The sequence below is a fragment of the Phymastichus coffea genome, unplaced genomic scaffold (assembly GCF_024137745.1).
Source record: "Phymastichus coffea isolate CEN01 unplaced genomic scaffold, Cenicafe_Pcof_1.1 PCOF00001, whole genome shotgun sequence".
Lineage (NCBI taxonomy): Eukaryota > Metazoa > Arthropoda > Insecta > Hymenoptera > Eulophidae > Phymastichus > Phymastichus coffea.
In genome coordinates this window covers 1,513,147-1,657,325 of record NW_026706812.1, presented here as the reverse complement: position 1 = coordinate 1,657,325, position 144,179 = coordinate 1,513,147, and positions in this window count along the sequence as shown.

Genomic DNA, 144,179 nt, shown 5'->3' with positions numbered 1-144,179 from the left:
GGGGTTTATAGCACTGTCATTACGTTATTGGGGGTTTATACCATCGTAATTGTGTTATAAGGAGGTTCATAGCATAGTTTATATTAGGGGGGTTATTAGAGGGTAATTAGGGGGTTGCTAACATTGCCATAGAAACATTAGGGGATTGGTCAGATAAACCTCAAATTCGGGTTCATTGAATGTATTTTTTGGATTTTACCTTGACCTAACCTTGATTTTGAGCCGACCAAGTAAACGCACCCCGATTCGAATTCAACGACCTCAAAAACCTATCGAAACAGTACCTGGACCAAGATTAATGGGATAATCTTGATTTGACCTTGACCTGTATTTGACCCCTGAACTAATCGGGTCAAATGAATCGTGGATTCGGATTCAACGACCCCAAAAACATAAATGTTATGGTATTATCTTTTGCACTTTTGTTCACATATGACTTTTTTCGTGGGACTGTCATATTTGTATTGTTGGTACTGTTGTTATGAAATCGCTAAAGTGGGGAATTTCATTCGATGATATCTCCGCGAAAAAAAAAGATTTGTTAAATTTAAAAAATGCGTTGGAAAGAGCAAAAGCAATACTTTCAGATCGTCAGATTAGTTTTCGATAAAAAAAATTTTTTGCGGTGGAATATAGCTTCTAAAACAGCATAAATACGTGTTTTTTGCACATTTAGGTTAGAATATCTCGAAAATGTGACGTGATAGAGCATTTTTGATGCCAGGTTTGTGTTCAGCGCATCAAAAACCTTCGGAATATGTTGCTCATGTTCGTGCGATATAATTCATGTTGACCTGTGTAATAGATAAGACAATAAATAAGATAATAGATAAGATAATAGATAAGATAATAGATAAGATAATAGATAAGATAATAGATAAGATAATAGATAAGATAATAGATAAGATAATAGATAAGATAATAGATAAGATAATAGATAAGATAATAGATAAGATAATAGATAAGATAATAGATAAGATAATAGGGTATGATAAGTAGTTAAGACCAAAAGTAGACAAGGCTGAACAATAAGTCAATGAACTAGCGAAAAAGGCTTGAACTCAAATCAATAGAGACAAAAAGCCCGCGGCTGTTGCACTTTTATGAATCTAGAACGCGTAAATATTTTAGAATGCCATAAATTATTGACAGCATGGAAATGAAATGATCTCACTTATAATAAAAGCAAATGAGAATGTGTACATGGTAATTATCAGTGAGCAAGTCGAGAATATTTAATAAAGATTACGACAGCCGTATTCCTAGTATAAGTATTACGTACTATCCCCACGCCCAACATGCGCAACTGTAAGAGCGTGGGTATACAAGAGAGATCGGTTAATACGATAGTTTGTTCTTGAAGAATCAAGTACGTAAATTGCCTAATTTTTTTTTTGCTGCTCTCAACAAAACAATTGAGAACATTCTAAAAATATAGTCACCTGTCGCCTTCGATGAATTTTCGGCTCATTACGAGATCCACACTCATCAACCCTAAACCAATTGATCGTTCGAAAATAATGACGACATTCGTAATCAATTAACATCAAGACTTGTGTCTTTTACCATCTCGCAGCTCGTTACACATTTGTGGACGATTATGTAGTATCAATAACACTTTGTTAACGAATACTAATTTTGTTAATAATGCCATTTGTCACATGTTTGAAGAAATTAGCTATCAGCTGAACGCTATAGAAATAGGCAAAAGTAAGAACGTTGACTAACAAGAATTATGAAAAACTGGTTATCTCTCACTCCAAGTTAAACCTTGATTGCCGAAAATACCGGATGAATAAATATAGAACAAAACAACGATAAAATAACTAATGCGTATTGCGATTTAGATATTTTGATTTCTCTAAACTTTATACTCGAATTCGCTCAGGACTATCGCGTAGTACTAGTGAATATGAAACATGAATCAATTCTCATAAGATCGAGTACCGATGTAAATATAGTTTATCAATAGAAGAACACCGTCAATGGCGTTGAATTTCACGAAGAATTGAAGATTGATATAACACGCCTCAAATGGCTTATGTCGTATGTAACTGCATCGCATACAAAGAAAATACGTCTACTTAACTTTCTAAAATGCGAAAAAAGTATTTCAATGAGTTTTCATAGTAGGGAGCTTACGAATATATAGCATTGTCTGCAAATACAAATTACAGATGGACAGTCAAAACGACAAATCAGTTGGGGAAACCACGCTACCTCATCTTAGCTTTCCAAAATAATCAAAACAATGATCTGAACTCTAATGCTGATATATTTCAGCATTGTAATATCAGAAATGTAAAATTTTACCTCAACTCTGAGTGCTATCCATACAGTAATCTCAACATTGATTTAAGTAAAAACCAGCACGCAATGCTGTACGATATGTATGCCAATTTTCAAAACGTATACTACGGTTATAACGGGGTTTTGGCTAACCCGCCGTTATAATCGAGAGGATAGACTAATTGACAGCTCGGCTTAATAAGTTACTAATGCCACGGGGCTAGGACGCTGGTGCATGTGTGGCCAAGCCTTTCAACCAGCCGTAATACCAAGCAGACTCGTGGCCCGCGTAGAGCGTCGCAGGTAGCGGTGGCTGGAAAGCGCGAAAAGTAGTGGCGAGCGCAGAGAATTCGCCAAGGATTAGGAGTGGGAGTCGGGCGCAAAGTTAAAAAAACGCAGAGAATACGAAGGATAAAGATAATTTATATAAATTATTAAGGACAAACCGCACAGTAGTAAATTGGTAAAGATAGAGAAAGAAGCGAGCGGCAAGCGAGAGAGAGCTAATCGAGTTGGTACTTACAATGAGGTGACAATGGCCAGGCCGTCCGCACAGTAAACGCTCGCTCGCTGAACAGCGTTCCCGGACACCGGTTGCAGTGGTGCCCGTTGCAGTGGGCTACCTAGCACTAGGTCCACGCACACACCGTCGTGTCAAAGTGCCCCACCACTGCATGCACCCGCGAACACGCTAAGGCAATGCCAGGTCGAAAGTCCGAATCCGCAAAAAGGCAAATCCTTTAGTGCGCGCTCAAACACGTGTCGCCCGTGTTACGTCCGACAGTCAATTACCGCGGGAGGCATCCTCACTCTTTCATCGCTCTTTTCGGCAGCGCGACCACACGCATACACGCATACACGCGGACGCGACTCTCCCTGCTTATAGACTCGTTAGTAGACATGCCGGGCTCTCTCTCTTACCTTACACTTCGACGATGTCGGCTGCTGCAGGCTGCTGTATAATATAATGTGAATTCAAATATAGTATAAGTATATGAATTGTGTACATGCATACGTGGGAAGAGAGAGACATAACGAATGAATTAAATTCGTTATATGCCCCTCCCCCAGACGTTGGTAGCGGGAGCGGTACCAACTTGAAAAGTAGTCTTTCTCTCGAGGAAGGAAAAGTAAGATGAAACTCCAGTTATGAAGCAGAATAGAATTATTTCTTAAAGTCTATTAAAAAAATAAAAAAAAGGATTAATACGTGAATATGTTGTTCTCTCTCTCTCTTTTTACAAGAGGGATATTGAACTGAGGTACAGTTTATGCGCGCAACGGCGCGGGGAAAAACATAATGGTACAAAACATAAAAGAAAAGGAATTAAATAGGCACGGCCGGAAACAAAACGAGCGCAGAAGGCGCAATCTTCTTTTCTTCTTTTAGTTGAGGCAAGGCCGTGTCTAAGTCTAGGCGTCGAAGACGTGATCTTCTTTCTTCCTTTTGGCGACGGCGAGAAGAAGGCGGTGAGATGGCCTTAGCGAGGAGCGCCTCGAGGCCCGAGCTCGGCCGAGTAATCGTACTTCTGCTGGGATATTGGAAGAAATTCTTAGCACATTATGACTATGACTATAGTGCACTGTACAAGTTGATTTACCTTAATTTACGTCACAAGATTTGTCGTAACTTAGGCGACCCTTCTATGTGCTTTCTACACGTTTGCCTCTGACTTTAAGTAAAATTCAGTCCATAAGACGTCGCCAAGCTTGCAACCTCCACCGCAAGGAATTTAAAATTATCATGTTGTATTCGTACAGTGTACTACTCAACTTAGAACATTATGACTATGACTATAGTGCAATGTACAAGTTGATTTACCTTAATTTACAATTATCATGTTGTATTCATAAAGTGTTCTAATCAACTTAGCACATTATTGCTATGACTATAGTGCACTGTACAAGTTGATTTACAGGAATTTACGTCACAAGATTGGTCATAACTTAGGCGACCCTTCTATGTGCTTCCTACACGTTCGCCTCTGACGTTAAGTAAAACTCTGACCATAAGACGTCGCCAAGCTTGCAACCTCCACCGCAAGGAATTTAAAATTATCATGTTGTATTCGTACAGCGTACTACTCAACTTAGCACATTATGACTATGACTATAGTGCACTGTACAAGTTGATTTACAGGAATTTACAATTATCATGTTGTATTCATAAAGTGTACTAGTCAACTTAGCACATTATGACTATGACTATAGTGCACTGTACAAGTTGATTTACCTTAATTTACGTCACAAGATTTGTCGTAACTTAGGCGACCCTTCTATGTGCTTTTTACACGTTCGCCTCTGACTTTGAGTAAAATTCAGTCCATAAGACGTCGCCAAGCTTGCAACCTCGACCGCAAGGAATTTAAAATTATCATGTTGTATTCGTACAGTATACTACTCAACTTAGCACATTATGACTATGACTATAGTGCACTGTACAAGTTGATTTACCTTAATTTACAATTATCATGTTGTATTCATAAAGTGTACTAGTCAACTTAGCACATTATTACTATGACTATAGTGCACTGTACAAGTTGATTTACAGGAATTTTCGTCACAAGATTTGTCATAACTTAGGCGACCCTTCTATGTGCTTCCTACACGTTCGCCTCTGACGTTAAGTAAAACTCTGACCATAAGACGTCGCCAAGCTTGCAACCTCCACCGCAAGGAATTTAAAATTATCATGTTGTATTCGTACAGCGTACTACTCAACTTAGCACATTATGACTATGACTATAGTGCACTGTACAAGTTGATTTACAGGAATTTACAATTATCATGTTGTATTCATAAAGTGTACTAGTCAACTTAGCACATTATGACTATGACTATAGTGCACTGTACAAGTTGATTTACCTTAATTTACGTCACAAGATTTGTCGTAACTTAGGCGACCCTTCTATGTGCTTTTTACACGTTCGCCTCTGACTTTGAGTAAAATTCAGTCCATAAGACGTCGCCAAGCTTGCAACCTCGACCGCAAGGAATTTAAAATTATCATGTTGTATTCGTACAGTATACTACTCAACTTAGCACATTATGACTATGACTATAGTGCACTGTACAAGTTGATTTACCTTAATTTACAATTATCATGTTGTATTCATAAAGTGTACTAGTCAACTTAGCACATTATTACTATGACTATAGTGCACTGTACAAGTTGATTTACAGGAATTTTCGTCACAAGATTTGTCATAACTTAGGCGACCCTTCTATGTGCTTCCTACACGTTCGCCTCTGACGTTAAGTAAAACTCAGTCCATAAGACGTCGCCAAGCTTGCAACCTCCACCACAAGGAATTTAAAATTATCATGTTGTATTCGTACAGCGTACTACTCAACTTAGCACATTATGACTATGACTATAGTGCACTGTACAAGTTGATTTACCGGAATTTACAATTATCATGTTGTATTCATAAAGTGTACTAGTCAACTTAGCACATTATGACTATGACTATAGTGCACTCTACAATTTGATTTAACTTAATTTACGTCACAAGATTTGTCGTAACTTAGGCGACCCTTCTATGTGCTTTTTACACGTTCGCCTCTGACTTTGAGTAAAATTCAGTCCATAAGACGTCGCCAAGCTTGCAACCTCCACCGCAAGGAATTTAAAATCATCATGTTGTATTCGTACAGTGTACTACTCAACTTAGCACATTATGACTATGACTATAGTGCACTGTACAAGTTGATTTACCGGAATTTACAATTATCATGTTGTATTCATAAAGTGTACTAGTCAACTTAGCACATTATTACTATGACTATAGTGCACTGTACAAGTTGATTTACAGGAATTTACGTCACAAGATTTGTCATAACTTAGGCGACCCTTCTATGTGCTTTCTGCACGTTCGCCTCTGACGTTAAGTAAAATTGAGTTCATAAGACGTCGCCAAGCTTACAATCTCCACCGCAAGGAATTCACAATTATGATGTTGTATTCATAAAGTGTACTAGTCAACTTAGCACATTATTACTATGACTATAGTGCACTGTACAAGTTGATTTACAGGAATTTACATCACAAGATTTGTCATAACTTAGGCGACCCATCTATGTGCTTTCTTCACGTTCGCCTCTGACGTTAAGTAAAATTGACTTCATAAGACGACGCCAAGCTTGCAACCTCCACAGCAAGGAATTCACAATTATCATGTTGTATTCGTACAGTGTACTTGATGACTGAGCCCTCTACTACAATGCCTTTAGTATGCTGTACAAGTTGATTTACCTTAATTTATGTCACAAGATTTGTCATAACTTAGGCGACCCTTCTATGTGCTTCCTACACGTTCGCCTCTGACGTTAAGTAAAACTCAGTCCATAAGACGTCGCCAAGCTTGCAACCTCCACCACAAGGAATTTAAAATTATCATGTTGTATTCGTACAGTGTACTACTCAACTTAGCACATTATGACTATGACTATAGTGCACTGTACAAGTTGATTTACCTTAATTTACGTCACAAGATTTGTCGTAACTTAGGCGACCCTTCTATGTGCTTTCTACACGTTCGCCTCTGACTTTAAGTAAAATTAAGTTTATAAGACGTCGCCAATCTTGCAACCTCCACCGCAAGGAATTCACAATTATCATGTTGTATTGGTACAGTGTACTTGATGACTGAGCCCTCTACGGCAATGCCTTTAGTATGCTGTACAAGTTGATTTACCTTAATTTATGTCACAAGATTTGTCATAACTTAGGCGACCCTTCTATGTGCTTCCTACACGTTCGCCTCTGACGTTAAGTAAAACTCAGTCCATAAGACGTCGCCAAGCTTGCAACCTCCACCACAAGGAATTTAAAATTATCATGTTGTATTCATAAAGTGTACTAGTCAACTTAGCACATTATTACTATGACTATAGTGCACTGTACAAGTTGATTTACAGGAATTTACATCACAAGATTTGTCGTAACTTAGGCGACCCTTCTATGTGCTTTCTACACGTTCGCCTCTGACTTTAAGTAAAATTAAGTTTATAAGACGTCGCCATCTTGCAACCTCCACCGCAAGGAATTCACAATTATCATGTTGTATTGGTACAGTGTACTTGATGACTGAGCCCTCTACGGCAATGCCTTTAGTATGCTGTACAAGTTGATTTACCTTAATTTATGTCACAAGATTTGTCATAACTTAGGCGACCCTTCTATGTGCTTCCTACACGTTCGCCTCTGACGTTAAGTAAAACTCAGTCCATAAGACGTCGCCAAGCTTGCAACCTCCACCACAAGGAATTTAAAATTATCATGTTGTATTCGTACAGTGTACTACTCAACTTAGCACATTATGACTATGACTATAGTGCACTGTACAAGTTGATTTACAGGAATTTACGTCACAAGATTTGTCATAACTTAGGCGACCCTTCTATGTGCTTTCTGCACGTTCGCCTCTGACGTTAAGTAAAATTGAGTTCATAAGACGTCGCCAAGCTTACAACCTCCACCGCAAGGAATTTAAAATTATCATGTTGTATTCATAAAGTGTACTAGTCAACTTAGCACATTATTACTATGACTATAGTGCACTGTACAAGTTGATTTACAGGAATTTACATCACAAGATTTGTCGTAACTTAGGCGACCCTTCTATGTGCTTTCTACACGTTCGCCTCTGACTTTAAGTAAAATTAAGTTTATAAGACGTCGCCATCTTGCAACCTCCACCGCAAGGAATTCACAATTATCATGTTGTATTGGTACAGTGTACTTGATGACTGAGCCCTCTACGGCAATGCCTTTAGTATGCTGTACAAGTTGATTTACCTTAATTTATGTCACAAGATTTGTCATAACTTAGGCGACCCTTCTATGTGCTTCCTACACGTTCGCCTCTGACGTTAAGTAAAACTCAGTCCATAAGACGTCGCCAAGCTTGCAACCTCCACCACAAGGAATTTAAAATTATCATGTTGTATTCATAAAGTGTACTAGTCAACTTAGCACATTATTACTATGACTATAGTGCACTGTACAAGTTGATTTACAGGAATTTACGTCACAAGATTTGTCATAACTTAGGCGACCCTTCTATGTGCTTTCTGCACGTTCGCCTCTGACGTTAAGGAAAATTGAGTTCATAAGACGTCGCCAAGCTTACAATCTCCACCGCAAGGAATTCACAATTATGATGTTGTATTCATAAAGTGTACTAGTCAACTTAGCACATTATTACTATGACTATAGTGCACTGTACAAGTTGATTTACAGGAATTTACATCACAAGATTTGTCATAACTTAGGCGACCCATCTATGTGCTTTCTTCACGTTCGCCTCTGACGTTAAGTAAAATTGACTTCATAAGACGACGCCAAGCTTGCAACCTCCACAGCAAGGAATTCACAATTATCATGTTGTATTCGTACAGTGTACTTGATGACTGAGCCCTCTACTACAATGCCTTTAGTATGCTGTACAAGTTGATTTACCTTAATTTATGTCACAAGATTTGTCATAACTTAGGCGACCCTTCTATGTGCTTCCTACACGTTCGCCTCTGACGTTAAGTAAAACTCAGTCCATAAGACGTCGCCAAGCTTGCAACCTCCACCACAAGGAATTTAAAATTATCATGTTGTATTCGTACAGTGTACTACTCAACTTAGCACATTATGACTATGACTATAGTGCACTGTACAAGTTGATTTACCTTAATTTACGTCACAAGATTTGTCGTAACTTAGGCGACCCTTCTATGTGCTTTCTACACGTTCGCCTCTGACTTTAAGTAAAATTAAGTTTATAAGACGTCGCCAATCTTGCAACCTCCACCGCAAGGAATTCACAATTATCATGTTGTATTGGTACAGTGTACTTGATGACTGAGCCCTCTACGGCAATGCCTTTAGTATGCTGTACAAGTTGATTTACCTTAATTTATGTCACAAGATTTGTCATAACTTAGGCGACCCTTCTATGTGCTTCCTACACGTTCGCCTCTGACGTTAAGTAAAACTCAGTCCATAAGACGTCGCCAAGCTTGCAACCTCCACCACAAGGAATTTAAAATTATCATGTTGTATTCGTACAGTGTACTACTCAACTTAGCACATTATGACTATGACTATAGTACACTGTACAAGTTGATTTACCTTAATTTACGTGACAAGATTTGTCGTAACTTAGGCGACCCTTCTATGTGCTTTCTACACGTTCGCCTCTGACTTTAAGTAAAATTAAGTTTATAAGACGTCGCCATCTTGCAACCTCCACCGCAAGGAATTCACAATTATCATGTTGTATTGGTACAGTGTACTTGATGACTGAGCCCTCTACGGCAATGCCTTTAGTATGCTGTACAAGTTGATTTACCTTAATTTACGTTACAAGATTTGTCGTAACTTAGGCGACCCTTCTATGTGCTTTCTGCACGTTCGCCTCTGACGTTAAGTAAAATTGAGTTCATAAGACGTCGCCAAGCTTGCAACCTCCACCGCAAAGAATGTAGAATTATCATGTTATATTCGTACAGTGTACTACTCAACTTAGAACATTATGACTATGACTATAGTGCAATGTACAAGTTGATTTACCTTAATTTACAATTATCATGTTGTATTCATAAAGTGTTCTAATCAACTTAGCACATTATTGCTATGACTATAGTGCACTGTACAAGTTGATTTACAGGAATTTACGTCACAAGATTGGTCATAACTTAGGCGACCCTTCTATGTGCTTCCTACACGTTCGCCTCTGACGTTAAGTAAAACTCTGACCATAAGACGTCGCCAAGCTTGCAACCTCCACCGCAAGGAATTTAAAATTATCATGTTGTATTCGTACAGCGTACTACTCAACTTAGCACATTATGACTATGACTATAGTGCACTGTACAAGTTGATTTACAGGAATTTACAATTATCATGTTGTATTCATAAAGTGTACTAGTCAACTTAGCACATTATGACTATGACTATAGTGCACTGTACAAGTTGATTTACCTTAATTTACGTCACAAGATTTGTCGTAACTTAGGCGACCCTTCTATGTGCTTTTTACACGTTCGCCTCTGACTTTGAGTAAAATTCAGTCCATAAGACGTCGCCAAGCTTGCAACCTCCACCGCAAGGAATTTAAAATTATCATGTTGTATTCGTACAGTATACTACTCAACTTAGCACATTATGACTATGACTATAGTGCACTGTACAAGTTGATTTACCTTAATTTACAATTATCATGTTGTATTCATAAAGTGTACTAGTCAACTTAGCACATTATTACTATGACTATAGTGCACTGTACAAGTTGATTTACAGGAATTTTCGTCACAAGATTTGTCATAACTTAGGCGACCCTTCTATGTGCTTCCTACACGTTCGCCTCTGACGTTAAGTAAAACTCTGACCATAAGACGTCGCCAAGCTTGCAACCTCCACCGCAAGGAATTTAAAATTATCATGTTGTATTCGTACAGCGTACTACTCAACTTAGCACATTATGACTATGACTATAGTGCACTGTACAAGTTGATTTACAGGAATTTACAATTATCATGTTGTATTCATAAAGTGTACTAGTCAACTTAGCACATTATGACTATGACTATAGTGCACTGTACAAGTTGATTTACCTTAATTTACGTCACAAGATTTGTCGTAACTTAGGCGACCCTTCTATGTGCTTTTTACACGTTCGCCTCTGACTTTGAGTAAAATTCAGTCCATAAGACGTCGCCAAGCTTGCAACCTCGACCGCAAGGAATTTAAAATTATCATGTTGTATTCGTACAGTATACTACTCAACTTAGCACATTATGACTATGACTATAGTGCACTGTACAAGTTGATTTACCTTAATTTACAATTATCATGTTGTATTCATAAAGTGTACTAGTCAACTTAGCACATTATTACTATGACTATAGTGCACTGTACAAGTTGATTTACAGGAATTTTCGTCACAAGATTTGTCATAACTTAGGCGACCCTTCTATGTGCTTCCTACACGTTCGCCTCTGACGTTAAGTAAAACTCAGTCCATAAGACGTCGCCAAGCTTGCAACCTCCACCACAAGGAATTTAAAATTATCATGTTGTATTCGTACAGCGTACTACTCAACTTAGCACATTATGACTATGACTATAGTGCACTGTACAAGTTGATTTACCGGAATTTACAATTATCATGTTGTATTCATAAAGTGTACTAGTCAACTTAGCACATTATGACTATGACTATAGTGCACTCTACAATTTGATTTAACTTAATTTACGTCACAAGATTTGTCGTAACTTAGGCGACCCTTCTATGTGCTTTTTACACGTTCGCCTCTGACTTTGAGTAAAATTCAGTCCATAAGACGTCGCCAAGCTTGCAACCTCCACCGCAAGGAATTTAAAATCATCATGTTGTATTCGTACAGTGTACTACTCAACTTAGCACATTATGACTATGACTATAGTGCACTGTACAAGTTGATTTACCGGAATTTACAATTATCATGTTGTATTCATAAAGTGTACTAGTCAACTTAGCACATTATTACTATGACTATAGTGCACTGTACAAGTTGATTTACAGGAATTTACGTCACAAGATTTGTCATAACTTAGGCGACCCTTCTATGTGCTTTCTGCACGTTCGCCTCTGACGTTAAGTAAAATTGAGTTCATAAGACGTCGCCAAGCTTACAATCTCCACCGCAAGGAATTCACAATTATGATGTTGTATTCATAAAGTGTACTAGTCAACTTAGCACATTATTACTATGACTATAGTGCACTGTACAAGTTGATTTACAGGAATTTACATCACAAGATTTGTCATAACTTAGGCGACCCATCTATGTGCTTTCTTCACGTTCGCCTCTGACGTTAAGTAAAATTGACTTCATAAGACGACGCCAAGCTTGCAACCTCCACAGCAAGGAATTCACAATTATCATGTTGTATTCGTACAGTGTACTTGATGACTGAGCCCTCTACTACAATGCCTTTAGTATGCTGTACAAGTTGATTTACCTTAATTTATGTCACAAGATTTGTCATAACTTAGGCGACCCTTCTATGTGCTTCCTACACGTTCGCCTCTGACGTTAAGTAAAACTCAGTCCATAAGACGTCGCCAAGCTTGCAACCTCCACCACAAGGAATTTAAAATTATCATGTTGTATTCGTACAGTGTACTACTCAACTTAGCACATTATGACTATGACTATAGTGCACTGTACAAGTTGATTTACCTTAATTTACGTCACAAGATTTGTCGTAACTTAGGCGACCCTTCTATGTGCTTTCTACACGTTCGCCTCTGACTTTAAGTAAAATTAAGTTTATAAGACGTCGCCAATCTTGCAACCTCCACCGCAAGGAATTCACAATTATCATGTTGTATTGGTACAGTGTACTTGATGACTGAGCCCTCTACGGCAATGCCTTTAGTATGCTGTACAAGTTGATTTACCTTAATTTATGTCACAAGATTTGTCATAACTTAGGCGACCCTTCTATGTGCTTCCTACACGTTCGCCTCTGACGTTAAGTAAAACTCAGTCCATAAGACGTCGCCAAGCTTGCAACCTCCACCACAAGGAATTTAAAATTATCATGTTGTATTCGTACAGTGTACTACTCAACTTAGCACATTATGACTATGACTATAGTACACTGTACAAGTTGATTTACCTTAATTTACGTCACAAGATTTGTCGTAACTTAGGCGACCCTTCTATGTGCTTTCTACACGTTCGCCTCTGACTTTAAGTAAAATTAAGTTTATAAGACGTCGCCATCTTGCAACCTCCACCGCAAGGAATTCACAATTATCATGTTGTATTGGTACAGTGTACTTGATGACTGAGCCCTCTACGGCAATGCCTTTAGTATGCTGTACAAGTTGATTTACCTTAATTTACGTTACAAGATTTGTCGTAACTTAGGCGACCCTTCTATGTGCTTTCTGCACGTTCGCCTCTGACGTTAAGTAAAATTGAGTTCATAAGACGTCGCCAAGCTTGCAACCTCCACCGCAAAGAATGTAGAATTATCATGTTATATTCGTACAGTGTACTACTCAACTTAGAACATTATGACTATGACTATAGTGCAATGTACAAGTTGATTTACCTTAATTTACAATTATCATGTTGTATTCATAAAGTGTTCTAATCAACTTAGCACATTATTGCTATGACTATAGTGCACTGTACAAGTTGATTTACAGGAATTTACGTCACAAGATTGGTCATAACTTAGGCGACCCTTCTATGTGCTTCCTACACGTTCGCCTCTGACGTTAAGTAAAACTCTGACCATAAGACGTCGCCAAGCTTGCAACCTCCACCGCAAGGAATTTAAAATTATCATGTTGTATTCGTACAGCGTACTACTCAACTTAGCACATTATGACTATGACTATAGTGCACTGTACAAGTTGATTTACAGGAATTTACAATTATCATGTTGTATTCATAAAGTGTACTAGTCAACTTAGCACATTATGACTATGACTATAGTGCACTGTACAAGTTGATTTACCTTAATTTACGTCACAAGATTTGTCGTAACTTAGGCGACCCTTCTATGTGCTTTTTACACGTTCGCCTCTGACTTTGAGTAAAATTCAGTCCATAAGACGTCGCCAAGCTTGCAACCTCCACCGCAAGGAATTTAAAATTATCATGTTGTATTCGTACAGTATACTACTCAACTTAGCACATTATGACTATGACTATAGTGCACTGTACAAGTTGATTTACCTTAATTTACAATTATCATGTTGTATTCATAAAGTGTACTAGTCAACTTAGCACATTATTACTATGACTATAGTGCACTGTACAAGTTGATTTACAGGAATTTTCGTCACAAGATTTGTCATAACTTAGGCGACCCTTCTATGTGCTTCCTACACGTTCGCCTCTGACGTTAAGTAAAACTCTGACCATAAGACGTCGCCAAGCTTGCAACCTCCACCGCAAGGAATTTAAAATTATCATGTTGTATTCGTACAGCGTACTACTCAACTTAGCACATTATGACTATGACTATAGTGCACTGTACAAGTTGATTTACAGGAATTTACAATTATCATGTTGTATTCATAAAGTGTACTAGTCAACTTAGCACATTATGACTATGACTATAGTGCACTGTACAAGTTGATTTACCTTAATTTACGTCACAAGATTTGTCGTAACTTAGGCGACCCTTCTATGTGCTTTTTACACGTTCGCCTCTGACTTTGAGTAAAATTCAGTCCATAAGACGTCGCCAAGCTTGCAACCTCGACCGCAAGGAATTTAAAATTATCATGTTGTATTCGTACAGTATACTACTCAACTTAGCACATTATGACTATGACTATAGTGCACTGTACAAGTTGATTTACCTTAATTTACAATTATCATGTTGTATTCATAAAGTGTACTAGTCAACTTAGCACATTATTACTATGACTATAGTGCACTGTACAAGTTGATTTACAGGAATTTTCGTCACAAGATTTGTCATAACTTAGGCGACCCTTCTATGTGCTTCCTACACGTTCGCCTCTGACGTTAAGTAAAACTCAGTCCATAAGACGTCGCCAAGCTTGCAACCTCCACCACAAGGAATTTAAAATTATCATGTTGTATTCGTACAGCGTACTACTCAACTTAGCACATTATGACTATGACTATAGTGCACTGTACAAGTTGATTTACCGGAATTTACAATTATCATGTTGTATTCATAAAGTGTACTAGTCAACTTAGCACATTATGACTATGACTATAGTGCACTCTACAATTTGATTTAACTTAATTTACGTCACAAGATTTGTCGTAACTTAGGCGACCCTTCTATGTGCTTTTTACACGTTCGCCTCTGACTTTGAGTAAAATTCAGTCCATAAGACGTCGCCAAGCTTGCAACCTCCACCGCAAGGAATTTAAAATCATCATGTTGTATTCGTACAGTGTACTACTCAACTTAGCACATTATGACTATGACTATAGTGCACTGTACAAGTTGATTTACCGGAATTTACAATTATCATGTTGTATTCATAAAGTGTACTAGTCAACTTAGCACATTATTACTATGACTATAGTGCACTGTACAAGTTGATTTACAGGAATTTACGTCACAAGATTTGTCATAACTTAGGCGACCCTTCTATGTGCTTTCTGCACGTTCGCCTCTGACGTTAAGTAAAATTGAGTTCATAAGACGTCGCCAAGCTTACAATCTCCACCGCAAGGAATTCACAATTATGATGTTGTATTCATAAAGTGTACTAGTCAACTTAGCACATTATTACTATGACTATAGTGCACTGTACAAGTTGATTTACAGGAATTTACATCACAAGATTTGTCATAACTTAGGCGACCCATCTATGTGCTTTCTTCACGTTCGCCTCTGACGTTAAGTAAAATTGACTTCATAAGACGACGCCAAGCTTGCAACCTCCACAGCAAGGAATTCACAATTATCATGTTGTATTCGTACAGTGTACTTGATGACTGAGCCCTCTACTACAATGCCTTTAGTATGCTGTACAAGTTGATTTACCTTAATTTATGTCACAAGATTTGTCATAACTTAGGCGACCCTTCTATGTGCTTCCTACACGTTCGCCTCTGACGTTAAGTAAAACTCAGTCCATAAGACGTCGCCAAGCTTGCAACCTCCACCACAAGGAATTTAAAATTATCATGTTGTATTCGTACAGTGTACTACTCAACTTAGCACATTATGACTATGACTATAGTGCACTGTACAAGTTGATTTACCTTAATTTACGTCACAAGATTTGTCGTAACTTAGGCGACCCTTCTATGTGCTTTCTACACGTTCGCCTCTGACTTTAAGTAAAATTAAGTTTATAAGACGTCGCCATCTTGCAACCTCCACCGCAAGGAATTCACAATTATCATGTTGTATTGGTACAGTGTACTTGATGACTGAGCCCTCTACGGCAATGCCTTTAGTATGCTGTACAAGTTGATTTACCTTAATTTACGTTACAAGATTTGTCGTAACTTAGGCGACCCTTCTATGTGCTTTCTGCACGTTCGCCTCTGACGTTAAGTAAAATTGAGTTCATAAGACGTCGCCAAGCTTGCAACCTCCACCGCAAAGAATGTAGAATTATCATGTTATATTCGTACAGTGTACTACTCAACTTAGCACATTATGACTATGACTATAGTGCACTGTACAAGTTGATTTACCGGAATTTACAATTATCATGTTGTATTCATAAAGTGTACTAGTCAACTTAGCACATTATGACTATGACTATAGTGCACTCTACAATTTGATTTAACTTAATTTACGTCACAAGATTTGTCGTAACTTAGGCGACCCTTCTATGTGCTTTTTACACGTTCGCCTCTGACTTTGAGTAAAATTCAGTCCATAAGACGTCGCCAAGCTTGCAACCTCCACCGCAAGGAATTTAAAATTATCATGTTGTATTCGTACAGTGTACTACTCAACTTAGCACATTATGACTATGACTATAGTGCACTGTACAAGTTGATTTACCGGAATTTACAATTATCATGTTGTATTCATAAAGTGTACTAGTCAACTTAGCACATTATTACTATGACTATAGTGCACTGTACAAGTTGATTTACAGGAATTTATGTCACAAGATTTGTCATAACTTAGGCGACCCTTCTATGTGCTTTCTGCACGTTCGCCTCTGACTTTAAGTAAAATTGAGTTCATAAGACGTCGCCAAGCTTACAATCTCCACCGCAAGGAATTCACAATTATGATGTTGTATTCATAAAGTGTACTAGTCAACTTAGCACATTATTACTATGACTATAGTGCACTGTACAAGTTGATTTACAGGAATTTACGTCACAAGATTTGTCATAACTTAGGCGACCCATCTATGTGCTTTCTGCACGTTCGCCTCTGACGTTAAGTAAAATTGACTTCATAAGACGTCGCCAAGCTTGCAGCCTCCACCGCAAGGAATTCACAATTATCATGTTGTATTCGTACAGTGTACTTGATGACTGAGCCCTCTACTACAATGCCTTTAGTATGCTGTACAAGTTGATTTACCTTAATTTATGTCACAAGATTTGTCATAACTTAGGCGACCCTTCTATGTGCTTCCTACACGTTCGCCTCTGACGTTAAGTAAAACTCAGTCCATAAGACGTCGCCAAGCTTGCAACCTCCACCACAAGGAATTTAAAATTATCATGTTATATTCGTACAGTGTACTACTCAACTTAGCACATTATGACTATGACTATAGTGCACTGTACAAGTTGATTTACCGGAATTTACAATTATCATGTTGTATTCATAAAGTGTACTAGTCAACTTAGCACATTATGACTATGACTATAGTGCACTGTACAAGTTGATTTACCTTAATTTACGTAACAAGATTTGTCTTAACTTAGGTGTCCCTTGTATGTGCTTTTTACACGTTCGCCTCTGACGTTAAGTAAAACTCAGTCCATAAAACGTCGCCAAGCTTACAACGTCCACCGCATGGAATTTACTAGTATCATGTTGTATTCGTACAGTGTACTAGTCAACTTAGCACATTATTACTATGACTATAGTGCACTGTACAAGTTGATTGACATGAATTCACGTCACAAGATTGTTCATAACTTTCGCGCTCCTTGTATATGCATCTTACACGTTGGTCTCTGACGTTAAGTAAAATTGACTTCATAAGACGTCGCCAAGCTTGCAAGCGCCGCCGCAAAGAATTTACAATTATCATGTTGTATTCATACAGTGTACTAGTCAACTTAGCACATTATTACTATGACTATAGTGCACTGTACAAGTTGATTTACCGGAATTTACAATTATCATGTTGTATTCATAAAGTGTACTTGTCAACTTAGCACATTATGACTATGACTATAGTGCACTGTACAAGTTGATTTACCTTAATTTATGTCACAAGATTTGTCATAACTTAGGCGACCCTTCTATGTGCTTCCTACACGTTCGCCTCTGACGTTAAGTAAAACTCAGTCCATAAGACGTCGCCAAGCTTGCAACCTCCACCACAAGGAATTTAAAATTATCATGTTGTATTCATAAAGTGTACTAGTCAACTTAGCACATTATTACTATGACTATAGTGCACTGTACAAGTTGATTTACAGGAATTTACGTCACAAGATTTGTCATAACTTAGGCGACCCTTCTATGTGCTTTCTGCACGTTCGCCTCTGACGTTAAGTAAAATTGAGTTCATAAGACGTCGCCAAGCTTACAATCTCCACCGCAAGGAATTCACAATTATGATGTTGTATTCATAAAGTGTACTAGTCAACTTAGCACATTATTACTATGACTATAGTGCACTGTACAAGTTGATTTACAGGAATTTACATCACAAGATTTGTCATAACTTAGGCGACCCATCTATGTGCTTTCTTCACGTTCGCCTCTGACGTTAAGTAAAATTGACTTCATAAGACGACGCCAAGCTTGCAACCTCCACAGCAAGGAATTCACAATTATCATGTTGTATTCGTACAGTGTACTTGATGACTGAGCCCTCTACTACAATGCCTTTAGTATGCTGTACAAGTTGATTTACCTTAATTTATGTCACAAGATTTGTCATAACTTAGGCGACCCTTCTATGTGCTTCCTACACGTTCGCCTCTGACGTTAAGTAAAACTCAGTCCATAAGACGTCGCCAAGCTTGCAACCTCCACCACAAGGAATTTAAAATTATCATGTTGTATTCGTACAGTGTACTACTCAACTTAGCACATTATGACTATGACTATAGTGCACTGTACAAGTTGATTTACCTTAATTTACGTCACAAGATTTGTCGTAACTTAGGCGACCCTTCTATGTGCTTTCTACACGTTCGCCTCTGACTTTAAGTAAAATTAAGTTTATAAGACGTCGCCAATCTTGCAACCTCCACCGCAAGGAATTCACAATTATCATGTTGTATTGGTACAGTGTACTTGATGACTGAGCCCTCTACGGCAATGCCTTTAGTATGCTGTACAAGTTGATTTACCTTAATTTACGTCACAAGATTTGTCGTAACTTAGGCGACCCTTCTATGTGCTTTCTACACGTTCGCCTCTGACTTTAAGTAAAATTAAGTTTATAAGACGTCGCCATCTTGCAACCTCCACCGCAAGGAATTCACAATTATCATGTTGTATTGGTACAGTGTACTTGATGACTGAGCCCTCTACGGCAATGCCTTTAGTATGCTGTACAAGTTGATTTACCTTAATTTACGTTACAAGATTTGTCGTAACTTAGGCGACCCTTCTATGTGCTTTCTGCACGTTCGCCTCTGACGTTAAGTAAAATTGAGTTCATAAGACGTCGCCAAGCTTGCAACCTCCACCGCAAAGAATGTAGAATTATCATGTTATATTCGTACAGTGTACTACTCAACTTAGAACATTATGACTATGACTATAGTGCAATGTACAAGTTGATTTACCTTAATTTACAATTATCATGTTGTATTCATAAAGTGTTCTAATCAACTTAGCACATTATTGCTATGACTATAGTGCACTGTACAAGTTGATTTACAGGAATTTACGTCACAAGATTGGTCATAACTTAGGCGACCCTTCTATGTGCTTCCTACACGTTCGCCTCTGACGTTAAGTAAAACTCTGACCATAAGACGTCGCCAAGCTTGCAACCTCCACCGCAAGGAATTTAAAATTATCATGTTGTATTCGTACAGCGTACTACTCAACTTAGCACATTATGACTATGACTATAGTGCACTGTACAAGTTGATTTACAGGAATTTACAATTATCATGTTGTATTCATAAAGTGTACTAGTCAACTTAGCACATTATGACTATGACTATAGTGCACTGTACAAGTTGATTTACCTTAATTTACGTCACAAGATTTGTCGTAACTTAGGCGACCCTTCTATGTGCTTTTTACACGTTCGCCTCTGACTTTGAGTAAAATTCAGTCCATAAGACGTCGCCAAGCTTGCAACCTCCACCGCAAGGAATTTAAAATTATCATGTTGTATTCGTACAGTATACTACTCAACTTAGCACATTATGACTATGACTATAGTGCACTGTACAAGTTGATTTACCTTAATTTACAATTATCATGTTCTATTCATAAAGTGTACTAGTCAACTTAGCACATTATTACTATGACTATAGTGCACTGTACAAGTTGATTTACAGGAATTTTCGTCACAAGATTTGTCATAACTTAGGCGACCCTTCTATGTGCTTCCTACACGTTCGCCTCTGACGTTAAGTAAAACTCTGACCATAAGACGTCGCCAAGCTTGCAACCTCCACCGCAAGGAATTTAAAATTATCATGTTGTATTCGTACAGCGTACTACTCAACTTAGCACATTATGACTATGACTATAGTGCACTGTACAAGTTGATTTACAGGAATTTACAATTATCATGTTGTATTCATAAAGTGTACTAGTCAACTTAGCACATTATGACTATGACTATAGTGCACTGTACAAGTTGATTTACCTTAATTTACGTCACAAGATTTGTCGTAACTTAGGCGACCCTTCTATGTGCTTTTTACACGTTCGCCTCTGACTTTGAGTAAAATTCAGTCCATAAGACGTCGCCAAGCTTGCAACCTCGACCGCAAGGAATTTAAAATTATCATGTTGTATTCGTACAGTATACTACTCAACTTAGCACATTATGACTATGACTATAGTGCACTGTACAAGTTGATTTACCTTAATTTACAATTATCATGTTGTATTCATAAAGTGTACTAGTCAACTTAGCACATTATTACTATGACTATAGTGCACTGTACAAGTTGATTTACAGGAATTTTCGTCACAAGATTTGTCATAACTTAGGCGACCCTTCTATGTGCTTCCTACACGTTCGCCTCTGACGTTAAGTAAAACTCAGTCCATAAGACGTCGCCAAGCTTGCAACCTCCACCACAAGGAATTTAAAATTATCATGTTGTATTCGTACAGCGTACTACTCAACTTAGCACATTATGACTATGACTATAGTGCACTGTACAAGTTGATTTACCGGAATTTACAATTATCATGTTGTATTCATAAAGTGTACTAGTCAACTTAGCACATTATAACTATGACTATAGTGCACTCTACAATTTGATTTAACTTAATTTACGTCACAAGATTTGTCGTAACTTAGGCGACCCTTCTATGTGCTTTTTACACGTTCGCCTCTGACTTTGAGTAAAATTCAGTCCATAAGACGTCGCCAAGCTTGCAACCTCCACCGCAAGGAATTTAAAATTATCATGTTATATTCGTACAGTGTACTACTCAACTTAGCACATTATGACTATGACTATAGTGCACTGTACAAGTTGATTTACCGGAATTTACAATTATCATGTTGTATTCATAAAGTGTACTAGTCAACTTAGCACATTATGACTATGACTATAGTGCACTGTACAAGTTGATTTACCTTAATTTACGTAACAAGATTTGTCTTAACTTAGGTGTCCCTTCTATGTGCTTTCTGCACGTTCGCCTCTGACGTTAAGTAAAATTGAGTTCATAAGACGTCGCCAAGCTTACAATCTCCACCGCAAGGAATTCACAATTATGATGTTGTATTCATAAAGTGTACTAGTCAACTTAGCACATTATTACTATGACTATAGTGCACTGTACAAGTTGATTTACAGGAATTTACATCACAAGATTTGTCATAACTTAGGCGACCCATCTATGTGCTTTCTTCACGTTCGCCTCTGACGTTAAGTAAAATTGACTTCATAAGACGACGCCAAGCTTGCAACCTCCACAGCAAGGAATTCACAATTATCATGTTGTATTCGTACAGTGTACTTGATGACTGAGCCCTCTACTACAATGCCTTTAGTATGCTGTACAAGTTGATTTACCTTAATTTATGTCACAAGATTTGTCATAACTTAGGCGACCCTTCTATGTGCTTCCTACACGTTCGCCTCTGACGTTAAGTAAAACTCAGTCCATAAGACGTCGCCAAGCTTGCAACCTCCACCACAAGGAATTTAAAATTATCATGTTGTATTCGTACAGTGTACTACTCAACTTAGCACATTATGACTATGACTATAGTGCACTGTACAAGTTGATTTACCTTAATTTACGTAACAAGATTTGTCTTAACTTAGGTGTCCCTTGTATGTGCTTTTTACACGTTCGCCTCTGACGTTAAGTAAAACTCAGTCCATAAAACGTCGCCAAGCTTACAACGTCCACCGCATGGAATTTACTAGTATCATGTTGTATTCGTACAGTGTACTAGTCAACTTAGCACATTATTACTATGACTATAGTGCACTGTACAAGTTGATTGACATGAATTCACGTCACAAGATTGTTCATAACTTTCGCGCTCCTTGTATATGCATCTTACACGTTGGTCTCTGACGTTAAGTAAAATTGACTTCATAAGACGTCGCCAAGCTTGCAAGCGCCGCCGCAAAGAATTTACAATTATCATGTTGTATTCATACAGTGTACTAGTCAACTTAGCACATTATTACTATGACTATAGTGCACTGTACAAGTTGATTTACCGGAATTTACAATTATCATGTTGTATTCATAAAGTGTACTTGTCAACTTAGCACATTATGACTATGACTATAGTGCACTGTACAAGTTGATTTACCTTAATTTATGTCACAAGATTTGTCATAACTTAGGCGACCCTTCTATGTGCTTCCTACACGTTCGCCTCTGACGTTAAGTAAAACTCAGTCCATAAGACGTCGCCAAGCTTGCAACCTCCACCACAAGGAATTTAAAATTATCATGTTGTATTCGTACAGTGTACTACTCAACTTAGCACATTATGACTATGACTATAGTACACTGTACAAGTTGATTTACCTTAATTTACGTCACAAGATTTGTCGTAACTTAGGCGACCCTTCTATGTGCTTTCTACACGTTCGCCTCTGACTTTAAGTAAAATTAAGTTTATAAGACGTCGCCATCTTGCAACCTCCACCGCAAGGAATTCACAATTATCATGTTGTATTGGTACAGTGTACTTGATGACTGAGCCCTCTACGGCAATGCCTTTAGTATGCTGTACAAGTTGATTTACCTTAATTTACGTTACAAGATTTGTCGTAACTTAGGCGACCCTTCTATGTGCTTTCTGCACGTTCGCCTCTGACGTTAAGTAAAATTGAGTTCATAAGACGTCGCCAAGCTTGCAACCTCCACCGCAAAGAATGTAGAATTATCATGTTATATTCGTACAGTGTACTACTCAACTTAGCACATTATGACTATGACTATAGTGCACTGTACAAGTTGATTTACCGGAATTTACAATTATCATGTTGTATTCATAAAGTGTACTAGTCAACTTAGCACATTATGACTATGACTATAGTGCACTCTACAATTTGATTTAACTTAATTTACGTCACAAGATTTGTCGTAACTTAGGCGACCCTTCTATGTGCTTTTTACACGTTCGCCTCTGACTTTGAGTAAAATTCAGTCCATAAGACGTCGCCAAGCTTGCAACCTCCACCGCAAGGAATTTAAAATTATCATGTTGTATTCGTACAGTGTACTACTCAACTTAGCACATTATGACTATGACTATAGTGCACTGTACAAGTTGATTTACCGGAATTTACAATTATCATGTTGTATTCATAAAGTGTACTAGTCAACTTAGCACATTATTACTATGACTATAGTGCACTGTACAAGTTGATTTACAGGAATTTATGTCACAAGATTTGTCATAACTTAGGCGACCCTTCTATGTGCTTTCTGCACGTTCGCCTCTGACTTTAAGTAAAATTGAGTTCATAAGACGTCGCCAAGCTTACAATCTCCACCGCAAGGAATTCACAATTATGATGTTGTATTCATAAAGTGTACTAGTCAACTTAGCACATTATTACTATGACTATAGTGCACTGTACAAGTTGATTTACAGGAATTTACGTCACAAGATTTGTCATAACTTAGGCGACCCATCTATGTGCTTTCTGCACGTTCGCCTCTGACGTTAAGTAAAATTGACTTCATAAGACGTCGCCAAGCTTGCAGCCTCCACCGCAAGGAATTCACAATTATCATGTTGTATTCGTACAGTGTACTTGATGACTGAGCCCTCTACTACAATGCCTTTAGTATGCTGTACAAGTTGATTTACCTTAATTTATGTCACAAGATTTGTCATAACTTAGGCGACCCTTCTATGTGCTTCCTACACGTTCGCCTCTGACGTTAAGTAAAACTCAGTCCATAAGACGTCGCCAAGCTTGCAACCTCCACCACAAGGAATTTAAAATTATCATGTTATATTCGTACAGTGTACTACTCAACTTAGCACATTATGACTATGACTATAGTGCACTGTACAAGTTGATTTACCGGAATTTACAATTATCATGTTGTATTCATAAAGTGTACTAGTCAACTTAGCACATTATGACTATGACTATAGTGCACTGTACAAGTTGATTTACCTTAATTTACGTAACAAGATTTGTCTTAACTTAGGTGTCCCTTGTATGTGCTTTTTACACGTTCGCCTCTGACGTTAAGTAAAACTCAGTCCATAAAACGTCGCCAAGCTTACAACGTCCACCGCATGGAATTTACTAGTATCATGTTGTATTCGTACAGTGTACTAGTCAACTTAGCACATTATTACTATGACTATAGTGCACTGTACAAGTTGATTGACATGAATTCACGTCACAAGATTGTTCATAACTTTCGCGCTCCTTGTATATGCATCTTACACGTTGGTCTCTGACGTTAAGTAAAATTGACTTCATAAGACGTCGCCAAGCTTGCAAGCGCCGCCGCAAAGAATTTACAATTATCATGTTGTATTCATACAGTGTACTAGTCAACTTAGCACATTATTACTATGACTATAGTGCACTGTACAAGTTGATTTACCGGAATTTACAATTATCATGTTGTATTCATAAAGTGTACTTGTCAACTTAGCACATTATGACTATGACTATAGTGCACTGTACAAGTTGATTTACCTTAATTTATGTCACAAGATTTGTCATAACTTAGGCGACCCTTCTATGTGCTTCCTACACGTTCGCCTCTGACGTTAAGTAAAACTCAGTCCATAAGACGTCGCCAAGCTTGCAACCTCCACCACAAGGAATTTAAAATTATCATGTTGTATTCATAAAGTGTACTAGTCAACTTAGCACATTATTACTATGACTATAGTGCACTGTACAAGTTGATTTACAGGAATTTACGTCACAAGATTTGTCATAACTTAGGCGACCCTTCTATGTGCTTTCTGCACGTTCGCCTCTGACGTTAAGTAAAATTGAGTTCATAAGACGTCGCCAAGCTTACAATCTCCACCGCAAGGAATTCACAATTATGATGTTGTATTCATAAAGTGTACTAGTCAACTTAGCACATTATTACTATGACTATAGTGCACTGTACAAGTTGATTTACAGGAATTTACATCACAAGATTTGTCATAACTTAGGCGACCCATCTATGTGCTTTCTTCACGTTCGCCTCTGACGTTAAGTAAAATTGACTTCATAAGACGACGCCAAGCTTGCAACCTCCACAGCAAGGAATTCACAATTATCATGTTGTATTCGTACAGTGTACTTGATGACTGAGCCCTCTACTACAATGCCTTTAGTATGCTGTACAAGTTGATTTACCTTAATTTATGTCACAAGATTTGTCATAACTTAGGCGACCCTTCTATGTGCTTCCTACACGTTCGCCTCTGACGTTAAGTAAAACTCAGTCCATAAGACGTCGCCAAGCTTGCAACCTCCACCACAAGGAATTTAAAATTATCATGTTGTATTCGTACAGTGTACTACTCAACTTAGCACATTATGACTATGACTATAGTGCACTGTACAAGTTGATTTACCTTAATTTACGTCACAAGATTTGTCGTAACTTAGGCGACCCTTCTATGTGCTTTCTACACGTTCGCCTCTGACTTTAAGTAAAATTAAGTTTATAAGACGTCGCCAATCTTGCAACCTCCACCGCAAGGAATTCACAATTATCATGTTGTATTGGTACAGTGTACTTGATGACTGAGCCCTCTACGGCAATGCCTTTAGTATGCTGTACAAGTTGATTTACCTTAATTTACGTCACAAGATTTGTCGTAACTTAGGCGACCCTTCTATGTGCTTTCTACACGTTCGCCTCTGACTTTAAGTAAAATTAAGTTTATAAGACGTCGCCATCTTGCAACCTCCACCGCAAGGAATTCACAATTATCATGTTGTATTGGTACAGTGTACTTGATGACTGAGCCCTCTACGGCAATGCCTTTAGTATGCTGTACAAGTTGATTTACCTTAATTTACGTTACAAGATTTGTCGTAACTTAGGCGACCCTTCTATGTGCTTTCTGCACGTTCGCCTCTGACGTTAAGTAAAATTGAGTTCATAAGACGTCGCCAAGCTTGCAACCTCCACCGCAAAGAATGTAGAATTATCATGTTATATTCGTACAGTGTACTACTCAACTTAGAACATTATGACTATGACTATAGTGCAATGTACAAGTTGATTTACCTTAATTTACAATTATCATGTTGTATTCATAAAGTGTTCTAATCAACTTAGCACATTATTGCTATGACTATAGTGCACTGTACAAGTTGATTTACAGGAATTTACGTCACAAGATTGGTCATAACTTAGGCGACCCTTCTATGTGCTTCCTACACGTTCGCCTCTGACGTTAAGTAAAACTCTGACCATAAGACGTCGCCAAGCTTGCAACCTCCACCGCAAGGAATTTAAAATTATCATGTTGTATTCGTACAGCGTACTACTCAACTTAGCACATTATGACTATGACTATAGTGCACTGTACAAGTTGATTTACAGGAATTTACAATTATCATGTTGTATTCATAAAGTGTACTAGTCAACTTAGCACATTATGACTATGACTATAGTGCACTGTACAAGTTGATTTACCTTAATTTACGTCACAAGATTTGTCGTAACTTAGGCGACCCTTCTATGTGCTTTTTACACGTTCGCCTCTGACTTTGAGTAAAATTCAGTCCATAAGACGTCGCCAAGCTTGCAACCTCCACCGCAAGGAATTTAAAATTATCATGTTGTATTCGTACAGTATACTACTCAACTTAGCACATTATGACTATGACTATAGTGCACTGTACAAGTTGATTTACCTTAATTTACAATTATCATGTTCTATTCATAAAGTGTACTAGTCAACTTAGCACATTATTACTATGACTATAGTGCACTGTACAAGTTGATTTACAGGAATTTTCGTCACAAGATTTGTCATAACTTAGGCGACCCTTCTATGTGCTTCCTACACGTTCGCCTCTGACGTTAAGTAAAACTCTGACCATAAGACGTCGCCAAGCTTGCAACCTCCACCGCAAGGAATTTAAAATTATCATGTTGTATTCGTACAGCGTACTACTCAACTTAGCACATTATGACTATGACTATAGTGCACTGTACAAGTTGATTTACAGGAATTTACAATTATCATGTTGTATTCATAAAGTGTACTAGTCAACTTAGCACATTATGACTATGACTATAGTGCACTGTACAAGTTGATTTACCTTAATTTACGTCACAAGATTTGTCGTAACTTAGGCGACCCTTCTATGTGCTTTTTACACGTTCGCCTCTGACTTTGAGTAAAATTCAGTCCATAAGACGTCGCCAAGCTTGCAACCTCGACCGCAAGGAATTTAAAATTATCATGTTGTATTCGTACAGTATACTACTCAACTTAGCACATTATGACTATGACTATAGTGCACTGTACAAGTTGATTTACCTTAATTTACAATTATCATGTTGTATTCATAAAGTGTACTAGTCAACTTAGCACATTATTACTATGACTATAGTGCACTGTACAAGTTGATTTACAGGAATTTTCGTCACAAGATTTGTCATAACTTAGGCGACCCTTCTATGTGCTTCCTACACGTTCGCCTCTGACGTTAAGTAAAACTCAGTCCATAAGACGTCGCCAAGCTTGCAACCTCCACCACAAGGAATTTAAAATTATCATGTTGTATTCGTACAGCGTACTACTCAACTTAGCACATTATGACTATGACTATAGTGCACTGTACAAGTTGATTTACCGGAATTTACAATTATCATGTTGTATTCATAAAGTGTACTAGTCAACTTAGCACATTATGACTATGACTATAGTGCACTCTACAATTTGATTTAACTTAATTTACGTCACAAGATTTGTCGTAACTTAGGCGACCCTTCTATGTGCTTTTTACACGTTCGCCTCTGACTTTGAGTAAAATTCAGTCCATAAGACGTCGCCAAGCTTGCAACCTCCACCGCAAGGAATTTAAAATTATCATGTTATATTCGTACAGTGTACTACTCAACTTAGCACATTATGACTATGACTATAGTGCACTGTACAAGTTGATTTACCGGAATTTACAATTATCATGTTGTATTCATAAAGTGTACTAGTCAACTTAGCACATTATGACTATGACTATAGTGCACTGTACAAGTTGATTTACCTTAATTTACGTAACAAGATTTGTCTTAACTTAGGTGTCCCTTCTATGTGCTTTCTGCACGTTCGCCTCTGACGTTAAGTAAAATTGAGTTCATAAGACGTCGCCAAGCTTACAATCTCCACCGCAAGGAATTCACAATTATGATGTTGTATTCATAAAGTGTACTAGTCAACTTAGCACATTATTACTATGACTATAGTGCACTGTACAAGTTGATTTACAGGAATTTACATCACAAGATTTGTCATAACTTAGGCGACCCATCTATGTGCTTTCTTCACGTTCGCCTCTGACGTTAAGTAAAATTGACTTCATAAGACGACGCCAAGCTTGCAACCTCCACAGCAAGGAATTCACAATTATCATGTTGTATTCGTACAGTGTACTTGATGACTGAGCCCTCTACTACAATGCCTTTAGTATGCTGTACAAGTTGATTTACCTTAATTTATGTCACAAGATTTGTCATAACTTAGGCGACCCTTCTATGTGCTTCCTACACGTTCGCCTCTGACGTTAAGTAAAACTCAGTCCATAAGACGTCGCCAAGCTTGCAACCTCCACCACAAGGAATTTAAAATTATCATGTTGTATTCGTACAGTGTACTACTCAACTTAGCACATTATGACTATGACTATAGTGCACTGTACAAGTTGATTTACCTTAATTTACGTCACAAGATTTGTCGTAACTTAGGCGACCCTTCTATGTGCTTTCTACACGTTCGCCTCTGACTTTAAGTAAAATTAAGTTTATAAGACGTCGCCAATCTTGCAACCTCCACCGCAAGGAATTCACAATTATCATGTTGTATTGGTACAGTGTACTTGATGACTGAGCCCTCTACGGCAATGCCTTTAGTATGCTGTACAAGTTGATTTACCTTAATTTATGTCACAAGATTTGTCATAACTTAGGCGACCCTTCTATGTGCTTCCTACACGTTCGCCTCTGACGTTAAGTAAAACTCAGTCCATAAGACGTCGCCAAGCTTGCAACCTCCACCACAAGGAATTTAAAATTATCATGTTGTATTCGTACAGTGTACTACTCAACTTAGCACATTATGACTATGACTATAGTACACTGTACAAGTTGATTTAACTTAATTTACGTCACAAGATTTGTCGTAACTTAGGCGACCCTTCTATGTGCTTTTTACACGTTCGCCTCTGACTTTGAGTAAAATTCAGTCCATAAGACGTCGCCAAGCTTGCAACCTCCACCGCAAGGAATTTAAAATTATCATGTTGTATTCGTACAGTGTACTACTCAACTTAGCACATTATGACTATGACTATAGTGCACTGTACAAGTTGATTTACCGGAATTTACAATTATCATGTTGTATTCATAAAGTGTACTAGTCAACTTAGCACATTATTACTATGACTATAGTGCACTGTACAAGTTGATTTACAGGAATTTATGTCACAAGATTTGTCATAACTTAGGCGACCCTTCTATGTGCTTTCTGCACGTTCGCCTCTGACTTTAAGTAAAATTGAGTTCATAATACGTCGCCAAGCTTACAATCTCCACCGCAAGGAATTCACAATTATGATGTTGTATTCATAAAGTGTACTAGTCAACTTAGCACATTATTACTATGACTATAGTGCACTGTACAAGTTGATTGACATGAATTCACGTCACAAGATTGTTCATAACTTTCGCGCTCCTTGTATATGCATCTTACACGTTCGCCTCTGACGTTAAGTAAAACTCAGTCCATAAGACGTCGCCAAGCTTGCAACCTCCACCACAAGGAATTTAAAATTATCATGTTATATTCGTACAGTGTACTACTCAACTTAGCACATTATGACTATGACTATAGTGCACTGTACAAGTTGATTTACCGGAATTTACAATTATCATGTTGTATTCATAAAGTGTACTAGTCAACTTAGCACATTATGACTATGACTATAGTGCACTTTACAATTTGATTTAACTTAATTTACGTCACAAGATTTGTCGTAACTTAGGCGACCCTTCTATGTGCTTTTTACACGTTCGCCTCTGACTTTGAGTAAAACTCAGTCCATAAAACGTCGCCAAGCTTACAACGTCCACCGCATGGAATTTACTAGTATCATGTTGTATTCGTACAGTGTACTAGTCAACTTAGCAAATTATTACTATGACTATAGTGCACTGTACAAGTTGATTGACATGAATTCACGTCACAAGATTGTTCATAACTTTCGCGCTCCTTGTATATGCATCTTACACGTTGGTCTCTGACGTTAAGTAAAATTGACTTCATAAGACGTCGCCAAGCTTGCAAGCGCCGCCGCAAAGAATTTACAATTATCATGTTGTATTCATACAGTGTACTAGTCAACTTAGCACATTATTACTATGACTATAGTGCACTGTACAAGTTGATTTACCGGAATTTACAATTATCATGTTGTATTCATAAAGTGTACTTGTCAACTTAGCACATTATGACTATGACTATAGTGCACTGTACAAGTTGATTTACCTTAAATTACGTCACAAGATTTGTCGTAACTTAGGCGACCCTTCTATGTGCTTTCTACACGTTCGCCTCTGACTTTGAGTAAAATTCAGTTCATAAGACGTCGCCAAGCTTGCAACCTCCACCGTAAGGAATTTACTAGTATCATGTTGTATTCGTACAGTGTACTAGTCAACTTAACACATTATTACTATGACTATAGTGCACTATACAAGTTGATTTACCTTAATTTACGTCACAAGATTTGTCGTAACTTAGGCGACCCTTCTATGTGCTGTCTACACGTTCGCCTCTGACTTTGAGTAAAATTCAGTTCATAATACGTCGCCAAGCTTACAACCTCCACCGCATGGAATTTACTAGTATCATGTTGTATTCGTACAGTGTACTAGACAACTTAGCAGATTATTACTATGACTATAGTGCACTGTACAAGTTGATTTACCTTAATTTACGTCACAAGATATGTCGTAACTTAGGCGACCCTTCTATTTGCTTTCTACACGTTCGCCTCTGACTTTGAGTAAAATTCAGTTCATAAGACGACGCCGAGCTTGCAACCTCCACCCCAAAGCATTTACTATTATCATGGTATATTCGTACAGTGTACTAATCAACTTAGCACATTATTACTATGACTATAGTGCACTGAACAAGTTGATTTACAGGAATTTACGTCACAAGATATGTCATAACTTAGGCGACCCTTCTATGTGCTTCCTACACGTTCGCCTCTGACGTTAAGTAAAACTCTGTCCATAAGACGTCGCCAAGCTTGCAACCTCCACCGCAAGGAATTTAAAATTATCATGTTGTATTCGTACAGTGTACTAGTCAACTTAGCACATTATTATTATGACTATAGTGCACTGTACAAGTTGATTTACCTTAATTTACGTCACAAGATTTGTCGTAACATAGGCGACCCTTCTATTTGCTTTCTACACGTTCGCCTCTGACTTTGAGTAAAATTCAGTTCATAAGACGACGCCAAGCTTGCAACCTCCACCGCAAGGAATTTAAAATTATCATGTTGTATTGGTACAGTGTACTACTCAACTTAGCACATTATGACTATGACTATAGTGCACTGTACAAGTTGATGTTCCGCAATTTACAATTATCATGTTGTATTCATAAAGTGTACTTGTCAACTTAGCACATTATGACTATGACTATAGTGCACTGTACAAGTTGATTTACCTTAATTTACGTCACAAGATTTGTCGTAACTTAGGCGACCCTTCTATGTGCTTTCTACACGTTCGCCTCTGACTTTGAGTACAATTCAGTTCATAATACGTCGCCAAGATTACAACCTCCACCGCATGGAATTTACTAGTATCATGTTGTATTCATAAAGTGTACTAGTCAACTTAGCACATTATGACTATGACTATTATGCACTGTACAAGTTGATTTACCTTAAATTACGTCACAAGATTTGTCGTAACTTAGGCGACCCTTCTATGTGCTTTCTACACGTTCGCCTCTGACTTTGAGTACAATTCAGTTCATAATACGTCGCCAAGATTACAACCTCCACCGCATGGAATTTACTAGTATCATGTTGTATTCGTACAGTGTACTAGTCAACTTAGCACATTATTACTATGACTATAGTGCACTGTACAAGTTGATTTACCTTAATTTACGTCACAAGATTTGTCGTAATTTAGGCGACCCTTCTATTTGCTTTCTACACGTTCGCCTCTGACTTTGAGTAAAATTCAGTTCATAAGACGTCGCCGAGCTTGCAACCTCCACCCCAAAGCATTTACAATTATCATGGTATATTCGTACAGTGTACTAGTCAATCTAGCACATTATTACTATGACTATAGTGCACTGTACAAGTTGATTGACATGAATTCACGTCACAAGATTGTTCATAACTTTCGCGCTCCTTGTATATGCATCTTATACGTTGGCCTCTGACGTTAAGTAAAATTGACTTCATAAGACGTCGCCAAGCTTGCAAGCGCCGCCGCAAAGAATTTACAATTATCATGTTGTATTCATACAGTGTACTAGTCAACTTAGCACATTATTACTATGACTATAGTGCACTGTACAAGTTGATTTACCTTAATTTACGTCACAAGATTTGTCGTAACTTAGGCGACCCTTCTATGTGCTTTCTGCACGTTCGCCTCTGACTTTCAGTAAAATTGAGTTCATAAATCGTAGCCAAGCTTGCAACCTCCACCGCAAGGAATTCACAATTATCATGTTGTATTCGTACAGTGTACTTGATGACTGAGCCCTCTACGACAATGCCTTTAGTATGCTGTACAAGTTGATTTACCTTAATTTACGTCACAAGATTTGTCGTAACTTAGGCGACCCTTCTATGTGCTTTCTGCACGTTCGCCTCTGACTTTCAGTAAAATTGAGTTCATAAATCGTAGCCAAGCTTGCAACCTCCACCGCAAGGAATTCACAATTATCATGTTGTATTCGTACAGTGTACTTGATGACTGAGCCCTCTACGACAATGCCTTTAGTATGCTGTACAAGTTGATTTACCTTAATTTACGTCACAAGATTTGTCGTAACTTAGGCGACCCTTTTATGTGCTTTCTACACGTTCGCCTCTGGCTTTGAGTAAAATTCAGTTCATAAGACGTCGCCAAGCTTACAAACTCCACCGCATGGAATTTACTAGTATCATGTTGTATTCGTACAGTGTACTAGTCAACTTAACACATTATTACTATGACTATAGTGCACTGTACAAGTTGATTTACCTTAATTTACGTCACAAGATTTGTCGTAACTTAGGCGACCCTTCTATGTGCTGTCTACACGTTCGCCTCTGGCTTTGAGTATAATTCAATTCATAAGACGTCGCCAAGCTTGCAAGCGCCGCCGCAAAGAATTTACAATTATCATGTTGTATTCATACAGGGTACTAGTCAACTTAGCACATTATTACTATGACTATAGTGCACTGTACAAGTTGATTTACCTTAATTTACGTCACAAGATTTGTCGTAACTTAGGCGACCCTTCTATGTGCTTTCTGCACGTTCGCCTCTGACTTTCAGTAAAATTGAGTTCATACATCGTAGCCAAGCTTGCAACCTCCACCGCAAGGAATTCACAATTATCATGTTGTATTCGTACAGTGTACTTGATGACTGAGCCCTCTACGACAATGCCTTTAGTATGCTGTACAAGTTGATTTACCTTAATTTACGTCACAAGATTTGTCGTAACTTAGGAGACCCTTCTATTTGCTTTCTACACGTTCGCCTCTGACTTTGAGTAAAATTCAGTTCATAAGACGACGCCGAGCTTGCAACCTCCACCCCAAAGCATTTACTATTATCATGGTATATTCGTACAGTGTACTAATCAACTTAGCACATTATTATTATGACTATAGTGCACTGTACAAGTTGATTTACCTTAATTTACGTCACAAGATTTGTCGTAACATAGGCGACCCTTCTATGTGCTTTCTGCACGTTCGCCTCTGACTTTCAGTAAAATTCAATTCATAAGACGTCGCCAAGCTTGCAAGCGCCGCCGCAAAGAATTTACAATTATCATGTTGTATTCATACAGGGTACTAGTCAACTTAGCACATTATTACTATGACTATAGTGCACTGAACAAGTTGATTTACAGGAATTTACGTCACAAGATATGTCATAACTTAGGCGACCCTTCTATGTGCTTCCTACACGTTCGCCTCTGACGTTAAGTAAAACTCTGTCCATAAGACGTCGCCAAGCTTGCAACCTCCACCGCAAGGAATTTAAAATTATCATGTTGTATTCGTACAGTGTACTAGTCAACTTAGCACATTATTATTATGACTATAGTGCACTGTACAAGTTGATTTACCTTAATTTACGTCACAAGATTTGTCGTAACATAGGCGACCCTTCTATGTGCTTTCTGCACGTTCGCCTCTGACTTTCAGTAAAATTGAGTTCATAAATCGTAGCCAAGCTTGCAACCTCCACCGAAAGGAATTCACAATTATCATGTTGTATTAGTACAGTGTACTTGATGACTGAGCCCTCTACGACAATACCTTTAGTATGCTGTTCAAGTTGATTTACCTTAATATACGTCACAAGATTTGTCGTAACTTAGGCGACCCTTTTATGTGCTTTCTACACGTTCGCCTCTGGCTTTGAGTAAAATTCAGTTCATAAGACGTCGCCAAGCTTACAACCTCCACCGCATGGAATTTACTAGTATCATGTTGTATTCGTACAGTGTACTAGTCAACTTAACACATTATTACTATGAGTATAGTGCACTGTACAAGTTGATTGACAGGAATTCACGTCACAAGATTGTTCATAACTTTCGCGCTCCTTGTATATGCATCTTACACGTTCGCCTCTGACGTTAAGTAAAATTGAGTTCATAAGACGACGCCGAGCTTGCAACCTCCACCCCAAAGCAATTACAATTATCATGGTATATTCGTACAGTGTACTAATCAACTTAGCACATTATTACTATGACTATAGTGCACTGAACAAGTTGATTTACAGGAATTTAGGTCACAAGATATGTCATAACTTAGGCGACCCTTCTATGTGCTTCCTACACGTTCGCCTCTGACGTTAAGTAAAACTCTGTCCATAAGACGTCGCCAAGCTTGCAACCTCCACCCCAAAGTATTTACAATTATCATGGTATATTCGTACAGTGTACTAGTCAACTTAGCACATTATTACTATGAGTATAGTGCACTGTACAAGTTGATTGACAGGAATTCACGTCACAAGATTGTTCATAACTTTCGCGCTCCTTGTATATGCATCTTACACGTTCGCCTCTGACGTTAAGTGAAATTGAGTTCATAAGACGACGCCGAGCTTGCAACCTCCACCCCAAAGCAATTACAATTATCATGGTATATTCGTACAGTGTACTAATCAACTTAGCACATTATTACTATGACTATAGTGCACTGAACAAGTTGATTTACAGGAATTTAGGTCACAAGATATGTCATAACTTAGGCGACCCTTCTATGTGCTTCCTACACGTTCGCCTCTGACGTTAAGTAAAACTCTGTCCATAAGACGTCGCCAAGCTTGCAACCTCCACCGCAAGGAATTTAAAATTATCATGTTGTATTCGTACAGTATACTACTCAACTTAGCATATTATGACTATGACTATAGTGCACTGTACAAGTTGATTTACCGGAATTTACAATTATCATGTTGTATTCATAAAGTGTACTAGTCAACTTAGCACATTATGACTATGACTATAGTGCACTGTACAAGTTGATTTACCTTAAATTACGTCACAAGATTTGTCGTAACTTAGGCGACCCTTCTATGTGCTGTCTACACGTTCGCCTCTGGCTTTGAGTAAAATTCAGTTCATAAGACGTCGCCAAGCTTACAACCTCCACCGTAAGGAATTTACTAGTATCATGTTGTATTCGTACAGTGTACTAGTCAACTTAACACATTATTACTATGACTATAGTGCACTGTACAAGTTGATTTACCTTAATTTACGTCACAAGATTTGTCGTAACTTAGGCGACCCTTCTATGTGCTGTCTACACGTTCGCCTCTGGCTTTGAGTAAAATTCAATTCATAAGACGTCACCAAGCTTGCAACCTCCACCCCAAAGCATTTACAATTATCATGTTGTATTCATACAGTGTACTAGTCAACTTAACACATTATTACTATGACTATAGTGCACTGTACAAGTTTATTTACAGGAATTCACGTCACAAGATTTGTCGTAACTTAGGCGACCCTTCTATGTGCTGTCTACACGTTCGCCTCTGGCTTTGAGTAAAATTCAGTTCATAAGACGTCGCCAAGCTTACAACCTCCACCGTAAGGAATTTACTAGTATCATGTTGTATTCGTACAGTGTACTAGTCAACTTAACACATTATTACTATGACTATAGTGCACTGTACAAGTTGATTTACCTTAATTTACGTCACAAGATTTGTCGTAACTTAGGCGACCCTTCTATGTGCTTTCTGCACGTTCGCCTCTGACTTTCAGTAAAATTCAGTTCATAAGACGTCGCCAAGCTTACAACCTCCACCGTAAGGAATTTACTAGTATCATGTTGTATTCGTACAGTGTACTAGTCAACTTAACACATTATTACTATGACTATAGTGCACTGTACAAGTTTATTTACAGGAATTCACGTCACAAGATTTGTCGTAACTTAGGCGACCCTTCTATGTGCTGTCTACACGTTCGCCTCTGGCTTTGAGTAAAATTGAGTTCATAAATCGTAGCCAAGCTTGCAACCTCCACCCCAAAGCATTTACAATTATCATGGTGTATTTGTACAGTGTACTACTCAACTTAGCACATTATTACTATGACTATAGTGCACTGTACAAGTTGATTTACCGGAATTTACAATTATCATGTTGTATTCATAAAGTGCACTAATCAACTTAGCACATTATTACTATGACTATAGTGCACTGTACAAGTTGATTTACAGGAATTTACGTCACAAGATTTGTCGTAACTTAGGCGACCCTTCTATGTGCTTTCTGCACGTTCGCCTCTGACTTTCAGTAAAATTGAGTTCATAAATCGTAGCCAAGCTTGCAACCTCCACCCCAAAGCATTTACAATTATCATGGTGTATTTGTACAGTGTACTACTCAACTTAGCACATTATTACTGTGACTATAGTGCACTGTACAAGTTGATTGACAGGAATTCACGTCACAAGATTGTTCATAACTTTCGCACTCCTTGTATATGCATCTTACACGTTCGCCTCTGACGTTAAGTAAAATTGAGTTCATAAGACGTCGCCAAGCTTGCAACCTCCGCCGCAAAGAATTTACAATTATGATGTTGTTCTCATACAGTGTACTAGTCAACTTAGCACATTATTACTATGACTATAGTGCACTGTACAAGTTGATTTACCTTAATTTACGTCACAAGATTTGTCGTAACTTAGGCGACCCTTCTATGTGCTTTCTGCACGTTCGCCTCTGACTTTCAGTAAAATTGAGTTCATAAATCGTAGCCAAGCTTGCAACCTCCACCGCAAGGAATTCACAATTATCATGTTGTATTCGTACAGTGTACTTGATGACTGAGCCCTCTACGACAATGCCTTTAGTATGCTGTACAAGTTGATTTACCTTAATTTACGTCACAAGATTTGTCGTAACTTAGGCGACCCTTTTATGTGCTTTCTACACGTTCGCCTCTGGCTTTGAGTAAAATTCAGTTCAAAAGACGTCGCCAAGCTTACAAACTCCACCGCATGGAATTTACTAGTATCATGTTGTATTCGTACAGTGTACTAGTCAACTTAGCACATTATTATTATGACTATAGTGCACTGTACAAGTTGATTTACCTTAATTTACGTCATAAGATTTGTCGTAACATAGGCGACCCTTCTATTTGCTTTCTACACGTTCGCCTCTGACTTTGAGTAAAATTCAGTTCATAAGACGACGCCGAGCTTGCAACCTCCACCCCAAAGCATTTACAATTATCATGGTATATTCGTACAGTGTACTAGTCAACTTAGCACATTATTATTATGACTATAGTGCACTGTACAAGTTGATTTACCTTAATTTACGTCACAAGATTTGTCGTAACTTAGGCGACCCTTCTATTTGCTTTCTACACGTTCGCCTCTGACTTTGAGTAAAATTCAGTTCATAAGACGTCGCCGAGCTTGCAACCTCCGCCGCAAAGAATTTACAATTATGATGTTGTTCTCATACAGTGTACTAGTCAACTTAGCACATTATTACTATGACTATAGTGCACTGTACAAGTTGATTTACCTTAATTTACGTCACAAGATTTGTCGTAACTTAGGCGACCCTTCTATGTGCTTTCTGCACGTTCGCCTCTGACTTTCAGTAAAATTGAGTTCATAAATCGTAGCCAAGCTTGCAACCTCCACCGCAAGGAATTCACAATTATCATGTTGTATTCGTACAGTGTACTTGATGACTGAGCCCTCTACAACAATGCCTTTAGTATGCTGTACAAGTTGATTTACCTTAATTTACGTCACAAGATTTGTCGTAACTTAGGCGACCCTTTTATGTGCTTTCTACACGTTCGCCTCTGGCTTTGAGTAAAATTCAGTTCATAAGACGTCGCCAAGCTTACAAACTCCACCGCATGGAATTTACTAGTATCATGTTGTATTCGTACAGTGTACTAGTCAACTTAACACATTATTACTATGACTATAGTGCACTGTACAAGTTGATTTACCTTAATTTACGTCACAAGATTTGTCGTAACTTAGGCGACCCTTCTATTTGCTTTCTACACGTTCGCCTCTGACTTTGAGTAAAATTCAGTTCATAAGACGTCGCCAAGCTTGCAACCTCCGCCGCAAAGAATTTACAATTATGATGTTGTTCTCATACAGTGTACTAGTCAACTTAGCACATTATTACTATGACTATAGTGCACTGTACAAGTTGATTTACTGGAATTCACGTCACAAGATTTGTCGTAACTTAGGCGACCCTTCTATGTGCTGTCTACACGTTCGCCTCTGACTTTGAGTAAAATTCAGTTCATAAGACGTCGCCAAGCTTACAACCTCCACCGTAAGGAATTTACTAGTATCATGTTGTATTCGTACAGTGTACTAGTCAACTTAGCACATTATTATTATGACTATAGTGCACTGTACAAGTTGATTTACCTTAATTTACGTCACAAGATTTGTCGTAACTTAGGCGACCCTACTATTTGCTTTCTACACGTTCGCCTCTGACTTTGAGTAAAATTCAGTTCATAAGACGTCGCCGAGCTTGCAACCTCCACCCCAAAGCATTTACAATTATCATGGTATATTCGTACAGTGTACTAGTCAACTTAGCACGTTATTACTATGACTATAGAGCACTGTACAAGTTGATTGACATGAATTCACGTCACAAGATTGTTCATAATTTTCGCGCTCCTTGTATATGCATCTTATACGTTGGCCTCTGACGTTAAGTAAAATTGACTTCATAAGACGTCGCCAAGCTTGCAAGCGCCGCCGCAAAGAATTTACAATTATCATGTTGTATTCATACAGTGTACTAGTCAACTTAGCACATTATTACTATGACTATAGTGCACTGTACAAGTTGATTTACCTTAATTTACGTCACAAGATTTGTCGTAACTTAGGCGACCCTTCTATGTGCTTTCTGCACGTTCGCCTCTGACTTTCAGTAAAATTGAGTTCATAAATCGTAGCCAAGCTTGCAACCTCCACCGCAAGGAATTCACAATTATGATGTTGTTCTCATACAGTGTACTAGTCAACTTAGCACATTATTACTATGACTATAGTGCACTGTACAAGTTGATTTACCTTAATTTACGTCACAAGATTTGTCGTAACTTAGGCGACCCTTTTATGTGCTTTCTACACGTTCGCCTCTGGCTTTGAGTAAAATTCAGTTCATAAGACGTCGCCAAGCTTACAAACTCCACCGCATGGAATTTACTAGTATCATGTTGTATTCGTACAGTGTACTAGTCAACTTAACACATTATTACTATGACTATAGTGCACTGTACAAGTTGATTTACCTTAATTTACGTCACAAGATTTGTCGTAACTTAGGCGACCCTTCTATTTGCTTTCTACACGTTCGCCTCTGACTTTGAGTAAAATTCAGTTCATAAGACGTCGCCAAGCTTGCAACCTCCGCCGCAAAGAATTTACAATTATGATGTTGTTCTCATACAGTGTACTAGTCAACTTAGCACATTATTACTATGACTATAGTGCACTGTACAAGTTGATTTACTGGAATTCACGTCACAAGATTTGTCGTAACTTAGGCGACCCTTCTATGTGCTGTCTACACGTTCGCCTCTGACTTTGAGTAAAATTCAGTTCATAAGACGTCGCCAAGCTTACAACCTCCACCGTAAGGAATTTACTAGTATCATGTTGTATTCGTACAGTGTACTAGTCAACTTAGCACATTATTATTATGACTATAGTGCACTGTACAAGTTGATTTACCTTAATTTACGTCACAAGATTTGTCGTAACTTAGGCGACCCTTCTATGTGCTTTCTGCACGTTCGCCTCTGACTTTCAGTAAAATTGAGTTCATAAATCGTAGCCAAGCTTGCAACCTCCACCCCAAAGCATTTACAATTATCATGGTGTATTTGTACAGTGTACTACTCAACTTAGCACATTATTACTGTGACTATAGTGCACTTTACAAGTTGATTGACAGGAATTCACGTCACAAAATTGTTCATAACTTTCGCACTCCTTGTATATGCATCTTACACGTTCGCCTCTGACGTTAAGTAAAATTGAGTTCATAAGACGTCGCCAAGCTTGCAACCTCCGCCGCAAAGAATTTACAATTATGATGTTGTTCTCATACAGTGTACTAGTCAACTTAGCACATTATTACTATGACTATAGTGCACTGTACAAGTTGATTTACCTTATTTTACGTTACAAGATTTGTCGTAACATAGGCGACCCTTCTATGTGCTTACTGCACGTTCGCCTCTGACGTTAAGTAAAATTGGGTTCATAAGACGTCGCCAAGCTTGCAACCTCCACCGCAAAGAATGTACAATTATCATGTTGTACTCGTACAGTGTACTAGTCAACTTAGCACATTATTACTATGACTATAGTGCACTGTACAAGTTGATTTACCTTATTTTACGTTACAAGATTTGTCGTAACTTAGGCGACCCTTCTATGTGCTTTCTGCACGTTCGCCTCTGACTTTCAGTAAAATTGAGTTCATAAATCGTAGCCAAGCTTGCAACCTCCACCCCAAAGCATTTACAATTATCATGGTGTATTTGTACAGTGTACTACTCAACTTAGCACATTATTACTGTGACTATAGTGCACTTTACAAGTTGATTGACAGGAATTCACGTCACAAAATTGTTCATAACTTTCGCACTCCTTGTATATGCATCTTACACGTTCGCCTCTGACGTTAAGTAAAATTGAGTTCATAAGACGTCGCCAAGCTTGCAACCTCCGCCGCAAAGAATTTACAATTATGATGTTGTTCTCATACAGTGTACTAGTCAACTTAGCACATTATTACTATGACTATAGTGCACTGTACAAGTTGATTTACCTTATTTTACGTTACAAGATTTGTCGTAACATAGGCGACCCTTCTATGTGCTTTCTACACGTTCGCCTCTGGCTTTGAGTAAAATTCAGTCCATAAGACGTCGCCAAGCTTGCAACCTCCAACGCAAGGAATTTAAAATTATCATGTTGTATTCGTACAGTGTACTACTCAACTTAGCACATTATTACTATGACTATAGTGCACTGTACAAGTTGATTTACCGGAATTTACAATTATCATGTTGTATTCATAAAGTGTACTAGTCAACTTAGCACATTATTACTATGACTATAGTGCACTGTACAAGTTGATTTACAGGAATTCACGTCACAAGATTTGTCGTAACTTAGGCGACCCTTCTATGTGCTTCCTACACGTTCGCCTCTGACTTTATGTAAAATTGAGTTCATAAATCGTAGCCAAGCTTACAACCTCCACCCCAAAGCATTTACAATTATCATGCTGTATTTGTACAGTGTACTACTCAACTTAGCACATTATTACTATGACTATAGTGCACTGTACAAGTTGATTTACCGGAATTTACAATTATCATGTTGTATTCATAAAGTGCACTAATCAACTTAGCACATTATTACTATGACTATAGTGCACTGTACAAGTTGATTTACAGGAATTTACGTCACAAGATTTGTCGTAACTTAGGCGACCCTTCTATGTGCTTTCTGCACGTTCGCCTCTGACTTTCAGTAAAATTGAGTTCATAAATCGTAGCCAAGCTTGCAATCTCCACCCCAAAGCATTATAATTATCATGGTGTATTTGTACAGTGTACTACTCAACTTAGCACATTATTACTGTGACTATAGTGCACTGTACAAGTTGATTGACAGGAATTCACGTCACAAGATTGTTCATAACTTTCGCACTCCTTGTATATGCATCTTACACGTTCGCCTCTGACGTTAAGTAAAATTGAGTTCATAAGACGTCGCCAAGCTTGCAACCTCCGCCGCAAAGAATTTACAATTATGATGTTGTTCTCATACAGTGTACTAGTCAACTTAGCACATTATTACTATGACTATAGTGCACTGTACAAGTTGATTTACCTTATTTTACGTTACAAGATTTGTCGTAACATAGGCGACCCTTCTATGTGCTTACTGCACGTTCGCCTCTGACGTTAAGTAAAATTGGGTTCATAAGACGTCGCCAAGCTTGCAACCTCCACCGCAAAGAATGTACAATTATCATGTTGTACTCGTACAGTGTACTAGTCAACTTAGCACATTATTACTATGACTATAGTGCACTGTACAAGTTGATTTACCTTAATTTACGTCACAAGATTTGTCGTAACTTAGGCGACCCTTCTATGTGCTTTCTACACGTTCGCCTCTGGCTTTGAGTAAAATTCAGTCCATAAGACGTCGCCAAGCTTGCAACCTCCAACGCAAGGAATTTAAAATTATCATGTTGTATTCGTACAGTGTACTACTCAACTTAGCACATTATGACTATGACTATAGTGCACTGTACAAGTTGATTTACCGGAATTTACAATTATCATGTTGTATTCATAAAGTGTACTAGTCAACTTAGCACATTATTACTATGACTATAGTGCACTGTACAAGTTGATTTACAGGAATTTACGTCACAAGATTTGTTATAACTTAGGCGACCCTTCTATGTGCTTCCTACACGTTCGCCTCTGACTTTATGTAAAACTCTGTCCATAAGACGTCGCCAAGCTTGCAACCTCCACCGCAAGGAATTTAAAATTATCATGTTGTATTCGTACAGTGTACTACTCAACTTAGCACATTATGACTATGACTATAGTGCACTGTACAAGTTGATTTACCGGAATTTACAATTATCATGTTGTATTCATAAAGTGTACTAGTCAACTTAGCACATTATGACTATGACTATAGTACACTGTACAAGTTGATTTACCTTAATTTACGTCACAAGATTTGTCATAACTTAGGCGACCCTTCTATGTGCTTTCTGCACGTTTGCCTCTGACGTTAAGTAAAATTGAGTTCATAAGACGTCGCCAAGCTTGCAACCTCCGCCGCAAAGAATTTAAAATTATCAAGTTGTATTCGTACAGTGTACTACTCAACTTAGCATATTATGACTATGACTATAGTGAACTGTACAAGTTGATTTACAGGAATTTACAATTATCATGTTGTATTCATAAAGTGTACTAGTCAACTTAGCACATTATTACTATGACTATAGTGCACTGTACAAGTTGATTTACTGGAATTCACGTATCAAGATTTGTCTTAATTTAGGCGACCCTTCTATGTGCTTTCTACAAGTTCGCCTCTGACTTCAAGTAAAATTGAGTTCGTAAGACTTCGCCAAGCTTGCAACCTCCATCCCAAAGCATTTACAATTATCATGGTGTATTCATAAAGTGTACTAGTCAACTTAGCACATTATGACTATGACTATAGTACACTGTACAAGTTGATTTACCTTAATTTACGTCACAAGATTTGTCTTAATTTAGGCGACCCTTCTATGTGCTTTCTACACGTTCGCCTCTGACTTTGAGTAAAATTCAGTTCATAAGACGTCGCCAAGCTTGCAACCTCCACCGCAAAGAATGTACAATTATCATGTTGTACTCGTACAGTGTACTAGTCAACTTAGCACATTATTACTATGACTATAGTGCACTGTACAAGTTGATTTACCTTATTTTACGTTACAAGATTTGTCGTAACATAGGCGACCCTTCTATGTGCTTACTGCACGTTCGCCTCTGACGTTAAGTAAAATTGGGTTCATAAGACGTCGCCAAGCTTGCAACCTCCACCGCAAAGAATGTACAATTATCATGTTGTACTCGTACAGTGTACTAGTCAACTTAGCACATTATTACTATGACTATAGTGCACTGTACAAGTTGATTTACCTTAATTTACGTCACAAGATTTGTCGTAACTTAGGCGACCCTTCTATGTGCTTTCTACACGTTCGCCTCTGGCTTTGAGTAAAATTCAGTCCATAAGACGTCGCCAAGCTTGCAACCTCCACCGCAAGGAATTTAAAATTATCATGTTGTATTCGTACAGTGTACTACTCAAATTAGCACATTATGACTATGACTATAGTGCACTGTACAAGTCGATTTACCGGAATTTACAATTATCATGTTGTATTCATAAAGTGTACTAGTCAACTTAGCACATTATTACTATGACTATAGTGCACCGTACAAGTTGATTTACAGGAATTTACGTCACAAGATTTGTTATAACTTAGGCGACCCTTCTATGTGCTTCCTACACGTTCGCCTCTGACTTTATGTAAAACTCTGTCCATAAGACGTCGCCAAGCTTGCAACCTCCACCGCAAGGAATTTAAAATTATCATGTTGTATTCGTACAGTGTACTACTCAACTTAGCACATTATGACTATGACTATAGTGCACTGTACAAGTTGATTTACCGGAATTTACAATTATCATGTTGTATTCATAAAGTGTACTAGTCAACTTAGCACATTATGACTATGACTATAGTACACTGTACAAGTTGATTTACCTTAATTTACGTCACAAGATTTGTCATAACTTAGGCGACCCTTCTATGTGCTTTCTGCACGTTCGCCTCTGACGTTAAGTAAAATTGAGTTCATAAGACGTCGCCAAGCTTGCAACCTCCGCCGCAAAGAATTTAAAATTATCATGTTGTATTCGTACAGTGTACTACTCAACTTAGCACATTATGACTATGACTATAGTGAACTGTACAAGTTGTTTTACCGGAATTTACAATTATCATGTTGTAATCATAAAGTGTACTAGTCAACTTAGCACATTATTACTATGACTATAGTGCACTGTACAAGTTGATTTACTGGAATTCACGTATCAAGATTTGTCTTAATTTAGGCGACCCTTCTATGTGCTTTCTACAAGTTCGCCTCTGACTTCAAGTAAAATTGAGTTCGTAAGACTTCGCCAAGCTTGCAACCTCCACCGCAAGGAATTCACAATTATCATGTTGTATTCGTACAGTGTACTTGATGACTGAGCCCTCTACTACAATGCCTTTAGTATGCTGTACAAGTTGATTTACCTTAATTTATGTCACAAGATTTGTCATAACTTAGGCGACCCTTCTATGTGCTGTCTACACGTTCGCCTCTGACGTTAAGTAAAACTCTGTCCATAAGACGTCGCCAAGCTTGCAACCTCCACCGCAAGGAATTTTAAATTATCATGTTGTATTCGTACAGTGTACTAGTCAACTTAGCACATTATTATTATGACTATAGTGCACTGTACAAGTTGATTTACCTTAATTTACGTCAAAAGATTTGTCGTAACATAGGCGACCCTTCTATTTGCTTTCTACACGTTCGCCTCTGACTTTGAGTAAAATTCAGTTCATAAGACGACGCCGAGTTTGCAACCTCCACCCCAAAGCATTTACAATTATCATGGTATATCCGTACAGTTTACTAATCAACTTAGCACATTATTACTATGACTATAGTGCACTGTACAAGTTGATTTACCTTAAATTACGTCACAAGATTTGTCGTAACTTAGGCGACCCTTCTATGTGCTGTCTACACGTTCGCCTCTGGCTTTGAGTAAAATTCAGTTCATAAGACGTCGCCAAGTTTACAACCTCCACCGTAAGGAATTTACTAGTATCATGTTGTATTCGTACAGTGTACTAGTCAACTTAACACATTATTACTATGACTATAGTGCACTGTACAAGTTGATTTACCTTAATTTACGTCACAAGATTTGTCGTAACTTAGGCGACCCTTCTATGTGCTGTCTACACGTTCGCCTCTGGCTTTGAGTAAAATTCAATTCATAAGACGTCACCAAGCTTGCAACCTCCACCCCAAAGCATTTACAATTATCATGTTGTATTCATACAGTGTACTAGTCAACTTAACACATTATTACTATGACTATAGTGCACTGTACAAGTTTATTTACAGGAATTCACGTCACAAGATTTGTCGTAACTTAGGCGACCCTTCTATGTGCTGTCTACACGTTCGCCTCTGGCTTTGAGTAAAATTGAGTTCATAAATCGTAGCCAAGCTTGCAACCTCCACCCCAAAGCATTTACAATTATCATGGTGTATTTGTACAGTGTACTACTCAACTTAGCACATTATTACTATGACTATAGTGCACTGTACAAGTTGATTTACCGGAATTTACAATTATCATGTTGTATTCATAAAGTGCACTAATCAACTTAGCACATTATTACTATGACTATAGTGCACTGTACAAGTTGATTTACAGGAATTTACGTCACAAGATTTGTCGTAACTTAGGCGACACTTCTATGTGCTTTCTGCACGTTCGCCTCTGACTTTCAGTAAAATTGAGTTCATAAATCGTAGCCAAGCTTGCAACCTCCACCCCAAAGCATTTACAATTATCATGGTGTATTTGTACAGTGTACTACTCAACTTAGCACATTATTACTGTGACTATAGTGCACTGTACAAGTTGATTGACAGGAATTCACGTCACAAGATTGTTCATAACTTTCGCACTCCTTGTATATGCATCTTACACGTTCGCCTCTGACGTTAAGTAAAATTGAGTTCATAAGACGTCGCCAAGCTTGCAACCTCCGCCGCAAAGAATTTACAATTATGATGTTGTTCTCATACAGTGTACTAGTCAACTTAGCACATTATTACTATGACTATAGTGCACTGTACAAGTTGATTTACTGGAATTCACGTCACAAGATTTGTCGTAACTTAGGCGACCCTTCTATGTGCTGTCTACACGTTCGCCTCTGGCTTTGAGTAAAATTCAGTTCATAAGACGTCGCCAAGCTTACAACCTCCACCGTAAGGAATTTACTAGTATCATGTTGTATTCGTACAGTGTACTAGTCAGCTTAACACATTATTACTATGACTATAGTGCACTGTACTAGTTGATTTACCTTAATTTACGTCACAAGATTTGTCGTAACTTAGGCGACCCTTCTATGTGCCGTCTGCACGTTCGCCTCTGGCTTTGAGTAAAATTCAGTTCATAAGACGTCGCCAAGCTTGCAACCTCCACCGCAAGGAATTTAAAATTATCATGTTGTATTCGTACAGTGTACTACTCAACTTAGCACATTATGACTATGACTATAGTGCACTGTACAAGTTGATTTACCGGAATTTACAATTATCATGTTGTATTCATAAAGTGTACTAGTCAACTTAGCACATTATGACTATGACTATAGTACACTGTACAAGTTGATTTACTGGAATTCACGTATCAAGATTTGTCTTAATTTAGGCGACCCTTCTATGTGCTTTCTACAAGTTCGCCTCTGACGTTAAGTAAAATTGAGTTCATAAGACGTCGCCAAGCTTGCAACCTCCCTCCCAAAGCATTTACAATTATCATGGTGTATTCATAAAGTGTACTAGTCAACTTAGAACATTATGACTATGACTATAGTACACTGTACAAGTTGATTTACCTTAATTTACGTCACAAGATTTGTCTTAATTTAGGCGACCCTTCTATGTGCTTTCTACACGTTCGCCTCTGACTTTGAGTAAAATTCAGTTCATAAGACGTCGCCAAGCTTGCAACCTCCACCGCAAAGAATGTACAATTATCATGTTGTACTCGTACAGTGTACTAGTCAACTTAGCACATTATTACTATGACTATAGTGCACTGTACAAGTTGATTTACCTTATTTTACGTTACAAGATTTGTCGTAACATAGGCGACCCTTCTATGTGCTTACTGCACGTTCGCCTCTGACGTTAAGTAAAATTGGGTTCATAAGACGTCGCCAAGCTTGCAACCTCCACCGCAAGGAATTTAAAATTATCATGTTGTATTCGTACAGCGTACTACTCAACTTAGCACATTATGACTATGACTATAGTGCACTGTACAAGTTGATTTACAGGAATTTACAATTATCATGCTGTATTAATAAAGTGTACTAGTCAACTTAGCACATTATGACTATGACTATAGTGCACTGTACAAGTTGATTTACCTTAATTTACGTCACAAGATTTGTCGTAACTTAGGCGACCCTTCTATGTGCTTTTTACACGTTCGCCTCTGACTTTGAGTAAAATTCAGTCCATAAGACGTCGCCAAGCTTGCAACCTCCACCGCAAGGAATTTTGAAATTATCATGTTGTATTCGTACAGTGTACTACTCAACTTAGCACAATATGACTATGACTATAGTGCACTGTACAAGTTGATTTACCGGAATTTACAATTATCATGTTGTATTCATACAGTGTAATAGTCAACTTAACACATTATTACTATGACTATAGTGCACTGTACAAGTTGATTTACCTTAATTTACGTCACAAGATTTGTCGTAACTTAGGCGACCCTTCTATGTGCTGTCTACACGTTCGCCTCTGGCTTTGAGTAAAATTCAATTCATAAGACGTCGCCAAGCTTGCAACCTCCACCCCAAAGCATTTACAATTATCATGTTGTATTCATACAGTGTACTAGTCAACTTAGCACATTATTACTATGAATATAGTGCACTGTACAAGTTGATTTACCTTAATTTACAATTATCATGTTGTATTCATAAAGTGTACTAATCAACTTAGCACATTATTACTATGACTATAGTGCACTGTACAAGTTGATTTACAGGAATTCAAGTCACAAGATTTGTCGTAACTTAGGCGACCCTTCTATGTGCTGTCTACACGTTCGCCTCTGGCTTTGAGTAAAATTCAGTTCATAAGACGTCGCCAAGCTTACAACCTCCACCGTAAGGAATTTACTAGTATCATGTTGTATTCGTACAGTGTACTACTCAACTTAGCACATTATGACTATGACTATAGTGCACTGTACAAGTTGATTTACCTTAATTTACAATTATCATGTTGTATTCATAAAGTGTACTAGTCAACTTAGCACATTATTACTATGACTATAGTGCACTGTACAAATTGATTTACCGGAATTTACAATTATCATGTTGTATTCATACAGTGTACTACTCAACTTAGCACATTATTACTATGACTATAGTGCACTGTACAAGTTGATTTACCGGAATTTACAATTATCATGTTGTATTCATACAGTATAATAGTCAACTTAACACATTATTACTATGACTATAGTGCACTGTACAAGTTGATTTACCTTAATTTACGTCACAAGATTTGTCGTAACTTAGGCGACCCTTCTATGTGCTTACTGCACGTTCGCCTCTGACGTTAAGTAAAATTGAGTTCATAAGACGTCGCCAAGCTTGCAACCTCCACCCCAAAGCATTTACAATTATCATGTTGTTTTCATACAGTGTACTAGTCAACTTAGCACATTATGACTATGACTATAGTACACTGTACAAGTTGATTTACCTTAATTTACGTCACAAGATTTGTCATAACTTAGGCGACCCTTCTATGTGCTTTCTGCACGTTCGCCTCTGACGTTAAGTAAAATTGAGTTCATAAGACGTCGCCAAGCTTGCAACCTCCGCCGCAAAGAATTTAAAATTATCATGTTGTATTCGTACAGTGTACTACTCAACTTAGCACATTATGACTATGACTATAGTGAACTGTACAAGTTGTTTTACCGGAATTTACAATTATCATGTTGTAATCATAAAGTGTACTAGTCAACTTAGCACATTATTACTATGACTATAGTGCACTGTACAAGTTGATTTACTGGAATTCACGTATCAAGATTTGTCTTAATTTAGGCGACCCTTCTATGTGCTTTCTACAAGTTCGCCTCTGACTTCAAGTAAAATTGAGTTCGTAAGACTTCGCCAAGCTTGCAACCTCCACCGCAAGGAATTCACAATTATCATGTTGTATTCGTACAGTGTACTTGATGACTGAGCCCTCTACTACAATGCCTTTAGTATGCTGTACAAGTTGATTTACCTTAATTTATGTCACAAGATTTGTCATAACTTAGGCGACCCTTCTATGTGCTGTCTACACGTTCGCCTCTGACGTTAAGTAAAACTCTGTCCATAAGACGTCGCCAAGCTTGCAACCTCCACCGCAAGGAATTTTAAATTATCATGTTGTATTCGTACAGTGTACTAGTCAACTTAGCACATTATTATTATGACTATAGTGCACTGTACAAGTTGATTTACCTTAATTTACGTCAAAAGATTTGTCGTAACATAGGCGACCCTTCTATTTGCTTTCTACACGTTCGCCTCTGACTTTGAGTAAAATTCAGTTCATAAGACGACGCCGAGTTTGCAACCTCCACCCCAAAGCATTTACAATTATCATGGTATATCCGTACAGTTTACTAATCAACTTAGCACATTATGACTATGACTATAGTGAACTGTACAAGTTGTTTTACCGGAATTTACAATTATCATGTTGTATTCATAAAGTGCACTAATCAACTTAGCACATTATTACTATGACTATAGTGCACTGTACAAGTTGATTTACAGGAATTTACGTCACAAGATTTGTCGTAACTTAGGCGACACTTCTATGTGCTTTCTGCACGTTCGCCTCTGACTTTCAGTAAAATTGAGTTCATAAATCGTAGCCAAGCTTGCAACCTCCACCCCAAAGCATTTACAATTATCATGGTGTATTTGTACAGTGTACTACTCAACTTAGCACATTATTACTGTGACTATAGTGCACTGTACAAGTTGATTGACAGGAATTCACGTCACAAGATTGTTCATAACTTTCGCACTCCTTGTATATGCATCTTACACGTTCGCCTCTGACGTTAAGTAAAATTGAGTTCATAAGACGTCGCCAAGCTTGCAACCTCCGCCGCAAAGAATTTACAATTATGATGTTGTTCTCATACAGTGTACTAGTCAACTTAGCACATTATTACTATGACTATAGTGCACTGTACAAGTTGATTTACTGGAATTCACGTCACAAGATTTGTCGTAACTTAGGCGACCCTTCTATGTGCTGTCTACACGTTCGCCTCTGGCTTTGAGTAAAATTCAGTTCATAAGACGTCGCCAAGCTTACAACCTCCACCGTAAGGAATTTACTAGTATCATGTTGTATTCGTACAGTGTACTAGTCAGCTTAACACATTATTACTATGACTATAGTGCACTGTACTAGTTGATTTACCTTAATTTACGTCACAAGATTTGTCGTAACTTAGGCGACCCTTCTATGTGCCGTCTGCACGTTCGCCTCTGGCTTTGAGTAAAATTCAGTTCATAAGACGTCGCCAAGCTTGCAACCTCCACCGCAAGGAATTTAAAATTATCATGTTGTATTCGTACAGTGTACTACTCAACTTAGCACATTATGACTATGACTATAGTGCACTGTACAAGTTGATTTACCGGAATTTACAATTATCATGTTGTATTCATAAAGTGTACTAGTCAACTTAGCACATTATGACTATGACTATAGTACACTGTACAAGTTGATTTACTGGAATTCACGTATCAAGATTTGTCTTAATTTAGGCGACCCTTCTATGTGCTTTCTACAAGTTCGCCTCTGACGTTAAGTAAAATTGAGTTCATAAGACGTCGCCAAGCTTGCAACCTCCCTCCCAAAGCATTTACAATTATCATGGTGTATTCATAAAGTGTACTAGTCAACTTAGAACATTATGACTATGACTATAGTACACTGTACAAGTTGATTTACCTTAATTTACGTCACAAGATTTGTCTTAATTTAGGCGACCCTTCTATGTGCTTTCTACACGTTCGCCTCTGACTTTGAGTAAAATTCAGTTCATAAGACGTCGCCAAGCTTGCAACCTCCACCGCAAAGAATGTACAATTATCATGTTGTACTCGTACAGTGTACTAGTCAACTTAGCACATTATTACTATGACTATAGTGCACTGTACAAGTTGATTTACCTTATTTTACGTTACAAGATTTGTCGTAACATAGGCGACCCTTCTATGTGCTTACTGCACGTTCGCCTCTGACGTTAAGTAAAATTGGGTTCATAAGACGTCGCCAAGCTTGCAACCTCCACCGCAAAGAATGTACAATTATCATGTTGTACTCGTACAGTGTACTAGTCAACTTAGCACATTATTACTATGACTATAGTGCACTGCACAAGTTGATTTACCTTAATTTACGTCACAAGATTTGTCGTAACTTAGGCGACCCTTCTATGTGCTTTCTGCACGTTCGCCTCTGACGTTAAGTAAAATTGAGTTCATAAGACGTCGCCAAGCTTGCAACCTCCGCCGCAAAGAATTTAAAATTATCATGTTGTATTCGTACAGTGTACTACTCAACTTAGCATATTATGACTATGACTATAGTGAACTGTACAAGTTGATTTACCGGAATTTACAATTATCATGTTGTATTCATAAAGTGTACTAGTCAACTTAGCACATTATTACTATGACTATAGTGCACTGTACAAGTTGATTTACTGGAACTCACGTATCAAGATTTGTCTTAATTTAGGCGACCCTTCTATGTGCTTTCTACAAGTTCGCCTCTGAGTTCAAGTAAAATTGAGTTCGTAAGACTTCGCCAAGCTTGCAACCTCCATCCCAAAGCATTTACAATTATCATGGTGTATTCATAAAGTGTACTAGTCAACTTAGAACATTATGACTATGACTATAGTACACTGTACAAGTTGATTTACCTTAATTTACGTCACAAGATTTGTCTTAATTTAGGCGACCCTTCTATGTGCTTTCTACACGTTCGCCTCTGACTTTGAGTAAAATTCAGTTCATAAGACGTCGCCAAGCTTGCAACCTCCACCGCAAAGAATGTACAATTATCATGTTGTACTCGTACAGTGTACTAGTCAACTTAGCACATTATTACTATGACTATAGTGCACTGTACAAGTTGATTTACCTTATTTTACGTTACAAGATTTGTCGTAACATAGGCGACCCTTCTATGTGCTTACTGCACGTTCGCCTCTGACGTTAAGTAAAATTGGGTTCATAAGACGTCGCCAAGCTTGCAACCTCCACCGCAAGGAATTTAAAATTATCATGTTGTATTCGTACAGCGTACTACTCAACTTAGCACATTATGACTATGACTATAGTGCACTGTACAAGTTGATTTACAGGAATTTACAATTATCATGCTGTATTAATAAAGTGTACTAGTCAACTTAGCACATTATGACTATGACTATAGTGCACTGTACAAGTTGATTTACCTTAATTTACGTCACAAGATTTGTCGTAACTTAGGCGACCCTTCTATGTGCTTTTTACACGTTCGCCTCTGACTTTGAGTAAAATTCAGTCCATAAGACGTCGCCAAGCTTGCAACCTCCACCGCAATGAATTTTGAAATTATCATGTTGTATTCGTACAGTGTACTACTCAACTTAGCACAATATGACTATGACTATAGTGCACTGTACAAGTTGATTTACCGGAATTTACAATTATCATGTTGTATTCATACAGTGTAATAGTCAACTTAACACATTATTACTATGACTATAGTGCACTGTACAAGTTGATTTACCTTAATTTACGTCACAAGATTTGTCGTAACTTAGGCGACCATTCTATGTGCTGTCTACACGTTCGCCTCTGGCTTTGAGTAAAATTCAATTCATAAGACGTCGCCAAGCTTGCAACCTCCACCCCAAAGCATTTACAATTATCATGTTGTATTCATACAGTGTACTAGTCAACTTAGCACATTATTACTATGAATATAGTGCACTGTACAAGTTGATTTACCTTAATTTACAATTATCATGTTGTATTCATAAAGTGTACTAATCAACTTAGCACATTATTACTATGACTATAGTGCACTGTACAAGTTGATTTACAGGAATTCAAGTCACAAGATTTGTCGTAACTTAGGCGACCCTTCTATGTGCTGTCTACACGTTCGCCTCTGGCTTTGAGTAAAATTCAGTTCATAAGACGTCGCCAAGCTTACAACCTCCACCGTAAGGAATTTACTAGTATCATGTTGTATTCGTACAGTGTACTACTCAACTTAGCACATTATGACTATGACTATAGTGCACTGTACAAGTTGATTTACCTTAATTTACAATTATCATGTTGTATTCATAAAGTGTACTAGTCAACTTAGCACATTATTACTATGACTATAGTGCACTGTACAAATTGATTTACCGGAATTTACAATTATCATGTTGTATTCATACAGTGTACTACTCAACTTAGCACATTATTACTATGACTATAGTGCACTGTACAAGTTGATTTACCGGAATTTACAATTATCATGTTGTATTCATACAGTATAATAGTCAACTTAACACATTATTACTATGACTATAGTGCACTGTACAAGTTGATTTACCTTAATTTACGTCACAAGATTTGTCGTAACTTAGGCGACCCTTCTATGTGCTGTCTACACGTTCGCCTCTGGCTTTGAGTAAAATTCAATTCATAAGACGTCGCCAAGCTTGCAACCTCCACCCCAAAGCATTTACAATTATCATGTTGTTTTCATACAGTGTACTAGTCAACTTAGCACAATATTACTATGACTATAGTACACTGTACAAGTTGATTTACCTTAATTTACGTCACAAGATTTGTCTTAATTTAGGCGACCCTTCTATTTGCTTTCTACACGTTCGCCTCTGACTTTGAGTAAAATTCAGTTCATAAGACGTCGCCAAGCTTGCAACCTCCACCGCAAAGATTGTACAATTATCATGTTGTACTCGTACAGTGTACTAGTCAACTTAGCACATTATTACTATGACTATAGTGCACTGTACAAGTTGATTTACCTTATTTTACGTTACAAGATTTGTCGTAACATAGGCGACCCTTCTATGTGCTTACTGCACGTTCGCCTCTGACGTTAAGTAAAATTGAGTTCATAAGACGTCGCCAAGCTTGCAACCTCCACCCCAAAGCATTTACAATTATCATGTTGTTTTCATACAGTGTACTAGTCAACTTAGCACAATATTACTATGACTATAGTGCATTGTACAAGTAGATTTACCTTAATTTACAATTATCATGTTGTATTCATAAAGTGTACTAATCAACTTAGCACATTATTACTATGACTATAGTGCACTGTACAAGTTGATTTACAGGAATATACGTCACAAGATTTGTCGTAACTTAAACGACCCTTCTATGTGCTTTCTGCACGTTCGCCTCTGACTTTCAGTAAAATTGAGTTCATAAATCGTATCCAAGCTTGCAACCTCCACCCCAAAGCATTTACAATTATCATTTTGTATTCATACAGTGTACTAGTCAACTTAGCACATTATTACTATGACTATAGTGCACTGTACAAGTTGATTTACAGGAATTCACGTCACAAGATTGTTCATAACTTTCGCGCTCCTTGTATATGCATCTTACACGTTCGCCTCAGACGTTAAGTAAAATTGAGTTCATAAGACGTCGCCAAGCTTGCAACCTCCACCGCAAAGAATGTACAATTATCATGTTGTACTCATACAGTGTACTAGTCAACTTAGCACATTATTACTATGACTATAGTGCACTGTACAAGTTGATTTACAGGAATTCACGTCACAAGATTGTTCATAACTTTCGCGCTCCTTGTATATGCATCTTACACGTTCGCCTCAGACGTTAAGTAAAATTGAGTTCATAAGACGTCGCCAAGCTTGCAACCTCCAACGCAAAGAATGTACAATTATCATGTTGTACTCATACAGTGTACTAGTCAACTTAGCACATTATTACTATGACTATAGTGCACTGTACAAGTTGATTTACAGGAATTCACGTCACAAGATTGTTCATAACTTTCGCGCTCCTTGTATATGCATCCTACACGTTTGCCTTTGACTTCAAGTAAAATTGAGTTCATAAGACGTCGCCAAGCTTCCAACCTCCAACGCATGGAATTTACTAGTATCATGTTGTATTCGTACAGTGTACTAGTCAACTTAACACATTATTACTATGACTATAGTGCACTGTACAAGTTGATTTACAGGAATTCACGTCACAAGATTGTTCATAACTTTCGCGCTCCTTGTATATGCATCCTACACGTTTGCCTTTGACTTCAAGTAAAATTGAGTTCATAAGACGTCGCCAAGCTTGCAACCTCCGCCGCAAAGAATTTACAATAATCATGTTGTATTCATAAAGTGTACTAGTCAACTTAGCACATTATGACTATGACTATAGTGCACTGTACAAGTTGATTTACCGGAATTTGCAATTATCATGTTGTATTCATAAAGTGTACTAGTAAACTTAGCACATTATGACTATGACTATAGTACACTGTACAAGTTGATTTACCTTAATTTACGTCACAAGATTTGTCGTAACTTAGGCGACCCTTCTATGTGCTTTCTACACGTTCGCCTCTGGCTTTGAGTAAAATTCAGTTCATAAGACGTCGCCAAGCTTACAACCTCCACCGCATGGAATTTACTAGTATCATGTTGTATTCGTACAGTGTATTAGTCAACTTAGCACAATATTACTATGACTATAGTGCTCTGTACAAGTTGATTTACCTTAATTTACGTCACAAGATTTGTCGTAACTTAGGCGACCCTTTTATGTGCTTTCTACACGTTCGCCTCTGGCTTTGAGTAAAATTCAGTTCATAAGACGTCGCCAAGCTTACAACCTCCACCGCATGGAATTTACTAGTATCATGTTGTATTCGTACAGTGTACTAGTCAACTTAGCACATTATTACTATGACTATAGTGCACTGTACAAGTTGATTTACAGGAATTTACGTCACAAGATTTGTCATAACTTAGGCGACCCTTCTATGTGCTTCCTACACGTTCGCCTCTGACTTTATTTAAAACTCTGTCCATAAGACGTCGCCAAGCTTGCAACCTCCACCGCAAGGAATTTAAAATCATCATGTTGTATTCGTACAGTGTACTACTCAACTTAGCACATTATGACTATGACTATAGTGCACTGTACAAGTTGATTTACCGGAATTTACAATTATCATGTTGTATTCATAAAGTGTACTAGTCAACTTAGCACATTATGACTATGACTATAGTTCACTGTACAAGTTGATTTACTTTAATTTACGTCACAAGATTTGTCGTAACTTAGGCGACCCTTCTATGTGCTTTCTGCACGTTCGCCTCTGACGTTAAGTAAAATTGAGTTCATAAGACGTCGCCAAGCTTACAACCTCCGCCGCAAAGAATTTAAAATTATCATGTTGTATTCATAAAGTGTACTAGTCAACTTAGCACATTATTACTATGACTATAGTGCACTGTACAAGTTGATTTATTGGAATTCACGTATCAAGATTTCTCTTAATTTAGGCGACCCTTCTATGTGCTTTCTACAACTTCGCCTCTGACTTCAAGTAAAATTGAGTTCATAAGACTTCGCCAAGCTTGCAACCTCCACCGCAAGGAATTCACAATTATCATGTTGTATTCGTACAGTGTACTTGATGACTGAGTCCTCTACTACAATGCCTTTAGTATGCTGTACAAGTTGATTTACCTTAATTTATGTCACAAGATTTGTCATAACTTAGGCGACCCTTCTATGTGCTGTCTACACGTTCGCCTCTGGCTTTGAGTAAAATTCAGTTCATGAGACGTCGCCAAGCTTGCAACCTCCACCCCAAAGCATTTTCAATTATCATGGTGTATTTGTACAGTGTACTAGTCAACTTAGCACATTATTACTATGACTATAGTGCACTGTACAAGTTGATTTACCGGAATTTACAATTATCATGTTGTATTCATAAGTGTACTAGTCAACTTAGCACATTATGACTATGACTATAGTGCACTGTACAATTTGATTTACCTTAATTTACGTAAGAAGATTTGTCGTAACTTAGGCGACCCTTCTATGTGCTTTCTACACGTTCGCCTCTGGCTTTGAGTAAAATTCAGTTCATAAGATGGCGCCAAGCTTGCAACCTCCACCCCAAAGCATTTACAATTATCATGGTGTATTCGTACAGTGTAATAGTCAACATAGCACATTATTACTATGACTATAGTGCACTGAACAAGTTGATTTACAGGAATTTACGTCACAAGATATGTCATAACTTAGGCGACCCTTCTATGTGCTTCCTACACGTTCGCCTCTGACGTTAATTAAAACTCTGTCCATAAGACGTCGCCAAGCTTGCAACCTCCACCGCACGGAATTTAAAATTATCATGTTGTATTCGTACAGTGTACTAGTCAACTTAGCACATTATTATTATGACTATAGTGCACTGTACAAGTTGATTTACCTTAATTTACGTCACAAGATTTGTCGTAACTTAGGCGACCCTTCTATGTGCTTTCTGCACGTTCGCCTCTGACTTTCAGTAAAATTGAGTTCATAAATTGTAGTCAAGCTTGCAACCTCCACCGCAAGGAATTCACAATTATCATGTTGTATTCATACAGTGTACTTGATGACTGAGCCCTCTACGACAATACCTTTAGTATGCTGTACAAGTTGATTTACCTTAATTTACGTCACAAGATTTGTCGTAACTTAGGCGACCCTTCTATTTGCTTTCTACACGTTCGCCGCTGACTTTGAGTAAAATTCAGTTCATAAGACGACGCCGAGCTTGCAACCTCCACCCCAAAGCATTTACAATTATCATGGTATATTCGTACAGTGTACTAATCAACTTAGCACATTATTACTATGACTATAGTGCACTGTACAAGTTGATTTACCGGAATTTACAATTATCATGTTGTATTCATAAGTGTACTAGTCAACTTAGCACATTATGACTATGACTATAGTGCACTGTACAATTTGATTTACCTTAATTTACGTAAGAAGATTTGTCGTAACTTAGGCGACCCTTCTATGTGCTTTCTACACGTTCGCCTCTGGCTTTGAGTAAAATTCAGTTCATAAGATGGCGCCAAGCTTGCAACCTCCACCCCAAAGCATTTACAATTATCATGGTGTATTCGTACAGTGTAATAGTCAACATAGCACATTATTACTATGACTATAGTGCACTGAACAAGTTGATTTACCGGAATTTACGTCACAAGATATGTCATAACTTAGGCGACCCTTCTATGTGCTTTCTACACGTTCGCCTCTGACGTTAAGTAAAACTCTGTCCATAAGACGTCGCCAAGCTTGCAACCTCCACCGCAAGGAATTTAAAATTATCATGTTGTATTCGTACAGTGTACTAGTCAACTTAGCACATTATTACTATGAATATAGTGCACTGTACAAGTTGATTTACAGGAATTCAAGTCACAAGATTTGTCGTAACTTAGGCGACCCTTCTATGTGCTGTCTACACGTTCGCCTCTGGCTTTGAGTAAAATTCAGTTCATAAGACGTCGCCAAGCTTACAACCTCCACCGTAAGGAATTTACTAGTATCATGTTGTATTCGTACAGTGTACTACTCAACTTAGCACATTCTGACTATGACTATAGTGCACTGTACAAGTTGATTTACCTTAATTTACAATTATCATGTTGTATTCATACAGTGTAATAGTCAACTTAACACATTATTACTATGACTATAGTGCACTGTACAAGTTGATTTACCGGAATTTACAATTATCATGTTGTATTCATAAAGTGTACTAGTCAACTTAGCACATTATTACTATGACTATAGTGCACTGTACAAGTTGATTTACAGGAATTTACGTCACAAGATTTGTTATAACTTAGGCGACCCTTCTATGTGCTTCCTACACGTTCACCTCTGACTTTATGTAAAACTCTGTCCATAAGACGTCGCCAAGCTTGCAACCTCCACCGCAAGGAATTTAAAATTATCATGTTGTATTCGTACAGTGTACTACTCAACTTAGCACATTATGACTATGACTATAGTGCACTGTACAAGTTGATTTACCGGAATTTACAATTATCATGTTGTATTCATACAGTGTAATAGTCAACTTAACACATTATTACTATGACTATAGTGCACTGTACAAGTTGATTTACCTTAATTTACGTCACAAGATTTGTCGTAACTTAGGCGACCCTTCTATGTGCTGTCTACACGTTCGCCTCTGGCTTTGAGTAAAATTCAATTCATAAGACGTCGCCAAGCTTGCAACCTCCACCCCAAAGCATTTACAATTATCATGTTGTATTCATACAGTGTACTAGTCAACTTAGCACATTATTACTATGAATATAGTGCACTGTACAAGTTGATTTACCTTAATTTACAATTATCATGTTGTATTCATAAAGTGTACTAATCAACTTAGCACATTATTACTATGACTATAGTGCACTGTACAAGTTGATTTACAGGAATTCAAGTCACAAGATTTGTCGTAACTTAGGCGACCCTTCTATGTGCTGTCTACACGTTCGCCTCTGGCTTTGAGTAAAATTCAGTTCATAAGACGTCGCCAAGCTTACAACCTCCACCGTAAGGAATTTTGAAATTATCATGTTGTATTCGTACAGTGTACTACTCAACTTAGCACAATATGACTATGACTATAGTGCACTGTACAAGTTGATTTACCTTAATTTACAATTATCATGTTGTATTCATAAAGTGTACTAATCAACTTAGCACATTATTACTATGACTATAGTGCACTGTACAAGTTGATTTACAGGAATTCAAGTCACAAGATTTGTCGTAACTTAGGCGACCCTTCTATGTGCTGTCTACACGTTCGCCTCTGGCTTTGAGTAAAATTCAATTCATAAGACGTCGCCAAGCTTGCAACCTCCACCCCAAAGCATTTACAATTATCATGTTGTTTTCATACAGTGTACTAGTCAACTTAGCACATTATTACTATGACTATAGTGCACTGTACAAGTACATTTACCTTAATTTACAATTATCATGTTGTATTCATAAAGTGTACTAATCAACTTAGCACATTATTACTATGACTATAGAGCACTGTACAAGTTGATTTATAGGAATTTACGTCACAAGATTTGTCGTAACTTAGGCGACCCTTCTATGTGCTTTCTACACGTTCGCCTCTGACGTTAAGTAAAACTCTGTCCATAAGACGTCGCCAAGCTTGCAACCTCCACCGCAAGGAATTTAAAATTATCATGTTGTATTCGTACAGTGTACTAGTCAACTTAGCACATTATTACTATGAATATAGTGCACTGTACAAGTTGATTTACAGGAATTCAAGTCACAAGATTTGTCGTAACTTAGGCGACCCTTCTATGTGCTGTCTACACGTTCGCCTCTGGCTTTGAGTAAAATTCAGTTCATAAGACGTCGCCAAGCTTACAACCTCCACCGTAAGGAATTTACTAGTATCATGTTGTATTCGTACAGTGTACTACTCAACTTAGCACATTCTGACTATGACTATAGTGCACTGTACAAGTTGATTTACCTTAATTTACAATTATCATGTTGTATTCATACAGTGTAATAGTCAACTTAACACATTATTACTATGACTATAGTGCACTGTACAAGTTGATTTACCGGAATTTACAATTATCATGTTGTATTCATAAAGTGTACTAGTCAACTTAGCACATTATTACTATGACTATAGTGCACTGTACAAGTTGATTTACAGGAATTTACGTCACAAGATTTGTTATAACTTAGGCGACCCTTCTATGTGCTTCCTACACGTTCACCTCTGACTTTATGTAAAACTCTGTCCATAAGACGTCGCCAAGCTTGCAACCTCCACCGCAAGGAATTTAAAATTATCATGTTGTATTCGTACAGTGTACTACTCAACTTAGCACATTATGACTATGACTATAGTGCACTGTACAAGTTGATTTACCGGAATTTACAATTATCATGTTGTATTCATACAGTGTAATAGTCAACTTAACACATTATTACTATGACTATAGTGCACTGTACAAGTTGATTTACCTTAATTTACGTCACAAGATTTGTCGTAACTTAGGCGACCCTTCTATGTGCTGTCTACACGTTCGCCTCTGGCTTTGAGTAAAATTCAATTCATAAGACGTCGCCAAGCTTGCAACCTCCACCCCAAAGCATTTACAATTATCATGTTGTATTCATACAGTGTACTAGTCAACTTAGCACATTATTACTATGAATATAGTGCACTGTACAAGTTGATTTACCTTAATTTACAATTATCATGTTGTATTCATAAAGTGTACTAATCAACTTAGCACATTATTACTATGACTATAGTGCACTGTACAAGTTGATTTACAGGAATTCAAGTCACAAGATTTGTCGTAACTTAGGCGACCCTTCTATGTGCTGTCTACACGTTCGCCTCTGGCTTTGAGTAAAATTCAATTCATAAGACGTCGCCAAGCTTGCAACCTCCACCCCAAAGCATTTACAATTATCATGTTGTTTTCATACAGTGTACTAGTCAACTTAGCACATTATTACTATGACTATAGTGCACTGTACAAGTACATTTACCTTAATTTACAATTATCATGTTGTATTCATAAAGTGTACTAATCAACTTAGCACATTATTACTATGACTATAGTGCACTGTACAAGTTGATTTATAGGAATTTACGTCACAAGATTTGTCGTAACTTAGGCGACCCTTCTATGTGCTTTCTGCACGTTCGCCTCTGACTTTCAGTAAAATTGAGTTCATAAATCGTAGCCAAGCTTGCAACCTCCACCCCAAAGCATTTACAATTATCACGTTGTATTCATACAGTGTACTAGTCAACTTAGCACATTATTACTATGACTATAGTGCACTGTACAAGTTGATTTACAGGAATTCACGTCACAAGATTGTTCATAACTTAGGCGACCCTTCTATGTGCTTCCTACACGTTTGCCTTTGACTTCAAGTAAAATTCAGTTCATAAGACGTCGCCAAGCTTCCAACCTCCACCGCATGGAATTTACTAGTATCATGTTGTATTCGTACAGTGTACTAGTCAACTTAACGTATTATTACTATGACTATAGTGCACTGTACAAGTTGATTTACCTTAGTTTACGTCACAAGATTTGTCGTAACTTTCGCCCTCCTTGTATATGCATCTTACACGTTCGCCTCTGACGTTAAGTAAATTTGAGTTCATAAGACGTCGCCAATCTTGCAACCTCCGCCGCAAAGAATTTACAATTATCATGTTGTATTCATAAAGTGTACTAGTCAACTTAGCACATTATGACTATGACTATAGTGCACTGTACAAGTTGATTTACCGGAATTTACAATTATCATGTTGTATTCATAAAGTGTACTAGTCAACTTAGTACATTATTACTATGACTATAGTGCACTGTACAAGTTGATTTACAGGAATTTACGTCACAAGATTTGTCATAACTTAGGCGACCCTTCTATGTGCTTCCTACACGTTCGCCTCTGACCTTATGTAAAACTCTGTCCATAAGACGTCGCCAAGCTTGCAACCTCCACCGCAAAGAATGTAGAATTATCATGTTGTACTGGTACAGTGTACTAGTCAACTTAGCACATTATTACTATGACTATAGTGCACTGTACAAGTTGATTTACAGGAATTCACGTCACAAGATTGTTCATAACTTTCGCGCTCCTTGTATATGCATCCTACACGTTTGCCTATGACTTCAAGTAAAATTGAGTTCATAAGACGTCGCCAAGCTTCCAACCTCCACCGCATGGAATTTACTAGTATCATGTTGTATTCGTACAGTGTACTAGTCAACTTAGCACATTATGACTATGACTATAGTGCACTGTACAAGTTGATTTACCTTAATTTACGTCACAAGATTTGTCGTAACTTAGGCGACCCTTCTATGTGCTTTCTGCACGTTCGCCTCTGACTTTCAGTAAAATTGAGTTCATTAATCGTAGCCAAGCTTGCAACCTCCACCCCAAAGCATTTACAATTATCATGTTGTATTAATAAAGTGTACTAGTCAACTTAGCACATTATGACTATGACTATAGTGCACTGTACAAGTTGATTTACCTTAATTTACGTCACAAGATTTGTCGTAACTTAGGCGACCCTTCTATGTGCTTTTTACACGTTCGCCTCTGACTTTGAGTAAAATTCAGTCCATAAGACGTCCCCAAGCTTGCAACCTCCACCGCAAGGAATTTAAAATTATCATGTTGTATTCGTACAGTGTACTACTCAACTTAGCACATTATGACTATGACTATAGTGCACTGTACAAGTTGATTTACCGGAATTTACAATTATCATGTTGTATTCATAAAGTGTACTAGTCAACTTAGCACATTATTACTATTACTATAGTGCACTGTACAAGTTGATTTACAGGAATTTACGTCACAAGATTTGTTATAACTTAGGCGACCCTTCTATGTGCTTCCTACACGTTCGCCTCTGACTTTATGTAAAACTCTGTCCATAAGACGTCGCCAAGCTTGCAACCCCCACCGCAAGGAATTTAAAATTATCATGTTGTATTCGTACAGTGTACTACTCAACTTAGCACATTATGACTATGACTATAGTGCACTGTACAAGTTGATTTACCGGAATTTACAATTATCATGTTGTATTCATACAGTGTAATAGTCAACTTAACACATTATTACTATGACTATAGTGCACTGTACAAGTTGATTTACCGGAATTTACAATTATCATGTTGTATTCATAAAGTGTACTAGTCAACTTAGCACATTATTACTATGACTATAGTGCACTGTACAAGTTGATTTACAGGAATTTACGTCACAAGATTTGTTATAACTTAGGCGACCCTTCTATGTGCTTCCTACACGTTCGCCTCTGACTTTATGTAAAACTCTGTCCATAAGACGTCGCCAAGCTTGCAACCTCCACCGCAAGGAATTTAAAATTATCATGTTGTATTCGTACAGTGTACTACTCAACTTAGCACATTATGACTATGACTATAGTGCACTGTACAAGTTGATTTACCGGAATTTACAATTATCATGTTGTATTCATACAGTGTAATAGTCAACTTATCACATTATTACTATGACTATAGTGCACTGTACAAGTTGATTTACCTTAATTTACGTCACAAGATTTGTCGTAACTTAGGCGACCCTTCTATGTGCTGTCTACACGTTCGCCTCTGACTTTCAGTAAAATTGAGTTCATAAATTGTAGTCAAGCTTGCAACCTCCACCGCAAGGAATTCACAATTATCATGTTGTATTCATACAGTGTACTTGATGACTGAGCCCTCTACGACAATACCTTTAGTATGCTGTACAAGTTGATTTACCTTAATTTACGTCACAAGATTTGTCGTAACTTAGGCGACTCTTCTATTTGCTTTCTACACGTTCGCCGCTGACTTTGAGTAAAATTCAGTTCATAAGACGTCGCCAAGCTTGCAACCTCCACCCCAAAGCATTTACAATTATCATGTTGTATTCATACAGTGTACTAGTCAACTTAGCACATTATTACTATGAATATAGTGCTCTGTACAAGTTGATTTACAGGAATTCAAGTCACAAGATTTGTCGTAACTTAGGCGACCCTTCTATGTGCTGTCTACACGTTCGCCTCTGGCTTTGAGTAAAATTCAGTTCATAAGACGTCGCCAAGCTTACAACCTCCACCGTAAGGAATTTACTAGTATCATGTTGTATTCGTACAGTGTACTACTCAACTTAGCACATTATGACTATGACTATAGTGCACTGTACAAGTTGATTTACCTTAATTTACAATTATCATGTTGTATTCATACAGTGTAATAGTCAACTTAACACATTATTACTATGACTATAGTGCACTGTACAAGTTGATTTACCGGAATTTACAATTATCATGTTGTATTCATAAAGTGTACTAGTCAACTTAGCACATTATTACTATGACTATAGTGCACTGTACAAGTTGATTTACAGGAATTTACGTCACAAGATTTGTTATAACTTAGGCGACCCTTCTATGTGCTTCCTACACGTTCGCCTCTGACTTTATGTAAAACTCTGTCCATAAGACGTCGCCAAGCTTGCAACCTCCACCGCAAGGAATTTAAAATTATCATGTTGTATTCGTACAGTGTACTACTCAACTTAGCACATTATGACTATGACTATAGTGCACTGTACAAGTTGATTTACCGGAATTTACAATTATCATGTTGTATTCATACAGTGTAATAGTCAACTTAACACATTATTACTATGACTATAGTGCACTGTACAAGTTGATTTACCTTAATTTACGTCACAAGATTTGTCGTAACTTATGCGACCCTTCTATGTGCTGTCTACACGTTCGCCTCTGGCTTTGAGTAAAATTCAATTCATAAGACGTCGCCAAGCTTGCAACCTCCACCCCAAAGCATTTACAATTATCATGTTGTATTCATACAGTGTACTAGTCAACTTAGCACATTATTACTATGAATATAGTGCACTGTACAAGTTGATTTACCTTAATTTACAATTATCATGTTGTATTCATAAAGTGTACTAATCAACTTAGCACATTATTACTATGACTATAGTGCACTGTACAAGTTGATTTACAGGAATTCAAGTCACAAGATTTGTCGTAACTTAGGCGACCCTTCTATGTGCTGTCTACACGTTCGCCTCTGGCTTTGAGTAAAATTCAGTTCATAAGACGTCGCCAAGCTTACAACCTCCACCGTAAGGAATTTACTAGTATCATGTTGTATTCGTACAGTGTACTACTCAACTTAGCACATTATGACTATGACTATAGTGCACTGTACAAGTTGATTTACCTTAATTTACAATTATCATGTTGTATTCATAAAGTGTACTAGTCAACTTAGCACATTATTACTATGACTATAGTGCACTGTACAAATTGATTTACCGGAATTTACAATTATCATGTTGTATTCATACAGTGTACTACTCAACTTAGCACATTATTACTATGACTATAGTGCACTGTACAAGTTGATTTACCGGAATTTACAATTATCATGTTGTATTCATACAGTATAATAGTCAACTTAACACATTATTACTATGACTATAGTGCACTGTACAAGTTGATTTACCTTAATTTACGTCACAAGATTTGTCGTAACTTAGGCGACCCTTCTATGTGCTGTCTACACGTTCGCCTCTGGCTTTGAGTAAAATTCAATTCATAAGACGTCGCCAAGCTTGCAACCTCCACCCCAAAGCATTTACAATTATCATGTTGTTTTCATACAGTGTACTAGTCAACTTAGCACATTATTACTATGACTATAGTGCACTGTACAAGTACATTTACCTTAATTTACAATTATCATGTTGTATTCATAAAGTGTACTAATCAACTTAGCACATTATTACTATGACTATAGTGCACTGTACAAGTTGATTTATAGGAATTTACGTCACAAGATTTGTCGTAACTTAGGCGACCCTTCTATGTGCTTTCTGCACGTTCGCCTCTGACTTTCAGTAAAATTGAGTTCATAAATCGTAGCCAAGCTTGCAACCTCCACCCCAAAGCATTTACAATTATCACGTTGTATTCATACAGTGTACTAGTCAACTTAGCACATTATTACTATGACTATAGTGCACTGTACAAGTTGATTTACAGGAATTCACGTCACAAGATTGTTCATAACTTTCGCGCTCCTTGTATATGCATCTTACACGTTCGCCTCTGACGTTAAGTAAAATTGAGTTCATAAGACGTCGCCAAGCTTGCAACCTCCACCGCAAAGAATGTACAATTATCATGTTGTACTCGTACAGTGTACTAGTTAACTTAGCACATTATTACTATGACTATAGTGCACTGTACAAGTTGATTTACAGGAATTCACGTCACAAGATTGTTCATAACTTAGGCGACCCTTCTATGTGCTTCCTACACGTTTGCCTTTGACTTCAAGTAAAATTGAGTTCATAAGACGTCGCCAAGCTTCCAACCTCCACCGCATGGAATTTACTAGTATCATGTTGTATTCGTACAGTGTACTAGTCAACTTAACGTATTATTACTATGACTATAGTGCACTGTACAAGTTGATTTACCTTAGTTTACGTCACAAGATTTGTCGTAACTTTCGCCCTCCTTGTATATGCATCTTACACGTTCGCCTCTGACGTTAAGTAAATTTGAGTTCATAAGACGTCGCCAATCTTGCAACCTCCGCCGCAAAGAATTTACAATTATCATGTTGTATTCATAAAGTGTACTAGTCAACTTAGCACATTATGACTATGACTATAGTGCACTGTACAAGTTGATTTACCGGAATTTACAATTATCATGTTGTATTCATAAAGTGTACTAGTCAACTTAGTACATTATTACTATGACTATAATGCACTGTACAAGTTGATTTACAGGAATTTACGTCACAAGATTTGTCATAACTTAGGCGACCCTTCTATGTGCTTCCTACACGTTCGCCTCTGACCTTATGTAAAACTCTGTCCATAAGACGTCGCCAAGCTTGCAACCTCCACCGCAAAGAATGTAGAATTATCATGTTGTACTGGTACAGTGTACTAGTCAACTTAGCACATTATTACTATGACTATAGTGCACTGTACAAGTTGATTTACAGGAATTCACGTCACAAGATTGTTCATAACTTTCGCGCTCCTTGTATATGCATCCTACACGTTTGCCTTTGACTTCAAGTAAAATTGAGTTCATAAGACGTCGCCAAGCTTCCAACCTCCACCGCATGGAATTTACTAGTATCATGTTGTATTCGTACAGTGTACTAGTCAACTTAGCACATTATGACTATGACTATAGTGCACTGTACAAGTTGATTTACCTTAATTTACGTCACAAGATTTGTCGTAACTTAGGCGACCCTTCTATGTGCTTTCTGCACGTTCGCCTCTGACTTTCAGTAAAATTGAGTTCATAAATCGTAGCCAAGCTTGCAACCTCCACCCCAAAGCATTTACAATTATCATGTTGTATTAATAAAGTGTACTAGTCAACTTAGCACATTATGACTATGACTATAGTGCACTGTACAAGTTGATTTACCTTAATTTACGTCACAAGATTTGTCGTAACTTAGGCGACCCTTCTATGTGCTTTTTACACGTTCGCCTCTGACTTTGAGTAAAATTCAGTCCATAAGACGTCCCCAAGCTTGCAACCTCCACCGCAAGGAATTTAAAATTATCATGTTGTATTCGTACAGTGTACTACTCAACTTAGCACATTATGACTATGACTATAGTGCACTGTACAAGTTGATTTACCGGAATTTACAATTATCATGTTGTATTCATAAAGTGTACTAGTCAACTTAGCACATTATTACTATTACTATAGTGCACTGTACAAGTTGATTTACAGGAATTTACGTCACAAGATTTGTTATAACTTAGGCGACCCTTCTATGTGCTTCCTACACGTTCGCCTCTGACTTTATGTAAAACTCTGTCCATAAGACGTCGCCAAGCTTGCAACCCCCACCGCAAGGAATTTAAAATTATCATGTTGTATTCGTACAGTGTACTACTCAACTTAGCACATTATGACTATGACTATAGTGCACTGTACAAGTTGATTTACCGGAATTTACAATTATCATGTTGTATTCATACAGTGTAATAGTCAACTTAACACATTATTACTATGACTATAGTGCACTGTACAAGTTGATTTACCGGAATTTACAATTATCATGTTGTATTCATAAAGTGTACTAGTCAACTTAGCACATTATTACTATGACTATAGTGCACTGTACAAGTTGATTTACAGGAATTTACGTCACAAGATTTGTTATAACTTAGGCGACCCTTCTATGTGCTTCCTACACGTTCGCCTCTGACTTTATGTAAAACTCTGTCCATAAGACGTCGCCAAGCTTGCAACCTCCACCGCAAGGAATTTAAAATTATCATGTTGTATTCGTACAGTGTACTACTCAACTTAGCACATTATGACTATGACTATAGTGCACTGTACAAGTTGATTTACCTTAATTTACAATTATCATGTTGTATTCATAAAGTGTACTAATCAACTTAGCACATTATTACTATGACTATAGTGCACTGTACAAGTTGATTTACAGGAATTCAAGTCACAAGATTTGTCGTAACTTAGGCGACCCTTCTATGTGCTGTCTACACGTTCGCCTCTGGCTTTGAGTAAAATTCAGTTCATAAGACGTCGCCAAGCTTACAACCTCCACCGTAAGGAATTTACTAGTATCATGTTGTATTCGTACAGTGTACTACTCAACTTAGCACATTATGACTATGACTATAGTGCACTGTACAAGTTGATTTACCTTAATTTACAATTATCATGTTGTATTCATAAAGTGTACTTGTCAACTTAGCACATTATTACTATGACTATAGTGCACTGTACAAATTGATTTACCGGAATTTACAATTATCATGTTGTATTCATACAGTGTACTACTCAACTTAGCACATTATTACTATGACTATAGTGCACTGTACAAGTTGATTTACCGGAATTTACAATTATCATGTTGTATTCATACAGTATAATAGTCAACTTAACACATTATTACTATGACTATAGTGCACTGTACAAGTTGATTTACCTTAATTTACGTCACAATATTTGTCGTAACTTAGGCGACCCTTCTATGTGCTGTCTACACGTTCGCCTCTGGCTTTGAGTAAAATTCAATTCATAAGACGTCGCCAAGCTTGCAACCTCCACCCCAAAGCATTTACAATTATCATGTTGTTTTCATACAGTGTACTAGTCAACTTAGCACATTATTACTATGACTATAGTGCACTGTACAAGTTGATTTACCGGAATTTACAATTATCATGTTGTATTCATACAGTGTACTAGTCAACTTAACACATTATTACTATGACTATAGTGCACTGTACAAGTTTATTTACAGGAATTCACGTCACAAGATTTGTCGTAACTTAGGCGACCCTTCTATGTGCTGTCTACACGTTCGCCTCTGGCTTTGAGTAAAATTGAGTTCATAAATCGTAGCCAAGATTGCAACCTCCACCCCAAAGCATTTACAATTATCATGGTATATTCGTACAGTGTACTAATCAACTTAGCACATTATTACTATGACTATAGTGCACTGAACAAGTTGATTTACAGGAATTTAGGTCACAAGATATGTCATAACTTAGGCGACCCTTCTATGTGCTTCCTACACGTTCGCCTCTGACGTTAAGTAAAACTCTGTCCATAAGACGTCGCCAAGCTTGCAACCTCCACCGCAAGGAATTTAAAATTATCATGTTGTATTCGTACAGTGTACTACTCAACTTAGCACATTATGACTATGACTATAGTGCACTGTACAAGTTGATTTACCGGAATTTACAATTATCATGTTGTATTCATAAAGTGTACTAGTCAACTTAGCACATTATTACTATTACTATAGTGCACTGTACAAGTTGATTTACAGGAATTTACGTCACAAGATTTGTTATAACTTAGGCGACCCTTCTATGTGCTTCCTACACGTTCGCCTCTGACTTTATGTAAAACTCTGTCCATAAGACGTCGCCAAGCTTGCAACCCCCACCGCAAGGAATTTAAAATTATCATGTTGTATTCGTACAGTGTACTACTCAACTTAGCACATTATGACTATGACTATAGTGCACTGTACAAGTTGATTTACCGGAATTTACAATTATCATGTTGTATTCATACAGTGTAATAGTCAACTTAACACATTATTACTATGACTATAGTGCACTGTACAAGTTGATTTACCGGAATTTACAATTATCATGTTGTATTCATAAAGTGTACTAGTCAACTTAGCACATTATTACTATGACTATAGTGCACTGTACAAGTTGATTTACAGGAATTTACGTCACAAGATTTGTTATAACTTAGGCGACCCTTCTATGTGCTTCCTACACGTTCGCCTCTGACTTTATGTAAAACTCTGTCCATAAGACGTCGCCAAGCTTGCAACCTCCACCGCAAGGAATTTAAAATTATCATGTTGTATTCGTACAGTGTACTACTCAACTTAGCACATTATGACTATGACTATAGTGCACTGTACAAGTTGATTTACCGGAATTTACAATTATCATGTTGTATTCATACAGTGTAATAGTCAACTTATCACATTATTACTATGACTATAGTGCACTGTACAAGTTGATTTACCTTAATTTACGTCACAAGATTTGTCGTAACTTAGGCGACCCTTCTATGTGCTGTCTACACGTTCGCCTCTGGCTTTGAGTAAAATTCAATTCATAAGACGTCGCCAAGCTTGCAACCTCCACCCCAAAGCATTTACAATTATCATGTTGTATTCATACAGTGTACTAGTCAACTTAGCACATTATTACTATGAATATAGTGCACTGTACAAGTTGATTTACCTTAATTTACAATTATCATGTTGTATTCATAAAGTGTACTAATCAACTTAGCACATTATTACTATGACTATAGTGCACTGTACAAGTTGATTTACAGGAATTCAAGTCACAAGATTTGTCGTAACTTAGGCGACCCTTCTATGTGCTGTCTACACGTTCGCCTCTGGCTTTGAGTAAAATTCAGTTCATAAGACGTCGCCAAGCTTACAACCTCCACCGTAAGGAATTTACTAGTATCATGTTGTATTCGTACAGTGTACTACTCAACTTAGCACATTATGACTATGACTATAGTGCACTGTACAAGTTGATTTACCTTAATTTACAATTATCATGTTGTATTCATAAAGTGTACTTGTCAACTTAGCACATTATTACTATGACTATAGTGCACTGTACAAATTGATTTACCGGAATTTACAATTATCATGTTGTATTCATACAGTGTACTACTCAACTTAGCACATTATTACTATGACTATAGTGCACTGTACAAGTTGATTTACCGGAATTTACAATTATCATGTTGTATTCATACAGTATAATAGTCAACTTAACACATTATTACTATGACTATAGTGCACTGTACAAGTTGATTTACCTTAATTTACGTCACAATATTTGTCGTAACTTAGGCGACCCTTCTATGTGCTGTCTACACGTTCGCCTCTGGCTTTGAGTAAAATTCAATTCATAAGACGTCGCCAAGCTTGCAACCTCCACCCCAAAGCATTTACAATTATCATGTTGTTTTCATACAGTGTACTAGTCAACTTAGCACATTATTACTATGACTATAGTGCACTGTACAAGTTGATTTACCGGAATTTACAATTATCATGTTGTATTCATACAGTGTACTAGTCAACTTAACACATTATTACTATGACTATAGTGCACTGTACAAGTTTATTTACAGGAATTCACGTCACAAGATTTGTCGTAACTTAGGCGACCCTTCTATGTGCTGTCTACACGTTCGCCTCTGGCTTTGAGTAAAATTGAGTTCATAAATCGTAGCCAAGATTGCAACCTCCACCCCAAAGCATTTACAATTATCATGGTGTATTTGTACAGTGTACTACTCAACTTAGCACATTATTACTATGACTATAGTGCACTGTACAAGTTGATTTACAGGAATTCACGTCACAAGATTGTTCATAACTTTCGCACTCCTTGTATATGCATCTTAAACGTTCGCCTCTGACGTTAAGTAAAATTGAGTTCATAAGACGTCGCCAAGCTTGCTACCTCCGCCGCAAAGAATTTACAATTATGATGTTGTATTCATACTGTGTACTAGTCAACTTAGCACATTATTACTATGACTATAGTGCACTGTACAAGTTGATTTACTGGAATTCACGTCACAAGATTTGTCTTAATTTAGGCGACCCTTCTATTTGCTTTCTACACGTTCGCCTCTGACTTTGAGTAAAATTCAGTTCATAAGACGACGCCGAGTTTGCAACCTCCACCCCAAAGCATTTACAATTATCATGGTATATTCGTACAGTGTACTAATCAACTTAGCACATTATTACTATGACTATAGTGCACTGAACAAGTTGATTTACAGGAATTTAGGTCACAAGATATGTCATAACTTAGGCGACCCTTCTATGTGCTTCCTACACGTTCGCCTCTGACGTTAAGTAAAACTCTGTCCATAAGACGTCGCCAAGCTTGCAACCTCCACCGCAAGGAATTTAAAATTATCATGTTGTATTCGTACAGTATACTACTCAACTTAGCACATTATGACTATGACTATAGTGCACTGTACAAGTTGATTTACCGGAATTTACAATTATCATGTTGTATTCATAAAGTGTACTAGTCAACTTAGCACATTATTACTATGACTATAGTGCACTGTACAAGTTGATTTACTGGAATTCACGTCACAAGATTTGTCGTAACTTAGGCGACCCTTCTATGTGCTTTCTACACGTTCGCCTCTGACTTTGAGTAAAATTCAGTTCATAAGACGTCGCCAAGCTTGCAACCTCCACCCCAAAGCATTTACAATTATCATGGTGTATTTGTACAGTGTACTACTCAACTTAGCACATTATTACTATGACTATAGTGCACTGTACAAGTTTATTTACAGGAATTCACGTCACAAGATTTGTCGTAACTTAGGCGACCCTTCTATGTGCTGTCTACACGTTCGCCTCTGGCTTTGAGTAAAATTGAGTTCATAAATCGTAGCCAAGATTGCAACCTCCACCCCAAAGCATTTACAATTATCATGGTATATTCGTACAGTGTACTAATCAACTTAGCACATTATTACTATGACTATAGTGCACTGAACAAGTTGATTTACAGGAATTTAGGTCACAAGATATGTCATAACTTAGGCGACCCTTCTATGTGCTTCCTACACGTTCGCCTCTGACGTTAAGTAAAACTCTGTCCATAAGACGTCGCCAAGCTTGCAACCTCCACCGCAAGGAATTTAAAATTATCATGTTGTATTCGTACAGTGTACTACTCAACTTAGCACATTATGACTATGACTATAGTGCACTGTACAAGTTGATTTACCGGAATTTACAATTATCATGTTGTATTCATAAAGTGTACTAGTCAACTTAGCACATTATTACTATTACTATAGTGCACTGTACAAGTTGATTTACAGGAATTTACGTCACAAGATTTGTTATAACTTAGGCGACCCTTCTATGTGCTTCCTACACGTTCGCCTCTGACGTTAAGTAAAATTGAATTCATAAGACGTCGCCAAGCTTGCAACCTCCATCCCAAAGCATTTACAATTATCATGTTGTATTCATACAGTGTAATAGTCAACTTAACACATTATTACTATGACTATAGTGCACTGTACAAGTTGATTTACCTTAATTTACGTCACAAGATTTGTCGTAACTTAGGCGACCCTTCTATGTGCTGTCTACACGTTCGCCTCTGGCTTTGAGTAAAATTCAGTTCATAAGACGTCGCCAAGCTTGCAACCTCCACCGTAAGGAATTTACTAGTATCATGTTTTATTCGTACAGTTTACTAGTCAACTTAACAAATTATTACTATGACTATAGTGCACTGTACAAGTTGATTTACTGGAATTCACGTCACAAGATTTGTCGTAACTTAGGCGACCCTTCTATGTGCTGTCTACACGTTCGCCTCTGACTTTGAGTAAAATTCAGTTCATAAGACGTCGCCAAGCTTGCAACCTCCACCGTAAGGAATTTACTAGTATCATGTTGTATTCGTACAGTTTACTAGTCAACTTAACACATTATTACTATGACTATAGTGCACTGTACAAGTTGATTTACTGGAATTCACGTCACAAGATTTGTCGTAACTTAGGCGACCCTTCTATGTGCTGTCTACACGTTCGCCTCTGGCTTTGAGTAAAATTCAGTTCATAAGACGTCGCCAAGCTTACAACCTCCACCGTAAGGAATTTACTAGTATCATGTTGTATTCGTACAGTGTACTAGTCAACTTAACACATTATTACTATGACTATAGTGCACTGTACAAGTTGATGTACCGGAATTTACAATTATCATGTTGTATTCATAAAGTGTACTTGTCAACTTAGCACATTATGACTATGACTATAGTGCACTGTACAAGTTGATTTACCTTAAATTACGTCACAAGATTTGTCGTAACTTAGGCGACCCTTCTATGTGCTTTCTACACGTTCGCCTCTGACTTTGAGTAAAATTCAGTTCATAAGACGTCGCCAAGCTTGCAACCTCCACCCCAAAGCATTTACAATTATCATGGTGTATTTGTACAGTGTACTACTCAACTTAGCACATTATTACTATGACTATAGTGCACTGTACAAGTTTATTTACAGGAATTCACGTCACAAGATTTGTCGTAACTTAGGCGACCCTTCTATGTGCTGTCTACACGTTCGCCTCTGGCTTTGAGTAAAATTGAGTTCATAAATCGTAGCCAAGATTGCAACCTCCACCCCAAAGCATTTACAATTATCATGGTGTATTTGTACAGTGTACTACTCAACTTAGCACATTATTACTATGACTATAGTGCACTGTACAAGTTGATTTACAGGAATTCACGTCACAAGATTGTTCATAACTTTCGCACTCCTTGTATATGCATCTTAAACGTTCGCCTCTGACGTTAAGTAAAATTGAGTTCATAAGACGTCGCCAAGCTTGCTACCTCCGCCGCAAAGAATTTACAATTATGATGTTGTATTCATACTGTGTACTAGTCAACTTAGCACATTATTACTATGACTATAGTGCACTGTACAAGTTGATTTACTGCAATTCACGTCACAAGATTTGTCTTAATTTAGGCGACTCTTCTATTTGCTTTCTACACGTTCGCCTCTGACTTTGAGTAAAATTCAGTTCATAAGACGACGCCGAGTTTGCAACCTCCACCCCAAAGCATTTACAATTATCATGGTATATTCGTACAGTGTACTAATCAACTTAGCACATTATTACTATGACTATAGTGCACTGAACAAGTTGATTTACAGGAATTTAGGTCACAAGATATGTCATAACTTAGGCGACCCTTCTATGTGCTTCCTACACGTTCGCCTCTGACGTTAAGTAAAACTCTGTCCATAAGACGTCGCCAAGCTTGCAACCTCCACCGCAAGGAATTTAAAATTATCATGTTGTATTCGTACAGTATACTACTCAACTTAGCACATTATGACTATGACTATAGTGCACTGTACAAGTTGATTTACCGGAATTTACAATTATCATGTTGTATTCATAAAGTGTACTAGTCAACTTAGCACATTATGACTATGACTATAGTGCACTGTACAAGTTGATTTACCTTAAATTACGTCACAAGATTTGTCGTAACTTAGGCGACCCTTCTATGTGCTGTCTACACGTTCGCCTCTGACTTTGAGTAAAATTCAGTTCATAAGACGTCGCCAAGCTTACAACCTCCACCGTAAGGAATTTACTAGTATCATGTTGTATTCGTACAGTGTACTAGTCAGCTTAACACATTATTACTATGACTATAGTGCACTGTACAAGTTGATTTACTGGAATTCACGTCACAAGATTTGTCTTAATTTAGGCGACGCTTCTATGTGCTTTCTACACGTTCGCCTCTGACTTTGAGTAAAATTCAGTTCATAAGACGTCGCCAAGCTTGCAACCTCCATCCCAAAGCATTTACAATTATCATGGTGTATTCGTACAGTGTACTAGTCAACTTAACACATTATTACTATGACTATAGTGCACTGTACAAGTTGATTTACCTTAATTTACGTCACAAGATTTGACGTAACTTAGGCGACCCTTCTATGTGCTGTCTACACGTTCGCCTCTGGCTTTGAGTAAAATTCAATTCATAAGACGTCGCCAAGCTTGCAACCTCCACCCCAAAGCATTTACAATTATCATGGTGTATTTGTACAGTGTACTACTCAACTTAGCACATTATTACTATGACTATAGTGCACTGTACAAGTTAATTTACCGGAATTTACAATTATCATGTTGTATTCATACAGTGTACTAGTCAACTTAACACATTATTACTATGACTATAGTGCACTGTACAAGTTTATTTACAGGAATTCACGTCACAAGATTTGTCGTAACTTAGGCGACCCTTCTATGTGCTGTCTACACGTTCGCCTCTGGCTTTGAGTAAAATTGAGTTCATAAATCGTAGCCAAGCTTGCAACCTCCACCCCAAAGCATTTACAATTATCATGGTGTATTTGTACAGTGTACTACTCAAATTAGCACATTATTACTATGACTATAGTGCACTGTACAAGTTGATTTACCGGAATTTACAATTATCATGTTGTATTCATACAGTATAACAGTCAACTTAACACATTATTACTATGACTATAGTGCACTGTACAAGTTGATTTACCTTAATTTACGTCACAAGATTTGTCGTAACTTAGGCGACCCTTCTATGTGCTGTCTACACGTTCGCCTCTGGCTTTGAGTAAAATTCAATTCATAAGACGTCGCCAAGCTTGCAACCTCCACCCCAAAGCATTTACAATTATCATGGTGTATTTGTACAGTGTACTAGTCAACTTAGCACATTATTACTATGACTATAGTGCACTGTACAAGTTTATTTACAGGAATTCACGTCACAAGATTGTTCATAACTTTCGCGCTCCTTGTATATGCATCCTACACGTTCGCCTCTGACTTCAAGTAAAATTGAGTTCATAAGACGTCGCCAAGCTTACAACCTCCACCGCATGGAATTTGCTATTATCATGTGGTTTTCATAAAGTGTACTAGTCAACTTAACACATTATTACTATGACTATAGTGCACTGTACAAGTTGATTTTCTGGAATTCACGTCACAAGATTTGTCTTAATTTAGGCTACCCTTCTATGTGCTTTCTACACGTTCGCCTCTGACTTTGAGTAAAATTCAGTTCATAAGACGTCGCCAAGCTTGCAACCTCCATCCCAAAGCATTTACAATTATCATGGTGTATTCGTACAGTGTACTAGTCAACTTATCACATTATTACTATGACTACAGTGCACTGTACAAGTTGATTTACCTTAATTTACGTCACAAGATTTGACGTAACTTAGGCGACCCTTCTATGTGCTGTCTACACGTTCGCCTCTGGCTTTGAGTAAAATTCAATTCATAAGACGTCGCCAAGCTTGCAACCTCCACCCCAAAGCATTTACAATTATCATGGTGTATTTGTACAGTGTACTACTCAACTTAGCACATTATTACTATGACTATAGTGCACTGTACAAGTTGATTTACCGGAATTTACAATTATCATGTTGTATTCATACAGTGTACTAGTCAACTTAACACATTATTACTATGAATATAGTGCACTGTACAAGTTTATTTACAGGAATTCACGTCACAAGATTTGTCGTAACTTAGGCGACCCTTCTATGTGCTGTCTACACGTTCGCCTCTGGCTTTGAGTAAAATTGAGTTCATAAATCGTAGCCAAGCTTGCAACCTCCACCCCAAAGCATTTACAATTATCATGGTGTATTTGTACAGTGTACTACTCAACTTAGCACATTATTACTATGACTATAGTGCACTGTACAAGTTGATTTACCGGAATTTACAATTATCATGTTGAATTCATACAGTGTAACAGTCAACTTAGCACATTATTACTATGACTATAGTGCACTGTACAAGTTGATTTACCTTAATTTACGTCACAAGATTTGTCGTAACTTAGGCGACCCTTCTATGTGCTGTCTACACGTTCGCCTCTGGCTTTGAGTAAAATTCAATTCATAAGACGTCGCCAAGCTTGCAACCTCCACCCCAAAGCATTTACAATTATCATGGTGTATTTATACAGTGTACTACTCAACTTAGCACATTGTTACTATGACTATAGTGCACTGTACAAGTTGATTTACCGGAATTTACAATTATCATGTTGTATTCATAAAGTGCACTAATCAACTTAGCACATTATTACTATGACTATAGTGCACTGTACAAGTTGATTTACAGGAATTTACGTCACAAGATTTGTCGTAACTTAGGCGACCCTTCTATGTGCTGTCTACACGTTCGCCTCTGGCTTTGAGTAAAATTCAATTCATAAGACGTCGCCAAGCTTGCAACCTCCACCCCAAAGCATTTACAATTATCATGGTGTATTTGTACAGTGTACTACTCAACTTAGCACATTGTTACTATGACTATAGTGCACTGTACAAGTTGATTTACCGGAATTTACAATTATCATGTTGTATTCATAAAGTGCACTAATCAACTTAGCACATTATTACTATGACTATAGTGCACTGTACAAGATGATTTACCGGAATTTACAATTATCATGTTGTATTCATAAAGTGTACTAGTCAACTTAGCACATTATGACTATGACTATAGTGCACTGTACAAGTTGATTTACTGGAATTCACGTCACAAGATTTGTCGTAACTTAGGCGACCCTTCTATGTGCTTTCTGCACGTTCGCCTCTGACTTTCAGTAAAATTGAGTTCATAAATCGTAGCCAAGCTTGCAACCTCCACCCCAAAGTATTTACAATTATCATGGTGTATTTGTACAGTGTACTACTCAACTTAGCACATTATTACTATGACTATAGTGCACTGTACAAGTTGATTTACAGGAATTCACGTCACAAGATTGTTCATAACTTTCGCACTCCTTGTATATGCATCTTACACGTTCGCCTCTGACGTTAAGTAAAATTGAGTTCATAAGACGTCGCCAAGCTTGCAACCTCCGCCGCAAAGAATTTACAATTATGATGTTGTATTCATACAGTGTACTAGTCAACTTAGCACATTATTACTATGACTATAGTGCACTGTACAAGTTGATTTACTGGAATTCACGTCACAAGATTTGTCGTAACTTAGGCGACCCTTCTATGTGCTGTCTACACGTTCGCCTCTGACTTTGAGTAAAATTCAGTTCATAAGACGTCGCCAAGCTTACAACCTCCACCGTAAGGAATTTACTAGTATCATGTTGTATTCGTACAGTGTACTAGTCAGCTTAACACATTATTACTATGACTATAGTGCACTGTACAAGTTGATTTACTGGAATTCACGTCACAAGATTTGTCTTAATTTAGGCGACGCTTCTATGTGCTTTCTACACGTTCGCCTCTGACTTTGAGTAAAATTCAGTTCATAAGACGTCGCCAAGCTTGCAACCTCCATCCCAAAGCATTTACAATTATCATGGTGTATTCGTACAGTGTACTAGTCAACTTAACACATTATTACTATGACTATAGTGCACTGTACAAGTTGATTTACCTTAATTTACGTCACAAGATTTGACGTAACTTAGGCGACCCTTCTATGTGCTGTCTACACGTTCGCCTCTGGCTTTGAGTAAAATTCAATTCATAAGACGTCGCCAAGCTTGCAACCTCCACCCCAAAGCATTTACAATTATCATGGTGTATTTGTACAGTGTACTACTCAACTTAGCACATTATTACTATGACTATAGTGCACTGTACAAGTTAATTTACCGGAATTTACAATTATCATGTTGTATTCATACAGTGTACTAGTCAACTTAACACATTATTACTATGACTATAGTGCACTGTACAAGTTTATTTACAGGAATTCACGTCACAAGATTTGTCGTAACTTATGCGACCCTTCTATGTGCTGTCTACACGTTCGCCTCTGGCTTTGAGTAAAATTGAGTTCATAAATCGTAGCCAAGCTTGCAACCTCCACCCCAAAGCATTTACAATTATCATGGTGTATTTGTACAGTGTACTACTCAAATTAGCACATTATTACTATGACTATAGTGCACTGTACAAGTTGATTTACCGGAATTTACAATTATCATGTTGTATTCATACAGTATAACAGTCAACTTAACACATTATTACTATGACTATAGTGCACTGTACAAGTTGATTTACCTTAATTTACGTCACAAGATTTGTCGTAACTTAGGCGACCCTTCTATGTGCTGTCTACACGTTCGCCTCTGGCTTTGAGTAAAATTCAATTCATAAGACGTCGCCAAGCTTGCAACCTCCACCCCAAAGCATTTACAATTATCATGGTGTATTTGTACAGTGTACTAGTCAACTTAGCACATTATTACTATGACTATAGTGCACTGTACAAGTTTATTTACAGGAATTCACGTCACAAGATTGTTCATAACTTTCGCGCTCCTTGTATATGCATCCTACACGTTCGCCTCTGACTTCAAGTAAAATTGAGTTCATAAGACGTCGCCAAGCTTACAACCTCCACCGCATGGAATTTGCTATTATCATGTGGTTTTCATAAAGTGTACTAGTCAACTTAACACATTATTACTATGACTATAGTGCACTGTACAAGTTGATTTTCTGGAATTCACGTCACAAGATTTGTCTTAATTTAGGCGACCCTTCTATGTGCTTTCTACACGTTCGCCTCTGACTTTGAGTAAAATTCAGTTCATAAGACGTCGCCAAGCTTGCAACCTCCATCCCAAAGCATTTACAATTATCATGGTGTATTCGTACAGTGTACTAGTCAACTTATCACATTATTACTATGACTATAGTGCACTGTACAAGTTGATTTACCTTAATTTACGTCACAAGATTTGACGTAACTTAGGCGACCCTTCTATGTGCTGTCTACACGTCCGCCTCTGGCTTTGAGTAAAATTCAATTCATAAGACGTCGCCAAGCTTGCAACCTCCACCCCAAAGCATTTACAATTATCATGGTGTATTTGTACAGTGTACTACTCAACTTAGCACATTATTACTATGACTATAGTGCACTGTACAAGTTGATTTACCGGAATTTACAATTATCATGTTGTATTCATACAGTATAATAGTCAACTTAACACATTATTACTATGACTATAGTGCACTGTACAAGTTGATTTACCTTAATTTACGTCACAAGATTTGTCGTAACTTAGGCGACCCTTCTATGTGCTGTCTACACGTTCGCCTCTGGCTTTGAGTAAAATTGAGTTCATAAATCGTAGCCAAGCTTGCAACCTCCACCCCAAAGCATTTACAATTATCATGGTGTATTTGTACAGTGTACTACTCAACTTAGCACATTATTACTATGACTATAGTGCACTGTACAAGTTGATTTACCGGAATTTACAATTATCATGTTGTATTCATACAGTATAATAGTCAACTTAACACATTATTACTATGACTATAGTGCACTGTACAAGTTGATTTACCTTAATTTACGTCACAAGATTTGTCGTAACTTAGGCGACCCTTCTATGTGCTGTCTACACGTTCGCCTCTGGCTTTGAGTAAAATTCAATTCATAAGACGTCGCCAAGCTTGCAACCTCCACCCCAAAGCATTTACAATTATCATGTTGTATTCATACAGTGTACTAATCAACTTAGCACATTATTACTATGACTATAGTGCACTGTACAAGTTGATTTACCTTAATTTACGTCACAAGATTTGTCGTAACTTAGGCGACCCTTCTATGTGCTTTCTGCACGTTCGCCTCTGACTTTCAGTAAAATTGAGTTCATAAATCGTAGCCAAGCTTGCAACCTCCACCCCAAAGCATTTACAATTATCATGGTGTATTTGTACAGTGTACTACTCAACTTAGCACATTATTACTATGACTATAGTGCACTGTACAAGTTGATTTACAGGAATTCACGTCACAAGATTGTTCATAACTTTCGCACTCCTTGTATATGCATCTTACACGTTCGCCTCTGGCTTTGAGTAAAATTCAGTTCATAAGATGGCGCCAAGCTTGCAACCTCCACCCCAAAGCATTTACAATTATCATGGTGTATTCGTACAGTGTAATAGTCAACTTAGCACATTATTACTATGAATATAGTGCACTGTACAAGTTGATTTACCGGAATTTACAATTATCATGTTGTATTCATCTAGTGTACTAGTCAACTTAACACATTATTACTATGACTATAGTGCACTGTACAAGTTGATTTACCTTAATTTACGTCACAAGATTTGTCGTAACTTAGGCGACCCTTCTATGTGCTTTTTACACGTTCGCCTCTGGCTTTGAGTAAAATTCAATTCATAAGACGTCGCCAAGCTTGCAACCTCCACCCCAAAGCATTTACAATTATCATGTTGTATTCATACAGTGTACTAGTCAACTTAGCACATTATTACTATGACTATAGTGCACTGTACAAGTTGATTTACCTTAATTTACAATTATCATGTTGTATTCATAAAGTGTACTAATCAACTTAGCACATTATTACTATGACTATAGTGCACTGTACAAGTTTATTAACCGTAATTTACGTCACAAGATTTGTCGTAACTTAGGCGACTCTTCTATGTGCCGTCTGCACGTTCGCCTCTGGCTTTGAGTAAAATTCAGTTCATAAGACGTAGCCAAGCTTGCAACCTCCACGCCAAAGCATTTACAATTATCATGGTGTATTTGTACAGTGTACTAGTCAACTTAGCACATTATTACTATGACTATAGTGCACTGTACAAGTTTATTTACAGGAATTCACGTCACAAGATTAGTCGTAACTTAGGCGACCCTTCTATGTGCTTACTGCACGTACGCCTCTGACGTTAAGTAAAATTGAGTTCATAAGACGTCGCCAAGCTTGCAACCTCCATCCCAAAGCATTTACAATTATCATGGTGTATTCGTACAGTGTACTAGTCAACTTAGCACATTATTACTATGACTATAGTGCACTGTACAAGTTGATTTACTGGAATTCACGTCACAAGATTTGTCTTAATTTAGGCGACCCTTCTATGTGCTTTCTACACGTTCGCCTCTGACTTTGAGTAAAATTCAGTTCATAAGACATCGCCAAGCCTGCAACCTCCACTGCAAGGAATTTACAATTATCATGTTGTATTCATAAAGTGTACTAGTCAACTTAGCACATTATTACTATGACTATAGTGCACTGTACAAATTGATTTACCGGAATTTACAATTATCATGTTGTATTCGTACAGTGTACTTGATGACTGAGCCCTCTACGACAATGCCTTTAGTATGCTGTACAAGTTGATTTACCTTATTTTACGTTACAAGATTAGACGTAACTTAGGCGACCCTTCTATGTGCTGTCTACACGTTCGCCTCTGGCTTTGAGTAAAATTCAATTCATAAGACGTCGCCAAGCTTGCAACCTCCACCCCAAAGCATTTACAATTATCATGGTGTATTTGTACAGTGTACTACTCAACTTAGCACATTATTACTATGACTATAGTGCACTGTACAAGTTGATTTACCGGAATTTACAATTATCATGTTGTATTCATACAGTATAATAGTCAACTTAACACATTATTACTATGACTATAGTGCACTGTACAAGTTCATTTACCTTAATTTACGTCACAAGATTTGTCGTAACTTAGGCGACCCTTCTATGTGCTGTCTACACGTTCGCCTCTGGCTTTGAGTAAAATTGAGTTCATAAATCGTAGCCAAGCTTGCAACCTCCACCCCAAAGCATTTACAATTATCATGGTGTATTTGTACAGTGTACTACTCAACTTAGCACATTATTACTATGACTATAGTGCACTGTACAAGTTGATTTACCGGAATTTACAATTATCATGTTGTATTCATACAGTATAATAGTCAACTTAACACATTATTACTATGACTATAGTGCACTGTACAAGTTGATTTACCTTAATTTACGTCACAAGATTTGTCGTAACTTAGGCGACCCTTCTATGTGCTGTCTACACGTTCGCCTCTGGCTTTGAGTAAAATTCAATTCATAAGACGTCGCCAAGCTTGCAACCTCCACCCCAAAGCATTTACAATTATCATGTTGTATTCATACAGTGTACTAATCAACTTAGCACATTATTACTATGACTATAGTGCACTGTACAAGTTGATTTACAGGAATTTACAATTATCATGTTGTATTCATACAGTATAATAGTCAACTTAACACATTATTACTATGACTATAGTGCACTGTACAAGTTGATTTACCTTAATTTACGTCACAAGATTTGTCGTAACTTAGGCGACCCTTCTATGTGCTGTCTACACGTTCGCCTCTGGCTTTGAGTAAAATTGAGTTCATAAATCGTAGCCAAGCTTGCAACCTCCACCCCAAAGCATTTACAATTATCATGGTGTATTTGTACAGTGTACTACTCAACTTAGCACATTATTACTATGACTATAGAGCACTGTACAAGTTGATTTACCGGAATTTACAATTATTATGTTGTATTCATAAAGTGTACTAATCAACTTAGCACATTATTACTATGACTATAGTGCACTGTACAAGATGATTTACAGGAATTCAAGTCACAAGATTTGTCGTAACTTAGGCGACCCTTCTATGTGCTGTCTACACGTTCGCCTCTGGCTTTGAGTAAAATTCAGTTCATAAGACGTCGCCAAGCTTACAACCTCCACCGTAAGGAATTTACTAGTATCATGTTGTATTCGTACAGTGTACTACTCAACTTAGCACATTATGACTATGACTATAGTGCACTGTACAAGTTGATTTACCTTAATTTACAATTATCATGTTGTATTCATAAAGTGTACTAGTCAACTTAGCACATTATTACTATGACTATAGTGCACTGTACAAATTGATTTACCGGAATTTACAATTATCATGTTATATTCCTACAGTGTACTACTCAACTTAGCACATTATTACTATGACTATAGTGCACTGTACAAGTTGATTTACCGGAATTTACAATTATCATGTTGTATTCATACAGTATAATAGTCAACTTAACACATTATTACTATGACTATAGTGCACTGTACAAGTTGATTTACCTTAATTTACGTCACAAGATTTGTCGTAACTTAGGCGACCCTTCTATGTGCTGTCTACACGTTCGCCTCTGGATTTGAGTAAAATTCAATTCATAAGACGTTGCCAAGCTTGCAACCTCCACCCCAAAGCATTTACAATTATCATGTTGTATTCATACAGTGTACTACTCAACTTAGCACATTATTACTATGACTATAGTGCACTGTACAAGTTGATTTACTGGAATTCACGTCACAAGATTTGTCGTAACTTAGGCGACCCTTCTATGTGCTGTCTACACGTTCGCCTCTGGCTTTGAGTAAAATTCAGTTCATAAGACGTCGCCAAGCTTACAACCTCCACCGTAAGGAATTTACTAGTATCATGTTGTATTCGTACAGTGTACTAGTCAACTTAACACATTATTACTATGACTATAGTGCACTGTACAAGTTGATTTACCTTAATTTACGTCACAAGATTTGACGTAACTTAGGCGACCCTTCTATGTGCTGTCTACACGTTCGCCTCTGGCTTTGAGTAAAATTCAATTCATAAGACGTCGCCAAGCTGGCAACCTCCACCCCAAAGCATTTACAATTATCATGGTGTATTTGTACAGTGTACTACTCAACTTAGCACATTATTACTATGACTATAGTGCACTGTACAAGTTGATTTACCGGAATTTACAATTATCATGTTGTATTCATACAGTGTACTAGTCAACTTAACACATTATTACTATGACTATAGTGCACTGTACAAGTTTATTTACAGGAATTCACGTCACAAGATTTGTCGTAACTTAGGCGACCCTTCTATGTGCTGTCTACACGTTCGCATCTGGCTTTGAGTAAAATTGAGTTCATAAATCGTAGCCAAGCTTGCAACCTCCACCCCAAAGCATTTACAATTATCATGGTGTATTTGTACAGTGTACTACTCAACTTAGCACATTATTACTATGACTATAGTGCACTGTACAAGTTGATTTACCTTAATTTACGTCACAAGATTTGTCGTAACTTAGGTGACCCTTCTATGTGCTTTCTACACGTTCGCCTCTGACTTTAAGTAAAATTAAGTTTATAAGACGTCGCCAAGCTTACAACCTCCACCGCATGGAATTTGCTAGTATCATGTGGTTTTCATAAAGTGTACTAGTCAACTTAACACATTATTACTATGACTATAGTGCACTGTACAAGTTGATTTACTGGAATTCACGTCACAAGATTTGTCTTAATTTAGGCGACCCTTCTATGTGCTATCTACAAGTTCGCCTCTGACGTTAAGTAAAACTCAGTCCATAAGACGTCGCCAAGCTTGCAACCTCCACCGCAAGGAATTCACAATTATCATGTTGTATTCGTACAATGTACTTGATGACTGAGCCCTCTACGACAATGCCTTTAGTATGCTGTACAAGTTGATTTACCTTATTTTACGTTACAAGATTAGTCGTAACTTAGGCGACCCTTCTATGTGCTGTCTACACGTTCGCCTCTGACGTTAAGTAAAATTGAATTCATAAGACGTCGCCAAGCTTGCAACCTCCATCCCAAAGCATTTACAATTATCATGGTGTATTTGTACAGTGTACTACTCAACTTAGCACATTATTACTATGACTATAGTGCACTGTACAAGTTGATTTACCGGAATTTACAATTATTATGTTGTATTCATAAAGTGTACTAATCAACTTAGCACATTATTACTATGACTATAGTGCACTGTACAAGATGATTTACAGGAATTCAAGTCACAAGATTTGTCGTAACTTAGGCGACCCTTCTATGTGCTGTCTACACGTTCGCCTCTGGCTTTGAGTAAAATTCAGTTCATAAGACGTCGCCAAGCTTACAACCTCCACCGTAAGGAATTTACTAGTATCATGTTGTATTCGTACAGTGTACTACTCAACTTAGCACATTATGACTATGACTATAGTGCACTGTACAAGTTGATTTACCTTAATTTACAATTATCATGTTGTATTCATAAAGTGTACTAGTCAACTTAGCACATTATTACTATGACTATAGTGCACTGTACAAATTGATTTACCGGAATTTACAATTATCATGTTATATTCATACAGTGTACTACTCAACTTAGCACATTATTACTATGACTATAGTGCACTGTACAAGTTGATTTACCGGAATTTACAATTATCATGTTGTATTCATACAGTATAATAGTCAACTTAACACATTATTACTATGACTATAGTGCACTGTACAAGTTGATTTACCTTAATTTACGTCACAAGATTTGTCGTAACTTAGGCGACCCTTCTATGTGCTGTCTACACGTTCGCCTCTGGCTTTGAGTAAAATTCAATTCATAAGACGTTGCCAAGCTTGCAACCTCCACCCCAAAGCATTTACAATTATCATGTTGTATTCATACAGTGTACTACTCAACTTAGCACATTATTACTATGACTATAGTGCACTGTACAAGTTGATTTACTGGAATTCACGTCACAAGATTTGTCGTAACTTAGGCGACCCTTCTATGTGCTGTCTACACGTTCGCCTCTGGCTTTGAGTAAAATTCAGTTCATAAGACGTCGCCAAGCTTACAACCTCCACCGTAAGGAATTTACTAGTATCATGTTGTATTCGTACAGTGTACTAGTCAACTTAACACATTATTACTATGACTATAGTGCACTGTACAAGTTGATTTACCTTAATTTACGTCACAAGATTTGACGTAACTTAGGCGACACTTCTATGTGCTGTATACACGTTCGCCTCTGGCTTTGAGTAAAATTCAATTCATAAGACGTCGCCAAGCTTGCAACCTCCACCCCAAAGCATTTACAATTATCATGGTGTATTTGTACAGTGTACTACTCAACTTAGCACATTATTACTATGACTATAGTGCACTGTACAAGTTGATTTACCGGAATTTACAATTATCATGTTGTATTCATACAGTGTACTAGTCAACTTAACACATTATTACTATGACTATAGTGCACTGTACAAGTTTATTTACAGGAATTCACGTCACAAGATTTGTCGTAACTTAGGCGACCCTTCTATGTGCTGTCTACACGTTCGCATCTGGCTTTGAGTAAAATTGAGTTCATAAATCGTAGCCAAGCTTGCAACCTCCACCCCAAAGCATTTACAATTATCATGGTGTATTTGTACAGTGTACTACTCAACTTAGCACATTATTACTATGACTATAGTGCACTGTACAAATTGATTTACCGGAATTTACAATTATCATGTTATATTCATACAGTGTACTACTCAACTTAGCACATTATTACTATGACTATAGTGCACTGTACAAGTTGATTTACCGGAATTTACAATTATCATGTAGTATTCATACAGTATAACAGTCAACTTAATACATTATTACTATGACTATAGTGCACTGTACAAGTTGATTTACCTTAATTTACGTCACAAGATTTGTCGTAACTTAGGCGACCCTTCTATGTGCTTTCTGCACGTTCGTCTCTGACTTTCAGTAAAATTGAGTTCATAAATCGTAGCCAAGCTTGCAACCTCCACCCCAAAGCATTTACAATTATCATGGTGTATTTGTACAGTGTACTACTCAACTTAGCACATTATTACTATGACTATAGTGCACTGTACAAGTTGATTTACAGGAATTCACGTCACAAGATTGTTCATAACTTTCGCACTCCTTGTATATGCATCTTACACGTTCGCCTCTGACGTTAAGTAAAATTGAGTTCATAAGACGTCGCCAAGCTTGCAACCTCCGCCGCAAAGAATTTACAGTTATGATGTTGTATTCATACAGTGTACTAGTCAACTTAGCACATTATTACTATGACTATAGTGCACTGTACAAGTTGATTTACTGGAATTCACGTCACAAGATTTGTCGTAACTTAGGCGACCCTTCTATGTGCTGTCTACACGTTCGCCTCTGGCTTTGAGTAAAATTCAGTTCATAAGACGTCGCCAAGCTTACAACCTCCACCGTAAGGAATTAACTAGTATCATGTTGTATTCGTACAGTGTACTAGTCAACTTAACACATTATTACTATGACTATAGTGCACTGTACAAGTTGATTTACCTTAATTTACGTCACAAGATTTGTCGTAACTTAGGCGACCCTTCTATGTGCTGTCTACACGTTCGCCTCTGGCTTTGAGTAAAATTCAATTCATAAGACGTCGCCAAGCTTGCAACCTCCACCCCAAAGCATTTACAATTATCATGTTGTATTCATACAGTGTACTAATCAACTTAGCACATTATTACTATGACTATAGTGCACTGTACAAGTTGATTTACAGGAATTTACGTCACAAGATTTGTCGTAACTTAGGCGACCCTTCTATGTGCTTTCTGCACGTTCGCCTCTGACTTTCAGTAAAATTGAGTTCATAAGACGTCGCCAAGCTTGCAACCTCCATCCCAAAGCATTTACAATTATCATGGTGTATTCGTACAGTGTACTAGTCAACTTAGCACATTATTACTATGACTATAGTGCACTGTACAAGTTGATTTACTGGAATTCACGTCACAAGATTTGTCTTAATTTAGGCGACCCTTCTATGTGCTTTCTACACGTTCGCCTCTGACTTTGAGTAAAATTCAGTTCATAAGACATCGCCAAGCCTGCAACCTCCACTGCAAGGAATTTACTATTATCATGTTGTATTCATAAAGTGTACTAGTCAACTTAGCACATTATTACTATGACTATAGTGCACTGTACAAATTGATTTACCGGAATTTACAATTATCATGTTGTATTCGTACAGTGTACTTGATGACTGAGCCCTCTACGACAATGCCTTTAGTATGCTGTACAAGTTGATTTACCTTATTTTACGTTACAAGATTAGTCGTAACTTAGGCGACCCTTCTATGTGCTTACTGCACGTACGCCTCTGACGTTAAGTAAAATTGAGTTCATAAGACGTCGCCAAGCTTGCAACCTCCATCCCAAAGCATTTACAATTATCATGGTGTATTCGTACAGTGTACTAGTCAACTTAGCACATTATTACTATGACTATAGTGCACTGTACAAGTTGATTTACTGGAATTCACGTCACAAGTTTTGTCGTAACTTAGGCGACCCTTCTATGTGCTGTCTACACGTTCGCCTCTGGCTTTGAGTAAAATTCAGTTCATAAGACGTCGCCAAGCTTACAACCTCCACCGTAAGGAATTTACTAGTATCATGTTGTATTCGTACAGTGTACTAGTCAACTTAACACATTATTACTATGACTATAGTGCACTGTACAAGTTTATTTACAGGAATTCACGTCACAAGATTTGTCGTAACTTAGGCGACCCTTCTATGTGCTGTCTACACGTTCGCCTCTGACGTTAAGTAAAATTGAATTCATAAGACGTCGCCAAGCTTGCAACCTCCATCCCAAAGAATTTACAATTATCATGGTGTATTTGTACAGTGTACAACTCAACTTAACACATTATTACTATGACTATAGTGCACTGTACAAGTTGATTTACCGGAATTTACAATTATCATGTTTTATTCATAAAGTGTACTAGTCAACTTAGCACATTATTACTATGACTATAGTGCACTGTACAAGTTGATTTACCGGAATTTACAATTATCATGTTGTATTCATACAGTATAATAGTCAACTTAACACATTATTACTATGACTATAGTGCACTGTACAAGTTGATTTACCGGAATTTACAATTATCATGTTGTATTCATACAGTATAATAGTCAACTTAACACATTATTACTATGACTATAGTGCACTGTGCAAGTTGATTTACCGGAATTTACAATTATCATGTTGTATTCATACAGTATAATAGTCAACTTAACACATTATTACTATGACTATAGTGCACTGTACAAGTTGATTTACCTTAATTTACGTCACAAGATTTGTCGTAACTTAGGCGACCCTTCTATGTGCTTACTGCACGTACGCCTCTGACGTTAAGTAAAATTGAATTCATAAGACGTCGCCAAGCTTGCAACCTCCACCCCAAAGCATTTACAATTATCATGGTGTATTTGTACAGTGTACTACTCAACTTAACACATTATTACTATGACTATAGTGCACTGTACAAGTCGATTTACCGGAATTTACAATTATCATGTTGTATTCATCCAGTGTACTAGTCAACTTAGCACATTATTACTATGACTATAGTGCACTGTACAAGTTTATTTACAGGAATTCACGTCACAAGATTTGTCGTAACTTAGGCGACCCTTCTATGTGCTGTCTACACGTTCGCCTCTGGCTTTGAGTAAAATTGAGTTCATAAATCGTAGCCAAGCTTGCAACCTCCACCCCAAAGTATTTACAATTATCATGGTGTATTTATACAGTGTACTACTCAACTTAGCACATCATTACTATGACTATAGTGCACTGTACAAGTTGATTTACCGGAATTTACAATTATCATGTTGTATTCATACAGTGTACTAGTCAACTTAGCACATTATTACTATGACTATAGTGCACTGTACAAGATGATTTACCTTAAATTACAATTATCATGTTGTATTCATAAAGTGTACTAATCAACTTAGCACATTATTACTATGACTATAGTGCACTGTACAAGTTGGTTTACCTTAGTTTACGTCACAAGATTTGTCGTAACTTAGGCGACCCTTCTATGTGCTTTCTACACGTTCGCCTCTGGCTTTGAGTAAAATTCAGTTCATAAGACGTCGCCAAGCTTGCAACCTCCACCCCAAAGCATTTACAATTATCATGTTGTATTCATAGAGTGTACTAGTCAACTTAGCACATTATTACTATGATTATAGTGCACTGTACAAGTTGATTTACCTTAATTTACCATTATCATGTTGTATTCATAAAGTGTACTAGTCAACTTAGCACATTATTACTATGACTATAGTGCACTGTACAAATTGATTTACCGGAATTTACAATTATCATGTTGTATTCATACAGTGTACTACTCAACTTAGCACATTATTACTATGACTATAGTGCACTGTACAAGTTGATTTACCGGAATTTACAATTATCATGTTGTATTCATACAGTGTACTAGTCAACTTAGCACATTATTACTATGACTATAGTGCACTGTACAAGTTGATTTACCTTAATTTACAATTATCATGTTGTTACCTTACCTTAATTTTACCTTAATTTTACCTGCATTTACCTTAATTTACGTCACAAGATTTGTCGTAACTTAGGCGACCCTTCTATGTGCTGTCTACACGTTCGCCTCTGGCTTTGAGTAAAATTCAATTCATAAGACGTCGCCAAGCTTGCAACCTCCATCCCAAAGCATTTACAATTATCATGGTGTATTCGTACAGTGTAATAGTCAACTTAGCACATTATTACTATGACTATAGTGCACTGTACAAGTTGATTTACCGGAATTTACAATTATCATGTTGTATTCATCCAGTGTACTAGTCAACTTAGCACATTATTACTATGACTATAGTGCACTGTACAAGTTGATTTACTGGAATTCACGTCACAAGATTTGTCGTAACTTTCGCGCTCCTTGTATATGCATCCTACACGTTCGCCTCTGACTTCAAGTAAAATTGAGTTCATAAGACGTCGCCAAGCTTGCAACCTCCACCCCAAAGCATTTACAATTATCATGTTGTATTCATAGAGTGTACTAGTCAACTTAGCACATTATTACTATGATTATAGTGCACTGTACAAGTTGATTTACCTTAATTTACCATTATCATGTTGTATTCATAAAGTGTACTACTCAACTTAGCACATTATTACTATGACTATAGTGCACTGTACAAGTTGATTTACCGGAATTTACAATTATCATGTTGTATTCATACAGTGTACTAGTCAACTTAACACATTATTACTATGACTATAGTGCACTGTGCAAGTTTATTTACAGGAATTCACGTCACAAGATTTGTCGTAACTTAGGCGACCTTTCTATGTGCTGTCTACACGTTCGCCTCTGGCTTTGAGTAAAATTCAATTCATAAGACGTCGCCAAGCTTGCAACCTCCATCCCAAAGCATTTACAATTATCATGCTGTATTCGTACAGTGTACTAGTCAACTTAGCACATTATTACTATGACTATAGTGCACTGTACAAGTTGATTTACCGGAATTGACAATTATCATGTTGTATTCATACAGTGTACTAGTCAACTTAACACATTATTACTATGACTATAGTGCACTGTACAAGTTGATTTACCGGAATTTACAATTATCATGTTGTATTCATACAGTGTACTAGTCAACTTAACACATTATTACTATGACTATAGTGCACTGTGCAAGTTTATTTACAGGAATTCACGTCACAAGATTTGTCGTAACTTAGGCGACCCTTCTATGTGCTTTCTACACGTTCGCCTCTGGCTTTGAGTAAAATTCAGTTCATAAGACGTCGCCAAGCTTGCAACCTCCACCCCAAAGCATTTACAATTATCATGTTGTATTCATAGAGTGTACTAGTCAACTTAGCACATTATTACTATGATTATAGTGCACTGTACAAGTTGATTTACCTTAATTTACAATTATCATGTTGTATTCATAAAGTGTACTAGTCAACTTAGCACATTATTACTATGACTATAGTGCACTGTACAAATTGATTTACCGGAATTTACAATTATCATGTTGTATTCATACAGTGTACTACTCAACTTAGCACATTATTACTATGACTATAGTGCACTGTACAAGTTGATTTACCGGAATTTACAATTATCATGTTGTATTCATACAGTGTACTAGTCAACTTAGCACATTATTACTATGACTATAGTGCACTGTACAAGTTGATTTACCTTAATTTACAATTATCATGTTGTATTCATACAGTGTACTAGTCAACTTAGCACATTATTACTATGACTATAGTGCACTGTACAAGTTGATTTACCTTAATTTACAATTATCATGTTGTATTCATAAAGTGTACTAATCAACTTAGCACATTATTACTATGACTATAGTGCACTGTACAAGTTGGTTTACCTTAGTTTACGTCACAAGATTTGTCGTAACTTAGGCGACCCTTCTATGTGCTTTCTACACGTTCGCCTCTGGCTTTGAGTAAAATTCAGTTCATAAGACGTCGCCAAGCTTGCAACCTCCACCCCAAAGCATTTACAATTATCATGTTGTATTCATAGAGTGTACTAGTCAACTTAGCACATTATTACTATGATTATAGTGCACTGTACAAGTTGATTTACCTTAATTTACAATTATCATGTTGTATTCATAAAGTGTACTAGTCAACTTAGCACATTATTACTATGACTATAGTGTACTGTACAAATTGATTTACCGGAATTTACAATTATCATGTTGTATTCATACAGTGTACTACTCAACTTAGCACATTATTACTATGACTATAGTGCACTGTACAAGTTGATTTACCTTAATTTACAATTATCATGTTGTTACCTTACCTTAATTTTACCTTAATTTTACCTGCATTTACCTTAATTTACGTCACAAGATTTGTCGTAACTTAGGCGACCCTTCTATGTGCTGTCTACACGTTCGCCTCTGGCTTTGAGTAAAATTCAATTCATAAGACGTCGCCAAGCTTGCAACCTCCATCCCAAAGCATTTACAATTATCATGGTGTATTCGTACAGTGTAATAGTCAACTTAGCACATTATTACTATGACTATAGTGCACTGTACAAGTTGATTTACCGGAATTTACAATTATCATGTTGTATTCATCCAGTGTACTAGTCAACTTAGCACATTATTACTATGACTATAGTGCACTGTACAAGTTGATTTACTGGAATTCACGTCACAAGATTTGTCGTAACTTTCGCGCTCCTTGTATATGCATCCTACACGTTCGCCTCTGACTTCAAGTAAAATTGAGTTCATAAGACATCGCCAAGCTTACAACCTCCACCGCATGGAATTTGCTAGTATCATGTGGTTTTCATAAAGTGTACTAGTCAACTTAACACATTATTACTATGACTATAGTGCACTGTACAAGTTGATTTACCGGAATTTACAATTATCATGTTGTATTCATCCAGTGTACTAGTCAACTTAGCACATTATTACTATGACTATAGTGCACTGTACAAGTTGATTTACTGGAATTCACGTCACAAGATTTGTCTTAATTTAGGCGACCCTTCTATGTGCTTTCTACAAGTTCGCCTCTGACGTTAAGTAAAATTGAATTCATAAGACGTCGCCAAGTTTGCAACCTCCATCCCAAAGCATTTACAATTATCATGGTGTATTCGTACAGTGTACTAGTCAACTTAGCACATTATTACTATGACTATAGTGCACTGTACAAGTTGATTTACCGAAATTTACAATTATCATGTTGTATTCATACAGTGTACTAGTCAACTTAACACATTATTACTATGACTATAGTGCACTGTACAAGTTTATTTACAGGAATTCACGTCACAAGATTTGTCGTAACTTAGGCGACCCTTCTATGTGCTGTCTACACGTTCGCCTCTGGCTTTGAGTAAAATTGAGTTCATAAATCGTAGCCAAGCTTGCAACCTCCACCCCAAAGCATTTACAATTATCATGGTGTATTCATAGAGTGTACTAGTCAACTTAGCACATTATTACTATGACTATAGTGCACTGTACAAGTTGATTTACCGAAATTTACAATTATCATGTTGTATTCATACAGTGTACTAGTCAACTTAGCACATCATTACTATGACTATAGTGCACTGTACAAGTTGATTTACCGGAATTTACAATTATCATGTTGTATTCATACAGTGTACTAGTCAACTTAGCACATTATTACTATGACTATAGTGCACTGTACAAGTTGATTTACCTTAATTTACAATTATCATGTTGTATTCATAAAGTGTACTAATCAACTTAGCACATTATTACTATGACTATAGTGCACTGTACAAGTTGGTTTACCTTAGTTTACGTCACAAGATTTGTCGTAACTTAGGCGACCCTTCTATGTGCTTTCTACACGTTCGCCTCTGGCTTTGAGTAAAATTCAGTTCATAAATCGTAGCCAAGCTTGCAACCTCCACCCCAAAGCATTTACAATTATCATGGTGTATTCATAGAGTGTACTAGTCAACTTAGCACATTATTACTATGATTATAGTGCACTGTACAAGTTGATTTACCTTAATTTACAATTATCATGTTGTATTCATAAAGTGTACTAGTCAACTTAGCACATTATTACTATGACTATAGTGCACTGTACAAATTGATTTACCGGAATTTACAATTATCATGTTGTATTCATACAGTGTACTACTCAACTTAGCACATTATTACTATGACTATAGTGCACTGTACAAGTTGATTTACCGGAATTTACAATTATCATGTTGTATTCATACAGTGTACTAGTCAACTTAGCACATTATTACTATGACTATAGTGCACTGTACAAGTTGATTTACCTTAATTTACAATTATCATGTTGTATTCATAAAGTGTACTACTCAACTTAGCACATTATTACTATGACTATAGTGCACTGTACAAGTTGATTTACCGAAATTTACAATTATCATGTTGTATTCATACAGTATAATAGTCAACTTAACACATTATTACTATGACTATAGTGCACTGTACAAGTTTATTTACAGGAATTCACGTCACAAGATTTGTCGTAACTTAGGCGACCCTTCTATGTGCTGTCTACACGTTCGCCTCTGGCTTTGAGTAAAATTGAGTTCATAAATCGTAGCCAAGCTTGCAACCTCCACCCCAAAGCATTTACAATTATCATGGTGTATTCATAGAGTGTACTAGTCAACTTAGCACATTATTACTATGACTATAGTGCACTGTACAAGTTGATTTACCGGAATTTACAATTATCATGTTGTATTCATACAGTGTACGAGTCAACTTAACACATTATTACTATGACTATAGTGCACTGTGCAAGTTTATTTACAGGAATTCACGTCACAAGATTTGTCGTAACTTAGGCGACCCTTCTATGTGCTGTCTACACGTTCGCCTCTGGCTTTGAGTAAAATTCAATTCATAAGACGTCGCCAAGCTTGCAACCTCCACCCCAAAGCATTTACAATTATCATGTTGTATTCATACAGTGTACTAGTCAACTTAGCACATTATTACTATGACTATAGTGCACTGTACAAGTTGATTTCCCTTAATTTACAATTATCATGTTGTATTCATAAAGTGTACTAGTCAACTTAGCACATTATTACTATGACTATAGTGCACTGTACAAATTGATTTACCGGAATTTACAATTATCATGTTGTATACATACAGTGTACTACTCAACTTAGCACATTATTACTATGACTATAGTGCACTGTACAAGTTGATTTACCTTAATTTACAATAATCATGCTGTATTCATAAAGTGTACTAGTCAACTTAGCACATTATTACTATGACTATAGTGCACTGTACAAGTTGGTTTACCTTAGTTTACGTCACAAGATTTGTCGTAACTTAGGCGAACCTTCTATGTGCTTTCTACACGTTCGCCTCTGGCTTTGATTAAAATTCAGTTCATAAGATGGCGCCAAGCTTGCAACCTCCACCCCAAAGCATTTACAATTATCATGGTGTATTCATAGAGTGTACTAGTCAACTTAGCACATTATTACTATGACTATAGTGCACTGTACAAATTGATTTACCGGAATTTACAATTATCATGTTGTATTCATACAGTGTACTACTCAACTTAGCACATTATTACTATGATTATAGTGCACTGTACAAGTTGATTTACCTTAATTTACAATTATCATGTTGTATTCATAAAGTGTACTAGTCAACTTAGCACATTATTACTATGACTATAGTGCACTGTACAAATTGATTTACCGGAATTTACAATTATCATGTTGTATTCATAAAGTGTACTACTCAACTTAGCACATTATTACTATGACTATAGTGCACTGTACAAGTTGATTTACCGGAATTTACAATTATCATGTTGTATTCATACAGTATAATAGTCAACTTAACACATTATTACTATGACTATAGTGCACTGTACAAGTTGATTTACCTTAATTTACAATTATCATGTTGTATTCATAAAGTGTACTACTCAACTTAGCACATTATTACTATGACTATAGTGCACTGTACAAGTTGATTTACCGGAATTTACAATTATCATGTTGTATTCATACAGTATAATAGTCAACTTAACACATTATTACTATGACTATAGTGCACTGTACAAGTTGATTTACCTTAATTTACGTCACAAGATTTGTCGTAACTTAGGCGACCTTTCTATGTGCTGTCTACACGTTCGCCTCTGGCTTTGAGTAAAATTCAATTCATAAGACGTCGCCAAGCTTGCAACCTCCATCCCAAAGCATTTACAATTATCATGTTGTATTCATACAGTGTACTAGTCAACTTAACACATTATTACTATGACTATAGTGCACTGTACAAGTTGATTTACCGGAATTTACAATTATCATGTTGTATTCATACAGTGTACTAGTCAACTTAACACATTATTACTATGACTATAGTGCACTGTGCAAGTTTATTTACAGGAATTCACGTCACAAGATTTGTCGTAACTTAGGCGACCCTTCTATGTGCTTTCTACACGTTCGCCTCTGGCTTTGAGTAAAATTCAGTTCATAAGACGTCGCCAAGCTTGCAACCTCCACCCCAAAGCATTTACAATTATCATGTTGTATTCATAGAGTGTACTAGTCAACTTAGCACATTATTACTATGATTATAGTGCACTGTACAAGTTGATTTACCTTAATTTACAATTATCATGTTGTATTCATAAAGTGTACTAGTCAACTTAGCACATTATTACTATGACTATAGTGCACTGTACAAATTGATTTACCGGAATTTACAATTATCATGTTGTATTCATACAGTGTACTACTCAACTTAGCACATTATTACTATGACTATAGTGCACTGTACAAGTTGATTTACCGGAATTTACAATTATCATGTTGTATTCATACAGTGTACTAGTCAACTTAGCACATTATTACTATGACTATAGTGCACTGTACAAGTTGATTTACCTTAATTTACAATTATCATGTTGTATTCATACAGTGTACTAGTCAACTTAGCACATTATTACTATGACTATAGTGCACTGTACAAGTTGATTTACCTTAATTTACAATTATCATGTTGTATTCATAAAGTGTACTAATCAACTTAGCACATTATTACTATGACTATAGTGCACTGTACAAGTTGGTTTACCTTAGTTTACGTCACAAGATTTGTCGTAACTTAGGCGACCCTTCTATGTGCTTTCTACACGTTCGCCTCTGGCTTTGAGTAAAATTCAGTTCATAAGACGTCGCCAAGCTTGCAACCTCCACCCCAAAGCATTTACAATTATCATGTTGTATTCATAGAGTGTACTAGTCAACTTAGCACATTATTACTATGATTATAGTGCACTGTACAAGTTGATTTACCTTAATTTACAATTATCATGTTGTATTCATAAAGTGTACTAGTCAACTTAGCACATTATTACTATGACTATAGTGTACTGTACAAATTGATTTACCGGAATTTACAATTATCATGTTGTATTCATACAGTGTACTAATCAACTTAGCACATTATTACTATGACTATAGTGCACTGTACAAGTTGGTTTACCTTAGTTTACGTCACAAGATTTGTCGTAACTTAGGCGACCCTTCTATGTGCTTTCTACACGTTCGCCTCTGGCTTTGAGTAAAATTCAGTTCATAAGACGTCGCCAAGCTTGCAACCTCCACCCCAAAGCATTTACAATTATCATGTTGTATTCATAGAGTGTACTAGTCAACTTAGCACATTATTACTATGATTATAGTGCACTGTACAAGTTGATTTACCTTAATTTACAATTATCATGTTGTATTCATAAAGTGTACTAGTCAACTTAGCACATTATTACTATGACTATAGTGTACTGTACAAATTGATTTACCGGAATTTACAATTATCATGTTGTATTCATACAGTGTACTACTCAACTTAGCACATTATTACTATGACTATAGTGCACTGTACAAGTTGATTTACCTTAATTTACAATTATCATGTTGTTACCTTACCTTAATTTTACCTTAATTTTACCTGCATTTACCTTAATTTACGTCACAAGATTTGTCGTAACTTAGGCGACCCTTCTATGTGCTGTCTACACGTTCGCCTCTGGCTTTGAGTAAAATTCAATTCATAAGACGTCGCCAAGCTTGCAACCTCCATCCCAAAGCATTTACAATTATCATGGTGTATTCGTACAGTGTAATAGTCAACTTAGCACATTATTACTATGACTATAGTGCACTGTACAAGTTGATTTACCGGAATTTACAATTATCATGTTGTATTCATCCAGTGTACTAGTCAACTTAGCACATTATTACTATGACTATAGTGCACTGTACAAGTTGATTTACTGGAATTCACGTCACAAGATTTGTCGTAACTTTCGCGCTCCTTGTATATGCATCCTACACGTTCGCCTCTGACTTCAAGTAAAATTGAGTTCATAAGACATCGCCAAGCTTACAACCTCCACCGCATGGAATTTGCTAGTATCATGTGGTTTTCATAAAGTGTACTAGTCAACTTAACACATTATTACTATGACTATAGTGCACTGTACAAGTTGATTTACCGGAATTTACAATTATCATGTTGTATTCATCCAGTGTACTAGTCAACTTAGCACATTATTACTATGACTATAGTGCACTGTACAAGTTGATTTACTGGAATTCACGTCACAAGATTTGTCTTAATTTAGGCGACCCTTCTATGTGCTTTCTACAAGTTCGCCTCTGACGTTAAGTAAAATTGAATTCATAAGACGTCGCCAAGTTTGCAACCTCCATCCCAAAGCATTTACAATTATCATGGTGTATTCGTACAGTGTACTAGTCAACTTAGCACATTATTACTATGACTATAGTGCACTGTACAAGTTGATTTACCGAAATTTACAATTATCATGTTGTATTCATACAGTGTACTAGTCAACTTAACACATTATTACTATGACTATAGTGCACTGTACAAGTTTATTTACAGGAATTCACGTCACAAGATTTGTCGTAACTTAGGCAACCCTTCTATGTGCTGTCTACACGTTCGCCTCTGGCTTTGAGTAAAATTGAGTTCATAAATCGTAGCCAAGCTTGCAACCTCCACCCCAAAGCATTTACAATTATCATGGTGTATTCATAGAGTGGACTAGTCAACTTAGCACATTATTACTATGACTATAGTGCACTGTACAAGTTGATTTACCGAAATTTACAATTATCATGTTGTATTCATACAGTGTACTAGTCAACTTAGCACATCATTACTATGACTATAGTGCACTGTACAAGTTGATTTACCGGAATTTACAATTATCATGTTGTATTCATACAGTGTACTAGTCAACTTAGCACATTATTACTATGACTATAGTGCACTGTACAAGTTGATTTACCTTAATTTACAATTATCATGTTGTATTCATAAAGTGTACTAATCAACTTAGCACATTATTACTATGACTATAGTGCACTGTACAAGTTGGTTTACCTTAGTTTACGTCACAAGATTTGTCGTAACTTAGGCGACCCTTCTATGTGCTTTCTACACGTTCGCCTCTGGCTTTGAGTAAAATTCAGTTCATAAATCGTAGCCAAGCTTGCAACCTCCACCCCAAAGCATTTACAATTATCATGGTGTATTCATAGAGTGTACTAGTCAACTTAGCACATTATTACTATGATTATAGTGCACTGTACAAGTTGATTTACCTTAATTTACAATTATCATGTTGTATTCATAAAGTGTACTAGTCAACTTAGCACATTATTACTATGACTATAGTGCACTGTACAAATTGATTTACCGGAATTTACAATTATCATGTTGTATTCATACAGTGTACTACTCAACTTAGCACATTATTACTATGACTATAGTGCACTGTACAAGTTGATTTACCGGAATTTACAATTATCATGTTGTATTCATACAGTGTACTAGTCAAATTAGCACATTATTACTATGACTATAGTGCACTGTACAAGTTGATTTACCTTAATTTACAATTATCATGTTGTATTCATAAAGTGTACTACTCAACTTAGCACATTATTACTATGACTATAGTGCACTGTACAAGTTGATTTACCGGAATTTACAATTATCATGTTGTATTCATACAGTATAATAGTCAACTTAACACATTATTACTATGACTATAGTGCACTGTACAAGTTGATTTACCTTAATTTACGTCACAAGATTTGTCGTAACTTAGGCGACCCTTCTATGTGCTTTCTACACGTTCGCCTCTGGCTTTGAGTAAAATTCAGTTCATAAGACGTCGCCAAGCTTGCAACCTCCACCCCAAAGCATTTACAATTATCATGTTGTATTCATAGAGTGTACTAGTCAACTTAGCACATTATTACTATGATTATAGTGCACTGTACAAGTTGATTTACCTTAATTTACAATTATCATGTTGTATTCATAAAGTGTACTAGTCAACTTAGCACATTATTACTATGACTATAGTGTACTGTACAAATTGATTTACCGGAATTTACAATTATCATGTTGTATTCATACAGTGTACTACTCAACTTAGCACATTATTACTATGACTATAGTGCACTGTACAAGTTGATTTACCTTAATTTACAATTATCATGTTGTTACCTTACCTTAATTTTACCTTAATTTTACCTGCATTTACCTTAATTTACGTCACAAGATTTGTCGTAACTTAGGCGACCCTTCTATGTGCTGTCTACACGTTCGCCTCTGGCTTTGAGTAAAATTCAATTCATAAGACGTCGCCAAGCTTGCAACCTCCATCCCAAAGCATTTACAATTATCATGGTGTATTCGTACAGTGTAATAGTCAACTTAGCACATTATTACTATGACTATAGTGCACTGTACAAGTTGATTTACCGGAATTTACAATTATCATGTTGTATTCATCCAGTGTACTAGTCAACTTAGCACATTATTACTATGACTATAGTGCACTGTACAAGTTGATTTACTGGAATTCACGTCACAAGATTTGTCGTAACTTTCGCGCTCCTTGTATATGCATCCTACACGTTCGCCTCTGACTTCAAGTAAAATTGAGTTCATAAGACATCGCCAAGCTTACAACCTCCACCGCATGGAATTTGCTAGTATCATGTGGTTTTCATAAAGTGTACTAGTCAACTTAACACATTATTACTATGACTATAGTGCACTGTACAAGTTGATTTACCGGAATTTACAATTATCATGTTGTATTCATCCAGTGTACTAGTCAACTTAGCACATTATTACTATGACTATAGTGCACTGTACAAGTTGATTTACTGGAATTCACGTCACAAGATTTGTCTTAATTTAGGCGACCCTTCTATGTGCTTTCTACAAGTTCGCCTCTGACGTTAAGTAAAATTGAATTCATAAGACGTCGCCAAGTTTGCAACCTCCATCCCAAAGCATTTACAATTATCATGGTGTATTCGTACAGTGTACTAGTCAACTTAGCACATTATTACTATGACTATAGTGCACTGTACAAGTTGATTTACCGAAATTTACAATTATCATGTTGTATTCATACAGTGTACTAGTCAACTTAACACATTATTACTATGACTATAGTGCACTGTGCAAGTTTATTTACAGGAATTCACGTCACAAGATTTGTCGTAACTTAGGCGACCCTTCTATGTGCTGTCTACACGTTCGCCTCTGGCTTTGAGTAAAATTCAATTCATAAGACGTCGCCAAGCTTGCAACCTCCACCCCAAAGCATTTACAATTATCATGTTGTATTCATACAGTGTACTAGTCAACTTAGCACATTATTACTATGACTATAGTGCACTGTACAAGTTGATTTACCTTAATTTACAATTATCATGTTGTATTCATAAAGTGTACTAGTCAACTTAGCACATTATTACTATGACTATAGTGCACTGTACAAATTGATTTACCGGAATTTACAATTATCATGTTGTATTCATACAGTGTACTACTCAACTTAGCACATTATTACTATGACTATAGTGCACTGTACAAGTTGATTTACCGGAATTTACAATTATCATGTTGTATTCATACAGTGTACTAGTCAACTTAGCACATTATTACTATGACTATAGTGCACTGTACAAGTTGATTTACCTTAATTTACAATTATCATGTTGTATTCATAAAGTGTACTAATCAACTTAGCACATTATTACTATGACTATAGTGCACTGTACAAGTTGGTTTACCTTAGTTTACGTCACAAGATTTGTCGTAACTTAGGCGAACCTTCTATGTGCTTTCTACACGTTCGCCTCTGGCTTTGATTAAAATTCAGTTCATAAGATGGCGCCAAGCTTGCAACCTCCACCCCAAAGCATTTACAATTATCATGGTGTATTCGTACAGTGTAATAGTCAACTTAGCACATTATTACTATGACTATAGTGCACTGTACAAGTTGATTTACTGGAATTCACGTCACAAGATTTGTCGTAACTTTCGCGCTCCTTGTATATGCATCCTACACGTTCGCCTCTGACTTCAAGTAAAATTGAGTTCATAAGACATCGCCAAGCTTACAACCTCCACCGCATGGAATTTGCTAGTATCATGTGGTTTTCATAAAGTGTACTAGTCAACTTAACACATTATTACTATGACTATAGTGCACTGTACAAGTTGATTTACCGGAATTTACAATTATCATGTTGTATTCATCCAGTGTACTAGTCAACTTAGCACATTATTACTATGACTATAGTGCACTGTACAAGTTGATTTACTGGAATTCACGTCACAAGATTTGTCTTAATTTAGGCGACCCTTCTATGTGCTTTCTACAAGTTCGCCTCTGACGTTAAGTAAAATTGAATTCATAAGACGTCGCCAAGTTTGCAACCTCCATCCCAAAGCATTTACAATTATCATGGTGTATTCGTACAGTGTACTAGTCAACTTAGCACATTATTACTATGACTATAGTGCACTGTACAAGTTGATTTACCGAAATTTACAATTATCATGTTGTATTCATACAGTGTACTAGTCAACTTAACACATTATTACTATGACTATAGTGCACTGTACAAGTTTATTTACAGGAATTCACGTCACAAGATTTGTCGTAACTTAGGCGACCCTTCTATGTGCTGTCTACACGTTCGCCTCTGGCTTTGAGTAAAATTGAGTTCATAAATCGTAGCCAAGCTTGCAACCTCCACCCCAAAGCAGTTACAATTATCATGGTGTATTCATAGAGTGTACTAGTCAACTTAGCACATTATTACTATGATTATAGTGCACTGTACAAGTTGATTTACCTTAATTTACAATTATCATGTTGTATTCATAAAGTGTACTAGTCAACTTAGCACATTATTACTATGACTATAGTGCACTGTACAAATTGATTTACCGGAATTTACAATTATCATGTTGTATTCATACAGTGTACTACTCAACTTAGCACATTATTACTATGACTATAGTGCACTGTACAAGTTGATTTACCGGAATTTACAATTATCATGTTGTATTCATACAGTGTACTAGTCAACTTAGCACATTATTACTATGACTATAGTGCACTGTACAAGTTGATTTACCTTAATTTACAATTATCATGTTGTATTCATAAAGTGTACTACTCAACTTAGCACATTATTACTATGACTATAGTGCACTGTACAAGTTGATTTACCGGAATTTACAATTATCATGTTGTATTCATACAGTATAATAGTCAACTTAACACATTATTACTATGACTATAGTGCACTGTACAAGTTGATTTACCTTAATTTACGTCACAAGATTTGTCGTAACTTAGGCGACCTTTCTATGTGCTGTCTACACGTTCGCCTCTGGCTTTGAGTAAAATTCAATTCATAAGACGTCGCCAAGCTTGCAACCTCCATCCCAAAGCATTTACAATTATCATGGTGTATTCGTACAGTGTACTAGTCAACTTAGCACATTATTACTATGACTATAGTGCACTGTACAAGTTGATTTACCGGAATTTACAATTATCATGTTGTATTCATACAGTGTACTAGTCAACTTAACACATTATTACTATGACTATAGTGCACTGTGCAAGTTTATTTACAGGAATTCACGTCACAAGATTTGTCGTAACTTAGGCGACCCTTCTATGTGCTGTCTACACGTTCGCCTCTGGCTTTGAGTAAAATTCAATTCATAAGACGTCCCCAAGCTTGCAACCTCCACCCCAAAGCATTTACAATTATCATGTTGTATTCATACAATGTACTAGTCAACTTAGCACATTATTACTATGACTATAGTGCACTGTACAAGTTGATTTACCTTAATTTACAATTATCATGTTGTATTCATAAAGTGTACTAGTCAACTTAGCACATTATTACTATGACTATAGTGCACTGTACAAATTGATTTACCGGAATTTACAATTATCATGTTGTATTCATACAGTGTACTACTCAACTTAGCACATTATTACTATGACTATAGTGCACTGTACAAGTTGATTTACCGGAATTTACAATTATCATGTTGTATTCATACAGTGTACTAGTCAACTTAGCACATTATTACTATGACTATAGTGCACTGTACAAGTTGATTTACCTTAATTTACAATTATCATGTTGTATTCATAAAGTGTACTAATCAACTTAGCACATTATTACTATGACTATAGTGCACTGTACAAGTTGGTTTACCTTAGTTTACGTCACAAGATTTGTCGTAACTTAAGCGAACCTTCTATGTGCTTTCTACACGTTCGCCTCTGGCTTTGATTAAAATTCAGTTCATAAGATGGCGCCAAGCTTGCAACCTCCACCCCAAAGCATTTACAATTATCATGGTGTATTCGTACAGTGTAATAGTCAACTTAGCACATTATTACTATGACTATAGTGCACTGTACAAGTTGATTTACCGGAATTTACAATTATCATGTTGTATTCATCCAGTGTACTAGTCAACTTAGCACATTATTACTATGACTATAGTGCACTGTACAAGTTGATTTACTGGAATTCACGTCACAAGATTTATCGTAACTTTCGCGCTCCTTGTATATGCATCCTACACGTTCGCCTCTGACTTCAAGTAAAATTGAGTTCATAAGACGTCGCCAAGCTTACAACCTCCACCGCATGGAATTTGCTAGTATCATGTGGTTTTCATAAAGTGTACTAGTCAACTTAACACATTATTACTATGACTATAGTGCACTGTACAAGTTGATTTACCGGAATTTACAATTATCATGTTGTATTCATCCAGTGTACTAGTCAACTTAGCACATTATTACTATGACTATAGTGCACTGTACAAGTTGATTTACTGGAATTCACGTTACAAGATTTGTCTTAATTTAGGCGACCCTTCTATGTGCTTTCTACAAGTTCGCCTCTGACTTTGAGTTAAATTCAGTTCATAATACGTCACCAAGCTTGCAACCTCCACCGCATGGAATTTGCTAGTATCATGTGGTTTTCATAAAGTGTACTAGTCAACTTAACACATTATTACTATGACTATAGTGCACTGTACAAGTCGATTTACCGGAATTTACAATTATCATGTTGTATTCATCCAGTGTACTAGTCAACTTAGCACATTATTACTATGACTATAGTGCACTGTACAAGTTGATTTACTGGAATTCACGTCACAAGATTTGTCGTAACTTAGGCGACCCTTCTATGTGCTTTCTGCACGTTCGCCTCTGATTTTCAGTAAAATTGAGTTCATAAATCGTAGCCAAGCTTGCAACCTCCACCCCAAAGCATTTACAATTATCATGGTGTATTTGTACAGTGTACTACTCAACTTAGCACATTATTACTATGACTATAGTGCACTGTACAAGTTGATTTACCGGAATTTACAATTATCATGTTGTATTCATACAGTGTAATAGTCAACTTAACACATTATTACTATGACTATAGTGCACTGTACAAGTTGATTTACCTTAATTTACGTCACAAGATTTGTCGTAACTTAGGCGACCCTTCTATGTGCTTACTGCACGTACGCATCTGACGTTAAGTAAAATTGAATTCATAAGACGTCGCCAAGCTTGCAACCTCCATCCCAAAGCATTTACAATTATCATGGTGTATTCGTACAGTGTACTAGTCAACTTAGCACATTATTACTATGACTATAGTGCACTGTACAAGTTGATTTACCGGAATTTACAATTATCATGTTGTATTCATACAGTGTACTACTCAACTTAGCACATTATTACTATGACTATAGTGCACTGTACAAGTTGATTTACCGGAATTTACAATTATCATGTTGTATTCATACAGTGTACTAGTCAACTTAGCACATTATTACTATGACTATAGTGCACTGTACAAGTTGATTTACCTTAATTTACAATTATCATGTTGTATTCATAAAGTGTACTACTCAACTTAGCACATTATTACTATGACTATAGTGCACTGTACAAGTTGATTTACCGGAATTTACAATTATCATGTTGTATTCATACAGTATAATAGTCAACTTAACACATTATTACTATGACTATAGTGCACTGTACAAGTTGATTTACCTTAATTTACGTCACAAGATTTGTCGTAACTTAGGCGACCTTTCTATGTGCTGTCTACACGTTCGCCTCTGGCTTTGAGTAAAATTCAATTCATAAGACGTCGCCAAGCTTGCAACCTCCATCCCAAAGCATTTACAATTATCATGGTGTATTCGTACAGTGTACTAGTCAACTTAGCACATTATTACTATGACTATAGTGCACTGTACAAGTTGATTTACCGGAATTTACAATTATCATGTTGTATTCATACAGTGTACTAGTCAACTTAACACATTATTACTATGACTATAGTGCACTGTGCAAGTTTATTTACAGGAATTCACGTCACAAGATTTGTCGTAACTTAGGCGACCCTTCTATGTGCTGTCTACACGTTCGCCTCTGGCTTTGAGTAAAATTCAATTCATAAGACGTCCCCAAGCTTGCAACCTCCACCCCAAAGCATTTACAATTATCATGTTGTATTCATACAATGTACTAGTCAACTTAGCACATTATTACTATGACTATAGTGCACTGTACAAGTTGATTTACCTTAATTTACAATTATCATGTTGTATTCATAAAGTGTACTAGTCAACTTAGCACATTATTACTATGACTATAGTGCACTGTACAAATTGATTTACCGGAATTTACAATTATCATGTTGTATTCATACAGTGTACTACTCAACTTAGCACATTATTACTATGACTATAGTGCACTGTACAAGTTGATTTACCGGAATTTACAATTATCATGTTGTATTCATACAGTGTACTAGTCAACTTAGCACATTATTACTATGACTATAGTGCACTGTACAAGTTGATTTACCTTAATTTACAATTATCATGTTGTATTCATAAAGTGTACTAATCAACTTAGCACATTATTACTATGACTATAGTGCACTGTACAAGTTGGTTTACCTTAGTTTACGTCACAAGATTTGTCGTAACTTAAGCGAACCTTCTATGTGCTTTCTACACGTTCGCCTCTGGCTTTGATTAAAATTCAGTTCATAAGATGGCGCCAAGCTTGCAACCTCCACCCCAAAGCATTTACAATTATCATGGTGTATTCGTACAGTGTAATAGTCAACTTAGCACATTATTACTATGACTATAGTGCACTGTACAAGTTGATTTACCGGAATTTACAATTATCATGTTGTATTCATCCAGTGTACTAGTCAACTTAGCACATTATTACTATGACTATAGTGCACTGTACAAGTTGATTTACTGGAATTCACGTCACAAGATTTATCGTAACTTTCGCGCTCCTTGTATATGCATCCTACACGTTCGCCTCTGACTTCAAGTAAAATTGAGTTCATAAGACGTCGCCAAGCTTACAACCTCCACCGCATGGAATTTGCTAGTATCATGTGGTTTTCATAAAGTGTACTAGTCAACTTAACACATTATTACTATGACTATAGTGCACTGTACAAGTTGATTTACCGGAATTTACAATTATCATGTTGTATTCATCCAGTGTACTAGTCAACTTAGCACATTATTACTATGACTATAGTGCACTGTACAAGTTGATTTACTGGAATTCACGTTACAAGATTTGTCTTAATTTAGGCGACCCTTCTATGTGCTTTCTACAAGTTCGCCTCTGACTTTGAGTTAAATTCAGTTCATAATACGTCACCAAGCTTGCAACCTCCACCGCATGGAATTTGCTAGTATCATGTGGTTTTCATAAAGTGTACTAGTCAACTTAACACATTATTACTATGACTATAGTGCACTGTACAAGTCGATTTACCGGAATTTACAATTATCATGTTGTATTCATCCAGTGTACTAGTCAACTTAGCACATTATTACTATGACTATAGTGCACTGTACAAGTTGATTTACTGGAATTCACGTCACAAGATTTGTCGTAACTTAGGCGACCCTTCTATGTGCTTTCTGCACGTTCGCCTCTGATTTTCAGTAAAATTGAGTTCATAAATCGTAGCCAAGCTTGCAACCTCCACCCCAAAGCATTTACAATTATCATGGTGTATTTGTACAGTGTACTACTCAACTTAGCACATTATTACTATGACTATAGTGCACTGTACAAGTTGATTTACCGGAATTTACAATTATCATGTTGTATTCATACAGTGTAATAGTCAACTTAACACATTATTACTATGACTATAGTGCACTGTACAAGTTGATTTACCTTAATTTACGTCACAAGATTTGTCGTAACTTAGGCGACCCTTCTATGTGCTTACTGCACGTACGCATCTGACGTTAAGTAAAATTGAATTCATAAGACGTCGCCAAGCTTGCAACCTCCATCCCAAAGCATTTACAATTATCATGGTGTATTCGTACAGTGTACTAGTCAACTTAGCACATTATTACTATGACTATAGTGCACTGTACAAGTTGATTTACCGGAATTTACAATTATCATGTTGTATTCATACAGTGTACTAGTCAACTTAACACATTATTACTATGACTATAGTGCACTGTACAAGTTTATTTACTGGAATTCACGTCACAAGATTTGTCGTAACTTATGCGACCCTTCTATGTGCTGTCTACACGTTCGCCTCTGGCTTTGTGTAAAATTGAGTTCATAAATCGTAGCCAATCTTGCAACCTCCACCCCAAAGCATTTACAATTATCATGGTGTATTTATACAGTGTACTACTCAACTTAGCACATCATTACTATGACTATAGTGCACTGTACAAGTTGATTTACCGGAATTTACAATTATCATGTTGTATTCATACAGTGTACTAGTCAACTTAGCACATTATTACTATGACTATAGTGCACTGTACAAGTTGATTTACCTTAATTTACAATTATCATGTTGTATTCATAAAGTGTACTAATCAACTTAGCACATTATTACTATGACTATAGTGCACTGTACAAGTTGGTTTACCTTAGTTTACGTCACAAGATTTGTCGTAACTTAGGCGACCCTTCTATGTGCTTTCTACACGTTCGCCTCTGGCTTTGAGTAAAATTCAGTTCATAAGACGTCGCCAAGCTTGCAACCTCCACCCCAAAGCATTTACAATTATCATGTTGTATTCATAGAGTGTACTAGTCAACTTAGCACATTATTACTATGACTATAGTGCACTGTACAAGTTGATTTACCTTAATTTACAATAATCATGCTGTATTCATAAAGTGTACTAGTCAACTTAGCACATTATTACTATGACTATAGTGCACTGTACAAGTTGATTTACCGGAATTTACAATTATCATGTTGTATTCATACAGTGTACTAGTCAACTTAGCACATTATTACTATGACTATAGTGCACTGTACAAGTTGATTTACCTTAATTTACAATTATCATGTTGTATTCATAAAGTGTACTAGTCAACTTAGCACATTATTACTATGACTATAGTGCACTGTACAAATTGATTTACCGGAATTTACAATTATCATGTTGTATTCATACAGTGTACTACTCAACTTAGCATATTATTACTATGACTATAGTGCACTGTACAAGTTGATTTACCGGAATTTACAATTATCATGTTGTATTCATACAGTGTACTAGTCAACTTAGCACATTATTACTATGACTATAGTGCACTGTACAAGTTGATTTACCTTAATTTACAATTATCATGTTGTATTCATAAAGTGTACTACTCAACTTAGCACATTATTACTATGACTATAGTGCACTGTACAAGTTGATTTACGGGAATTTACGTCACAAGATTTGTCGTAACTTAGGCGACCCTTCTATGTGCTTTCTGCACGTTCGCCTCGGACTTTCAGTAAAATTGAGTTCATAAATCGTAGCCAAGCTTGCAACCTCCACCCCAAAGCATTTACAATTATCATGGTGTATTTGTACAGTGTACTACTCAACTTAGCACATTATTACTATGACTATAGTGCACTGTACAAGTTGATTTACCTTAATTTACAATAATCATGCTGTATTCATAAAGTGTACTAGTCAACTTAGCACATTATTACTATGACTATAGTGCACTGTACAAATTGATTTACCGGAATTTACAATTATCATGTTGTATTCATACAGTGTACTAGTCAACTTAGCACATTATTACTATGACTATAGTGCACTGTACTAGTTGATTTACCTTAATTTACGTCACAAGATTTGTCGTAATTTAGGCGACCCTTCTATGTGCCGTCTGCACGTTCGCCTCTGGCTTTGAGTAAAATTCAGTTCATAAGACGTCGCCAAGCTTGCAACCTCCACCCCAAAGCATTTACAATTATCATGGTGTATTTGTACAGTGTACTAGTCAACTAAGCACATTATTACTATGACTATAGTGCACTGTACAAGTTTATTTACAGGAATTCACGTCACAAGATTGTTCATAACTTTCGCGCTCCTTGTATATGCATCTTACACGTTCGCCTCTGACGTTAAGTAAAATTGAGTTCATAAGACGTCGCCAAGCTTGCAACCTCCGCCGCAAGGAATTTACAATTATCATGTTGTATTCATACAGTGTACTAGTCAACTTAGCACATTATTACTATGACTATAGTGCACTGTACAAGTTGATTTACCTTAATTTACGTCACAAGATTTGTCTTAATTTAGGCGACCCTTCTATGTGCTATCTACAAGTTCGCCTCTGACGTTAAGTAAAACTCAGTCCATAAGACGTCGCCAAGCTTGCAACCTCCACCGCAAGGAATTCACAATTATCATGTTGTATTCGTACAATGTACTTGATGACTGAGCCCTCTACGACAATGCCTTTAGTATGCTGTACAAGTTGATTTACCTTATTTTACGTTACAAGATTAGTCGTAACTTAGGCGACCCTTCTATGTGCTTACTGCACGTTCGCCTCTGACGTTAAGTAAAATTGGGTTCATAAGACGTCGCCAAGCTTGCAACCTCCACCGCAAAGAATGTACAATTATCATGTTGTACTCGTACAGTGTACTAGTCAACTTAGCACATTATTACTATGACTATAGTGCACTGTACAAGTTGGTTTACCTTAGTTTACGTCACAAGATTTGTCGTAACTTAGGCGACCCTTCTATGTGCTTTCTACACGTTCGCCTCTGGCTTTGAGTAAAATTCAGTTCATAAGACGTCGCCAAGCTTGCAACCTCCACCCCAAAGCATTTACAATTATCATGTTGTATTCATAGAGTGTACTAGTCAACTTAGCACATTATTACTATGATTATAGTGCACTGTACAAGTTGATTTACCTTAATTTACAATTATCATGTTGTATTCATAAAGTGTACTAGTCAACTTAGCACATTATTACTATGACTATAGTGCACTGTACAAATTGATTTACCGGAATTTACAATTATCATGTTGTATTCATACAGTGTACTACTCAACTTAGCACATTATTACTATGACTATAGTGCACTGTACAAGTTGATTTACCGGAATTTACAATTATCATGTTGTATTCATACAGTGTACTAGTCAACTTAGCACATTATTACTATGACTATAGTGCACTGTACAAGTTGATTTACCTTAATTTACAATTATCATGTTGTATTCATAAAGTGTACTACTCAACTTAGCACATTATTACTATGACTATAGTGCACTGTACAAGTTGATTTACCTTAATTTACAATTATCATGTTGTATTCATAAAGTGTACTAATCAACTTAGCACATTATTACTATGACTATAGTGCACTGTACAAGTTGATTTACGGGAATTTACGTCACAAGATTTGTCGTAACTTAGGCGACCCTTCTATGTGCTTTCTGCACGTTCGCCTCTGACTTTCAGTAAAATTGAGTTCATAAATCGTAGCCAAGCTTGCAACCTCCACCCCAAAGCATTTACAATTATCATGGTGTATTTGTACAGTGTACTACTCAACTTAGCACATTATTACTATGACTATAGTGCACTGTACAAGTTGATTTACCTTAATTTAAAATAATCATGCTGTATTCATAAAGTGTACTAGTCAACTTAGCACATTATTACTATGACTATAGTGCACTGTACAAATTGATTTACCGGAATTTACAATTATCATGTTGTATTCATACAGTGTACTAGTCAACTTAGCACAATATTACTATGACTATAGTGCACTGTACAACTTGATTTACTGGAATTCACGTCACAAGATATGCCGTAACTTAGGCGACCCTTCTATGTGCTGTCTACACGTTCGCCTCTGACTTTGAGTAAAATTCAGTTCATAAGACGTCGCCAAGCTTACAACCTCCACCGTAAGGAATTTACTAGTATCATGTTGTATTCGTACAGTGTACTAGTCAACTTAACACATTATTACTATGACTATAGTGCACTGTACTAGTTGATTTACCTTAATTTACGTCACAAGATTTGTCGTAACTTAGGCGACCCTTCTATGTGCCGTCTGCACGTTCGCCTCTGGCTTTGAGTAAAATTTAGTTCATAAGACGTCGCCAAGCTTGCAACCTCCACCCCAAAGCATTTACAATTATCATGGTGTATTTGTACAGTGTACTAGTCAACTAAGCACATTATTACTATGACTATAGTGCACTGTACAAGTTGATTTACCGGAATTTACAATTATCATGTTGTATTCATACAGTGTACTAGTCAACTTAGCACATTATTACTATGACTATAGTGCACTGTACAAATTGATTTACCGGAATTTACAATTATCATGTTGTATTCATACAGTGTACTACTCAACTTAGCACATTATTACTATGACTATAGTGCACTGTACAAGTTGATTTACCGGAATTTACAATTATCATGTTGTATTCATACAGTGTACTAGTCAACTTAGCACATTATTACTATGACTATAGTGCACTGTACAAGTTGATTTACCTTAATTTACAATTATCATGTTGTATTCATAAAGTGTACTAATCAACTTAGCACATTATTACTATGACTATAGTGCACTGTACAAGTTGGTTTACCTTAGTTTACGTCACAAGATTTGTCGTAACTTAGGCGAACCTTCTATGTGCTTTCTACACGTTCGCCTCTGGCTTTGAGTAAAATTCAGTTCATAAGATGGCGCCAAGCTTGCAACCTCCACCCCAAAGCATTTACAATTATCATGGTGTATTCGTACAGTGTAATAGTCAACTTAGCACATTATTACTATGACTATAGTGCACTGTACAAGTTGATTTACCGGAATTTACAATTATCATGTTGTATTCATCCAGTGTACTAGTCAACTTAGCACATTATTACTATGACTATAGTGCACTGTACAAGTTGATTTACTGGAATTCACGTCACAAGATTTGTCCTAACTTTCGCGCTCCTTGTATATGCATCCTACACGTTCGCCTCTGACTTCAAGTAAAATTGAGTTCATAAGACGTCGCCAAGCTTACAACCTCCACCGCATGGAATTTGCTAGTATCATGTGGTTTTCATAAAGTGTACTAGTCAACTTAACACATTATTACTATGACTATAGTGCACTGTACAAGTTGATTTACCGGAATTTACAATTATCATGTTGTATTCATCCAGTGTACTAGTCAACTTAGCACATTATTACTATGACTATAGTGCACTGTACAAGTTGATTTACTGGAATTCACGTCACAAGATTTGTCTTAATTTAGGCGACCCTTCTACGTGCTTTCTACTAGTTCGCCTCTGACTTTGAGTTAAATTCAGTTCATAAGACGTCACCAAGCTTGCAACCTCCACCGCATGGAATTTGCTAGTATCATGTGGTTTTCATAAAGTGTACTAGTCAACTTAACACATTATTACTATGACTATAGTGCACTGTACAAGTTGATTTACCGGAATTTACAATTATCATGTTGTATTCATAAAGTGTACTAATCAACTTAGCACATTATTACTATGACTATAGTGCACTGTACAAGTTGGTTTACCTTAGTTTACGTCACAAGATTTGTCGTAACTTAGGCGACCCTTCTATGTGCTTTCTACACGTTCGCCTCTGGCTTTGAGTAAAATTCAGTTCATAAGATGGCGCCAAGCTTGCAACCTCCACCCCAAAGCATTTACAATTATCATGGTGTATTCGTACAGTGTAATAGTCAACTTAGCACATTATTACTATGACTATAGTGCACTGTACAAGTTGATTTACCGGAATTTACAATTATCATGTTGTATTCATCCAGTGTACTAGTCAACTTAGCACATTATTACTATGACTATAGTGCACTGTACAAGTTGATTTACTGGAATTCACGTCACAAGATTTGTCGTAACTCTCGCGCTCCTTGTATATGCATCCTACACGTTCGCCTCTGACTTCAAGTAAAATTGAGTTCATAAGACGTCGCCAAGCTTACAACCTCCACCGCATGGAATTTGCTAGTATCATGTGGTTTTCATAAAGTGTACTAGTCAACTTAACACATTATTACTATGACTATAGTGCACTGTACAAGTTGATTTACCGGAATTTACAATTATCATGTTGTATTCATCCAGTGTACTAGTCAACTTAGCACATTATTACTATGACTATAGTGCACTGTACAAGTTGATTTACTGGAATTCACGTCACAAGATTAGTCGTAACTTAGGCGACCCTTCTATGTGCTTCCTACACGTTCGCCTCTGACGTTAAGTAAAACTCTGTCCATAAGACGTCGCCAAGCTTGCAACGTCCACCGCAAGGAATTTAAAATTATCATGTTGTATTCGTACAGTATACTACTCAACTTAGCACATTATGACTATGACTATAGTGCACTGTACAAGATGATTTACCGGAATTTACAATTATCATGTTGTATTCATAAAGTGTACTAGTCAACTTAGCACATTATGACTATGACTATAGTGCACTGTACAAGTTGATTTACTGGAATTCACGTCACAAGATTTGTAGTAACTTAGGCGACCCTTCTATGTGCTGTCTACACGTTCGCCTCTGGCTTTGAGTAAAATTCAATTCATAAGACGTCGCCAAGCTTGCAACCTCCACCCCAAAGCATTTACAATTATCATGGTGTATTTATACAGTGTACTACTCAACTTAGCACATTGTTACTATGACTATAGTGCACTGTACAAGTTGATTTCCCGGAATTTACAATTATCATGTTGTATTCATAAAGTGCACTAATCAACTTAGCACATTATTACTATGACTATAGTGCACTGTACAAGTTGATTTACAGGAATTTACGTCACAAGATTTGTCGTAACTTAGGCGACCCTTCTATGTGCTGTCTACACGTTCGCCTCTGGCTTTGAGTAAAATTCAATTCATAAGACGTCGCCAAGCTTGCAACCTCCACCCCAAAGCATTTACAATTATCATGGTGTATTTGTACAGTGTACTACTCAACTTAGCACATTGTTACTATGACTATAGTGCACTGTACAAGTTGATTTACCGGAATTTACAATTATCATGTTGTATTCATAAAGTGCACTAATCAACTTAGCACATTATTACTATGACTATAGTGCACTGTACAAGATGATTTACCGGAATTTACAATTATCATGTTGTATTCATAAAGTGTACTAGTCAACTTAGCACATTATGACTATGACTATAGTGCACTGTACAAGTTGATTTACTGGAATTCACGTCACAAGATTTGTCGTAACTTAGGCGACCCTTCTATGTGCTTTCTGCACGTTCGCCTCTGACTTTCAGTAAAATTGAGTTCATAAATCGTAGCCAAGCTTGCAACCTCCACCCCAAAGTATTTACAATTATCATGGTGTATTTGTACAGTGTACTACTCAACTTAGCACATTATTACTATGACTATAGTGCACTGTACAAGTTGGTTTACCTTAGTTTACGTCACAAGATTGTTCATAACTTTCGCACTCCTTGTATATGCATCTTACACGTTCGCCTCTGACGTTAAGTAAAATTGAGTTCATAAGACGTCGCCAAGCTTGCAACCTCCGCCGCAAAGAATTTACAATTATGATGTTGTATTCATACAGTGTACTAGTCAACTTAGCACATTATTACTATGACTATAGTGCACTGTACAAGTTGATTTACTGGAATTCACGTCACAAGATTTGTCGTAACTTAGGCGACCCTTCTATGTGCTGTCTACACGTTCGCCTCTGACTTTGAGTAAAATTCAGTTCATAAGACGTCGCCAAGCTTACAACCTCCACCGTAAGGAATTTACTAGTATCATGTTGTATTCGTACAGTGTACTAGTCAGCTTAACACATTATTACTATGACTATAGTGCACTGTACAAGTTGATTTACTGGAATTCACGTCACAAGATTTGTCTTAATTTAGGCGACGCTTCTATGTGCTTTCTACACGTTCGCCTCTGACTTTGAGTAAAATTCAGTTCATAAGACGTCGCCAAGCTTGCAACCTCCATCCCAAAGCATTTACAATTATCATGGTGTATTCGTACAGTGTACTAGTCAACTTAACACATTATTACTATGACTATAGTGCACTGTACAAGTTGATTTACCTTAATTTACGTCACAAGATTTGACGTAACTTAGGCGACCCTTCTATGTGCTGTCTACACGTTCGCCTCTGGCTTTGAGTAAAATTCAATTCATAAGACGTCGCCAAGCTTGCAACCTCCACCCCAAAGCATTTACAATTATCATGGTGTATTTGTACAGTGTACTACTCAACTTAGCACATTATTACTATGACTATAGTGCACTGTACAAGTTAATTTACCGGAATTTACAATTATCATGTTGTATTCATACAGTGTACTAGTCAACTTAACACATTATTACTATGACTATAGTGCACTGTACAAGTTTATTTACAGGAATTCACGTCACAAGATTTGTCGTAACTTAGGCGACCCTTCTATGTGCTGTCTACACGTTCGCCTCTGGCTTTGAGTAAAATTGAGTTCATAAATCGTAGCCAAGCTTGCAACCTCCACCCCAAAGCATTTACAATTATCATGGTGTATTTGTACAGTGTACTACTCAAATTAGCACATTATTACTATGACTATAGTGCACTGTACAAGTTGATTTACCGGAATTTACAATTATCATGTTGTATTCATACAGTATAACAGTCAACTTAACACATTATTACTATGACTATAGTGCACTGTACAAGTTGATTTACCTTAATTTACGTCACAAGATTTGTCGTAACTTAGGCGACCCTTCTATGTGCTTTTTACACGTTCGCCTCTGGCTTTGAGTAAAATTCAATTCATAAGACGTCGCCAAGCTTGCAACCTCCACGCCAAAGCATTTACAATTATCATGGTGTATTTGTACAGTGTACTAGTCAACTTAGCACATTATTACTATGACTATAGTGCACTGTACAAGTTTATTTACAGGAATTCACGTCACAAGATTAGTCGTAACTTAGGCGACCCTTCTATGTGCTTACTGCACGTACGCCTCTGACGTTAAGTAAAATTGAGTTCATAAGACGTCGCCAAGCTTGCAACCTCCATCCCAAAGCATTTACAATTATCATGGTGTATTCGTACAGTGTACTAGTCAACTTAGCACATTATTACTATGACTATAGTGCACTGTACAAGTTGATTTACTGGAATTCACGTCACAAGATTAGTCGTAACTTAGGCGACCCTTCTATGTGCTTCCTACACGTTCGCCTCTGACGTTAAGTAAAACTCTGTCCATAAGACGTCGCCAAGCTTGCAACCTCCACCGCAAGGAATTTAAAATTATCATGTTGTATTCGTACAGTATACTACTCAACTTAGCACATTATGACTATGACTATAGTGCACTGTACAAGATGATTTACCGGAATTTACAATTATCATGTTGTATTCATAAAGTGTACTAGTCAACTTAGCACATTATGACTATGACTATAGTGCACTGTACAAGTTGATTTACTGGAATTCACGTCACAAGATTTGTAGTAACTTAGGCGACCCTTCTATGTGCTGTCTACACGTTCGCCTCTGGCTTTGAGTAAAATTCAATTCATAAGACGTCGCCAAGCTTGCAACCTCCACCCCAAAGCATTTACAATTATCATGGTGTATTTATACAGTGTACTACTCAACTTAGCACATTGTTACTATGACTATAGTGCACTGTACAAGTTGATTTACCGGAATTTACAATTATCATGTTGTATTCATAAAGTGCACTAATCAACTTAGCACATTATTACTATGACTATAGTGCACTGTACAAGTTGATTTACAGGAATTTACGTCACAAGATTTGTCGTAACTTAGGCGACCCTTCTATGTGCTGTCTACACGTTCGCCTCTGGCTTTGAGTAAAATTCAATTCATAAGACGTCGCCAAGCTTGCAACCTCCACCCCAAAGCATTTACAATTATCATGGTGTATTTGTACAGTGTACTACTCAACTTAGCACATTGTTACTATGACTATAGTGCACTGTACAAGTTGATTTACCGGAATTTACAATTATCATGTTGTATTCATAAAGTGCACTAATCAACTTAGCACATTATTACTATGACTATAGTGCACTGTACAAGATGATTTACCGGAATTTACAATTATCATGTTGTATTCATAAAGTGTACTAGTCAACTTAGCACATTATGACTATGACTATAGTGCACTGTACAAGTTGATTTACTGGAATTCACGTCACAAGATTTGTCGTAACTTAGGCGACCCTTCTATGTGCTTTCTGCACGTTCGCCTCTGACTTTCAGTAAAATTGAGTTCATAAATCGTAGCCAAGCTTGCAACCTCCACCCCAAAGTATTTACAATTATCATGGTGTATTCATAAAGTGTAATAGTCAACTTAGCACATTATTACTATGAATATAGTGCACTGTACAAGTTGATTTACCGGAATTTACAATTATCATGTTGTATTCATCTAGTGTACTAGTCAACTTAACACATTATTACTATGACTATAGTGCACTGTACAAGTTGATTTACCTTAATTTACGTCACAAGATTTGTCGTAACTTAGGCGACCCTTCTATGTGCTTTTTACACGTTCGCCTCTGGCTTTGAGTAAAATTCAATTCATAAGACGTCGCCAAGCTTGCAACCTCCACGCCAAAGCATTTACAATTATCATGGTGTATTTGTACAGTGTACTAGTCAACTTAGCACATTATTACTATGACTATAGTGCACTGTACAAGTTTATTTACAGGAATTCACGTCACAAGATTAGTCGTAACTTAGGCGACCCTTCTATGTGCTTACTGCACGTACGCCTCTGACGTTAAGTAAAATTGAGTTCATAAGACGTCGCCAAGCTTGCAACCTCCATCCCAAAGCATTTACAATTATCATGGTGTATTCGTACAGTGTACTAGTCAACTTAGCACATTATTACTATGACTATAGTGCACTGTACAAGTTGATTTACTGGAATTCACGTCACAAGATTAGTCGTAACTTAGGCGACCCTTCTATGTGCTTCCTACACGTTCGCCTCTGACGTTAAGTAAAACTCTGTCCATAAGACGTCGCCAAGCTTGCAACCTCCACCGCAAGGAATTTAAAATTATCATGTTGTATTCGTACAGTATACTACTCAACTTAGCACATTATGACTATGACTATAGTGCACTGTACAAGATGATTTACCGGAATTTACAATTATCATGTTGTATTCATAAAGTGTACTAGTCAACTTAGCACATTATGACTATGACTATAGTGCACTGTACAAGTTGATTTACTGGAATTCACGTCACAAGATTTGTAGTAACTTAGGCGACCCTTCTATGTGCTGTCTACACGTTCGCCTCTGGCTTTGAGTAAAATTCAATTCATAAGACGTTGCCAAGCTTGCAACCTCCACCCCAAAGCATTTACAATTATCATGGTGTATTTATACAGTGTACTACTCAACTTAGCACATTGTTACTATGACTATAGTGCACTGTACAAGTTGATTTACCGGAATTTACAATTATCATGTTGTATTCATAAAGTGCACTAATCAACTTAGCACATTATTACTATGACTATAGTGCACTGTACAAGTTGATTTACAGGAATTTACGTCACAAGATTTGTCGTAACTTAGGCGACCCTTCTATGTGCTGTCTACACGTTCGCCTCTGGCTTTGAGTAAAATTCAATTCATAAGACGTCGCCAAGCTTGCAACCTCCACCCCAAAGCATTTACAATTATCATGGTGTATTTGTACAGTGTACTACTCAACTTAGCACATTGTTACTATGACTATAGTGCACTGTACAAGTTGATTTACCGGAATTTACAATTATCATGTTGTATTCATAAAGTGCACTAATCAACTTAGCACATTATTACTATGACTATAGTGCACTGTACAAGATGATTTACCGGAATTTACAATTATCATGTTGTATTCATAAAGTGTACTAGTCAACTTAGCACATTATGACTATGACTATAGTGCACTGTACAAGTTGATTTACTGGAATTCACGTCACAAGATTTGTCGTAACTTAGGCGACCCTTCTATGTGCTTTCTGCACGTTCGCCTCTGACTTTCAGTAAAATTGAGTTCATAAATCGTAGCCAAGCTTGCAACCTCCACCCCAAAGTATTTACAATTATCATGGTGTATTTGTACAGTGTACTACTCAACTTAGCACATTATTACTATGACTATAGTGCACTGTACAAGTTGATTTACAGGAATTCACGTCACAAGATTGTTCATAACTTTCGCACTCCTTGTATATGCATCTTACACGTTCGCCTCTGACGTTAAGTAAAATTGAGTTCATAAGACGTCGCCAAGCTTGCAACCTCCGCCGCAAAGAATTTACAATTATGATGTTGTATTCATACAGTGTACTAGTCAACTTAGCACATTATTACTATGACTATAGTGCACTGTACAAGTTGATTTACTGGAATTCACGTCACAAGATTTGTCGTAACTTAGGCGACCCTTCTATGTGCTGTCTACACGTTCGCCTCTGACTTTGAGTAAAATTCAGTTCATAAGACGTCGCCAAGCTTACAACCTCCACCGTAAGGAATTTACTAGTATCATGTTGTATTCGTACAGTGTACTACTCAACTTAGCACATTATTACTATGACTATAGTGCACTGTACAAGTTGATTTACCGGAATTTACAATTATCATGTTGAATTCATACAGTGTAACAGTCAACTTAGCACATTATTACTATGACTATAGTGCACTGTACAAGTTGATTTACCTTAATTTACGTCACAAGATTTGTCGTAACTTAGGCGACCCTTCTATGTGCTGTCTACACGTTCGCCTCTGGCTTTGAGTAAAATTCAATTCATAAGACGTCGCCAAGCTTGCAACCTCCACCCCAAAGCATTTACAATTATCATGGTGTATTTGTACAGTGTACTACTCAACTTAGCACATTATTACTATGACTATAGTGCACTGTACAAGTTAATTTACCGGAATTTACAATTATCATGTTGTATTCATACAGTGTACTAGTCAACTTAACACATTATTACTATGACTATAGTGCACTGTACAAGTTTATTTACAGGAATTCACGTCACAAGATTTGTCGTAACTTAGGCGACCCTTCTATGTGCTGTCTACACGTTCGCCTCTGGCTTTGAGTAAAATTGAGTTCATAAATCGTAGCCAAGCTTGCAACCTCCACCCCAAAGCATTTACAATTATCATGGTGTATTTGTACAGTGTACTACTCAAATTAGCACATTATTACTATGACTATAGTGCACTGTACAAGTTGATTTACCGGAATTTACAATTATCATGTTGTATTCATACAGTATAACAGTCAACTTAACACATTATTACTATGACTATAGTGCACTGTACAAGTTGATTTACCTTAATTTACGTCACAAGATTTGTCGTAACTTAGGCGACCCTTCTATGTGCTGTCTACACGTTCGCCTCTGGCTTTGAGTAAAATTCAATTCATAAGACGTCGCCAAGCTTGCAACCTCCACCCCAAAGCATTTACAATTATCATGGTGTATTTGTACAGTGTACTAGTCAACTTATCACATTATTACTATGACTATAGTGCACTGTACAAGTTTATTTACAGGAATTCACGTCACAAGATTGTTCATAACTTTCGCGCTCCTTGTATATGCATCCTACACGTTCGCCTCTGACTTCAAGTAAAATTGAGTTCATAAGACGTCGCCAAACTTACAACCTCCACCGCATGGAATTTGCTATTATCATGTGGTTTTCATAAAGTGTACTAGTCAACTTAACACATTATTACTATGACTATAGTGCACTGTACAAGTTGATTTTCTGGAATTCACGTCACAAGATTTGTCTTAATTTAGGCGACCCTTCTATGTGCTTTCTACACGTTCGCCTCTGACTTTGAGTAAAATTCAGTTCATAAGACGTCGCCAAGCTTGCAACCTCCATCCCAAAGCATTTACAATTATCATGGTGTATTCGTACAGTGTACTAGTCAACTTATCACATTATTACTATGACTATAGTGCACTGTACAAGTTGATTTACCTTAATTTACGTCACAAGATTTGACGTAACTTAGGCGACCCTTCTATGTGCTGTCTACACGTTCGCCTCTGGCTTTGAGTAAAATTCAATTCATAAGACGTCGCCAAGCTTGCAACCTCCACCCCAAAGCATTTACAATTATCATGGTGTATTTGTACAGTGTACTACTCAACTTAGCACATTATTACTATGACTATAGTGCACTGTACAAGTTGATTTACCGGAATTTACAATTATCATGTTGTATTCATACAGTGTACTAGTCAACTTAACACATTATTACTATGAATATAGTGCACTGTACAAGTTTATTTACAGGAATTCACGTCACAAGATTTGTCGTAACTTAGGCGACCCTTCTATGTGCTGTCTACACGTTCGCCTCTGGCTTTGAGTAAAATTGAGTTCATAAATCGTAGCCAAGCTTGCAACCTCCACCCCAAAGCATTTACAATTATCATGGTGTATTTGTACAGAGTACTACTCAACTTAGCACATTATTACTATGACTATAGTGCACTGTACAAGTTGATTTACCGGAATTTACAATTATCATGTTGAATTCATACAGTGTAACAGTCAACTTAGCACATTATTACTATGACTATAGTGCACTGTACAAGTTGATTTACCTTAATTTACGTCACAAGATTTGTCGTAACTTAGGCGACCCTTCTATGTGCTGTCTACACGTTCGCCTCTGGCTTTGAGTAAAATTCAATTCATAAGACGTCGCCAAGCTTGCAACCTCCACCCCAAAGCATTTACAATTATCATGTTGTATTCATATAGTGTACAAATCAACTTAGCACATTATTACTATGACTATAGTGCACTGTACAAGTTGATTTACAGGAATTTACGTCACAAGATTTGTCGTAACTTAGGCGACCCTTCTATGTGCTTTCTGCACGTTCGCCTCTGACTTTCAGTAAAATTGAGTTCATAAATCGTAGCCAAGCTTGCAACCTCCACCCCAAAGCATTTACAATTATCATGGTGTATTTGTACAGTGTACTACTCAAATTAGCACATTATTACTATGACTATAGTGCACTGTACAAGTTGATTTACAGGAATTCACGTCACAAGATTGTTCATAACTTTCGCACTCCTTGTATATGCATCTTACACGTTCGCCTCTGACGTTAAGTAAAATTGAGTTCATAAGACGTCGCCAAGCTTGCAACCTCCGCCGCAAAGAATTTACAGTTCTGATGTTGTATTCATACAGTGTACTAGTCAACTTAGCACATTATTACTATGACTATAGTGCACTGTACAAGTTGATTTACTGGAATTCACGTCACAAGATTTGTCGTAACTTAGGCGACCCTTCTATGTGCTGTCTACACGTTCGCCTCTGGCTTTGAGTAAAATTCAGTTCATAAGACGTCGCCAAGCTTACAACCTCCACCTTAAGGAATTTACTAGTATCATGTTGTATTCGTACAGTGTACTAGTCAACTTAACACATTATTACTATGACTATAGTGCACTGTACAAGTTGATTTACCTTAATTTACAATTATCATGTTGTATTCATAAAGTGTAATAGTCAACTTAGCACATTATTACTATGAATATAGTGCACTGTACAAGTTGATTTACCGGAATTTACAATTATCATGTTGTATTCATCTAGTGTACTAGTCAACTTAACACATTATTACTATGACTATAGTGCACTGTACAAGTTGATTTACCTTAATTTACGTCACAAGATTTGTCGTAACTTAGGCGACCCTTCTATGTGCTTTTTACACGTTCGCCTCTGGCTTTGAGTAAAATTCAATTCATAAGACGTCGCCAAGCTTGCAACCTCCACGCCAAAGCATTTACAATTATCATGGTGTATTTGTACAGTGTACTAGTCAACTTAGCACATTATTACTATGACTATAGTGCACTGTACAAGTTTATTTACAGGAATTCACGTCACAAGATTAGTCGTAACTTAGGCGACCCTTCTATGTGCTTACTGCACGTACGCCTCTGACGTTAAGTAAAATTGAGTTCATAAGACGTCGCCAAGCTTGCAACCTCCATCCCAAAGCATTTACAATTATCATGGTGTATTCGTACAGTGTACTAGTCAACTTAGCACATTATTACTATGACTATAGTGCACTGTACAAGTTGATTTACTGGAATTCACGTCACAAGATTAGTCGTAACTTAGGCGACCCTTCTATGTGCTTCCTACACGTTCGCCTCTGACGTTAAGTAAAACTCTGTCCATAAGACGTCGCCAAGCTTGCAACCTCCACCGCAAGGAATTTAAAATTATCATGTTGTATTCGTACAGTATACTACTCAACTTAGCACATTATGACTATGACTATAGTGCACTGTACAAGATGATTTACCGGAATTTACAATTATCATGTTGTATTCATAAAGTGTACTAGTCAACTTAGCACATTATGACTATGACTATAGTGTACTGTACAAGTTGATTTACTGGAATTCACGTCACAAGATTTGTAGTAACTTAGGCGACCCTTCTATGTGCTGTCTACACGTTCGCCTCTGGCTTTGAGTAAAATTCAATTCATAAGACGTCGCCAAGCTTGCAACCTCCACCCCAAAGCATTTACAATTATCATGGTGTATTTATACAGTGTACTACTCAACTTAGCACATTGTTACTATGACTATAGTGCACTGTACAAGTTGATTTACCGGAATTTACAATTATCATGTTGTATTCATAAAGTGCACTAATCAACTTAGCACATTATTACTATGACTATAGTGCACTGTACAAGTTGATTTACAGGAATTTACGTCACAAGATTTGTCGTAACTTAGGCGACCCTTCTATGTGCTGTCTACACGTTCGCCTCTGGCTTTGAGTAAAATTCAATTCATAAGACGTCGCCAAGCTTGCAACCTCCACCCCAAAGCATTTACAATTATCATGGTGTATTTGTACAGTGTACTACTCAACTTAGCACATTGTTACTATGACTATAGTGCACTGTACAAGTTGATTTACCGGAATTTACAATTATCATGTTGTATTCATAAAGTGCACTAATCAACTTAGCACATTATTACTATGACTATAGTGCACTGTACAAGATGATTTACCGGAATTTACAATTATCATGTTGTATTCATAAAGTGTACTAGTCAACTTAGCACATTATGACTATGACTATAGTGCACTGTACAAGTTGATTTACTGGAATTCACGTCACAAGATTTGTCGTAACTTAGGCGACCCTTCTATGTGCTTTCTGCACGTTCGCCTCTGACTTTCAGTAAAATTGAGTTCATAAATCGTAGCCAAGCTTGCAACCTCCACCCCAAAGTATTTACAATTATCATGGTGTATTCATAAAGTGTAATAGTCAACTTAGCACATTATTACTATGAATATAGTGCACTGTACAAGTTGATTTACCGGAATTTACAATTATCATGTTGTATTCATCTAGTGTACTAGTCAACTTAACACATTATTACTATGACTATAGTGCACTGTACAAGTTGATTTACCTTAATTTACGTCACAAGATTTGTCGTAACTTAGGCGACCCTTCTATGTGCTTTTTACACGTTCGCCTCTGGCTTTGAGTAAAATTCAATTCATAAGACGTCGCCAAGCTTGCAACCTCCACGCCAAAGCATTTACAATTATCATGGTGTATTTGTACAGTGTACTAGTCAACTTAGCACATTATTACTATGACTATAGTGCACTGTACAAGTTTATTTACAGGAATTCACGTCACAAGATTAGTCGTAACTTAGGCGACCCTTCTATGTGCTTACTGCACGTACGCCTCTGACGTTAAGTAAAATTGAGTTCATAAGACGTCGCCAAGCTTGCAACCTCCATCCCAAAGCATTTACAATTATCATGGTGTATTCGTACAGTGTACTAGTCAACTTAGCACATTATTACTATGACTATAGTGCACTGTACAAGTTGATTTACTGGAATTCACGTCACAAGATTAGTCGTAACTTAGGCGACCCTTCTATGTGCTTCCTACACGTTCGCCTCTGACGTTAAGTAAAACTCTGTCCATAAGACGTCGCCAAGCTTGCAACCTCCACCGCAAGGAATTTAAAATTATCATGTTGTATTCGTACAGTATACTACTCAACTTAGCACATTATGACTATGACTATAGTGCACTGTACAAGATGATTTACCGGAATTTACAATTATCATGTTGTATTCATAAAGTGTACTAGTCAACTTAGCACATTATGACTATGACTATAGTGCACTGTACAAGTTGATTTACTGGAATTCACGTCACAAGATTTGTAGTAACTTAGGCGACCCTTCTATGTGCTGTCTACACGTTCGCCTCTGGCTTTGAGTAAAATTCAATTCATAAGACGTCGCCAAGCTTGCAACCTCCACCCCAAAGCATTTACAATTATCATGGTGTATTTATACAGTGTACTACTCAACTTAGCACATTGTTACTATGACTATAGTGCACTGTACAAGTTGATTTACCGGAATTTACAATTATCATGTTGTATTCATAAAGTGCACTAATCAACTTAGCACATTATTACTATGACTATAGTGCACTGTACAAGTTGATTTACAGGAATTTACGTCACAAGATTTGTCGTAACTTAGGCGACCCTTCTATGTGCTGTCTACACGTTCGCCTCTGGCTTTGAGTAAAATTCAATTCATAAGACGTCGCCAAGCTTGCAACCTCCACCCCAAAGCATTTACAATTATCATGGTGTATTTGTACAGTGTACTACTCAACTTAGCACATTGTTACTATGACTATAGTGCACTGTACAAGTTGATTTACCGGAATTTACAATTATCATGTTGTATTCATAAAGTGCACTAATCAACTTAGCACATTATTACTATGACTATAGTGCACTGTACAAGATGATTTACCGGAATTTACAATTATCATGTTGTATTCATAAAGTGTACTAGTCAACTTAGCACATTATGACTATGACTATAGTGCACTGTACAAGTTGATTTACTGGAATTCACGTCACAAGATTTGTCGTAACTTAGGCGACCCTTCTATGTGCTTTCTGCACGTTCGCCTCTGACTTTCAGTAAAATTGAGTTCATAAATCGTAGCCAAGCTTGCAACCTCCACCCCAAAGTATTTACAATTATCATGGTGTATTTGTACAGTGTACTACTCAACTTAGCACATTATTACTATGACTATAGTGCACTGTACAAGTTGATTTACAGGAATTCACGTCACAAGATTGTTCATAACTTTCGCACTCCTTGTATATGCATCTTACACGTTCGCCTCTGACGTTAAGTAAAATTGAGTTCATAAGACGTCGCCAAGCTTGCAACCTCCGCCGCAAAGAATTTACAATTATGATGTTGTATTCATACAGTGTACTAGTCAACTTAGCACATTATTACTATGACTATAGTGCACTGTACAAGTTGATTTACTGGAATTCACGTCACAAGATTTGTCGTAACTTAGGCGACCCTTCTATGTGCTGTCTACACGTTCGCCTCTGACTTTGAGTAAAATTCAGTTCATAAGACGTCGCCAAGCTTACAACCTCCACCGTAAGGAATTTACTAGTATCATGTTGTATTCGTACAGTGTACTAGTCAGCTTAACACATTATTACTATGACTATAGTGCACTGTACAAGTTGATTTACTGGAATTCACGTCACAAGATTTGTCTTAATTTAGGCGACGCTTCTATGTGCTTTCTACACGTTCGCCTCTGACTTTGAGTAAAATTCAGTTCATAAGACGTCGCCAAGCTTGCAACCTCCATCCCAAAGCATTTACAATTATCATGGTGTATTCGTACAGTGTACTAGTCAACTTAACACATTATTACTATGACTATAGTGCACTGTACAAGTTGATTTACCTTAATTTACGTCACAAGATTTGACGTAACTTAGGCGACCCTTCTATGTGCTGTCTACACGTTCGCCTCTGGCTTTGAGTAAAATTCAATTCATAAGACGTCGCCAAGCTTGCAACCTCCACCCCAAAGCATTTACAATTATCATGGTGTATTTGTACAGTGTACTACTCAACTTAGCACATTATTACTATGACTATAGTGCACTGTACAAGTTAATTTACCGGAATTTACAATTATCATGTTGTATTCATACAGTGTACTAGTCAACTTAACACATTATTACTATGACTATAGTGCACTGTACAAGTTTATTTACAGGAATTCACGTCACAAGATTTGTCGTAACTTAGGCGACCCTTCTATGTGCTGTCTACACGTTCGCCTCTGGCTTTGAGTAAAATTGAGTTCATAAATCGTAGCCAAGCTTGCAACCTCCACCCCAAAGCATTTACAATTATCATGGTGTATTTGTACAGTGTACTACTCAAATTAGCACATTATTACTATGACTATAGTGCACTGTACAAGTTGATTTACCGGAATTTACAATTATCATGTTGTATTCATACAGTATAACAGTCAACTTAACACATTATTACTATGACTATAGTGCACTGTACAAGTTGATTTACCTTAATTTACGTCACAAGATTTGTCGTAACTTAGGCGACCCTTCTATGTGCTGTCTACACGTTCGCCTCTGGCTTTGAGTAAAATTCAATTCATAAGACGTCGCCAAGCTTGCAACCTCCACCCCAAAGCATTTACAATTATCATGGTGTATTTGTACAGTGTACTAGTCAACTTATCACATTATTACTATGACTATAGTGCACTGTACAAGTTTATTTACAGGAATTCACGTCACAAGATTGTTCATAACTTTCGCGCTCCTTGTATATGCATCCTACACGTTCGCCTCTGACTTCAAGTAAAATTGAGTTCATAAGACGTCGCCAAACTTACAACCTCCACCGCATGGAATTTGCTATTATCATGTGGTTTTCATAAAGTGTACTAGTCAACTTAACACATTATTACTATGACTATAGTGCACTGTACAAGTTGATTTTCTGGAATTCACGTCACAAGATTTGTCTTAATTTAGGCGACCCTTCTATGTGCTTTCTACACGTTCGCCTCTGACTTTGAGTAAAATTCAGTTCATAAGACGTCGCCAATCTTGCAACCTCCATCCCAAAGCATTTACAATTATCATGGTGTATTCGTACAGTGTACTAGTCAACTTATCACATTATTACTATGACTATAGTGCACTGTACAAGTTGATTTACCTTAATTTACGTCACAAGATTTGACGTAACTTAGGCGACCCTTCTATGTGCTGTCTACACGTTCGCCTCTGGCTTTGAGTAAAATTCAATTCATAAGACGTCGCCAAGCTTGCAACCTCCACCCCAAAGCATTTACAATTATCATGGTGTATTTGTCCAGTGTACTACTCAACTTAGCACATTATTACTATGACTATAGTGCACTGTACAAGTTGATTTACCGGAATTTACAATTATCATGTTGTATTCATACAGTGTACTAGTCAACTTAACACATTATTACTATGAATATAGTGCACTGTACAAGTTTATTTACAGGAATTCACGTCACAAGATTTGTCGTAACTTAGGCGACCCTTCTATGTGCTGTCTACACGTTCGCCTCTGGCTTTGAGTAAAATTGAGTTCATAAATCGTAGCCAAGCTTGCAACCTCCACCCCAAAGCATTTACAATTATCATGGTGTATTTGTACAGAGTACTACTCAACTTAGCACATTATTACTATGACTATAGTGCACTGTACAAGTTGATTTACCGGAATTTACAATTATCATGTTGAATTCATACAGTGTAACAGTCAACTTAGCACATTATTACTATGACTATAGTGCACTGTACAAGTTGATTTACCTTAATTTACGTCACAAGATTTGTCGTAACTTAGGCGACCCTTCTATGTGCTGTCTACACGTTCGCCTCTGGCTTTGAGTAAAATTCAATTCATAAGACGTCGCCAAGCTTGCAACCTCCACCCCAAAGCATTTACAATTATCATGTTGTATTCATATAGTGTACAAATCAACTTAGCACATTATTACTATGACTATAGTGCACTGTACAAGTTGATTTACAGGAATTTACGTCACAAGATTTGTCGTAACTTAGGCGACCCTTCTATGTGCTTTCTGCACGTTCGCCTCTGACTTTCAGCAAAATTGAGTTCATAAATCGTAGCCAAGCTTGCAACCTCCACCCCAAAGCATTTACAATTATCATGGTGTATTTGTACAGTGTACTACTCAAATTAGCACATTATTACTATGACTATAGTGCACTGTACAAGTTGATTTACAGGAATTCACGTCACAAGATTGTTCATAACTTTCGCACTCCTTGTATATGCATCTTACACGTTCGCCTCTGACGTTAAGTAAAATTGAGTTCATAAGACGTCGCCAAGCTTGCAACCTCCGCCGCAAAGGATTTACAGTTCTGATGTTGTATTCATACAGTGTACTAGTCAACTTAGCACATTATTACTATGACTATAGTGCACTGTACAAGTTGATTTACTGGAATTCACGTCACAAGATTTGTCGTAACTTAGGCGACCCTTCTATGTGCTGTCTACACGTTCGCCTCTGGCTTTGAGTAAAATTCAGTTCATAAGACGTCGCCAAGCTTACAACCTCCACCTTAAGGAATTTACTAGTATCATGTTGTATTCGTACAGTGTACTAGTCAACTTAACACATTATTACTATGACTATAGTGCACTGTACAAGTTGATTTACCTTAATTTACAATTATCATGTTGTATTCATAAAGTGTAATAGTCAACTTAGCACATTATTACTATGAATATAGTGCACTGTACAAGTTGATTTACCGGAATTTACAATTATCATGTTGTATTCATCTAGTGTACTAGTCAACTTAACACATTATTACTATGACTATAGTGCACTGTACAAGTTGATTTACCTTAATTTACGTCACAAGATTTGTCGTAACTTAGGCGACCCTTCTATGTGCTTTTTACACGTTCGCCTCTGGCTTTGAGTAAAATTCAATTCATAAGACGTCGCCAAGCTTGCAACCTCCACCCCAAAGCATTTACAATTATCATGTTGTATTCATACAGTGTACTAGTCAACTTAGCACATTATTACTATGACTATAGTGCACTGTACAAGTTGATTTACCTTAATTTACAATTATCATGTTGTATTCATAAAGTGTACTAATCAACTTAGCACATTATTACTATGACTATAGTGCACTGTACAAGTTTATTTACCGTAATTTACGTCACAAGATTTGTCGTAACTTAGGCGACCCTTCTATGTGCCGTCTGCACGTTCGCCTCTGGCTTTGAGTAAAATTCAGTTCATAAGACGTAGCCAAGCTTGCAACCTCCACGCCAAAGCATTTACAATTATCATGGTGTATTTGTACAGTGTACTAGTCAACTTAGCACATTATTACTATGACTATAGTGCACTGTACAAGTTTATTTACAGGAATTCACGTCACAAGATTAGTCGTAACTTAGGCGACCCTTCTATGTGCTTACTGCACGTACGCCTCTGACGTTAAGTAAAATTGAGTTCATAAGACGTCGCCAAGCTTGCAACCTCCATCCCAAAGCATTTACAATTATCATGGTGTATTCGTACAGTGTACTAGTCAACTTAGCACATTATTACTATGACTATAGTGCACTGTACAAGTTGATTTACTGGAATTCACGTCACAAGATTTGTCTTAATTTAGGCGACCCTTCTATGTGCTGTCTACACGTTCGCCTCTGGCTTTGAGTAAAATTCAATTCATAAGACGTCGCCAAGCTTGCAACCTCCACCCCAAAGCATTTACAATTATCATGGTGTATTTGTACAGTGTACTACTCAACTTAGCACATTATTACTATGACTATAGTGCACTGTACAAGTTGATTTACCGGAATTTACAATTATCATGTTGTATTCATACAGTATAATAGTCAACTTAACACATTATTACTATGACTATAGTGCACTGTACAAGTTGATTTACCTTAATTTACGTCACAAGATTTGTCGTAACTTAGGCGACCCTTCTATGTGCTGTCTACACGTTCGCCTCTGGCTTTGAGTAAAATTGAGTTCATAAATCGTAGCCAAGCTTGCAACCTCCACCCCAAAGCATTTACAATTATCATGGTGTATTTGTACAGTGTACTACTCAACTTAGCACATTATTACTATGACTATAGTGCACTGTACAAGTTGATTTACCGGAATTTACAATTATCATGTTGTATTCATACAGTATAATAGTCAACTTAACACATTATTACTATGACTATAGTGCACTGTACAAGTTGATTTACCTTAATTTACGTCACAAGATTTGTCGTAACTTAGGCGACCCTTCTATGTGCTGTCTACACGTTCGCCTCTGGCTTTGAGTAAAATTCAATTCATAAGACGTCGCCAAGCTTGCAACCTCCACCCCAAAGCATTTACAATTATCATGTTGTATTCATACAGTGTACTAATCAACTTAGCACATTATTACTATGACTATAGTGCACTGTACAAGTTGATTTACAGGAATTTACGTCACAAGATTTGTCGTAACTTAGCCGACCCTTCTATGTGCTTTCTGCACGTTCGCCTCTGACTTTCAGTAAAATTGAGTTCATAAATCGTAGCCAAGCTTGCAACCTCCACCCCAAAGCATTTACAATTATCATGGTGTATTTGTACAGTGTACTACTCAACTTAGCACATTATTACTATGACTATAGTGCACTGTACAAGTTGATTTACAGGAATTCACGTCACAAGGTTGTTCATAACTTTCGCACTCCTTGTATATGCATCTTACACGTTCGCCTCTGGCTTTGAGTAAAATTCAGTTCATAAGATGGCGCCAAGCTTGCAACCTCCACCCCAAAGCATTTACAATTATCATGGTGTATTCGTACAGTGTAATAGTCAACTTAGCACATTATTACTATGAATATAGTGCACTGTACAAGTTGATTTACCGGAATTTACAATTATCATGTTGTATTCATCTAGTGTACTAGTCAACTTAACACATTATTACTATGACTATAGTGCACTGTACAAGTTGATTTACCTTAATTTACGTCACAAGATTTGTCGTAACTTAGGCGACCCTTCTATGTGCTTTTTACACGTTCGCCTCTGGCTTTGAGTAAAATTCAATTCATAAGACGTCGCCAAGCTTGCAACCTCCACCCCAAAGCATTTACAATTATCATGTTGTATTCATACTAGTCAACTTAGCACATTATTACTATGACTATAGTGCACTGTACAAGTTGATTTACCTTAATTTACAATTATCATGTTGTATTCATAAAGTGTACTAATCAACTTAGCACATTATTACTATGACTATAGTGCACTGTACAAGTTTATTTACCGTAATTTACGTCACAAGATTTGTCGTAACTTAGGCGACCCTTCTATGTGCCGTCTGCACGTTCGCCTCTGGCTTTGAGTAAAATTCAGTTCATAAGACGTAGCCAAGCTTGCAACCTCCACGCCAAAGCATTTACAATTATCATGGTGTATTTGTACAGTGTACTAGTCAACTTAGCACATTATTACTATGACTATAGTGCACTGTACAAGTTTATTTACAGGAATTCACGTCACAAGATTAGTCGTAACTTAGGCGACCCTTCTATGTGCTTACTGCACGTACGCCTCTGACGTTAAGTAAAATTGAGTTCATAAGACGTCGCCAAGCTTGCAACCTCCATCCCAAAGCATTTACAATTATCATGGTGTATTCGTACAGTGTACTAGTCAACTTAGCACATTATTACTATTACTATAGTGCACTGTACAAGTTGATTTACTGGAATTCACGTCACAAGATTTGTCTTAATTTAGGCGACCCTTCTATGTGCTTTCTACACGTTCGCCTCTGACTTTGAGTAAAATTCAGTTCATAAGACATCGCCAAGCCTGCAACCTCCACTGCAAGGAATTTACAATTATCATGTTGTATTCATAAAGTGTACTAGTCAACTTAGCACATTATTACTATGACTATAGTGCACTGTACAAATTGATTTACCGGAATTTACAATTATCATGTTGTATTCGTACAGTGTACTTGATGACTGAGCCCTCTACGACAATGCCTTTAGTATGCTGTACAAGTTGATTTACCTTATTTTACGTTACAAGATTAGACGTAACTTAGGCGACCCTTCTATGTGCTGTCTACACGTTCGCCTCTGGCTTTGAGTAAAATTCAATTCATAAGACGTCGCCAAGCTTGCAACCTCCACCCCAAAGCATTTACAATTATCATGGTGTATTTGTACAGTGTACTACTCAACTTAGCACATTATTACTATGACTATAGTGCACTGTACAAGTTGATTTACCGGAATTTACAATTATCATGTTGTATTCGTACAGTATAATAGTCAACTTAACACATTATTACTATGACTATAGTGCACTGTACAAGTTGATTTACCTTAATTTACGTCACAAGATTTGTCGTAACTTAGGCGACCCTTCTATGTGCTGTCTACACGTTCGCCTCTGGCTTTGAGTAAAATTGAGTTCATAAATCGTAGCCAAGCTTGCAACCTCCACCCCAAAGCATTTACAATTATCATGGTGTATTTGTACAGTGTACTACTCAACTTAGCACATTATTACTATGACTATAGTGCACTGTACAAGTTGATTTACCGGAATTTACAATTATCATGTTGTATTCATACAGTATAATAGTCAACTTAACACATTATTACTATGACTATAGTGCACTGTACAAGTTGATTTACCTTAATTTACGTCACAAGATTTGTCGTAACTTAGGCGACCCTTCTATGTGCTGTCTACACGTTCGCCTCTGGCTTTGAGTAAAATTCAATTCATAAGACGTCGCCAAGCTTGCAACCTCCACCCCAAAGCATTTACAATTATCATGTTGTATTCATACAGTGTACTAATCAACTTAGCACATTATTACTATGACTATAGTGCACTGTACAAGTTGATTTACAGGAATTTACGTCACAAGATTTGTCGTAACTTAGCCGACCCTTCTATGTGCTTTCTGCACGTTCGCCTCTGACTTTCAGTAAAATTGAGTTCATAAATCGTAGCCAAGCTTGCAACCTCCACCCCAAAGCATTTACAATTATCATGGTGTATTTGTACAGTGTACTACTCAACTTAGCACATTATTACTATGACTATAGTGCACTGTACAAGTTGATTTACAGGAATTCACGTCACAAGGTTGTTCATAACTTTCGCACTCCTTGTATATGCATCTTACACGTTCGCCTCTGGCTTTGAGTAAAATTCAGTTCATAAGATGGCGCCAAGCTTGCAACCTCCACCCCAAAGCATTTACAATTATCATGGTGTATTCGTACAGTGTAATAGTCAACTTAGCACATTATTACTATGAATATAGTGCACTGTACAAGTTGATTTACCGGAATTTACAATTATCATGTTGTATTCATCTAGTGTACTAGTCAACTTAGCACATTATGACTATGACTATAGTGCACTGTACAATTTGATATACCTTAATTTACGTCACAAGATTTGTCGTAACTTAGGCGACCCTTCTATGTGCCGTCTGCACGTTCGCCTCTGGCTTTGAGTAAAATTCAGTTCATAAGACGTCGCCAAGCTTGCAACCTCCACCCCAAAGCATTTACAATTATCATGTTGTATTTGTACAGTGTACTTGTCAACTTGGCACATTATTACTATGACTATAGTGCACTGTACAAGTTGATTTACCTTAATTTACAATTATCATGTTGTATTCATAAAGTGTACTAATCAACTTAGCACATTATTACTATGACTATAGTGCACTGTACAAGTTGATTTACTGAAATTCACGTCACAAGATTTGTCTTAATTTAGGCGACCCTTCTATGTGCTATCTACAAGTTCGCCTCTGACGTTAAGTAAAACTCAGTCCATAAGACGTCGCCAAGCTTGCAACCTCCACCGCAAGGAATTCACAATTATCATGTTGTATTCGTACAGTGTACTTGATGACTGAGCCCTCTACGACAATGCCTTTAGTATGCTGTACCAGTTGATTTACCTTATTTTACGTTACAAGATTAGTCGTAACTTAGGCGACCCTTCTATGTGCTTACTGCACGTACGCCTCTGACGTTAAGTAAAATTGAGTTCATAAGACGTCGCCAAGCTTGCAACCTCCATCCCAAAGCATTTACAATTATCATGGTGTATTCGTACAGTGTACTAGTCAACTTAGCACATTATTACTATGACTATAGTGCACTGTACAAGTTGATTTACTGGAATTCACGTCACAAGATTAGTCGTAACTTAGGCGACCCTTCTATGTGCTTCCTACACGTTCGCCTCTGACGTTAAGTAAAACTCTGTCCATAAGACGTCGCCAAGCTTGCAACCTCCACCGCAAGGAATTTAAAATTATCATGTTGTATTCGTACAGTATACTACTCAACTTAGCACATTATGACTATGACTATAGTGCACTGTACAAGATGATTTACCGGAATTTACAATTATCATGTTGTATTCATAAAGTGTACTAATCAACTTAGCACATTATTACTATGACTATAGTGCACTGTACAAGTTTATTTACCGTAATTTACGTCACAAGATTTGTCGTAACTTAGGCGACCCTTCTATGTGCCGTCTGCACGTTCGCCTCTGGCTTTGAGTAAAATTCAGTTCATAAGACGTAGCCAAGCTTGCAACCTCCACGCCAAAGCATTTACAATTATCATGGTGTATTTGTACAGTGTACTAGTCAACTTAGCACATTATTACTATGACTATAGTGCACTGTACAAGTTTATTTACAGGAATTCACGTCACAAGATTAGTCGTAACTTAGGCGACCCTTCTATGTGCTTACTGCACGTACGCCTCTGACGTTAAGTAAAATTGAGTTCATAAGACGTCGCCAAGCTTGCAACCTCCATCCCAAAGCATTTACAATTATCATGGTGTATTCGTACAGTGTACTAGTCAACTTAGCACATTATTACTATGACTATAGTGCACTGTACAAGTTGATTTACTGGAATTCACGTCACAAGATTTGTCTTAATTTAGGCGACCCTTCTATGTGCTGTCTACACGTTCGCCTCTGGCTTTGAGAAAAATTCAATTCATAAGACGTCGCCAAGCTTGCAACCTCCACCCCAAAGCATTTACAATTATCATGGTGTATTTGTACAGTGTACTACTCAACTTAGCACATTATTACTATGACTATAGTGCACTGTACAAGTTGATTTACCGGAATTTACAATTATCATGTTGTATTCATACAGTATAATAGTCAACTTAACACATTATTACTATGACTATAGTGCACTGTACAAGTTGATTTACCTTAATTTACGTCACAAGATTTGTCGTAACTTAGGCGACCCTTCTATGTGCTGTCTACACGTTCGCCTCTGGCTTTGAGTAAAATTGAGTTCATAAATCGTAGCCAAGCTTGCAACCTCCACCCCAAAGCATTTACAATTATCATGGTGTATTTGTACAGTGTACTACTCAACTTAGCACATTATTACTATGACTATAGTGCACTGTACAAGTTGATTTACCGGAATTTACAATTATCATGTTGTATTCATACAGTATAATAGTCAACTTAACACATTATTACTATGACTATAGTGCACTGTACAAGTTGATTTACCTTAATTTACGTCACAAGATTTGTCGTAACTTAGGCGACCCTTCTATGTGCTGTCTACACGTTCGCCTCTGGCTTTGAGTAAAATTCAATTCATAAGACGTCGCCAAGCTTGCAACCTCCACCCCAAAGCATTTACAATTATCATGTTGTATTCATACAGTGTACTAATCAACTTAGCACATTATTACTATGACTATAGTGCACTGTACAAGTTGATTTACAGGAATTTACGTCACAAGATTTGTCGTAACTTAGCCGACCCTTCTATGTGCTTTCTGCACGTTCGCCTCTGACTTTCAGTAAAATTGAGTTCATAAATCGTAGCCAAGCTTGCAACCTCCACCCCAAAGCATTTACAATTATCATGGTGTATTTGTACAGTGTACTACTCAACTTAGCACATTATTACTATGACTATAGTGCACTGTACAAGTTGATTTACAGGAATTCACGTCACAAGGTTGTTCATAACTTTCGCACTCCTTGTATATGCATCTTACA